General features: G+C 56.8%; 1 protein-coding gene across 1 annotated transcript; it reads left to right on the forward strand.

Moving 5' to 3' along the window:
- The first annotated feature begins 2,390 nt into the window (after positions 1-2,390).
- On the forward strand, positions 2,391-120,586 carry LOC140404757 (cohesin subunit SA-1-like). Its single transcript, XM_072493472.1, has 27 exons — positions 2,391-2,540; positions 2,905-2,978; positions 13,751-13,874; positions 17,742-17,840; positions 18,029-18,108; positions 19,003-19,110; positions 22,920-23,034; positions 25,116-25,233; positions 25,459-25,562; positions 26,301-26,393; positions 27,303-27,392; positions 28,213-28,416; positions 30,201-30,271; positions 50,899-50,986; positions 63,498-63,578; positions 75,495-75,587; positions 77,431-77,599; positions 80,958-81,082; positions 83,281-83,382; positions 86,295-86,443; positions 86,635-86,763; positions 93,267-93,460; positions 98,843-99,026; positions 100,501-100,608; positions 102,488-102,587; positions 103,960-104,034; positions 120,183-120,586. The coding sequence occupies exons 1-27, from the start codon at positions 2,391-2,393 to the stop codon at positions 120,189-120,191; spliced, it is 3,036 nt and encodes a 1,011-aa protein (XP_072349573.1). The 3' UTR covers positions 120,192-120,586.
- Positions 120,587-143,534: the final 22,948 nt, after the last annotated feature.

Here is a 143,534-nt window from a genome sequence, read left to right on the forward strand (position 1 = left end):
AAATGATATGGCTGGGTTCATAAAGTTGGAGAGGATTAAGTTCGCCTTGAGAGGGTCTGCGCAGGGGTTATACAGGCGGTGGCAACCGTTCCTAGACTATCTCGCGGAGCGTTAGAGGAAGGTCGGTCAGCAGCAGCAGCAACCTTGGGGGGTGGGGACGGGTGGGGACGGGGGGGGGGGGGGGGGGGGGGGGGGGGGGGGGGGGACGGGGGGGGGGGGGAGGGGGTGGGGGGGGGGGGGGGTGGGGGGGGGGGGGTGGGTGGGGGGGGGGGGGGTGGTGGGGGGGGGGGGGGGGGGGGGAGGGGGACGGGGGGGGGGGGAGGGGAGGGGACGGGGGGGGGGGGGGGAGGGGACGGGGGGGGGGGGGAGGGGACGGGGGGGGGGGGGGGAGGGGACGGGGGACGGGGGGGGGGGGGACGGGGGGGGGGGGGAGGGGGACGGGGGGGGGGGGGACGGACGGGGGGGGGACGGGGGGGGGGGGGGGGGGGGGGGGACGACGTCCTGGGAGGGGATAGGGGGGACTGCCTGGAGGGTGGATGAGCAAGAGATAACATGAAGGGTTGGGGAAACTGGCACGTACGGGTGAGGGCCAGTGTACAAAGCTGTGTAAATATATCATTTTGCCATGTAAATATCTTGCTCTGCGCGATTGCTCGTTTTTTTTGGTTACGAGCCGAGCCGGGGGGGGGTTATTGTTTGTAAGGGAGAAAAATTGTGTTAAAAAACTTTAATAAATATATTTTTAAAAAAAAAGAAAGCCTAACAACGTCTCTACTTCCCACGGAAGTTAAAGAAATTTGGCATGTCTGCATCGACTCTCTCAAACTTCTACTGATGTGCGATAGAGAGCATCTTATCCGGCTGCATTGCAGCCTGGCATGGCAACTGCTCGGTCCAAGATCGCAAGAAACTGCAGAGTGTGGTGAACTCAGCCAACGCATCACACAAACTTGCCACCCACACATTGATTGTGTATACACCTCACCTCCCGCTGCCTCAGGAAGGCAGGCAGCATTGTCAGAGACCCCTCCCACCCAGGCATTGCCTTCTTCCAGACCCTTACATCAGGTAGAAGGTACAGAAATCTGAAGACTCGCACATCCAGACATAGGAACAGCTCCTTCTCCACAGCTACAAGACTCCTCAATGATTCCCCCACGTTCCCCGTAAGAACACTATTCACGACTCCCTATGCTGCTCTTGCTCATGTATTTGCTTTGTTTGGACCCTTGTTCCGCACTGTAACCAATCACTGTTTGTCGATGTACCATTCAATGTTCTCTGTTGATTATTCTTGTGCCTACTATGTACGTACTGTGTACATTCCCTCTGCCGCAGAAAAATACTTTTCACTGTACTTCGGTACATGTGACAAATCAAATCAAATTTACGGTATATTTCCCCTCTATGTTCAACCTACCAAAATGCATTACCTCACATGCTGAACAGTTTTGGTCTCCTTATCGAGCGAAAGATATACCCGCATTGGAGGCAGTCCAGAGAAGGTTCACTCGGTTTATCCCGGGTAGGGAGGGATTTTCTTGTGAGGAGAGGTTGAGTAGGTTGAGCCTGTGCTCACTGGAGTTTAGAAGAATGAGAGGCGGCCTTATTGAGACGTATCGGACTCTCAGGGGGTTTGACAGGGTTGATGCTGAGAGGTTGATTCCCCTTGTGGGAGAGTCTAGGACCAGAGGGCAGAATCTCAGTGAGGGGGTCGCCCATTTCAGACAGGGATGAGGAGGAATTTCTTCTCAGAGGGGAGTGAATCTGTGGAATTCTTTACCACATAGAGTTGTAGAGACTGGGTCGTTAAGTATGATCAAATCCGAGGTGGACAGGTTTTTAATTAGTGAGGGGATCGAGGGTTATGGGGATAATGTGGGAAAGCGGAGTTGAAGATTATCATAGATCAGTCACGATTTCATTGAATGGCGGACAGGCGTGATGGGCTGAATGGCCCAGTTTTGCTCCTACGTCTGATGATCTATGTTGAGTGTTGCACGGTGATATTGGATTGGATTTGTTTATTGTCACGTGTACCGAGGTACAGTGAAAAGTATTTTTCTGCGAGCAGCTCAACAGATCATTAAATACATGGGAAGGAAAGGGAAGAAAAGAAAATACATAATAGGGCAACACAACATATGATGTCAATGGAAACACAGGTGCTGAGTCTCACTGTCCTGGACTCCCATTTGGGGATGTCTTGGGATGAGGAGGGAGGCTGGTGTCTGGGGTCCCTCCTGGGGAGGGAGTCCGGTGTCGAGTTCCTCCCGGGGAGGGAGGCCGGTGTCTGGGCTCCCTCTCGGGGAGGGAGGCCGGTGTTGAGTTTCCCCAATGGAGAAGATGTCCTGGTCTCCGTCTAATGCCCAGTTTTGATGTCCGCAGCGATGAAGCTGATGACCGCTCTGGTGGATGTGGCCTTGAATCTGAACGTCCATCAGGAAAACCTCCAGCGCCAGTACGACACCGAGAGGAACAAAGCTGCGGGGAAACGGGCCAATGACCGCCTGGAGATGCTGCTGCAGAAACGCAAGGAGGTGAGGAGCAAGGATGGGAAGGCCCTGTGTGTGCGCCGTGCGTGCGGGGGTGGATGTGTTTGAGTGTGGCCATGTGCCCACGAGAGAGGCGCTGGGAGCCGCAGTGTCGGTGTGCGTGCCCCTCTGCAGCGATATTGCCAGTAACCACTGGGGCCATGCTGGTAGACATCGTTCCATTCGGGGGACAAGCCAGGCAGCAGTGGCATTCACAGCGACAATCTCCCCAGCTGCCAGGGTGAGAGTGTTGGTCCACAGTATTGACAGGCTGCAGAGCTGCCCTGTGCTCTCAGACTAACCCAAACTCTGATGTGTCCATTGCGTGTTGTTTGAGCTCTTCATTTTTACCACTTCTGTCCCTCTGCAGCTGCAACAGAATCAGGAAGAGATTGAAAACATGATGAATGCAATCTTCAAGGGAGTGTTTGTCCACCGGTATCGGTGAGTTGAAGATGCTCTCATGCAGAAGCCGACATTTGCATGAGGCCCTGTGTGTGTGGGGGGGGGGGTTGTATGTGTGTGTGTGTGGGGGGGGGGGGTTGTATGTGTGTGTGTGGGGGGGGGGTTGTATGTGTGTGTGTGGGGGGGGAGGGTTGTATGTGTGTGTGTGGGGGGGGGGTTGTATGTGTGTGTGTGGGGGGGGGTTGTATGTGTGTGTGTGTGGAGGGGGTTGTGTGTGTGTGGAGGGGGTTGTGTGTGTGTGGAGGGGGTTGTGTGTGTGTGGAGGGGGTTGTGTGTGTGTGGAGGGGGTTGTGTGTGTGTGGAGGGGGTTGTGTGTGTGTGGAGGGCGTTGTGTGTGTGTGGAGGGGGTTGTGTGTGTGTGTGGAGGGGGTTGTGTGTGTGTGTGGAGGGGGTTGTGTGTGTGTGTGGAGGGGGTTGTGTGTGTGTGTGGAGGGGGTTGTGTGTGTGTGGAGGGGGTTGTGTGTGTGTGGAGGGGGTTGTGTGTGTGTGGAGGGGGTTGTGTGTGTGTGGAGGGGGTTGTGTGTGTGGAGGGGGTTGTGTGTGTGTGGAGGGGGTTGTGTGTGTGTGGAGGGGGTTGTGTGTGTGTGGAGGGGGTTGTGTGTGTGTGGAGGGGGTTGTGTGTGTGTGGAGGGGGTTGTGTGTGTGTGGAGGGGGTTGTGTGTGTGTGGAGGGGGTTGTGTGTGTGTGGAGGGGGTTGTGTGTGTGTGGAGGGGGTTGTGTGTGTGTGGAGGGGGTTGTGTGTGTGTGGAGGGGGTTGTGTGTGTGTGGAGGGGGTTGTGTGTGTGTGGAGGGGGTTGTGTGTGTGTGGAGGGGGTTGTGTGTGTGTGGAGGGGGTTGTGTGTGTGTGGAGGGGGTTGTGTGTGTGTGGAGGGGGTTGTGTGTGTGTGGAGGGGGTTGTGTGTGTGTGGAGGGGGTTGTGTGCGTGTGGAGGGGGTTGTGTGCGTGTGGAGGGGGTTGTGTGCGTGTGGAGGGGGTTATGTGTGTGTGGAGGGGGTTGTGTGCGTGTGGAGGGGGTTGTGTGCGTGTGGAGGGGGTTGTGTGCGTGTGGAGGGGGTTGTGTGCGTGTGGAGGGGGTTGTGTGCGTGTGGAGGGGGTTGTGTGCGTGTGGAGGGGGTTGTGTGCGTGTGGAGGGGGTTGTGTGCGTGTGGAGGGGGTTGTGTGCGTGTGGAGGGGGTTGTGTGCGTGTGGAGGGGGTTGTGTGCGTGTGGAGGGGGTTGTGTGCGTGTGGAGGGGGTTGTGTGCGTGTGGAGGGGGTTGTGTGCGTGTGGAGGGGGTTGTGTGCGTGTGGAGGGGGTTGTGTGTGTGGAGGGGGTTGTGTGTGTGTGGAGGGGGTTGTGTGTGTGTGGAGGGGGTTGTGTGTGTGTGGAGGGGGTTGTGTGTGTGTGGAGGGGGTTGTGTGTGTGTGGAGGGGGTTGTGTGTGTGTGGAGGGGGTTGTGTGTGTGTGGAGGGGGTTGTGTGTGTGTGGAGGGGGTTGTGTGTGTGTGTGGAGGGGGTTGTGTGTGTGTGTGGAGGGGGTTGTGTGTGTGTGTGGAGGGGGTTGTGTGTGTGTGTGGAGGGGGTTGTGTGTGTGTGTGGAGGGGGTTGTGTGTGTGTGTGGAGGGGGTTGTGTGTGTGTGTGGAGGGGGTTGTGTGTGTGTGTGGAGGGGGTTGTGTGTGTGTGTGGAGGGGGTTGTGTGTGTGTGTGGAGGGGGTTGTGTGTGTGTGTGGAGGGGGTTGTGTGTGTGTGTGGAGGGGGTTGTGTGTGTGTGTGGAGGGGGTTGTGTGTGTGTGTGGAGGGGGGTTGTGTGTGTGTGGAGGGGGTTGTGTGTGTGTGTGGGGGGGTTGTGTGTGTGTGTGGGGGGGTTGTGTGTGTGTGTGTGGAGGGGGTGGTGTGGTGGGGGGTGGTGTGTGGTGGGGGGGTGTGGGTGTGTGTGGTGGGGGGGTTGTGTGTGTGTGTGTGGGGGGGTTGTGTGTGTGTGTGTGGGGGGGTGTGTGTGTGTGTGGGGGGGGTGGTGTGTGGGGGTGTGTGGGGGGGGGTGTGTGTGTGGGGTGGGGGGGTGTGTGTGTGGGGGGGGGGTGTGTGGTGTGTGTGGAGGGGGTTGTGTGTGTGTGGAGGGGGTGTGTGTGTGTGGAGGGGGTTGTGTGTGTGTGTGGGGGGGTTGTGTGTGTGTGGGAGGGGAATGTGTGTGGGAGGGGTGTGTGGTGCGTGCGTGGTGCGTGCGGGGGGTGCGTGCGTGCGGGGGGTTCGTGCGTGCGTGGGCGGGGTTCGTGCGTGCGTGCGGGGGGTTCGTGCGTGGGTGCGGGGGGTCGTGCGTGGTGCGGGGGTTCGTGCGGCGGGGGTTGGCGGGGGGGTTTGTGCGTGCGTGCGGGGGGTTGTGCGTGCGTGCGGGGGGTTTGTGTGTGCGTGCGGGGGGTTTGTGCGTGCGGTGCGGGGGGTTTGTGCGTGCGTGCGGGGGGTTTGTGCGTGCGTGCGGGGGGTTTGTGCGTGCGTGCGGGGGGTTTGTGCGTGCGTGCGGGGGGGTGTGTGGTGCGGGTTGTGTGCGTGCGGGGGGTTTGTGTGTGCGTGCGGGGGGTTTGTGAGTGCGTGCGGGGGGTTTGTGTGTGAGCGTGCGGGGGTTTGTGTGAGGTGCGGGGGGTTTGAGTGTGCCGTGGGGGGGTTTGTTGTGCGCGTGCGGGGGTTTGTGTGCGCGTGCGGGGGGTTTGTGTGCGCGTGCGGGGGGTTTGTGTGCGCGTGCGGGGGGTTTGTGTGCGCGTGCGGGGGGTTTGTGTGTTTGTGTGTGTGCGGGGGGTTTGTGTGTTTGTGTGTGTGCGGGGGGTTTGTGTGTTTGTGTGTGTGCGGGGGGTTTGTGTGTTTGTGTGTGTGCGGGGGGTTTGTGTGTTTGTGTGTGTGCGGGGGGTTTGTGTGTTTGTGTGTGTGCGGGGGGTTTGTGTGTTTGTGTGTGTGCGGGGGGTTTGCGTGTTTGTGTGTGTGCGGGGGGTTTGTGTGTTTGCGTGTTTGTGTGTGTGCGGGGGGTTTGTGTGTTTGTGTGTTTGTGTGTGTGCGGGGGGTTTGTGTGTTTGTGTGTGTGCGTGTTTGTGTGTGTGCGGGGGGTTTGTGTGTTTGCGTGTTTGTGTGTGTGCGGGGGGTTTGTGTGTTTGTGTGTGTGCGTGTTTGTGTGTGTGCGGGGGGTTTGTGTGTTTGCGTGTTTGTGTGTGTGCGGGGGGTTTGTGTGTTTGTGTGTGTGCGTGTTTGTGTGTTTGCGGGGGGTTTGTGTGTTTGTGTGTGTGCGGGGGTTTGTGTGTTTGTGTGTTTGTGTGTGTGCGGGGGGTTTGTGTGTGTGCGGGGGGTTTGTGTGTTTGTGTGTGCGGGGGGTTTGTGTGTGCGGGGGGTTTGTGTGTGCGGGGGGTTTGTGTGTGCGGGGGGTTTGTGTGTGCGGGGGGTTTGTGTGTGCGGGGGGTTTGTGTGTTTGTGTGTGTGCGGGGGGTTTGTGTGTTTGTGTGTGTGCGGGGGGTTTGTGTGTTTGTGTGTGTGCGGAGGGTTTGTGTGTGCGGGGGGTTTGTGTGTGCGGGGGGTTTGTGTGTGCGGGGGGTTTGTGTGTGCGGGGGGTTTGTGTGTGCGGGGGGTTTGTGTGTGCGGGGGGTTTGTGTGTGCGGGGGGTTTGTGTGTGCGGGGGGTTTGTGTGTGCGGGGGGTTTGTGTGTGCGGGGGGTTTGTGTGTGCGGGGGGTTTGTGTGTGCGGGGGGTTTGTGTGTGCGGGGGGTTTGTGTGTGCGGGGGGTTTGTGTGTGCGGGGGGTTTGTGTGTGCGGGGGGTTTGTGTGTGCGGGGGGTTTGTGTGTGCGGGGGGTTTGTGTGTGCGGGGGGTTTGTGTGTGCGGGGGGTTTGTGTGTGCGGGGGGTTTGTGTGTGCGGGGGGTTTGTGTGTGCGGGGGGTTTGTGTGTGCGGGGGGTTTGTGTGTGCGGGGGGTTTGTGTGTGCGGGGGGTTTGTGTGTGCGGGGGGTTTGTGTGTGCGGGGGGTTTGTGTGTGCGGGGGGTTTGTGTGTGCGGGGGGTTTGTGTGTGCGGGGGGTTTGTGTGTGCGGGGGGTTTGTGTGTGCGGGGGGTTTGTGTGTGCGGGGGGTTTGTGTGTGCGGGGGGTTTGTGTGTGCGGGGGGTTTGTGTGTGCGGGGGGTTTGTGTGTGCGGGGGGTTTGTGTGTGCGGGGGGTTTGTGTGTGCGGGGGGTTTGTGTGTGCGGGGGGTTTGTGTGTGCGGGGGGTTTGTGTGTGCGGGGGGTTTGTGTGTGCGCGGGGGGTTTGTGTGTGCGCGGGGGGTTTGTGTGTGCGCGGGGGGTTTGTGTGTGCGCGGGGGGTTTGTGTGTGCGCGGGGGGTTTGTGTGTGCGCGGGGGGTTTGTGTGTGCGCGGGGGGTTTGTGTGTGCGCGGGGGGTTTGTGTGTGCGCGGGGGGTTTGTGTGTGCGCGGGGGGTTTGTGTGTGCGCGGGGGGTTTGTGTGTGCGCGGGGGGTTTGTGTGTGCGCGGGGGGTTTGTGTGTGCGCGGGGGGTTTGTGTGTGCGCGGGGGGTTTGTGTGTGCGCGGGGGGTTTGTGTGTGCGCGGGGGGTTTGTGTGTGCGCGGGGGGTTTGTGTGTGCGCGGGGGGTTTGTGTGTGCGCGGGGGGTTTGTGTGTGCGCGGGGGGTTTGTGTGTGCGCGGGGGGTTTGTGTGTTTGTGTGTGCGCGGGGGGTTTGTGTGTTTGTGTGTGCGCGGGGGGTTTGTGTGTTTGTGTGTGCGCGGGGGGTTTGTGTGTTTGTGTGTGCGCGGGGGGTTTGTGTGTTTGTGTGTGCGCGGGGGGTTTGTGTGTTTGTGTGTGCGCGGGGGGTTTGTGTGTTTGTGTGTGCGCGGGGGGTTTGTGTGTTTGTGTGTGCGCGGGGGGTTTGTGTGTTTGTGTGTGCGCGGGGGGTTTGTGTGTTTGTGTGTGCGCGGGGGGTTTGTGTGTTTGTGTGTGCGCGGGGGGTTTGTGTGTTTGTGTGTGCGCGGGGGGTTTGTGTGTTTGTGTGTGCGCGGGGGGTTTGTGTGTTTGTGTGTGCGCGGGGGGTTTGTGTGTTTGTGTGTGCGCGGGGGGTTTGTGTGTTTGTGTGTGCGCGGGGGGTTTGTGTGTTTGTGTGTGCGCGGGGGGTTTGTGTGTTTGTGTGTGCGCGGGGGGTTTGTGTGTTTGTGTGTGCGCGGGGGGTTTGTGTGTTTGTGTGTGCGCGGGGGGTTTGTGTGTTTGTGTGTGCGCGGGGGGTTTGTGTGTTTGTGTGTGCGCGGGGGGTTTGTGTGTTTGTGGGGTTTGTGTGTTTGTGTGTGTGCGGGGGGTTTGTGTGTTTGTGTGTGTGCGGGGGGTTTGTGTGTTTGTGTGTGTGCGGGGGGTTTGTGTGTTTGTGTGTGTGCGGGGGGTTTGTGTGTTTGTGTGTGTGCGGGGGGTTTGTGTGTTTGTGTGTGTGCGGGGGGTTTGTGTGTTTGTGTGTGTGCGGGGGGTTTGTGTGTTTGTGTGTGTGCGGGGGGTTTGTGTGTGCGGGGGGTTTGTGTGTGCGGGGGGTTTGTGTGTGCGGGGGGTTTGTGTGTTTGTGTGTTTGTGTGTGCGGGGGGTTTGTGTGTGCGGGGGGTTTGTGTGTGCGGGGGGTTTGTGTGTTTGTGTGTGCGGGGGGTTTGTGTGTGCGGGGGGTTTGTGTGTTTGTGTGTGCGGGGGGTTTGTGTGTTTGTGTGTGCGGGGGGTTTGTGTGTTTGTGTGTGCGGGGGGTTTGTGTGTTTGTGTGTGCGGGGGGTTTGTGTGTTTGTGTGTTTGTGTGTGCGGGGGGTTTGTGTGTGCGGGGGGTTTGTGTGTGCGGGGGGTTTGTGTGTTTGTGTGTGCGGGGGGTTTGTGTGTTTGTGTGCGGGGGGTTTGTGTGTTTGTGTGTGCTGGGGGTTTGTGTGTTTGTGTGTTTGTGTGTGCGGGGGGTTTGTGTGTTTGTGTGTGCGGGGGGTTTGTGTGTTTTGTGTGTGCGGGGGGTTTGTGTGTTTTGTGTGTGCGGGGGGTTTGTGTGTTTTGTGTGTGCGGGGGGTTTGTGTGTGCGGGGGGTTTGTGTGTGCGGGGGGTTTGTGTGTGCGGGGGGTTTGTGTGTGCGGGGGGTTTGTGTGTGCGGGGGGTTTGTGTGAGCGGGGGGTTTGTGTGCGCGGGGGGTTTGTGTGCGCGGGGGGGTTTGTGTGTGCGGGGGGTTTGTGTGTGCGGGGGGTTTGTGTGTGCGGGGGGTTTGTGTGTGCGGGGGGTTTGTGTGTGCGGGGGGTTTGTGTGTGCGGGGGGTTTGTGTGTGCGGGGGGTTTGTGTGTGCGGGGGGTTTGTGTGTGCGGGGGGTTTGTGTGTGCGGGGGGTTTGTGTGTGCGGGGGGTTTGTGTGTGCGGGGGGTTTGTGTGTGCGGGGGGTTTGTGTGTGCGGGGGGTTTGTGTGTGCGGGGGGTTTGTGTGTGCGGGGGGTTTGTGTGTGCGGGGGGTTTGTGTGTGCGGGGGGTTTGTGTGTGCGGGGGGTTTGTGTGTGCGGGGGGTTTGTGTGTGCGGGGGGTTTGTGTGTGCGGGGGGTTTGTGTGTGCGGGGGGTTTGTGTGTGCGGGGGGTTTGTGTGTGCGGGGGGTTTGTGTGTGCGGGGGGTTTGTGTGTGCGGGGGGGTTTGTGTGTGCGGGGGGTTTGTGTGTGCGGGGGGTTTGTGTGTGCGGGGGGTTTGTGTGTGCGGGGGGTTTGTGTGTGCGGGGGGTTTGTGTGTGCGGGGGGTTTGTGTGTGCGGGGGGTTTGTGTGTGCGCGGGGGGTTTGTGTGTGCGCGGGGGGTTTGTGTGTGCGCGGGGGGTTTGTGTGTGCGCGGGGGGTTTGTGTGTGCGCGGGGGGTTTGTGTGTGCGCGGGGGGTTTGTGTGTGCGCGGGGGGTTTGTGTGTGCGCGGGGGGTTTGTGTGTGCGCGGGGGGTTTGTGTGTGCGCGGGGGGTTTGTGTGTGCGCGGGGGGTTTGTGTGTGCGCGGGGGGTTTGTGTGTGCGCGGGGGGTTTGTGTGTGCGCGGGGGGTTTGTGTGTGCGCGGGGGGTTTGTGTGTGCGCGGGGGGTTTGTGTGTGCGCGGGGGGTTTGTGTGTGCGCGGGGGGTTTGTGTGTGCGCGGGGGGTTTGTGTGTGCGCGGGGGGTTTGTGTGTGCGCGGGGGGTTTGTGTGTGCGCGGGGGGGTTGTGTGTGCGCGGGGGGTTTGTGTGTGCGCGGGGGGTTTGTGTGTGCGCGGGGGGTTTGTGTGTTTGTGTGTGCGCGGGGGGTTTGTGTGTTTGTGTGTGCGCGGTGGGTTTGTGTGTTTGTGTGTGCGCGGTGGGTTTGTGTGTTTGTGTGTGCGCGGGGGGTTTGTGTGTTTGTGTGTGCGCGGGGGGTTTGTGTGTTTGTGTGTGCGCGGGGGGTTTGTGTGTTTGTGTGTGCGCGGGGGGTTTGTGTGTTTGTGTGTGCGCGGGGGGTTTGTGTGTTTGTGTGTGCGCGGGGGGTTTGTGTGTTTGTGTGTGCGCGGGGGGTTTGTGTGTTTGTGTGTGCGCGGGGGGTTTGTGTGTTTGTGTGTGCGCGGGGGGTTTGTGTGTTTGTGTGTGCGCGGGGGGTTTGTGTGTTTGTGTGTGCGCGGGGGGTTTGTGTGTTTGTGTGTGCGCGGGGGGTTTGTGTGTTTGTGTGTGCGCGGGGGGTTTGTGTGTTTGTGTGTGCGCGGGGGGTTTGTGTGTTTGTGTGTGCGCGGGGGGTTTGTGTGTTTGTGTGTGCGCGGGGGGTTTGTGTGTTTGTGTGTGCGCGGGGGGTTTGTGTGTTTGTGTGTGCGCGGGGGGTTTGTGTGTTTGTGTGTGCGCGGGGGGTTTGTGTGTTTGTGTGTGCGCGGGGGGTTTGTGTGTTTGTGTGTGCGCGGGGGGTTTGTGTGTTTGTGTGTGCGCGTGTTTGTGTGTGTGCGGGGGGTTTGTGTGTTTGTGTGTGCGCGTGTTTGTGTGTTTGCGGGGGGTTTGTGTGTTTGTGGGGTTTGTGTGTTTGTGGGGTTTGTGTGTTTGTGTGTGTGCGGGGGGTTTGTGTGTTTGTGTGTGTGCGGGGGGTTTGTGTGTTTGTGTGTGTGCGGGGGGTTTGTGTGTGCGGGGGGTTTGTGTGTGCGGGGGGTTTGTGTGTGCGGGGTGTTTGTGTGTGCGGGGGGTTTGTGTGTTTGTGTGTTTGTGTGTGCGGGGGGTTTGTGTGTGCGGGGGGTTTGTGTGTGCGGGGGGTTTGTGTGTTTGTGTGTGCGGGGGGTTTGTGTGTGCGGGGGGTTTGTGTGTTTGTGTGTGCGGGGGGTTTGTGTGTGCGGGGGGTTTGTGTGTTTGTGTGTGCGGGGGGTTTGTGTGTTTGTGTGTGCGGGGGGTTTGTGTGTTTGTGTGTGCGGGGGGTTTGTGTGTTTGTGTGTGCGGGGGGTTTGTGTGTTTGTGTGTTTGTGTGTGCGGGGGGTTTGTGTGTGCGGGGGGTTTGTGTGTGCGGGGGGTTTGTGTGTTTGTGTGTGCGGGGGGTTTGTGTGTTTGTGTGTGCGGGGGGTTTGTGTGTTTGTGTGTGCTGGGGGTTTGTGTGTTTGTGTGTTTGTGTGTGCGGGGGGTTTGTGTGTTTGTGTGTGCGGGGGGTTTGTGTGTTTTGTGTGTGCGGGGGGTTTGTGTGTGCGGGGGGTTTGTGTGTGCGGGGGGTTTGTGTGTGCGGGGGGTTTGTGTGTGCGGGGGGTTTGTGTGTGCGGGGGGTTTGTGTGTGCGGGGGGTTTGTGTGTGCGGGGGGTTTGTGTGTGCGGGGGGTTTGTGTGTGCGGGGGGTTTGTGTGTGCGGGGGGTTTGTGTGTGCGGGGGGTTTGTGTGTGCGGGGGGTTTGTGTGTGCGGGGGGTTTGTGTGTGCGGGGGGTTTGTGTGTGCGGGGGGTTTGTGTGTGCGGGGGGTTTGTGTGTGCGGGGGGTTTGTGTGTGCGGGGGGTTTGTGTGTGCGGGGGGTTTGTGTGTGCGGGGGGTTTGTGTGTGCGGGGGGTTTGTGTGTGCGGGGGGTTTGTGTGTGCGGGGGGTTTGTGTGTGCGGGGGGTTTGTGTGTGCGGGGGGTTTGTGTGTGCGGGGGGTTTGTGTGTGCGGGGGGTTTGTGTGTGCGGGGGGTTTGTGTGTGCGGGGGGTTTGTGTGTGCGGGGGGTTTGTGTGTGCGGGGGGTTTGTGTGTGCGGGGGGTTTGTGTGTTTGTGTGTTTGTGTGTGCGGGGGGTTTGTGTGTTTGTGTGTGCGGGGGGTTTGTGTGTTTGTGTGTGCGGGGGGTTTGTGTGTTTGTGTGTGCGGGGGGTTTGTGTGTTTGTGTGTGCGGGGGGTTTGTGTGTTTGTGTGTGCGGGGGGTTTGTGTGTTTGTGTGTGCGGGGGGTTTGTGTGTTTGTGTGTGCGGGGGGTTTGTGTGTTTGTGTGTGCGGGGGGTTTGTGTGTTTGTGTGTGCGGGGGGTTTGTGTGTTTGTGTGTTTGTGTGTTTGTGTGTTTGTGTGTGCGGGGGGTTTGTGTGTTTGTGTGTTTGTGTGTGCGGGGGGTTTGTGTGTTTGTGTGTTTGTGTGTGCGGGGGGTTTGTGTGTTTGTGTGTTTGTGTGTGCGGGGGGTTTGTGTGTTTGTGTGTTTGTGTGTGCGGGGGGTTTGTGTGTTTGTGTGTTTGTGTGTGCGGGGGTTTGTGTGTTTGTGTGTTTGTGTGTGCGGGGGGTTTGTGTGTTTGTGTGTTTGTGTGTGCGGGGGGTTTGTGTGTTTGTGTGTTTGTGTGTGCGGGGGGTTTGTGTGTTTGTGTGTGCGGGGGGTTTGTGTGTTTGTGTGTTTGTGTGTGCGGGGGGTTTGTGTGTTTGTGTGTTTGTGTGTGCGGGGGGTTTGTGTGTTTGTGTGTTTGTGTGTGCGGGGGGTTTGTGTGTTTGTGTGTTTGTGTGTGCGGGGGGTTTGTGTGTTTGTGTGTTTGTGTGTGCGGGGGGTTTGTGTGTTTGTGTGTGCGGGGGGTTTGTGTGTTTGTGTGTGCGGGGGGTTTGTGTGTTTGTGTGTGCGGGGGGTTTGTGTGTTTGTGTGTGCGGGGGGTTTGTGTGTTTGTGTGTTTGTGTGTGCGGGGGGTTTGTGTGTTTGTGTGTGCGGGGGGTTTGTGTGTGCGGGGGGTTTGTGTGTTTGTGTGTGTGCGGGGGGTTTGTGTGTTTGTGTGTGTGCGGGGGTTTGTGTGTTTGTGTGTTTGTGTGTGTGCGGGGGGTTTGTGTGTTTGTGTGTGTGCGGGGGGTTTGTGTGTTTGTGTGTGTGCGGGGGGTTTGTGTGTTTGTGTGTGTGCGGGGGGTTTGTGTGTTTGTGTGTGTGCGGGGGGTTTGTGTGTTTGTGTGTGTGCGTGTGTGCGGGGGGTTTGTGTGTTTGTGTGTGTGCGGGGGGTTTGTGTGTTTGTGTGTGTGCGGGGGGTTTGTGTGTTTGTGTGTGTGCGTGTGTGCGGGGGGTTTGTGTGTTTGTGTGTGTGCGGGGGGTTTGTGTGTTTGTGTGTGTGCGGGGGGTTTGTGTGTTTGTGTGTGTGCGGGGGGTTTGTGTGTTTGTGTGTGCGGGGGGTTTGTGTGTTTGTGTGTGCGGGGGGTTTGTGTGTTTGTGTGTGCGGGGGGTTTGTGTGTTTGTGTGTGCGGGGGGTTTGTGTGTTTGTGTGTTTGTGTGTGCGGGGGGTTTGTGTGTGCGGGGGGTTTGTGGGTGTGAGTGCGTGCCTGTCGGTGACCCTGTCGCGTTCGTGTGCACGCAGCTTCCGTGACCGGTTTATGCCAAGCCTTACTGTCCATCCCCGCAAGTCTGATCTTTCACTTCTTCGGCAGGGATTTGATAGCTGAGATCCGGGCTCTCTGTATGGAGGAGATCGGCGTGTGGATGAAGCGTTACAGCGACTCCTTTCTCAACGACAGCTATCTGAAGTATGTCGGCTGGATGTTGCATGACAAGGTACAGGCACTGCAGACGTGATCACACAGAGAGAGCAGGTCCGTGTGTGTTAGGGGGTGACTGCAGGTTAGATAGTGAGCGTTGACCTGTGGGATGTTCAGAAAGGGAAGATGGCAGACTCCTTAAATGGGTGAGGAGACTCAAACGTGACTTTTAACCAGACACAAAGAAAAGCTTTGGACAGTGACGCTTTGAAAAACGGGTGGATATGGGAGATTTGGATGTGAAACGTGCTGAACCACTCGCCCCATTGAGCCTGCTCCACCCTTCAATACGACCGTCCCTGATTGTCTGCAGGCACGAGGGGTCGAAGGGGCTCGTTTTGTGTTGTAAAACCCGATGACTATATTAACTCCGCCCACAGAATCTCCATGGTGCAGAAGGGGCTGGTTTCGCACAGGGCTAAATAGCTGGCTTTTAAAGCAGACCATGGCAGGCCAGCAGCGTGGGTTCAATTCCCGTACCAGCCTCCCCGAACAGGCGCCGGAATGTGGCGACTAGGGGCTTTTCACAGTAACTTCATTTGAAGCCTACTTGTGACAGTAAGCGATTTTAATTTCGTTTTCATTTTCAAGGAGGCCATTTGCCTCATCGAGTCTGCACCAACCGTCCGAAAGAGCACCCTACCTAGGCCCACTCCCCCAGCCCTATCGCCATAACTCCGCCTAACCTGTACGCCTCCGGACCCTTGAGGGGGCAATTTTAGCATGGCCAATCTTCCTAGCCTGCACACCTCTGGACTGTGGGAGGCACCCGGAGGAAACCCACACAGACAATGGGAGAACGTGCAAACTCCACACAGACAGTATCGTAAGGCTGGAATCGAACCCAGGTCCCTGGCGCAGTGGGGTAGCAGTGCTAACCACTGTCACCGTGCCTCCATTTTGCCTCTGTAGTCCCACACAGACCCGTTCGATAAATCACTGAAATATTATTACGTTCCTGGAACAGACTCCAATGATTTCTAGAATACCCAATATTTTTTACTTTGTAAGACTGAGGAAAGGATACTTTGCTCCTGGAGTGACTCCACGCACAAATATGGATGTGTTATATTAAAACAAATTTTATTATTAACACCATATTAAACTAACTTTAACATCATGAAAGAAATAGCTTACAATTACCAGTTCCCAATGCTTAACAATAAAAAAAACACTTTATCCTCTAACTGCCGTCTTCTCTTTCCCTCCCATCAAGCAAAACCCGTCTCTGGTCAAAACCCACTTTTAAATGCAGTTAGTAAACACAGAAATAAATACTTGCTAGTCTTCAGATAAAGAATTCCTCCAAAAGACTGCCTTGAGAGAGATTCTTCAGGAAACCGCCTGCAGATTCTTGCCTGTGTCAAACCATTGTTTAGCTTGGCAGTTCTTTCCAGAAGCTGAAGTTCTGTCCACAGCCAAATCTAAACTGACTGACTGACTCCAAACCCCAAATGCTTCAGGCTCTAGCTCCTCTCGTTAATTGCATTATCCTTATCCCACTCAAAGTCCCGTGACCTGATTACTTAAGTTTTAAACGCAATGTCTCTAATTATCCGCTCCCCAGAAATCAGGACATAAGCATGGCTTGAAAGAATGGTGATCTCACATTTGCAACACCTTAATTGCACCTTTGCAGCCAAAATGTCTGTCTGTCTTTTAAACCAGGATTTAAAAAAACCCTCATTGCACCAGCTTCATAGAACACAATATATAACCGGAAATTCCTACACCCATCACAGTATGCAGTGAGAGCGAGTGACCAGACCTTATCCAGTGAATGGTGGTCACGGACAGATGAGACAATGGCGCACTGGTACTGTCACTGGATCTAGTGATCCAGAGGCCCAGGATAATACTGCGGTGGACCCAGGTTTGAGCCCCACTAGGGCAGCTCATAGAAACATAGAAGATAGGAGCAGGAGGAGGCCATTCGGCCCTTCGAGACTTCTCCATCATTCGTCACGATAATGACTGATCATCCAACTCAATAGCCTAATCCTGCTTTCTCCCCATAATCTTTGATCCCATTCTCCCCAAGTACCATATCTAGCCGCCTCTTGAATATATTCAATGTTTCAGCATCAACAATTTCCTATTGTAATGAATTCCACAGGCTCACCACTCTTGGGTGAAGAAATGTCTCCTCATCTCTGTCCTAAATGGCCTATCCAGATTCCTCAGATTGTGACCCCTGGTTCTGGACACACCCACCATTGGGAACATCTTCCCTGCATCTACCCTGTCCAGCCCTGTTAGAATTTGATAAGTCTCTGAGATCCCCCTCATCCGTCTGAACTCCAGCGAGAACAATCCTAACCGAGTCAATCTCTGCTCGTATGTCAGTCCCGCCATCCCTGGAATCAGTCTGGTAAACCTTCGCTGCACTCCCTCGTGAGCAAGAACGTCCTTCCCCCGAAAAGGAGACCAAAACCGCACGATATTCTAGGTGTTGCCTCACCAAGGCCCTGTATAATTGCAGCAACACATCCCTGCTTCTGTACTCGAAACCTTTTGCAATGAAGGCCAACATACCATTAGCCTTCTTTACCGCCTGCTGCACCTGCATGTTTACCTTCAGCAACTGGTGCACAAGGACACCCAGGTCTGAAGCTGCACACTTCCCTCTCCCAATTTACAACCATTCAGGTAGTAAACAGTCATCTTGATTTTGCTTCCAAAGTGAATAACCTCACATTTATCTAAATTATACTGCATCTGCCATTGATTTACCCACTCACCCAACCTGTTCAGATCATGCTGTTGGATCTCTGCGTCCTCATCACAGCTCACCCTCCCACCCAACTTAGTATCATCTGCAAACTTTGAGATGTTACATTTTGTTACCTCATCCAAATCATTAATATATATTGTGAAAAGCTGGGGTCCCAGCACCGATCCCTGTGGTACCCCACTGGTTGCTGCCTGACAATTTGAAAAGGACCCATTAATCCCTACTCTTTGTTCCCTCTCTGCCAACCAGTTTTCTATCCACCTCAATACATTTCCCCTAATCCCATGTGCTTTCATCTTGCACAATAATCTCTTATGCGGGACTTTGTCAAACGGCTTCTGAAAGTCTAAATATACCACATCGACTGGCTCCCCCTTGTCGACTGTACTGGTTACATCTTCAAAGAATTCCAGTAGATTTGTCAAGCATGATTTCCCCTTCACAAATCCATGCTGACTCTGACTGATCCTGCCACTGCTTTCTAAATGTTCCGCTATAAAGTCTTTGATAAAGGATTTAAGAATTTCCCCCACTACTGATGTCAGGCTGACTGGTCTATAATTCCCTGTTTTCTCTCTACCTCCCTTTTTGAATATCGGAGTGATATTTGCTCCCCCCCCCCCCCCCCCCAATCTTCAGGGACTGCTCCAGAGTATATAGAATCCCGGAAGATGACCACCAATGCATCCACTATTTCCAGAGCCGCCTCCTTGAGCAATCTGGGATGCAGATTATCAGGCCCTGGGGATTTATCCGCCTTCAATCCCGTCAATTTCCCCAGCTCAATTTCTTACTAACGTTGATCTCCCTCAGTTCTTCCCTCTCACTAAATCTTGCATTCTCCCAACATTTCTGGTATCTGATTTGTGTCCTCTTTTGTGAAGGCAGAACCAAAGTATGTATTCAGTTGCTCAGCCATTTCTCTGTCCCCTATTACACATCCCCCCCGTGGAGTTTAAATTCAATTAATAAATCTGGAATACATTCACAGGAATGATGTAATTCATTTAAAAAAAAACAAAAAAAACATCTGCTGCCCTAATGCCCCCTTTAGGGAAGGAACTGAGTGAGAATTGAACTTTGCTCTTGACCGCCACACGCTCTGGCGTGAATCCCAATGAGCCGCCTCTTTCTCTCGCTCTTTTTCAGCAACGGGAGGTGAGGCTGAAATGTTTGAAGTCTCTCCAGCGCCTGTACGAAAGCAGAGATATCTCTCAGAAACTGGAGCTCTTCACCAACCGATTCAAGGTAAATGTCTCCTCCGGTGAGTCCAGGGAGCGGGGGCCGGGCGCTGGCTTGGGCTGACTCCGGGCCGGGCGCTGGTTTGGCCTGTGTCTGTGGACCAGGCGCTGGGTTTGGGCTGCGTCTGCGCATCTGGTGCCAAGCTGGTCTCCTCTGTGGTGGAATTGACCCTTGCGTTTTTGATGTCTGTTTAGGACAGAATGGTCTCCATGGTCCTGGATGTGGATTATGATGTTGCCGTGGAAGCAGTCCGTCTTTTGACTCTCATTTTTCAGTAAGTACTTTACGTTATTGATTTATGGGATGTGGACATTACTGACAAGACCAGCAGTTATTGCCCCTCCAAATTTCGCAAGAGGCAGTGGTGGAGATATTCCCACCGTGCTGTTCGGGAGGGAGTTCCAGGGTTTTTGACCCAGCGCCAGTGAAGAAACGGCTGATATATTTCCTAGTTGGGGTGGTGAGAGACTTGGAAAGGAACCTCCAGGTGGCGGGGTTCCCCATGCGTCTGCTGCCCTTGTCATTCGGGATGGCAGTGGTGGTGGATTTGGAAGTTGCTGTCAAAGGAGCAATGACAAGATAGGGCAGTGAAGCTGAGTTCTTCACGCTCACAATGGGCTTGTGCTGGAGGCTGTGCAGGGTCTGTGGACCCGCCGGCCTGGGGTCCGCCTGTGCACTAACTAGATCCGTTGCTAACGAGTCGTCTTGCTCTTTCTGATGCTCCCTTCTGTCAGATGGTCATGGATTCACCTCCCGCTCAAGAGACCTGAGCATATAATCTCGGCCGACACTCCTGGTGCAGTACTGAGAGAGTGCTGCTCTGCTGGAGGAGGCTGTCTCGCGGACGTGGTGTGGATTCTGGCTTCTCTGTGAGGTTGCGGAGCCCATGTGCCGCTATTTGAAGTTGCACTCTTGGATAATCTTTGACCCTTAACCAACACCGCAAAATGCAGATGATCTCGTTAAGATCACTGCTGACTGTGGAATCTTGCTGTGCATGGAGAGGCTGCCTCGTTTCCCAAGTCTCAACAACAGCTGCACTTCGAGAAGTGAATCGTGGCTTGCAAAGGGGTGAGGGGAGGGGGTAGATTTGGGACCACCTCCCGTCCTTGAAGGCGCCGTGTAAATACCAGCCTTTCTTTGTGTAACTTCCTCTGACCCCCTGTAGGAATGCTGATGATGTGCTGAGCAACGAAGAGTGCGAGTGTGTCTACCCCCTGGTTTATGCCTCTCACCGACCCACTGCAGCGGCTGCAGGGAATTTTGTGCACATGAAGTAAGTTGGAATCGGGCTTTTCATCAACTCGCCGGTTTTATTACGCAGTCCGTGCCTGAAGCGGCAGCTTATTGTGACGAATGTAAGACATTTTGTACAAATTATATTATATATATCTGTTGCAGTAATATTTTTAAAAATCCTGGGTTACCACGCATGTAGACTCTGTGTCTGCAATTAAGATGCTGTAAAAGTGAGATCATCATTCATTCCAACCATGTATGTCTTTACAAAGAGAGGCCTGATGGAATTTTGTTATGATTGCTGGTGATTCCCGGGAGAGCAGATCATTTGAGACATTGTATTTAGATTTCGGTAAGCAGGTCATGGGATCTGAGTGGGATAAAGATGATGTCATTAATGGGAGGAGCCAGGTCTGTCTGTGGCTTTGCTGTTTGATGTGGATTTGGCTGTCAGCTGGGAGTTTTTAAGTTGAGCAGCAGTTCTTAATGAATGCTGCCCGGTTGAGCAGGAGTCTGACAAAGGCAGGAGGATTTGAAGGCTGTTTCCTGAAAGGGTCTTGGTCTCTCTCTTCAACCAGTCTTTCCAAGAAATCTCTATACAAGTACAAAGCAAGTAACCCTGTGTTTGCTAACCTTATTTCTAAGTGGCATTTGTGGGCTTTGCTTGATTGGAGATAGAGAAGGTATAAGTTAGTTGTAAAAAGGGTTTCCATATTATGATGGTCCCGCACCAGACTCTGGTTAGGAGACAGGACAGAAACCCTAATATATTATTTAATTTGTAACACTTAAGGAAAGGATACATCGCTCCAGGAGTGATTCCACGCACCAATAGGGATATGGTATATTAAAACAAACTTTATTCCAACACGATATGAAACTCTCTTTAACGTCATACAAGAAAAAAGCTTAAATGCTATCTTTTTATCTCTAATGAAGCAAAACCCATCTCGGGTCAAAAATCACTTTTAAAACAGTTAGCAGACCCAGGAACACTTGCTGTTTGGAGATGGCTTGGATAAAGAGAGAGATCCTTCAGGAACCAATCTTCAGATTCTTGCCTGTGTCAAACTACTGTTCATTTTCCCAGCATTTGGCAAAACAAAGCTTATGTTCTGTTCGCACACAAATCTAAACTACACTCAACACCTGACTGCTTCAACACCTGGCTCCTCCTATTAACTACATCATCCCTATCCCGCTAACTGGGTTATGACAATCAAGCTAAACACAATATCTCTGATTATCTGCTCCCCAGGGAGCAGGCGGCATGATGGTGCAGTGGACCCGGGTTCAGTCCCGGTCACTGTGTGGAGTTTGCACATTCTACCCGTGTCTGCGTGGGCCTCACCCCCACGACCCAAAGATTTGCAGGGTAGGTGGATTGGTCACGTTAAAACTGCCCCTTAATTGGAAAGATAAATTAATTTAAAATTTTTAAAAATCCCCCCGGGGAACCCATCTGTAAGCAAATTTCCATTAGCCCTACTCTGGCAAACAATATCCATGGCTGGAATGATTCATGATCTTTCTTTTACGATGTTTTAATTGCACCTCTGTAGTCTAACTGGCTTCCATAACAGGATATTTACAAACGTGTCTGCAGCAGTCGGATACGCACCCTAACCCAGGCTTTTAACCATTACTGCACCAGCTACATCTTAACGACACCCTGGGAAAGTGCGCGGTCCATTCCAGCCCCACAGGCCCCCCCCGAGTCCCAACACAAGTGAATTAACCAATAATTCGTATAAAATGCCCAAAACCTATGTGGTCCTTGGCTGTCCTATAATTTGCAGTCACCAGGTTTGTTAGTTGAAACACAATTACGGTATATCGGAAACAAACGTGAAATATGCAGTAATTACAAAGGAATAACGGCAAGCTATCCTACTACTCTTCTCCCCAAGCACCCCCCCCCGCCCCCCCCCCCCAAGTCAGCTGTCTCACCTTCTACCCACACAAGACAAACAAACACAGAGGGGTGGTCAGGAGTGAAAATACTACGGATTGAGGGTGATCGAAGCCCAGTACCATGGCAGCACAGTGGTTAGCACTGTGGCTTCACGGCGCAGGGTCCCAGGTTCTATTCCCGGCTGGGTCACTGTCTGTGCGGAGTCTGCACTTTCTCCCCGTGTCTGCGTGGGTTTCCCCTGGGTGCTCCGGTTTCCTCCCACAGTACACAGATGTGCAGGTTATGTGGATTGGCCATTCTAAATTGCCCTTGGTGTCCAAAAAGATTAGGAGGGGTTATTGGGTTACGGTGATAGGGTGGAAGTGAGGGCTTAAATTGAGTCGGTGCAGACTCAATGGACCGAATGGCTTCCTTCTGCACTCTATGTTCTATGTACAGTTGGTGATGGTATTCTGGCAGCAACATTCATTCAGTACTCACAGACAGTAGGATTTCTTCTGGGGAGACACTTTAGCCTTTATTAAACTGGGCCTTCAGCTCAAAGGTGCACCTCGTAAGACTCTTGGTCTCGCATCAAACCCAGCTCCCAGCCCGAGTTTTTAATCTCAATCCTTTGCAGTGACACTAAAATGACCCCCACCCCCCGGGAAAAGAAAATAATTCTCACGCTAGATTCTTTTCAGAGAGATTTCATCATGACAGAGAGCTTCTTCCAGCTTCTGAACCCAAAGCGGAACTATCATCCGGCCTTGCTGGGGAGGGAGACATTCCGGAGAAATCAGAACAATCACCATGGGCTATCGGCAAAGCCCAACATCTCGAGCCAGCTCATTGGCCGCCTGTCAAACCGAGTCATCACTGATCTCTCTTAAAGGCAATTAAAGGCAATGTCCGCATTAAAGGCCACAGGCCTATTAATCGTCCATGGATAAATATTGTAATAGCAAAGAAAAACAAAAGAACGGGAAAAATAAGGAATAAACAGGGTTTAAACGAGTGGATCCTTGCTATATATAATATATAACAATAATCTTTATTAGTGACACAAGGAGGCTTACATTAACTGCAATGAAGTTACTGTGAAAACCCCCTTGTCGCCACACTCCGGCGTCTGTTCGGGTACACAGAGGGCGAATTTAGAATGTCCAATTCACCTAACAGCACATCTTTAGGGGCTTGTGGGAGGAAACCGGAGCACCCGGAGGAAACCCATGCAGACACGGGGAGAACGTGCAGACTCCGCACAGGCAGTGGCCCAAGCGGGGAATCGAACCCGGGTCCCTGAGGCTGTGAAGCAAGAGTGCTAGCCATCTTCCGAATTGCTTAACTGTTAATCGAAAAGCTATTTTCTGTGATATTAATGTGTTTAATCCTATGTTAATAATGTGGGGGCAGCATGGCGGCGCAGTGGTTAGCACTGCTGCCTCGCGGCGCCGAGGTCCCAGGTTTGATCCCGGCTCTGGGTCACTGTCCGTGTTTGCTCATTCTCCCCGTGTTTGCGTGGGTTTCGCCCCCACAACCCAAAGATGTGCAGGGTAGGTGGATTGGCCACGCTAAATTGCCCCTTAATTGGAAAAAATGAAATGGGTACTCTAAATTTTTTAAAATTAAATTAATGCTTTTTAAAATATAAATTTGGAGTGCTCAATTCGACACGGGGAGAATGAGCAAACTCCACACCGACATTGACCCGGGGCCGTGATTGAACCCGGGTCCTTGGTGCCGTGAGGCAGGGGTGCTAACCACTGCATCACCGTGCCGCTCAAATGTTTGTTTTTAATATAAAAGATCTGTTGGTCAGAGTCACCACTCCTGGGGGTGAAGTGTCCTCTCCTCACACTTTTACAAATCGTTGGGTGGGGCTTCGTCCGGTCCGGGATCTTGACTTGTATCAGTGCTGTGATCCGGTGCCGTTCTCTCTTCCCCTTTAGGCTGCGGAGACATTACGATGTAGAACACGAGGAGAGTATGGCTAAAGAGCGAGGAAAGCGCAGTGTGAATGGAGAATTCATCAAGTTGCTGCTCACCTTTTTCTTGGAGAGTGAGGTGTGTCACAATCATCGAGTCTTTACCGTACAGAATGAGGCCCTTCGGCCCATCGCGTACGCGCCGGCCGTCCAGCCCCTCTCTATTCTAATCCCATTTCCCAGCACTTGGTCCGTAGCCCTGTTTGCTGCGGAGTTTCAATCGCTCATCTAAATGCTTCTTAAATGCTGAGAGGTTTCCCGCCTCTCCCACCCATTCAGGCAGCGAGTTCCCGATTCCCAGCACCCTCTGGGGGAAAAGGTTTTTCCTCAAATCCCCTCGAAATCTCCGCCCTCTCACCCCGACAGGCCCCGGAATGTGGCAACTAGGGGCTTTTCACAGTAACTTAATTGAAGCCTACTTGTGACAATAAGCGATTATTATATTATATATTGAAATCAATGCTCCCTGGTTATTGACCCCTCTACGAAGGGGAAAAGTTCCTTCCTAACCACCCTATCTATGTCCCTCATAATTTTGTCTACCTCGATCAGGTCCCCTCAGCATTCCCTTCAAGGAAAACAACCCCGGCCTCTCTCCACAGCAGAAACGCTCCTGGTGAATCTCCTCTGCACCCTCTCCAGTGCGATCACAGTGTTGCTATTCACTGAGTAACCCCGCAGCCACACGATGAGCTGTGTGACGCGGAGGTAATGTCTGTGTGCAAGGTCCGATGGAGCCCCGGATGACCTGGTTTGATCTGTGCTGAGTGAATTAGTCAGAACTGGCAAACGGCGCCTATGCTGCAGTGGACCCTGTGATGATTATTGACAGTGCGAATGAGCGCCTGTGTTCAACGACAGACAAGGCAATTGGGGTTATCTAAGGAATGAATTAAAATGCAATATTGCGCCACGCTCCCACGGCATTAGGATCATTAAAAAAAATTAGCAATTATAGAATCCCTACAGTGCAGAAAGAGGCCATTCGGCCCAACAAGTCTGAACTGACCTTCTAAATGAGCACCCTATATAGGCCCAATCCCTCGGCCCATCCCCATAAGCCCACCTAACCTGCACATCTTTGGACTGTGGAAGGAAACTGGAGCGTGCTCTCTCGCTCTCTGGCGTGCACACTCTCGCTCTCTCTGGCGTGTGTGCTCTGTCTGGCGTGTGTGCTCTGTCTGGCGTGTGTGCTCTGTCTGGCGTGTGTGCTCTGTCTGGCGTGTGTGCTCTGTCTGGCGTGTGTGCTCTGTCTGGCGTGTGTGCTCTGTCTGGCGTGTGTGCTCTGTCTGGCGTGTGTGCTCTGTCTGGCGTGTGTGCTCTGTCTGGCGTGTGTGCTCTGTCTGGCGTGTGTGCTCTGTCTGGCGTGTGTGCTCTGTCTGGCGTGTGTGCTCTGTCTGGCGTGTGTGCTCTGTCTGGCGTGTGTGCTCTGTCTGGCGTGTGTGCTCTGTCTGGCGTGTGTGCTCTGTCTGGCGTGTGTGCTCTGTCTGGCGTGTGTGCTCTGTCTGGCGTGTGTGCTCTGTCTGGCGTGTGTGCTCTGTCTGGCGTGTGTGCTCTGTCTGGCGTGTGTGCTCTGTCTGGCGTGTGTGCTCTGTCTGGCGTGTGTGCTCTGTCTGGCGTGTGTGCTCTGTCTGGCGTGTGTGCTCTGTCTGGCGTGTGTGCTCTGTCTGGCGTGTGTGCTCTGTCTGGCGTGTGTGCTCTGTCTGGCGTGTGTGCTCTGTCTGGCGTGTGTGCTCTGTCTGGCGTGTGTGCTCTGTCTGGCGTGTGTGCTCTGTCTGGCGTGTGTGCTCTGTCTGGCGTGTGTGCTCTGTCTGGCGTGTGTGCTCTGTCTGGCGTGTGTGCTCTGTCTGGCGTGTGTGCTCTGTCTGGCGTGTGTGCTCTGTCTGGCGTGTGTGCTCTGTCTGGCGTGTGTGCTCTGTCTGGCGTGTGTGCTCTGTCTGGCGTGTGCGCTCTGTCTGGCGTGTGCGCTCTGTCTGGCGTGTGCGCTCTGTCTGGCGTGTGCGCTCTGTCTGGCATGCACTCTGGCGCAAGCTCGCTCTCTGGCGTGTGCGCTCTCGCTCTCTCTCTCTCTCTCTCTCTCTTTCTCCCTCTCTGACGCTCGCTCTCTATCTCTTGTGCGCTCTCTCCCTGCCCTGAATGCTGATCCATTCTTCTCCTCAGCTCCATGAGCACTGTGCCTACCTGGTGGACAGTCTGTGGGACCACGCCGGCCCAGTCCTGAAGGATTGGGAAGGGATGACGGAGTTGCTTCTGGAAGAGATTGGCGAAGATGAGGAGGGTGAGTTCCCGATGTGGGCGGTGCGTGCGTGTGGGGTGGTGCAGTAACGCGAGGCGGTGTGTGGGCAACGAGAATGTGATCCACGACAGAGCTCTCAGCCCACAAGCCGTGTGTGCGTGGAGGGAGTGGCGTGTGTGAATGCACTGGATTAGGCTGAGGTGTTATTGTATGCTGCGGTTGAGGGCTGCTTGCTTCCTTTGTGACCATACTTGCTGTGTATTGTAGGACTCACTGATCAAGAGGAGAGTGCTCTGATTGAATTGATGGTGTGTTCGATGCGGCAGGCAGTGGAGGGTCACCCACCCATTGGCAGGACTTCCGGCAAGAAGGTATTTCCGCACCGCGAGGTATCCGAGACATTCGCTTAACAGCCTGGCAGCGGCAAGAGGAGACTCGGGCTTGGGAGCGAGGAAGCTTTGGAGGGGTCGGGGGAATCAATGGAGGAGCATCTGAGAGTCTGGACCCTCAGTGAGTGGAGCAGACGGTGGGAAAGGAAATTAGGTTTAACAGCGATGTGGATCAGGTCACCTTGGTATGAGGGGTCAGGAACTTGGGGTTGAGGGGGGTTAGGATGTGGATCAGTGGACCCAGGGATAGGTGTCAGGGTGTGGATCAGGGGGATAGGTGCCAGGGTGTTGATCAGGTGACCCTGGGGGTTAGGGGTCAGGTTGCGGGTTAGGTGACCCGGGGGTTAAGGTCAGAGTGTGGATCAGGTGACCCAGGGATAGGTGTCGTCAACCCAGGGATACGAGTCACAGTGTGGGATCAGAGGGATAGGTGTCAGGGTCTTGAACAGGTGACCTTGGGGGTTAGGGGTCAGGGTGTGGGTTGTGGGTCAGGTGGCTGGGGGTTAGGGGTCAGGGTGTGGGTTAGGTGATCCTGGGGGTTAGGGGTCCGTGTAGGGGTTAGGTGACCCGGCGGTTAGGGGGTCAGGGTGTGGGTCAGGTGACCCTGGGGGTTAAGGAGTGGGTTCGCTGACCTTGCGGTTAGGGTGCGGGCCAGATGACCCTGGGGGTTAGGGGGTCAGGTGAGATTTTGAAACCTCTAATTCTCTTGTGTTAAAACAGCTGCTGACTGCGAAAGAGAGGAAGCAGCAAATGGACGACCGAGTCAGACTGTCGGAGCATCTAATCGTCGTCATCCCGCAGCTCCTTGCCAAGGTGAGGGGTGGGGGGGGCATCACCCACAGCTCGGGAGGAGGGGGGAAACTGCCCCACAGCTCGGGAGGAGGGGCACCACCTCACAGCTCGGGAGGAGGGGGGGAATCGCCCCACAGCTCGGGGGGCGGGGGTGGTGCATCACCCATGGCTCTGGAGGAGGGGGGGCATCACCCATAGCTCTGGAGGAGGGGGGGGCACCCACAGCTCGGGAGGAGGGGGGGGCTTCATCGCACCACTCCTGATTAGGGTGACGTTATTTGCCATGAGTTGTGTTTCTAGAACATTGGTGAGACATATCTGGAGTACTGCGTCCAGTGCTGGTCTCGTAAAGAAGGATTCAGACACGTTGGAAGCCGCTCAGAGACCATTCACTAGACTAATACCAGGGGCGGGCAGGTTATCTGACTCGATCAAAACCTTTCCGATCCTGAGGGGGTGTTGACAGGGCGGGCGTGGATAGGATGTTTCCTCTTGTGGGAGAGTCTAGAACGAGGAGGGGGATCACTGTTTAAAAATAAAGGGGGGTCACCCGTTTAAGACGGAGATGAGGAGAAATATTTTCTCTCAAGAGGGTGGAGAGTCTCTGCGGAAGCCTGAGTATTTTTAAGGCCGAGCTGGGTAGATTCATGATTAACGAGGGGGGGGGTGAAAGGTTATAGCGGGGTCGGTAAGAATGTGAAGTTGAGGTTGCAATCCGATCCGCCACGGTTGTATTGAATAGGGGAGCAGGATCAAGGAGCTCCTCCTGCTCTGATCCGTGTGTTTGTATCAAGGCGAGTGGAGGGTGGTTATTGGTGGGTGGGTGTTGTTTCACAGAGGAGGTGGGAAAGGACCATTCGTAGAGGACGCGTCTGTTTGCTCTGGCACCGAGGAGCCATCGACTGAAGCCCGTCCTTTATTCTGTTTCAGTATTCTGCCGATGCTGAGAAAGTGGCAAATCTCCTGCTGATTCCCAGTTTCTTCGACCTGGACATTTACTGCAGCAGGCGCCTGGAGAAGGTGAGACTGGGTTGGGAGGGGGGGGTGGTGCGGTAGCTCTCCCATCCAGCGACCTCTCTTTCTCATGCCCCCTGTCATGGGAGTGTCCCTTTAAGAAATGTTTTTGTCTTAACACATGGCTTCAGAGATGTCATCGTGTGGGTGGAGCTGGGCTGTGGCTCTGAGTTTTATTTTCGCTTTGAGTTTGACCTGGTTTTGTACAGCACGGGTTGGAAAGAAGTGTCTCTCTATCTTCAGTTTAAAAGCTGTTTCCAGATTATTTGATAACTTAAAGCGATAGTTGTTTTCTGGGAGGATTTCAAACCTGCTGTTTTGGAAAGGAAGCGGGTGTATCCATACCAAGTCCGAAACATAGTAAGCGTGCCGTGTGCTGGGCCACACCTTTGAAAAGGGGTTTCTGGTTTATTGGATCTTGTTATTAAATTGGAACAGTTAAAGGGGGGAATTTATTAAGGGTTATACATAGAGTACTGTAGCTGTGTGGGGTATTTATGTTTGTGGTTGATAAAAATGCTTACTGTGTGTGTTTATAAAAATGTTAACTAAATTCGTAGAATAAAGCTTGATTTTGCTTAAAAGTGCTTAAGGCCTCTGTTGAATAACACCTGAAGTGCCCTTGTGTTCATCGTAACCAAAATCAATAAACAGGTGTAGGTCAGGTGAACTCCATGATATGCTTTGGAGTTTTCTAAGCCTTGGCCCATAACACCCATCTATCCATCTAACATCAGCCCTCCTCTCCAAACAGCACGCTATCTTTCTCTGCCTGCGCCCGCGCCGGCCCGCCAGTGACTCACTCTCTCTCTCTCTCTCTCGCCAGTATCTGGACCTCCTGCTGAAGCAGATCCGGGACATTGTCGAGAAGCACACAGAGAAGGATGTGCTGGAGGCCTGTAGCCGGGCGTACTACACCCTGTGCAATGAGGACTACACCATCCGGAACCGCGTGGACATCGCTCGCAGCCAGATCGTCGACACGCTGGTCGAGATATTCACCCAGTCCGTGGAGGAGCTGCTACATGAGGTCAGTCCTCACTGCCGCCTGCAGGGAGCGCGAGAGGGAGCAAGGGACACCCTTCACCCGTGTTGCTCCCCCACCCCAACATCAGATCTGCTCATTGGAGCCCCCACCGCTCCTCCCCAAACAGGTCACACCATCGCCCAAAGTCTTAAAAAAAAAAACACTCCACTTTATATTTCTCGTCCTTGTTTTCAAATCCTTCCATGGCCTCGTCCCTCCCACTGTAACCTTCTGCTCCACAATCCCCCGAGATCCTTCGCACTCCTTCAATTTCGACCGCTCAATATGAATCGCTCCACCGTTGTGAGGCCGTGCTTCCAGTTGCCTCGGTCAAAGCTCTGGAACTCCCTCCCTAAACCTCTCAATGCCGCCCCCGCCCCCCCCCCCTTGCTTTAAGTCACTCCTCAAGCCAGACCTGTTTGTCCAAATCTTTAGCTCCCTGGTCTTGTTCGCTGTCGAATGCTCTGATGACATTCCTGTGGAGAACCTCGGCGTGGATTACCTTGGTAACGGTACAATCTCAATACAGGTTGCTGTGTTTGGGACTTTCAGGGTGTGAGCCCTGGATGTTTGCGGGGGGCAGGGGTGGGGTGGGGGCTTAGCAGTGGAGGAATTGAGTGATGGAAAGGGCTTGGGAAGGGTGCTGTGAGCGGTGAGGGGACCGCGCTGCGTTGGGTGTGACCTGTTTGGGTGAGGAGCGGTGGGGGCTCCAATGGGCAGGACTGATGTTGGGGTGGGGGAGCAACAAGGGTGAAGGGTGGATTAGGGAGCAGTGGGGACATGGCTCTGGTGGATGTACAGGTGTGGGGGGAGTAGTGGGGGTCAAGGGTGGGGAGCACTGTGGCCGACTGTACGGTGTACATTGGGGAGGGGCACTGGATGTAGGATGTGGGGGGGGGGACCACTGGGTGTAGGATGTGGGGGGGACGCTGGGTGTAGGATGTGAACAAAGAACAAAGCAAAGTACAGCACAGGAACAGGCCCTTCGGCCCACCAAGCCTGTGCCGACCATGCTGCCCGTTTAAACTACAATCTTCTACACTTCCGGGGTCCGTATCCCTCTATTCCCATCCTTTTCATGTATTTGTCAAGATGCCCCTTAAACGTCACTATCGTCCCTGCTTCCACCACCTCCTCCGGCAGCGAGTTCCAGGCACCCACTACCCTCTGTGTAAAAAAAACTTGCCTCGTACATCTCCTCGCACCTTAAACCTATGCCCCCTAGTAATTGACCCCTCTACCCTGGGAAAAAGCCTCTGACTATCCACTCTGTCCATGCCCCTCATAATTTTGTAGACCTCTATCAGGTCGCTCCTCAACCTCCTTCGTTCCAGTGAGAACAAACCGAGTTTATTCAACTTCTCCTCATAGCTAATGCCCTCCATACCAGGCAACATTCTGGTAAATCTCTTCTGCACCCTCTCTAAAGCCTCCACATCCTTCTGGTAGTGTGGCGACCAGAATTGAACACTACTCCAAGTGTGGCCTAACTAAGGTTCTATACAGCTGCAACATGACTTGCCAATTGGGTGGTGGAAGCAGTGGGTGGGGACACTGGGGATAGGATGTGGGGGGGAGCAGTAGGGATGAAGATCGGGGATCAGTGGGGACACTGATGGGTGTACACTTAAGGAGGTGGGAAACTGAGGAGACAATGTGCTGTGGAGAGGGCAGTGCTCTGGAGTGGCAGTGGGGTGGGGGTGGGGGAAGGGGGGGGGGGGGGGGCGTGCCTGCCGGGGGTCAATGTGCTCTGGGGGGATGTGACTAATGTTGCTCTCTGGTTACAGGTGGGAGAGACGGACGAGGATAATTTGTACACAGTGGCCACGTCCCTGAAAAGAATCACTTCCCTCTACAAGTAAGTGTGACACCAGGTATATCCCAGAGAGCCTGAACGCCGGGTATATCTCAGCGAGCCTGAACGCCGGGTATATCCCAGAGAGCCTGAACGCCGGGTATATCTCAGCGAGCCTGAACACCGGGTACATCCCAGCGAGTCTGAACGCCGGGTATATCCCAGCGAGCCTGAACGCCGGGTATATCCCAGCGAGCCTGAACGCCGGGTATATCCCAGGGAGCCTGAACGCCGGGTATATCCCAGCGAGCCTGAACGCCGGGTATATCCCAGCGAGCCTGAACGCCGGGTATATCCCAGCGAGCCTGAACGCCGGGTATATCCCAGCGAGCCTGAACGCCGGGTATATCCCAGCGAGCCTGAACACTGAGTATATCCCAGCGAGCCTGAACGCCGAGTATATCCCAGCGAGCCTGAACGCCGGGTATATCCCAGCGAGCCTGAACACCGGGTATATCCCAGAGAGCCTGAACGCCGGGTATATCCCAGCGAGCCTGAACGGCGGGTATATCCCAGCGAGCCTGAACGCCGGGTATATCCCAGCGAGCCTGAACGCCGGGTATATCCCAGCGAGCCTGAACGCCGGGTATATCCCAGCGAGCCTGAACGCCGGGTATATGCCAGCGAGCCTGAACGCCGGGTATATCCCAGCGAGCCTGAACGCCGGGTATATCCCAGCGAGCCTGAACGCCGGGTATATCCCAGCGAGCCTGAACGCCGGGTATATCCCAGCGAGCCTGAACGCCGGGTATATCTCAGCGAGCCTGAACGCCGGGTATATCCCAGCGAGCCTGAACGCCGGGTATATCCCAGCGAGCCTGAACGCCGGGTATATCCCAGCGAGCCTGAACGCCGGGTATATCCCAGCGAGCCTGAACGCCGGGTATATCCCAGCGAGCCTGAACGCCGGGTATATCTCAGCGAGCCTGAACGCCGGGTATATCCCAGCGAGCCTGAACGCCGGGTATATCTCAGCGAGCCTGAACGCCGGGTATATGCCAGCGAGCCTGAACACCGGGTATATCCCAGCGAGCCTGAACACCGGGTATATCCCAGATAGTCTGAACACCGGGTACATCCCAGCGAGCCTGAACGCCGGGTATATCGCAGCGAGCCTGAACACCGGGTATATCCCAGCGAGCCTGAACACCGGGTATATCCCAGCGAGCCTGAACACCGGGTATATCCCAGATAGTCTGAACACCGGGTATATCCCAGCGAGCCTGAACACCGGGTATATCCCAGCGAGCCTGAACGCCGGGTATATCCCAGCGAGCCTGAACGCCGGGTATATCCCAGCGAGCCTGAACACCGGGTATATCCCAGCGAGCCTGAACACCGGGTACATCACAGCGAGCCTGAACGCCGGGTATATCCCAGCGAGCCTGAACACCGGGTATATCCCAGCGAGCCTGAACGCCGGGTATATCCCAGCGAGCCTGAACACCGGGTACATCACAGCGAGCCTGAACGCCGGGTATATCCCAGCGAGCCTGAACGCCGGGTATATCCCAGCGAGCCTGAACGCCGGGTATATCCCAGCGAGCCTGAACGCCGGGTATATCCCAGCGAGCCTGAACGCCGGGTATATCCCAGCGAGCCTGAACACCGGGTATATCCCAGCGAGCCTGAACGCCGGGTATATCCCAGCGAGCCTGAACGCCGGGTATATCCCAGCGAGCCTGAACGCCGGGTATATCCCAGCGAGTCTGAACGACGGGTATATCCCAGCGAGTCTGAACGACGGGTATATCCCAGATAGTCTGAACGCCGGGTATATCGCAGCGAGTCTGAACACCGGGTATATCCCAGAGAGCCTGAACACCGGGTATATCCCAGCGAGTCTGAACGACGGGTATATCCCAGCGAGCCTGAACGCCGGGTATATCTCAGCGAGCCTGAACACCGGGTATATCCCAGCGAGCCTGAACGCTGGGTATATCCCAGCGAGCCTGAACACCGGGTATATCTCAGCGAGCCTGAACGCCGGGTATATCCCAGCGAGCCTGAACGCCGGGTATATCCCAGCGAGTCTGAACGCCGGGTATATCCCAGCGAGCCTGAACGGCGGGTATATCTCAGCGAGTCTGAACGCCGGGTATATCCCAGCGAGTCTGAACACCGGGTATATCCCAGCGAGCCTGAACGCCGGGTATATCCCAGCGAGTCTGAACACCGGGTATATCCCAGCGAGCCTGAACGCCGGGTATATCCCAGCGAGCCTGAACGCCGGGTATATCCCAGCGAGTCTGAACACCGGGTATATCCCAGCGAGCCTGAACGCCGGGTATATCCCAGCGAGTCTGAACGCCGGGTATATCCCAGCGAGTCTGAACGCCGGGTATATCCCAGCGAGCCTGAACGGCGGGTATATCCCAGCGAGTCTGAACGCCGGGTATATCCCAGCGAGCCTGAACGGCGGGTATATCCCAGCGAGTCTGAACGCCGGGTATATCCCAGCGAGTCTGAACGCCGGGTATATCCCAGCGAGTCTGAACGCCGGGTATATCCCAGCGAGCCTGAACGCCGGGTATCTCCCAGCGAGCCTGAACGCCGGGTATATCCCAGCGAGCCTGAACGCCGGGTATATCCCAGCGAGTCTGAACGCCGGGTATATCCCAGCGAGCCTGAACGCCGGGTATATCCCAGCGAGCCTGAACGCCGGGTATATCCCAGCGAGTCTGAACACCGGGTATATCCCAGCGAGTCTGAACACCGGGTATATCCCAGCGAGCCTGAACTCCGGGTATATCCCAGCGAGCCTGAACTCCGGGTATATCCCAGCGAGCCTGAACGCCGGGTATATCCCAGCGAGCCTGAACGCCGGGTATATCCCAGCGAGCCTGAACGCCGGGTATATCCCAGCGAGTCTGAACGCCGGGTATATCCCAGCGAGCCTGAACGCCGGGTATATCCCAGCGAGCCTGAACGCCGGGTATATCCCAGCGAGCCTGAACGCCGGGTATATCCCAGCGAGCCTGAACGCCGGGTATATCCCAGCGAGCCTGAACGCCGGGTATATCCCAGCGAGCCTGAACGCCGGGTATATCCCAGCGAGCCTGAACGCCGGGTATATCCCAGCGAGCCTGAACGCCGGGTATATCCCAGCGAGCCTGAACGCCGGGTATATCCCAGCGAGCCTGAACGCCGGGTATATCACAGCGAGTCTGAACGCCGGGTATATCACAGCGAGCCTGAACGCCGTGTATATCCCAGCGAGTCTGAACGCCGGGTATATCTCAGCGAGCCTGAACGCCGGGTATATCCCAGCGAGCCTGAACGCCGGGTATATCCCAGCGAGCCTGAACGCCGGGTATATCTCAGCGAGTCTGAACGCCGGGTATATCCCAGCGAGTCTGAACGCCGGGTATATCACAGCGAGCCTGAACGCCGGGTATATCCCAGCGAGTCTGAACGCCGGGTATATCCCAGCGAGCCTGAACGCCGGGTATATCCCAGCGAGTCTGAACGCCGGGTATATCCCAGTGAGCCTGAACGCCGGGTATATCACAGCGAGTCTGAACGCCGGGTATATCCCAGCGAGCCTGAACGCCGGGTATATCCCAGCGAGCCTGAACGCCGGGTATATCCCAGTGAGCCTGAACGCCGGGTATATCACAGCGAGTCTGAACGCCGGGTATATCCCAGCGAGCCTGAACGCCGGGTATATCCCAGCGAGCCTGAACGCCGGGTATATCCCAGTGAGCCTGAACGCCGGGTATATCACAGCGAGTCTGAACGCCGGGTATATCCCAGCGAGCCTGAACGCCGGGTATATCCCAGCGAGCCTGAACGCCGGGTATATCCCAGTGAGCCTGAACGCCGGGTATATCCCAGCGAGCCTGAACGCCGGGTATATCACAGCGAGTCTGAACGCCGGGTATATCCCAGCGAGTCTGAACGCCGGGTACATCCCAGCGAGCCTGAACGCCGGGTATATCTCAGCGAGCCTGAACGCCGGGTATATCCCAGCGAGCCTGAACGCCGGGTATATCCCAGCGAGCCTGAACACCGGGTATATCCCAGCGAGCCTGAACGCCGGGTATATCCCAGCGAGCCTGAACGCCGGGTACATCCCAGCGAGCCTGAACGCCGGGTATATCCCAGCGAGTCTGAACGCCGGGTATATCCCAGCGAGCCTGAACGCCGGGTATATCCCAGCGAGCCTGAACGCCGGGTACATCCCAGCGAGCCTGAACGCCGGGTATATCCCAGCGAGCCTGAACGCCGGGTATATCCCAGCGAGCCTGAACGCCGGGTATATCTCAGCGAGCCTGAACGCCGGGTATATCCCAGCGAGCCTGAACGCCGGGTATATCCCAGCGAGCCTGAACGCCGGGTATATCCCAGCGAGCCTGAACGCCGGGTATATCCCAGCGAGTCTGAACGCCGGGTATAACCCAGCGAGCCTGAACGCCGGGTATATCACAGCGAGTCTGAACGCCGGGTATATCCCAGCGAGTCTGAACGCCGGGTACATCCCAGCGAGCCTGAACGCCGGGTATATCCCAGTGAGTCTGAACGCCGGGTATATCCCAGCGAGTCTGAACGCCGGGTATATCCCAGCGAGTCTGAACGCCGGGTATATCCCAGCGAGCCTGAACGCCGGGTATATCACAGCGAGTCTGAACGCCGGATATATCTCAGCGAGCCTGAACGCCGGGTATATCACAGCGAGCCTGAACGCCGGGTATATCCCAGCGAGTCTGAACGCCGGGTATATCCCAGCGAGCCTGAACGCCGGGTATATCCCAGCGAGTCTGAACGCCGGGTATATCTCAGCGAGTCTGAACGCCGGGTATATCTCAGCGAGCCTGAACGCCGGGTATATCACAGCGAGCCTGAACGCCGGGTATATCCCAGCGAGTCTGAACGCCGGGTATATCCCAGCGAGTCTGAACGCCGGGTATATCCCAGCGAGCCTGAACACCGGGTATATCCCAGCGAGCCTGAACGCCGGGTATATCCCAGCGAGTCTGAACGCCGGGTGTATCCCAGCGAGTCTGAACGCCGGGTATATCCCAGCGAGCCTGAACGCCGGGTATATCCCAGCGAGTCTGAACGCCGGGTATATCCCAGCGAGCCTGAACGCCGGGTATATCCCAGCGAGTCTGAACGCCGGGTATATCTCAGCGAGTCTGAACGCCGGGTATATCACAGCGAGCCTGAACGCCGGGTATATCCCAGCGAGCCTGAACACCGGGTATATCCCAGTGAGCCTGAACGCCGGGTATATCTCAGCGAGTCTGAACACCGGGTATATCACAGCGAGCCTGAACGCCGGGTATATCCCAGCGAGCCTGAACGCCGGGTATATCCCAGCGAGTCTGAACGCCGGGTATATCCCAGCGAGCCTGAACGCCGGGTATATCCCAGCGAGCCTGAACGCCGGGTATATCCCAGCGAGCCTGAACGCCGGGTATATCCCAGCGAGCCTGAACGCCGGGTATATCCCAGCGAGCCTGAACGCCGGGTATATCTCAGCGAGTCTGAACACCGGGTATATCCCAGCGAGTCTGAACGCCGGGTATATCCCAGCGAGTCTGAACGCCGAGTATATCCCAGCGAGCCTGAACGCCGAGTATATCCCAGCGAGTCTGAACGCCGGGTATATCCCAGCGAGCCTGAACGCCGGGTATATCCCAGCGAGCCTGAACGCCGGGTATATCCCAGCGAGCCTGAACGCCGGGTATATCTCAGCGAGTCTGAACGCCGGGTATATCTCAGCGAGCCTGAACGCCGGGTATATCACAGCGAGCCTGAACGCCGGGTATATCACAGCGAGTCTGAACGCCGGGTATATCCCAGCGAGTCTGAACGCCGGGTACATCCCAGCGAGCCTGAACGCCGGGTATATCTCAGCGAGCCTGAACGCCGGGTATATCCCAGCGAGCCTGAACGCCGGGTATATCCCAGCGAGCCTGAACACCGGGTATATCCCAGCGAGCCTGAACGCCGGGTATATCCCAGCGAGTCTGAACGCCGGGTACATCCCAGCGAGCCTGAACGCCGGGTACATCCCAGCGAGTCTGAACGCCGGGTATATCCCAGCGAGCCTGAACGCCGGGTATATCCCAGCGAGCCTGAACGCCGGGTACATCCCAGCGAGCCTGAACGCCGGGTATATCCCACCGAGCCTGAACGCCGGGTATATCCCAGCGAGCCTGAACGCCGGGTATATCTCAGCGAGCCTGAACGCCGGGTATATCCCAGCGAGCCTGAACGCCGGGTATATCCCAGCGAGCCTGAACGCCGGGTATATCCCAGCGAGCCTGAACGCCGGGTATATCCCAGCGAGTCTGAACGCCGGGTATATCCCAGCGAGCCTGAACGCCGGGTATATCACAGCGAGTCTGAACGCCGGGTATATCCCAGCGAGTCTGAACGCCGGGTACATCCCAGCGAGCCTGAACGCCGGGTATATCCCAGTGAGTCTGAACGCCGGGTATATCCCAGTGAGTCTGAACGCCGGGTATATCCCAGCGAGTCTGAACGCCGGGTATATCCCAGCGAGTCTGAACGCCGGGTATATCCCAGCGAGCCTGAACGCCGGGTATATCACAGCGAGTCTGAACGCCGGGTATATCTCAGCGAGCCTGAACGCCGGGTATATCACAGCGAGCCTGAACGCCGGGTATATCCCAGCGAGTCTGAACGCCGGGTATATCCCAGCGAGCCTGAACGCCGGGTATATCCCAGCGAGCCTGAACGCCGGGTATATCACAGCGAGCCTGAACGCCGAGTATATCCCAGCGAGCCTGAACACCGAGTATATCACAGCGAGCCTGAACGCCGGGTATATCCCAGCGAGTCTGAACGCCGGGTATATCCCAGCGAGTCTGAACGACGGGTATATCCCAGCGAGTCTGAACACCGAGTATATCACAGCGAGCCTGAACACCGGGTATATCCCAGGGAGCCTGAACGCCGGGTATATCCCAGCGAGCCTGAACGCCGGGTATATCCCAGCGAGTCTGAACGCCGGGTATATCCCAGCGAGTCTGAACGACGGGTATATCCCAGCGAGCCTGAACGCCGGGTATATCTCAGCGAGCCTGAACGCCGGGTATATGACAGCGAGTCTGAACGCCGGGTATATCCCAGCGACTCTGAACGACGGGTATATCTCAGCGAGTCTGAACACCGGGTATATCCCAGCGAGTCTGAACACCGGGTATATCCCAGCGAGCCTGAACGCCGGGTATATCTAAGCGAGCCTGAACGGCGCGTATATCACAGCGAGCCTGAACGCCGGGTATATCGCAGCGAGCCTGAACGCCGGGTATATCCCAGCGAGCCTGAACGCCGGGTATATCCCAGCGAGCCTGAACGCCGGGTATATCCCAGCGAGCCTGAACGCCGGGTATATCTCAGCGAGCCTGAACGGCGGGTATATCACAGCGAGCCTGAACGCCGGGTATATCGCAGCGAGCCTGAACGCCGGGTATATCCCAGCGAGCCTGAACGCCGGGTATATCGCAGCGAGCCTGAACGCCGGGTATATCCCAGCGAGCCTGAACGCCGGGTATATCCCAGCGAGTCTGAACGCCGGGTATATCCCAGCGAGCCTGAACGCCGGGTATATCTCAGCGAGCCTGAACGGCGGGTATATCACAGCGAGCCTGAACGCCGGGTATATCGCAGCGAGCCTGAACGCCGGGTATATCCCAGCGAGCCTGAACGCCGGGTATATCCCAGCGAGCCTGAACGCCGGGTATATCCCAGCGAGTCTGAACGCCGGGTATATCCCAGCGAGCCTGAACGCCGGGTATATCTCAGCGAGCCTGAACGCCGGGTATATCCCAGCGAGCCTGAACGCCGGGTATATCCCAGCGAGCCTGAACGCCGGGTATATCACAGCGAGTCTGAACGCCGGGTATATCCCAGCGAGCCTGAACGCCGGGTATATCCCAGCGAGCCTGAACGCCGGGTATATCCCAGCGAGTCTGAACGCCGGGTATATCCCAGCGAGCCTGAACGCCGGGTATATCACAGCGAGTCTGAACGCCGGGTATATCCCAGCGAGTCTGAACGCCGGGTATATCCCAGCGAGCCTGAACGCCGGGTATATCTCAGCGAGCCTGAACGCCGGGTATATCCCAGCGAGCCTGAACGGCGGGTATATCACAGCGAGTCTGAACGCCGGGTATATCTCAGCGAGCCTGAACGCCGGGTATATCCCAGCGAGTCTGAACGCCGGGTATATCCCAGCGAGCCTGAACGCCGGGTATATCTCAGCGAGCCTGAACGCCGGGTATATCCCAGCGAGCCTGAACGCCGGGTATATCCCAGCGAGCCTGAACGCCGGGTATATCACAGCGAGCCTGAACGCCGGGTATATCCCAGCGAGCCTGAACGCCGGGTATATCCCAGCGAGTCTGAACGCCGGGTATATCCCAGCGAGCCTGAACGCCGGGTATATCCCAGCGAGCCTGAACGCCGGGTATATCCCAGCGAGCCTGAACGCCGGGTATATCCCAGCGAGCCTGAACGCCGGGTATATCCCAGCGAGCCTGAACGCCGGGTATATCCCAGCGAGCCTGAACGCCGGGTATATCCCAGCGAGCCTGAACGCCGGGTATATCCCAGCGAGCCTGAACCCCGGGTATATCCCAGCGAGCCTGATCGCCGGGTATATCCCAGCGAGCCTGAACGCCGGGTATATCCCAGCGAGCCTGAACGCCGGGTATATCCCAGCGAGCCTGAACGCCGGGTATATCCCAGCGAGCCTGAACGCCGGGTATATCCCAGCGAGCCTGAACGCCGGGTATATCCCAGCGAGCCTGAACGCCGGGTATATCCCAGCGAGCCTGAACTCCGGGTATATCCCAGCGAGCCTGAACGCCGGGTATATCCCAGCGAGCCTGAACGCCGGGTATATCCCAGCGAGTCTGAACGCCGGGTATATCCCAGCGAGCCTGAACGCCGGGTATATCCCAGAGAGCCTGAACGCCGGGTATATCCCAGCGAGCCTGAACGCCGGGTATATCCCAGCGAGCCTGAACGCCGGGTATATCCCAGCGAGCCTGAACGCCGGGTATATCCCAGCGAGCCTGAACGCCGGGTATATCCCAGCGAGCCTGAACACCGGGTATATCCCAGCGAGCCTGAACGCCGGGTATATCCCAGCGAGCCTGAACGCCGGGTATATCCCAGCGAGCCTGAACGCCGGGTATATCTCAGCGAGCCTGAACGCCGGGTATATCCCAGCGAGCCTGAACGCCGGGTATATCCCAGCGAGCCTGAACGCCGGGTATATCCCAGCGAGCCTGAACACCGGGTATATCCCAGCGAGCCTGAACGCCGGGTATATCCCAGCGAGCCTGAACGCCGGGTATATCCCAGCGAGTCTGAACGCCGGGTATATCCCAGCGAGCCTGAACGCCGGGTATATCCCAGCGAGCCTGTACACCGGGTATATCCCAGCGAGCCTGAACGCCGGGTATATCCCAGCGAGCCTGAACGCCGGGTATATCACAGCGAGCCTGAACGCCGGGTATATCACAGCGAGCCTGAACGCCGGGTATATCCCAGCGAGCCTGAACGCCGGGTATATCCCAGCGAGCCTGAACGCCGGGTATATCCCAGCGAGCCTGAACGCCGGGTATATCCCAGCGAGCCTGAACGCCGGGTATATCCCAGCGAGCCTGAACGCCGGGTATATCCCAGCGAGCCTGTACACCGGGTATATCCCAGCGAGCCTGAACGCCGGGTATATCCCAGCGAGCCTGAACGCCGGGTATATCCCAGCGAGCCTGAACGCCGGGTATATCCCAGCGAGCCTGAACGCCGGGTATATCCCAGCGAGCCTGAACGCCGGGTATATCCCAGCGAGCCTGAACGCCGGGTATATCCCAGCGAGCCTGAACGCCGGGTATATCCCAGCGAGCCTGAACGCCGGGTATATCCCAGCGAGCCTGAACGCCGGGTATATCCCAGCGAGTCTGAACGCCGGGTATATCCCAGCGAGCCTGAACGCCGGGTATATCCCAGCGAGCCTGTACACCGGGTATATCCCAGCGAGCCTGAACGCCGGGTATATCCCAGCGAGCCTGAACGCCGGGTATATCACAGCGAGCCTGAACGCGGGGTATATCCCAGCGAGCCTGTACTCCGGGTATATCCCAGCGAGCCTGTACACCGGGTATATCCCAGCGAGCCTGAACGCCGGGTATATCACAGCGAGCCTGAACGCCGGGTATATCCCAGCGAGTCTGAACGCCGGGTATATCCCAGCGAGCCTGATCGCCGGGTATATCCCAGCGAGTCTGAACGCCGGGTATATCCCAGCGAGCCTGAACGCCGGGTATATCCCAGCGAGCCTGAACGCCGGGTATATCTCAGCGAGCCTGAACGCCGGGTATATCCCAGCGAGCCTGAACGCCGGGTATATCACAGCGAGCCTGAACGCCGGGTATATCCCAGCGAGTCTGAACGCCGGGTATATCCCAGCGAGCCTGATCGCCGGGTATATCTCAGCGAGCCTGAACGCCGGGTATATCCCAGCGAGCCTGAACGCCGGGTATATCCCAGCGAGCCTGAACGCCGGGTATATCTCAGCGAGCCTGAACGCCGGGTATATCCCAGCGAGCCTGAACGCCGGGTATATCTCAGCGAGTCTGAACGCCGGGTATATCTCAGCGAGTCTGAACGCCGGGTATATCGCAGCGAGCCTGAACGCCGGGTATATCCCAGCGAGTCTGAACGCCGGGTATATCCCAGCGAGCCTGAACGCCGGGTATATCCCAGCGAGTCTGAACGCCGGGTATATCTCAGCGAGTCTGAACGCCGGGTATATCCCAGCGAGCCTGAACGCCGGGTATATCCCAGCGAGTCTGAACGCCGGGTATATCCCAGCGAGCCTGAACGCCGGGTATATCCCAGCGAGTCTGAACGCCGGGTATATCCCAGCGAGTCTGAACGCCGGGTATATCCCAGCGAGCCTGAACGCCGGGTATATCCCAGCGAGCCTGAACACCGGGTATATCCCAGCGAGTCTGAACACCGGGTATATCCCAGCGAGCCTGAACGCCGGGTATATCCCAGCGAGCCTGAACGCCGGGTATATCCCAGCGAGTCTGAACGCCTGGTATATCCCAGCGAGCCTGAACGCCGGGTATATCCCAGCGAGCCTGAACGCCGGGTATATCTCAGCGAGCCTGAACGCCGGGTATATCCCAGCAGTCTGAACGCCGGGTATATCTCAGCGAGCCTGAACGCCGGGTATATCCCAGCGAGCCTGAACGCCGGGTATATCCCAGCGAGCCTGAACGCCGGGTATATCCCAGCGAGCCTGAACGCCGGGTATATCCCAGAGAGCCTGAACGCCGGGTATATCCCAGCGAGCCTGAACGCCGGGTATATCCCAGCGAGTCTGAACGCCGGGTATATCCCAGCGAGCCTGAACGCCGGGTATATCCCAGCGAGCCTGATCGCCGGGTATATCCCAGCGAGTCTGAACGCCGGGTATATCCCAGCGAGCCTGAACGCCGGGTATATCCCAGCGAGCCTGAACGCCGGGTATATCCCAGCGAGCCTGAACGCCGGGTATATCCCAGCGAGCCTGAACGCCGGGTATATCCCAGCGAGCCTGAACGCCGGGTATATCCCAGCGAGCCTGAACGCCGGGTATATCCCAGCGAGCCTGAACGCCGGGTATATCCCAGCGAGTCTGAACGCCGGGTATATCCCAGCGAGCCTGAACGCCGGGTATATCCCAGCGAGCCTGAACGCCGGGTATATCCCAGCGAGCCTGAACGCCGGGTATATCCCAGCGAGCCTGAACGCCGGGTATATCCCAGCGAGCCTGAACGCCGGGTATATCCCAGCGAGCCTGAACGCCGGGTATATCCCAGCGAGCCTGAACACCGGGTATATCCCAGCGAGTCTGAACGCCGGGTATATCCCAGCGAGCCTGAACGCCGGGTATATCCCAGCGAGCCTGAACACCGGGTATATCCCAGCGAGCCTGAACGCCGGGTATATCTCAGCGAGTCTGAACGGCGGGTATATCCCAGCGAGTCTGAACGCCGGGTATATCCCAGCGAGCCTGAACGCCGGGTATATCCCAGCGAGCCTGAACGCCGGGTATATCCCAGCGAGCCTGAACGCCGGGTATATCCCAGCGAGCCTGAACGCCGGGTATATCCCAGCGAGCCTGAACGCCGGGTATAACCCAGCGAGCCTGAACGCCGGGTATATCTCAGCGAGTCTGAACGGCGGGTATATCCCAGCGAGTCTGAACGCCGGGTATATCCCAGCGAGCCTGAACGCCGGGTATATCCCAGCGAGCCTGAACGCCGGGTATATCCCAGCGAGCCTGAACGCCGGGTATATCCCAGCGAGCCTGAACGCCGGGTATATCCCAGCGAGCCTGAACGCCGGGTATATCCCAGCGAGCCTGAACGCCGGGTATAACCCAGCGAGCCTGAACGCCGGGTATATCTCAGCGAGTCTGAACGGCGGGTATATCCCAGCGAGTCTGAACGCCGGGTATATCCCAGCGAGCCTGAACGCCGGGTATATCCCAGCGAGCCTGAACGCCGGGTATATCCCAGCGAGCCTGAACGCCGGGTATATCCCAGCGAGCCTGAACGCCGGGTATATCCCAGCGAGCCTGAACGCCGGGTATATCCCAGCGAGCCTGAACGCCGGGTATATCCCAGCGAGCCTGAACGCCGGGTATATCCCAGCGAGTCTGAACGCCGGGTATATCCCAGCGAGCCTGAACGCCGGGTATATCCCAGCGAGCCTGAACGCCGGGTATATCCCAGCGAGCCTGAACGCCGGGTATATCCCAGCGAGTCTGAACGCCGGGTATATCCCAGCGAGCCTGAACGCCGGGTATATCCCAGCGAGCCTGAACGCCGGGTATATCCCAGCGAGCCTGAACGCCGGGTATATCCCAGCGAGCCTGAACGCCGGGTATATCCCAGCGAGCCTGAACGCCGGGTATATCCCAGCGAGCCTGAACGCCGGGTATATCCCAGCGAGCCTGAACGCCGGGTATATCCCAGCGAGCCTGAACGCCGGGTACATCCCAGCGAGTCTGAACGCCGGGTACATCCCAGCGAGCCTGAACGCCGGGTATATCTCAGCGAGCCTGAACGCCGGGTATATCCCAGCGAGCCTGAACGCCGGGTATCTCCCAGCGAGCCTGAACGCCGGGTATATCCCAGCGAGCCTGAACGCCGGGTATATCCCAGCGAGCCTGAACACCGGGTATATCCCAGCGAGTCTGAACGCCGGGTATATCCCAGCGAGCCTGAACGCCGGGTATATCCCAGCGAGCCTGAACGTCGGGTATATCCCAGCGAGTCTGAACGCCGAGTATATCCCAGCGAGCCTGAACGCCGGGTATATCTCAGCGAGCCTGAACGCCGGGTATATCCCAGCGAGCCTGAACGCCGGGTATATCCCAGCGAGCCTGAACGCCGGGTATATCCCAGCGAGTCTGAACGCCGAGTATATCCCAGCGAGTCTGAACGCCGAGTATATCACAGCGAGCCTGAACGCCGAGTATATCCCAGCGAGCCTGAACGCCGAGTATATCACAGCGAGCCTGAACGCCGGGTATATCCCAGCGAGTCTGAACGCCGGGTATATCCCAGCGAGTCTGAACGACGGGTATATCCCAGCGAGTCTGAACACCGAGTATATCACAGCGAGCCTGAACACCGGGTATATCCCAGGGAGCCTGAACGCCGGGTATATCCCAGCGAGCCTGAACGCCGGGTATATCCCAGCGAGTCTGAACGCCGGGTATATCCCAGCGAGTCTGAACGACGGGTATATCCCAGCGAGCCTGAACGCCGGGTATATCCCAGCGAGCCTGAACGCCGGGTATATCCCAGCGAGTCTGAACGACGGGTATATCCCAGCGAGCCTGAACGCCGGGTATATCTCAGCGAGCCTGAACGACGGGTATATCTCAGCGAGCCTGAACACCGGGTATATCCCAGCGAGCCTGATCGCCGGGTATATCCCAGCGAGCCTGATCGCCGGGTATATCCCAGCGAGCCTGAACGCCGGGTATATCCCAGCGAGCCTGAACGCCGGGTATATCCCAGCGAGCCTGAACGCCGGGTATATCACAGCGAGCCTGAACGCCGGGTATATCCCAGCGAGTCTGAACGCCGGGTATATCCCAGCGAGCCTGAACGCCGGGTATATCCCAGCGAGTCTGAACGCCGGGTATATCCCAGCGAGCCTGTACACCGGGTATATCCCAGCGAGCCTGAACGCCGGGTATATCCCAGCGAGCCTGAACGCCGGGTATATCCCAGCGAGCCTGAACGCCGGGTATATCCCAGCGAGCCTGAACGCCGGGTATATCCCAGCGAGCCTGAACGCCGGGTATATCCCAGCGAGCCTGAACGCCGGGTATATCCCAGCGAGCCTGAACACCGGGTATATCCCAGCGAGTCTGAACGCCGGGTATATCCCAGCGAGTCTGAACGCCGGGTATATCCCAGCGAGCCTGAACGCCGGGTATATCCCAGCGAGCCTGAACGCCGGGTATATCCCAGCGAGCCTGAACGCCGGGTATATCCCAGCGAGCCTGAACGCCGGGTATATCCCAGCGAGTCTGAACGCCGGGTATAGCACAGCGAGCCTGAACGGCGGGTATATCCCAGCGAGCCTGAACACCGGGTATATCCCAGCGAGCCTGAACGCCGGGTATATCTCAGCGAGCCTGAACGCCGGGTATATCCCAGCGAGCCTGAACGCCGGGTATATCCCAGCGAGTCTGAACGCCGGGTATATCCCAGCGAGCCTGAACGCCGGGTATATCCCAGCGAGTCTGAACGCCGGGTATATCCCAGCGAGCCTGAACGCCGGGTATATCCCAGCGAGCCTGAACGCCGGGTATATCCCAGCGAGCCTGAACGCCGGGTATATCCCAGCGAGTCTGAACGCCGGGTATATCCCAGCGAGCCTGAACGCCGGGTATATCCCAGCGAGTCTGAACTCCGGGTATATCCCAGCGAGCCTGAACGCCGGGTATATCCCAGCGAGCCTGAACGCCGGGTATATCCCAGCGAGTCTGAACGCCGGGTATATCACAGCGAGCCTGAACGCCGGGTATATCCCAGCGAGCCTGAACGCCGGGTATATCCCAGCGAGCCTGAACGCCGGGTATATCCCAGCGAGCCTGAACGCCGGGTATATCCCAGCGAGCCTGATCGCCGGGTATATCCCAGCGAGCCTGAACGCCGGGTATATCCCAGCGAGCCTGAACGCCGGGTATATCCCAGCGAGCCTGAACGCCGGGTATATCCCAGCGAGTCTGAACGCCGGGTATATCCCAGCGAGTCTGAACGCCGGGTATATCCCAGCGAGCCTGAACACCGGGTATATCCCAGCGAGTCTGAACGCCGGGTATATCCCAGCTAGCCTGTACACCGGGTATATCCCAGCGAGCCTGAACGCCGGGTATATCCCAGCGAGCCTGAACGCCGGGTATATCCCAGCGAGCCTGAACGCCGGGTATATCCCAGCGAGCCTGAACGCCGGGTATATCACAGCGAGCCTGAACGCCGGGTATATCCCAGCGAGCCTGAACGCCGGGTGTATCCCAGCGAGTCTGAACGCCGGGTATATCTCAGCGAGTCTGAACACCGGGTATATCCCAGCGAGCCTGTACACCGGGTATATCCCAGCGAGTCTGAACGCCGGGTATATCCCAGCGAGCCTGAACGCCGGGTATATCCCAGCGAGCCTGTACACCGGGTATATCCCAGCGAGCCTGAACGCCGGGTATATCCCAGCGAGCCTGAACGCCGGGTATATCCCAGCGAGCCTGAACGCCGGGTATATCCCAGCGAGCCTGAACGCCGGGTATATCCCAGCGAGCCTGAACGCCGGGTATATCCCAGCGAGCCTGAACGCCGGGTATATCACAGCGAGCCTGAACGCCGGGTATATCCCAGCGAGCCTGAACACCGGGTATATCCCAGCGAGCCTGAACGCCGGGTATATCCCAGCGAGCCTGAACGCCGGGTATATCCCAGCGAGCCTGAACTCCGGGTATATCCCAGCGAGTCTGAACGCCGGGTATATCTCAGCGAGCCTGAACGCCGGGTATATCCCAGCGAGCCTGAACGCCGGGTATATCCCAGCGAGCCTGAACTCCGGGTATATCCCAGCGAGCCTGAACGCCGGGTATATCCCAGCGAGCCTGAACGCCGGGTATATCCCAGCGAGCCTGAACACCGGGTATATCCCAGCGAGCCTGAACTCCGGGTATATCCCAGCGAGCCTGAACGCCGGGTATATCCCAGCGAGCCTGAACACCGGGTATATCCCAGCGAGCCTGAACACCGGGTATATCCCAGCGAGCCTGAACACCGGGTATATCCCAGCGAGCCTGAACGCCGGGTATATCCCAGCGAGCCTGAACGCCGGGTATATCCCAGCGAGCCTGAACGCCGGGTATATCCCAGCGAGCCTGAACGCCGGGTATATCCCAGCGAGCCTGAACGCCGGGTATATCCCAGCGAGTCTGAACGCCGGGTATATCCCAGCGAGCCTGAACACCGGGTATATCCCAGATAGTCTGAACGCCGGGTATATCCCAGCGAGCCTGAACGCCGGGTATATCCCAGCGAGCCTGAACACCGGGTATATCCCAGCGAGCCTGAACGCCGGGTATATCCCAGCGAGCCTGAACGCCGGGTATATCCCAGCGAGCCTGAACACCGGGTATATCCCAGATAGTCTGAACGCCGGGTATATCCCAGCGAGCCTGAACGCCGGGTATATCCCAGCGAGCCTGAACACCGGGTATATCCCAGCGAGCCTGAACGCCGGGTATATCCCAGCGAGTCTGAACGCCGGGTATATCCCAGCGAGCCTGAACACCGGGTATATCCCAGCGAGCCTGAACGCCGGGTATATCCCAGCGAGTCTGAACGCCGGGTATATCCCAGCGAGCCTGAACACCGGGTATATCCCAGCGAGCCTGAACGCCGGGTATATCCCAGCGAGTCTGAACGCCGGGTATATCCCAGCGAGCCTGAACGCCGGGTATATCCCAGCGAGCCTGAACGCCGGGTATATCCCAGCGAGTCTGAACACCGGGTATATCCCAGCGAGTCTGAACACCGGGTATATCCCAGCGAGCCTGAACGCCGGGTATATCCCAGCGAGTCTGAACGCCGGGTATATCCCAGCGAGCCTGAACACCGGGTATATCCCAGCGAGCCTGAACGCCGGGTATATCCCAGCGAGTCTGAACGCCGGGTATATCCCAGCGAGCCTGAACACCGGGTATATCCCAGCGAGCCTGAACGCCGGGTATATCCCAGCGAGCCTGAACGCCGGGTATATCCCAGCGAGCCTGAACGCCGTGTATATCCCAGCGAGCCTGAACGCCGGGTATATCCCAGCGAGCCTGAACGCCGGGTATATCCCAGCGAGTCTGAACACCGGGTATATCCCAGCGAGCCTGAACGCCGGGTATATCCCAGCGAGTCTGAACGCCGGGTATATCCCAGCGAGCCTGAACGCCGGGTATATCCCAGCGAGCCTGAACGCCGGGTATATCCCAGCGAGCCTGAACGCCGGGTATATCCCAGCGAGCCTGAACGCCGGGTATATCCCAGCGAGCCTGAACGCCGGGTATATCCCAGCGAGCCTGAACGCCGGGTATATCCCAGCGAGCCTGAACGCCGGGTATATCCCAGCGAGCCTGAACGCCGGGTATATCCCAGCGAGCCTGAACGCCGGGTATATCCCAGCGAGCCTGAACGCCGGGTATATCCCAGCGAGCCTGAACGCCGGGTATATCCCAGCGAGCCTGAACGCCGGGTATATCCCAGCGAGCCTGAACGCCGGGTATATCCCAGCGAGCCTGAACGCCGGGTATATCCCAGCGAGCCTGAACGCCGGGTATATCCCAGCGAGCCTGAACGCCGGGTATATCCCAGCGAGCCTGAACGCCGGGTATATCCCAGCGAGCCTGAACGCCGGGTATATCCCAGCGAGCCTGAACGCCGGGTATATCCCAGCGAGCCTGAACGCCGGGTATATCCCAGCGAGCCTGAACGCCGGGTATATCCCAGCGAGTCTGAACGCCGGGTATATCCCAGCGAGCCTGAACGCCGGGTATATCCCAGCGAGCCTGAACGCCGGGTATATCCCAGCGAGCCTGAACGCCGGGTATATCCCAGCGAGCCTGAACGCCGGGTATATCCCAGCGAGCCTGAACGCCGGGTATATCCCAGCGAGCCTGAACGCCGGGTATATCCCAGCGAGCCTGAACGCCGGGTATATCCCAGCGAGCCTGAACGCCGGGTATATCCCAGCGAGCCTGAACGCCGGGTATATCCCAGCGAGCCTGAACGCCGGGTATATCCCAGCGAGCCTGAACGCCGGGTATATCCCAGCGAGCCTGAACGCCGGGTATATCCCAGCGAGCCTGAACGCCGGGTATATCCCAGCGAGCCTGAACGCCGGGTATATCACAGCGAGCCTGAACGCCGGGTATATCCCAGCGAGTCTGAACGCAGGGTATATCCCAGCGAGCCTGAACGCCGGGTATATCCCAGCGAGTCTGAACGCCGGGTATATCCCAGCGAGCCTGAACGCCGGGTATATCCCAGCGAGCCTGAACGCCGGGTATATCCCAGCGAGCCTGAACGCCGGGTATATCCCAGCGAGCCTGAACGCCGGGTATATCCCAGCGAGCCTGAACGCCGGGTATATCCCAGCGAGCCTGAACGCCGGGTATATCCCAGCGAGCCTGAACGCCGGGTATATCCCAGCGAGCCTGAACGCCGGGTATATCCCAGCGAGCCTGAACGCCGGGTATATCCCAGCGAGTCTGAACGCCGGGTATATCCCAGCGAGCCTGAACGCCGGGTATATCCCAGCGAGCCTGAACGCCGGGTATATCCCAGCGAGTCTGAACGCCGGGTATATCCCAGCGAGTCTGAACGCCGGGTATATCCCAGCGAGCCTGAACGCCGGGTATATCCCAGCGAGTCTGAACGCCGGGTATATCCCAGCGAGCCTGAACGCCGGGTATATCCCAGCGAGTCTGAACGCCGGGTATATCCCAGCGAGCCTGAACGCCGGGTATATCTCAGCGAGTCTGAACACCGGGTATATCCCAGCGAGCCTGAACGCCGGGTATATCCCAGCGAGCCTGAACGCCGGGTATATCCCAGCGAGCCTGAACGCCGGGTATATCTCAGCGAGCCTGAACGCCGGGTATATCCCAGCGAGCCTGAACACCGGGTATATCCCAGCGAGCCTGAACGCCGGGTATATCCCAGCGAGCCTGAACGCCGGGTATATCCCAGCGAGCCTGAACGCCGGGTATATCCCAGCGAGTCTGAACACCGGGTATATCCCAGTGAGTCTGAACGCCGGGTATATCCCAGCGAGCCTGAACACCGGGTATATCCCAGTGAGTCTGAACGCCGGGTATATCCCAGCGAGCCTGAACACCGGGTATATCCCAGTGAGTCTGAACGCCGGGTATATCTCAGCGAGCCTGAACGCAGGGTATATCCCAGCGAGCCTGAACGCCGGGTATACCCCAGCGAGCCTGCGGGTATATCCCAGCGAGCCTGAACGCCGGGCATATCCCAGCGAGCCTGAACGCCGGGTATATCCCAGCGAGTCTGAACACCGGGTATATCCCAGCGAGCCTGAACTGCGAATGCTGGGTACAACAGGTCTGTGTGCAGGGAAATCCGCTGCCTCCTGACCTGCAGTTCACTGTTTTAGGGGCAATTAGGGATGGACAATAAATGCTGACCCAGCTGGCGACGCCCACAGCCCTTGATAAATTAATTTTTTTTAAAATCCTGGGGTGGCAGATTTGATCCTGTTTAGCTCAGCGGGCTGGGTTGTAATGCAGAACAAGGCCAGCAGCACGGTTCAATTCCCCTACTGGCCTCCCCGAACAGGCGCCGGAATGTGGCGACTAGGGGCTTTTCACAGTAACTTCATTGAAGCTTACTTGTGACAATGAGCGATTATTATTATTTGTTCCCCAGGTGAACTCTTGTCCACACGTCCCCGCCATCACTGAGATCGTCTGTATCCGCCTCATGCCTCTGCCTCGGATCCCCTTTTGCCCCTTTCCAAAGCTCCTTTAAAACCTACCTCAACGATCAAGCTTTTGGTTGTCCACCCTACCATGACAGAACAATACAGCACAGGAACAGGCCCTTCGGCCCTCCAAGCCCGCGCCGACCATGGTACCGGCCTAAACTAAAACCGCCAGCCCTTACGGAGTCTGTATCCTTCCATTCCCACCCTATTCATATATTTGTTTAAATGCCGCTATCGTACCGGCTCCCACCGCCTCCCCAGGCAGCCCGTTCCATATATTTACCACCCTCTGTGTAAAAAGACTTGCCGCGCACATCTGTTCTAAAACTTTCCCCCACCCACTTTGAACCTATGTCCCCTAGTACTTGACTCTCCTACCCGAGGAAAGGGCATCTGACTATCCGCTCTGTCCATCTTGTGCATTTTGGGGCCTGATTGGTTTTCTAATGCTCTGTGAGGAGCTTTAAGGTGTTGCATTGCGTTGAGGGTACCATGTAGATGAAAGTTGTTGTTGGCTGCCTGACTGTGTTCTCGACTGTTCCCCGTGTCCCTTCTTTTCGCAGTGCCCACGACCTTACCCGATGGGATTTGTTCGACAGTTGCTGCCGCGTCCTGGAGCGAGGGATTGACACAGGAGAGATCCCGGAACAGGTAAAGCAACGTGACCTGGTTTGACTCCCACGTGGAGGTTTTCGGCATTGCCGCCCCGGGGCGGAGAACCGGGGAGAGAGAGACGGCTGAGTCCGCGAGCTGCCCTGGAGATCCAAGTTGCTTGGTCGGCAATTCTGTGCTTCCCCGGGGCGATGGGCTGTTATCCATCATTGAGCACAAAGCCTCCGAGTGTGGGCCCAGACCTGCGTCAAGTCTTTTGAGGCCTTGCACCTTACACAAGTTCGGCTCGATAAGTTATCAGTAATGGCAAATACCCACAGACGGCCAGTGTGAGACTGGACAAGAGTCTCAGAGCGGCCGGAAGTGCTTTGCAGCCACTGAAGCTTTTGAAGGGTGGTTCCCTTTGGCGTGCAGGAAATGGGGCAGCCTATTTGTGCACAGCAGGATCCCATGAACGGGAATGAAATACTTATCCAAATGATCTGATTTTGATGTGGATTAAACAGCGCTAATTGGCTAACATGCCACACGGAGCACCTGAGCCCTTCAAAATAAAACCACGACACCTTTGACATCTGCAGGTTCCAGCAGACTTCACATTTCAATCAGTAAGTTGGCCCAGAACAGGACTCCCTCAGTACTGACCCTCTGACAGTGCCGATCTCCCTCAGTACTGACCCTCTGACAGTGCGGCACTCCCTCAGTACTGACTGTCTGACAGGGCAGCACTCCGTCAGTACTGACCCTCTGACAGTGCGGCACTCCGTCAGTACTGACCCTCTGACAGTGCGGCACTCCCTCAGTACTGACCCTCTGACAGTGCAGCACTCCCTCAGTGCTGACCCTCTGACAGTGCGGCACTCCCTCAGTACTGACTCTCTGACAGTGCAGCGTTCCCTCAGTACTAACCCTCTGACAGTGCGGCACTCCCTCAGTACTGACTCTCTGACAATGCAGCACTCCCTTAGTACTGACCCTCTGACAGTGCGGCACTCCCTCAGTACTGACTCTCTGACAGTGCAGCGTTCCCTCAGTACTAACCCTCTGACAGTGCAGCAGTCCCTCAGAACTGACCCTCTGACCGTGCAGCACTCCCTCAGCACGGACCCTCTGACAGTGCAGCACTCCCTCAGTCCTGAACCTCCGCCAGTGCGGCGCTCCCTCAGTACTGACCCTCTGACAGTGCAGCACTCCCTCAGTCCTGAACCTCCGCCAGTGCGGCGCTCCCTCAGTACTGACCCTCTGACAGTGCAGCTCTCCCTCAGTACTGACCCTTTGACAGTGCCATTCTTCCTCAGTACTGACCCTCTGACAGTGCAGCACTCCCTCAGTCCTGAATCTCCGCCACTACGGCACTCCCACAGTACTGACCCTCTGACAGCGCGGTGCTCCCTCATTGCTGACCCTCTGACAGTGCGGTGCTCCCTCAGTATTGACTGTCTGACAGTGCGGCACTCCCTCAGTACTGAACCTCCGCTAGTGCGGCACTCCCTCAGTACTGACCCCCTGACAGTGCAGCACTCCCTCAGTCCTGAACCTTCGCCAGTATTGCGCTCCCTCAGCACTGACCCTCTGACAGTGCGGCACTCACTCAGTACTGACCCCCTGACAGTGCAGCACTCCCTCAGTATTGACCCTCTGACAGTGCCATTCTCCCTCAGTACTGACCCTCTGACAGTGCAGCACTCCCTCAGTACTGACCCTCTGACAGTGCCGTTCTCCCTCAGTACTGACCCTCTGACAGTGCAGCACACCCTCCGTACTGACCCTCTGACAGTGCCGTTCTCCCTCAGTCCTGAGCCTCTGACAGTGCAGCGGTCCCTCAGTACTAACCCTCTGACAGTGCAGCACTCCCTCAGTACTGACTGTCTGACAGTGCAGCACTCCCTCACTCCTGAACCTCTGACAGTGCAGCACTCCCTCAGTACTGACCCTCTGACAGTGCAGCACTCCTTCAGTACTGACCCTCTGACCGTGCAGCACTCCCTCAGCACGGACCCTCTGACAGTGCAGCACTCGCTCAATACAGAACCAACGCTGGTGCGGCACTCCCTCAGTACTGACCCTCTGACAGTGCAGCACTCCCTCAGTACTAACCCTCTGACAGTGCAGCACTCCCTCAGTACTGACTGTCTGACAGTGCGGCACTCCCTCAGTACTGACCCCCTGACAATGCAGCACTCCCTCAGTACTGACCCTCTGACAGTGCCGCACTCCCTCAGTACTGACCCTCTGACAGTGCAGAACTCCCTCAGTACTGACTGTCTGACAGTGCAGCACTCCCTCAGTACTGACTGTCTGACAGTGCAGCACTCCGTCAGTACTGACCCTCTGACAGTGCAGAACTCCGTCAGTACTGACCCTCTGACAGTGCAGCACTCCCTCAGTCCTGAACCTCTGACAGTGCAGCACTCCGTCCGTACGGACCCTCTGACAGTGCAGCACTCCCTCAGTACTGACTCTCTGACAGTGCAGCGGTCCCTCAGTACTAACCCTCTGACAGTGCAGCACTCCCTCAGTACTGACTCTCTGACAGTGCAGCGGTCCCTCAGTACTGACCCTCTGACAGTGCAGCACTCCCTCAGTACTGACCCTCTGACAGTGCAGCACTCCCTCAGTACTGACTCTCTGACAGTGCGGCACTCCCTCAGTACTGACCCCCTGACAGTGCGGCACTCCCTCAGTACTGACCCCCTGACAGTGCAGCACTCCGTCAGTATTGACCCTGTGACAGTGCAGCACTCACTCAGTCCTGAACCTCTGACAGTGCACCACTCCCTCTGTACTAACCCTCTGAAAGTGCAGCACTCCCTCAGTACGGAACCTCCGCTAGTGCTGCACTCCCTCAGTACTGACACTCTGACAGTGCAACACTCTCTCAGTACTGACCCTCTGACCGAGCAGCACTCCCTCAGTCCTGAACCTCCGCCAGTGCGGCGCTCCCTCAGTACTGACCCTCTGACAGTGCAGCTCTCCCTCAGTACTGACCCTTTGACAGTGCCATTCTCCCTCAGTACTGACTCTGTGACAGTGCGACACTCTCTCAGTACTGACCCTCTGACAGTGCAGCACTCCCTCAGTACTGACCCTCTGACAGTGCGGCACTCTCGCAGTACTGACCCTCTGGCAGTGCAGCACTCCCTCAGTACTGACCCTCTGACAGTGCGGCACTCTCTCAGTACTAACCCTCTGACAGTGCAGCACTCCCTCAGTCCTGAACCTCCGCCACTATGGCACTCCCACAGTACTGACCCTCTGACAGCGCGGTGCTCCCTCATTGCTGACCCTCTGACAGTGCGGTGCTCCCTCAGTATTGACTGTCTGACAGTGCGGCACTCCCTCAGTACTGACCCCCTGACAGTGCAGCACTCCCTCAGTCCTGAACCTCTGACAGTGCAGGACTCCCTCAGTACTGACCCTCTGCCAGTACAGTACTCATTCAGTCCTGAACCTCTGACAGTGCAGCACTCCCTCTGTACTAACCCTCTGACAGTGCAGCACTCCCTCAGTCCTGAACCTCCGCCAGTACGGCACTCCCTGAGTATTGACCCTCTGATAGTGCAGCACTCCCACAGTACTGACCCTCTGACAGCGCGGTGCTCCCTCATTGCTGACGCTCTGACAGTGTGTTGCTCCCTCGGTACTGAACCTCCGGTAGTGCGGCACTCCCTCAGTACTGTCACTGTGACAGTGCAGCACTCCCTCAGTACTGACCCCCTGACAGTGCAGCACTCCCTCAGTCCTGACTTCTGTCAGTGCAGCACTCCCTCAGTCTTGAACGTCCGCCAGTGCGGCACTCCCTCAATACTGACCCTCTGACAGTGCAGCGCTCCCTCAGTACTGACCCTCTGACAGTGCAGCGCTCCCTCAGTACTGACTCTCTGGCAGTGCAGCACTCCCTCAGTCCTGACTTCTGTCAGTGCAGCACTCCCTCAGTCCTGAACGTCCGCCAGTGCGGCACTCCCTCAGTACTGACCCTCTGACAGTGCCGTTCTCCCTCAGTCCTGACCCTCTGACAGTGCAGCGGTCCCTCAGTACTAACCCTCTGACAGTGCAGCACTCCCTCAGTACTGACTGTCTGACAGTGCAGCACTCCCTCACTCCTGAACCTCTGACAGTGCAGCACTCCCTCAGTACTGACCCTCTGACAGTGCAGCACTCCCTCAGTACTGACCCTCTGACCGTGCAGCACTCCCTCAGCACGGACCCTCTGACAGTGCAGCACTCCCTCAATACGGAACCAACGCTGGTGCGGCACTCCCTCAGTACTGACCCCCTGACAGTGCAGCACTCCCTCAGTCCTGACTTCTGTCAGTACAGCACTCCCTCAGTCCTGAACGTCCGCCAGTGCGGCACTCCCTCAAAACTGACCCTCTGACAGTGCAGCGCTCCCTCAGTACTGACCCTCTGACAGTGCAGCGCTCCCTCAGTACTGACTCTCTGGCAGTGCAGCACTCCCTCAGTCCTGAACCTCCGCCAGTGCGGCACTCCCTCAGGACTGACCCTCTGACAGTGTAGCAGTCCCTCAGTACCGACCCTCTGACAGTACGGCCCTCCCTCAGTACTGCCCCTCTGACAGTACAGCACTCCGTCAGTACTGACCCTCTGGCAGTGCGGCACTCCTTCAGTACTGACCCTCTGACAGTGCAGCACTCCCTCAGTACTGACCCTCTGACAGTGCCGTTCTCCCTCAGTACTGACCCTCTGACAGTGCAGCACTCCCTCAGTACTGACCCTCTGACAGTGCCGTTCTCCCTCAGTCCTGACCCTCTGACAGTGCAGCGGTCCCTCAGTACTAACCCTCTGACAGTGCAGCACTCCCTCAGTACTGACTGTCTGACAGTGCAGCACTCCCTCACTCCTGAACCTCTGACAGTGCAGCACTCCCTCAGTACTGACCCTCTGACAGTGCAGCATTCCCTCAGTACTGACCCTCTGACCGTGCAGCACTCCCTCAGCACGGACCCTCTGACAGTGCAGCGGTCCCTCAGTACTAACCCTCTGACAGTGCGGCACTCCCTCAGTACTGACCCCCTGACAATGCAGCACTCCCTCAGTACTGACTCTCTGACAGTGCCGTTCTCCCTCAGTACTGACCCTCTGACAGTGCCGCACTCCCTCAGTACTGACCCTCTGACAGTGCAGAACTCCCTCAGTATTGACTGTCTGACAGTGCAGCACTCCCTCAGTACTGACTGTCTGACAGTGCAGCACTCCCTCAGTACTGACTGTCTGACAGTGCAGAGCTCCGTCAGTACTGACCCTCTGACAGTGCAGCACTCCCTCAGTCCTGAACCTCTGACAGTGCAGCACTCCGTCAGTACTGACTCTCTGACAGTGCAGCGGTCCCTCAGTACTAACCCTCTGACAGTGCAGCACTCCCTCAGTACTGACTCTCTGACAGTGCAGCGGTCCCTCAGTACTGACCCTCTGACAGTGCAGCACTCCCTCAGTACTGACCCTCTGACCGTGCAGCACTCCCTCAGCACGGACCCTCTGACAGTGCGGCACTCCCTCAGTACTGACCCCCTGACAGTGCGGCACTCCCTCAGTCCTGAACCTCTGACAGTGCAGCACTCTCTCTGTACTAACCCTCTGAAAGTGCAGCACTCCCTCAGTACAGAACCTCCGCTAGTGCTGCACTCCCTCAGTACTGACATCTGACAGTGCAGCACTCTCTCAGTACTGACCCACTGACCGTGCAGCACTCCCTCAGTCCTGAACCTCCGCCAGTGCGGCGCTCCCTCAGTACTGACCCTCTGACAGTGCAGCTCTCCCTCAGTACTGACCCTTTGACAGTGCCATTCTCCCTCAGTACTGACCCTCTGACCGTGCAGCACTCCCTCAGTACTGACCCTCTGACAGTGCGGCACTCTCTCAGTACTGACCCTCTGGCAGTGCAGCGCTCCCTCAGTACTGACCCTCTGACAGTGCGGCACTCTCTCAGTACTAACCCTCTGACAGTGCAGCACTCCCTCAGTCCTGAACCTCCGCCACTATGGCACTCCCACAGTACTGACCCTCTGACAGCGCGGTGCTCCCTCATTGCTGACCCTCTGACAGTGCGGTGCTCCCTCAGTATTGACTGTCTGGCAGTGCGGCACTCCCTCAGTACTGAACCTCCGCTAGTGCGGCACTCCCTCAGTACTGACACTCTGACAGTGCGGCACTCCCTCAGTACTGACCCCCTGACAGTGCAGCACTCCCTCAGTCCTGAACCTCTGACAGTGCAGGACTCCCTCAGTACTGACTCTCTGACAGTGCAGCGGTCCGTCAGTACTGACCCTCTGACAGTGCAGCACTCCCTCAGTACTGACCCTCTGCCATTACAGTACTCATTCAGTCCTGAACCTCTGACAGTGCAGCACTCCCTCTGTACTAACCCTCTGACAGTGCAGCACTCCCTCAGTCCTGAACCTCCGCCAGTACGGCACTCCCTGAGTACTGACCCTCTGATAGTGCAGCACTCCCACAGTACTGACCCTCTGACAGCGCGGTACTCCCTCATTGCTGACCCTCTGACAGTGTGGTGCTCCCTCGGTACTGAACCTCCGCTAGTGCAGCACTCCCTCAGTACTGACCCTCTGACAGTGCAGCACTCCCTCAGTCCTGACTTCTGTCAGTACAGCACTCCCTCAGTCCTGAACGTCCGCCAGTGCGGCACTCCCTCAAAACTGACCCTCTGACAGTGCAGCGCTCCCTCAGTACTAACCCTCTGACAGTGCAGCACTCCCTCAGTACTGACTCTCTGACAGTGCAGCGGTCCCTCAGTACTGACCCTCTGACAGTGCAGCACTCCCTCAGTACTGACCCTCTGACCGTGCAGCACTCCCTCAGCACGGACCCTCTGACAGTGCGGCACTCCCTCAGTACTGACCCCCTGACAGTGCGGCACTCCCTCAGTCCTGAACCTCTGACAGTGCAGCACTCTCTCTGTACTAACCCTCTGAAAGTGCAGCACTCCCTCAGTACAGAACCTCCGCTAGTGCTGCACTCCCTCAGTACTGACATCTGACAGTGCAGCACTCTCTCAGTACTGACCCACTGACCGTGCAGCACTCCCTCAGTCCTGAACCTCCGCCAGTGCGGCGCTCCCTCAGTACTGACCCTCTGACAGTGCAGCTCTCCCTCAGTACTGACCCTTTGACAGTGCCATTCTCCCTCAGTACTGACCCTCTGACCGTGCAGCACTCCCTCAGTACTGACCCTCTGACAGTGCGGCACTCTCTCAGTACTGACCCTCTGGCAGTGCAGCGCTCCCTCAGTACTGACCCTCTGACAGTGCGGCACTCTCTCAGTACTAACCCTCTGACAGTGCAGCACTCCCTCAGTCCTGAACCTCCGCCACTATGGCACTCCCACAGTACTGACCCTCTGACAGCGCGGTGCTCCCTCATTGCTGACCCTCTGACAGTGCGGTGCTCCCTCAGTATTGACTGTCTGGCAGTGCGGCACTCCCTCAGTACTGAACCTCCGCTAGTGCGGCACTCCCTCAGTACTGACACTCTGACAGTGCGGCACTCCCTCAGTACTGACCCTGTGACAGTGCAGCACTCCCTCAGTCCTGAACCTCTGACAGTGCAGGACTCCCTCAGTACTGACTCTCTGACAGTGCAGCGGTCCGTCAGTACTGACCCTCTGACAGTGCAGCACTCCCTCAGTACTGACCCTCTGCCAGTACAGTACTCATTCAGTCCTGAACCTCTGACAGTGCAGCACTCCCTCTGTACTAACCCTCTGTCAGTGCAGCACTCCCTCAGTCCTGAACCTCTGACAGCGCGGTACTCCCTCATTGCTGACCCTCTGACAGTGTGGTGCTCCCTCGGTACTGAACCTCCGCTAGTGCAGCACTCCCTCAGTACTGACCCCCTGACAGTGCAGCACTCCCTCAGTCCTGACTTCTGTCAGTACAGCACTCCCTCAGTCCTGAACGTCCGCCAGTGCGGCACTCCCTCAAAACTGACCCTCTGACAGTGCAGCGCTCCCTCAGTACTGACCCTCTGACAGTGCAGCGCTCCCTCAGTACTGACTCTCTGGCAGTGCAGCACTCCCTCAGTCCTGAACCTCCGCCAGTGCGGCACTCCCTCAGGACTGACCCTCTGACAGTGTAGCAGTCCCTCAGTACCGACCCTCTGACAGTACGGCCCTCCCTCAGTACTGCCCCTCTGACAGTACAGCACTCCGTCAGTACTGACCCTCTGGCAGTGCGGCACTCCTTCAGTACTGACCCTCTGACAGTGCAGCACTCCCTCAGTACTGACCCTCTGACAGTGCCGTTCTCCCTCAGTACTGACCCTCTGACAGTGCAGCACTCCCTCAGTACTGACCCTCTGACAGTGCCGTTCTCCCTCAGTCCTGACCCTCTGACAGTGCAGCGGTCCCTCAGTACTAACCCTCTGACAGTGCAGCACTCCCTCAGTACTGACTGTCTGACAGTGCAGCACTCCCTCACTCCTGAACCTCTGACAGTGCAGCACTCCCTCAGTACTGACCCTCTGACAGTGCAGCATTCCCTCAGTACTGACCCTCTGACCGTGCAGCACTCCCTCAGCACGGACCCTCTGACAGTGCAGCGGTCCCTCAGTACTAACCCTCTGACAGTGCGGCACTCCCTCAGTACTGACCCCCTGACAATGCAGCACTCCCTCAGTACTGACTCTCTGACAGTGCCGTTCTCCCTCAGTACTGACCCTCTGACAGTGCCGCACTCCCTCAGTACTGACCCTCTGACAGTGCAGAACTCCCTCAGTATTGACTGTCTGACAGTGCAGCACTCCCTCAGTACTGACTGTCTGACAGTGCAGCACTCCCTCAGTACTGACTGTCTGACAGTGCAGAGCTCCGTCAGTACTGACCCTCTGACAGTGCAGCACTCCCTCAGTCCTGAACCTCTGACAGTGCAGCACTCCGTCAGTACTGACTCTCTGACAGTGCAGCGGTCCCTCAGTACTAACCCTCTGACAGTGCAGCACTCCCTCAGTACTGACTCTCTGACAGTGCAGCGGTCCCTCAGTACTGACCCTCTGACAGTGCAGCACTCCCTCAGTACTGACCCTCTGACCGTGCAGCACTCCCTCAGCACGGACCCTCTGACAGTGCGGCACTCCCTCAGTACTGACCCCCTGACAGTGCGGCACTCCCTCAGTCCTGAACCTCTGACAGTGCAGCACTCTCTCTGTACTAACCCTCTGAAAGTGCAGCACTCCCTCAGTACAGAACCTCCGCTAGTGCTGCACTCCCTCAGTACTGACATCTGACAGTGCAGCACTCTCTCAGTACTGACCCACTGACCGTGCAGCACTCCCTCAGTCCTGAACCTCCGCCAGTGCGGCGCTCCCTCAGTACTGACCCTCTGACAGTGCAGCTCTCCCTCAGTACTGACCCTTTGACAGTGCCATTCTCCCTCAGTACTGACCCTCTGACCGTGCAGCACTCCCTCAGTACTGACCCTCTGACAGTGCGGCACTCTCTCAGTACTGACCCTCTGGCAGTGCAGCGCTCCCTCAGTACTGACCCTCTGACAGTGCGGCACTCTCTCAGTACTAACCCTCTGACAGTGCAGCACTCCCTCAGTCCTGAACCTCCGCCACTATGGCACTCCCACAGTACTGACCCTCTGACAGCGCGGTGCTCCCTCATTGCTGACCCTCTGACAGTGCGGTGCTCCCTCAGTATTGACTGTCTGGCAGTGCGGCACTCCCTCAGTACTGAACCTCCGCTAGTGCGGCACTCCCTCAGTACTGACACTCTGACAGTGCGGCACTCCCTCAGTACTGACCCCCTGACAGTGCAGCACTCCCTCAGTCCTGAACCTCTGACAGTGCAGGACTCCCTCAGTACTGACTCTCTGACAGTGCAGCGGTCCGTCAGTACTGACCCTCTGACAGTGCAGCACTCCCTCAGTACTGACCCTCTGCCAGTACAGTACTCATTCAGTCCTGAACCTCTGACAGTGCAGCACTCCCTCTGTACTAACCCTCTGACAGTGCAGCACTCCCTCAGTCCTGAACCTCCGCCAGTACGGCACTCCCTGAGTACTGACCCTCTGATAGTGCAGCACTCCCACAGTACTGACCCTCTGACAGCGCGGTACTCCCTCATTGCTGACCCTCTGACAGTGTGGTGCTCCCTCGGTACTGAACCTCCGCTAGTGCAGCACTCCCTCAGTACTGACCCTCTGACAGTGCAGCACTCCCTCAGTCCTGACTTCTGTCAGTACAGCACTCCCTCAGTCCTGAACGTCCGCCAGTGCGGCACTCCCTCAAAACTGACCCTCTGACAGTGCAGCGCTCCCTCAGTACTAACCCTCTGACAGTGCAGCACTCCCTCAGTACTGACTCTCTGACAGTGCAGCGGTCCCTCAGTACTGACCCTCTGACAGTGCAGCACTCCCTCAGTACTGACCCTCTGACCGTGCAGCACTCCCTCAGCACGGACCCTCTGACAGTGCGGCACTCCCTCAGTACTGACCCCCTGACAGTGCGGCACTCCCTCAGTCCTGAACCTCTGACAGTGCAGCACTCTCTCTGTACTAACCCTCTGAAAGTGCAGCACTCCCTCAGTACAGAACCTCCGCTAGTGCTGCACTCCCTCAGTACTGACATCTGACAGTGCAGCACTCTCTCAGTACTGACCCACTGACCGTGCAGCACTCCCTCAGTCCTGAACCTCCGCCAGTGCGGCGCTCCCTCAGTACTGACCCTCTGACAGTGCAGCTCTCCCTCAGTACTGACCCTTTGACAGTGCCATTCTCCCTCAGTACTGACCCTCTGACCGTGCAGCACTCCCTCAGTACTGACCCTCTGACAGTGCGGCACTCTCTCAGTACTGACCCTCTGGCAGTGCAGCGCTCCCTCAGTACTGACCCTCTGACAGTGCGGCACTCTCTCAGTACTAACCCTCTGACAGTGCAGCACTCCCTCAGTCCTGAACCTCCGCCACTATGGCACTCCCACAGTACTGACCCTCTGACAGCGCGGTGCTCCCTCATTGCTGACCCTCTGACAGTGCGGTGCTCCCTCAGTATTGACTGTCTGGCAGTGCGGCACTCCCTCAGTACTGAACCTCCGCTAGTGCGGCACTCCCTCAGTACTGACACTCTGACAGTGCGGCACTCCCTCAGTACTGACCCCCTGACAGTGCAGCACTCCCTCAGTCCTGAACCTCTGACAGTGCAGGACTCCCTCAGTACTGACTCTCTGACAGTGCAGCGGTCCGTCAGTACTGACCCTCTGACAGTGCAGCACTCCCTCAGTACTGACCCTCTGCCAGTACAGTACTCATTCAGTCCTGAACCTCTGACAGTGCAGCACTCCCTCTGTACTAACCCTCTGTCAGTGCAGCACTCCCTCAGTCCTGAACCTCTGACAGCGCGGTACTCCCTCATTGCTGACCCTCTGACAGTGTGGTGCTCCCTCGGTACTGAACCTCCGCTAGTGCAGCACTCCCTCAGTACTGACCCCCTGACAGTGCAGCACTCCCTCAGTCCTGACTTCTGTCAGTGCAGCACTCCCTCAGTCCTGAACGTCCGCCAGTGCGGCACTCCCTCAATACTGACCCTCTGACAGTGCAGCGCTCCCTCAGTACTGACCCTCTGACAGTGCAGCGCTCCCTCAGTACTGACCCTCTGACAGTGCAGCGCTCCCTCAGTACTGACTCTCTGGCAGTGCAGCACTCCCTCAGTCCTGAACCTCCGCCAGTGCGGCACTCCCTCAGGACTGACCCTCTGACAGTGTAGCAGTCCCTCAGTACTGACCCTCTGACAGTGCAGCACTCCCTCAGTACTGACCCTCTGACAGTACGGCCCTCCCTCAGTACTGCCCCTCTGACAGTACAGCACTCCGTCAGTACTGACCCTCTGGCAGTGCGGCACTCCTTCAGTACTGACCCTCTGGCAGTTCAGCACTCCCTCAGTACTGACTGCCTGACAGCTCGGCCATCACTCCATAGTCCAGTGGCTTCATGTGTTAATGCACAGGGCCCTGTTCTTTGCAGTCAGAAAGGAGATGTGCGCATATTGCGCCTGTTTCAGTTAATCAAAATAAGTGACAGCATTTTGCTGGTTCATTTGTCAGGGAAATGCTTTGTTCAATTAGAATCATGCTGCCTGGATTAAATGTGAAATATTGCTTGGCAGTTAACTGTCGGTCACCATCACCTTGTGCATTCTCCATGGAAATGTCTCTACCAATCAGAGGTCACTTGCCAACCAATCAGCGCCCCGTGTACGTTTTTTGCTTCCCCTGACATTGCTATTTTTGCGAATTGTCCTGCAGAGTGCAAGTAGAAAAGCTTCAACAAAACGTTACCTCTGTTTCAGCAATCCACAGCACCCTGGAGTAGAGCTCTCCCCACTCTGGGGAAGCATCCCTGTGTCATCCACCACATCGAACCCTCTGAGTCTTTCACGTTGCAGTGAAACCACCGATCATTCTTTGATACTCCAGAGATTGTTGTCCAGTTTACTGTCTCGGAAGCCCAGACTGCTGTGTCAGCTGCTTGTGAAGGTATCGTGGTTATGCTCATTCCTTCCCTCTTTTTCGTTCCCCAGATTATCATTCAAGCATTGCTCTGTGCTCACTTCCATATTCTCTGGAGACTGGCCGTCATCTCTGAATATCCAGCGACCAAGGTAATATTGGCCGATCCCGTCTGCTGGGCCTCTGCAGTTGGCTGCCGACAGCCCACACGAAATAAGACCGCGTGGCCTCAGTTAATCTGATTGTAGGACACACAACAAAAAAAGTTTCTGAATGGTTTTCTTGGTGCGCAGATTGTGATTTTGTGCTGTGCCTGCTCTCTGTGTAGGTGGGGCATTACTCTATCTAAACCCGTGCTATCCCTGTACTGGGAGTGTTGGATGGGGGCAGTGTAGAGTGAGCTTTACTCTGTATCTAACCCCGTGCTGTACCTGTCCCGGGAGTGTTTGATGGGGGCACTGTAGAGGGAGCTTTACTCTGTATCTAATCCCGTGCTGTACCTGTCCTGGGAGTGTTTGATGGGGACAGTGTAGAGGGAGTTTTACTCTGTATCTAACCCCGTGCTGTACCTGTCCTGGGAGTGTTTGATGGGGACAGTGTAGAGGGAGCTTTACCCTGTATCTAATCCCGTGCTGTACCTGTCCTGGGAGTGTTTGATGGGGACAGTGTAGAGGGAGCTTTACTCTGTAACTAACCCCGTGCTGTACCTGTCCTGGGAGTGTTTGATGGGGACAGTGTAGAGGGCGCGTTACTCTGTATCTAACCCCGTGCTGTACCTGTCCTGGGAGTGTTTGATGGGGACAGTGTCGAGGGAGCTTTACTCTGTATCTAACCCCGTGCTGTACCTGTCCTGGGAGTGTTTGATGGGGACAGTGTAGAGGGAGCTTTACTCTGTATCTAACCCCGTGCTGTACCTGTCCTGGGAGTGTTTGATGGGGACAGTGTAGAGGGAGCTTTACTCTGTAACTAACCCCGTGCTGTACCTGTCCTGGGAGTGTTTGATGGGGACAGTGTAGAGGGAGCTTTACTCTGTATCTAACCCCGTGCTGTACCTGTCCTGGGAGTGCTTCATTCTTTGTTGGGCATCTGAAATGGTGAAGTGCTCCATCCCATTAGTGACATTCTTCTCGTGTTGATAGAATGAGGAAAGCTGTTTCGCTGCGAGAATTTGAGACGGTAGGTTCCAAGTTAAAAATCAGACGGTCAGATGGTGAGCTTACCCATGTGGCATTTGGCATTGGGATAATCAGGCGAGGGTTAGACGCTGAAGGCGTGGGCCTGGGGAAAGTTCCATTGCCACAGTTTGCATGTCAACTGGGCTGGCGCAGGACTTGAAACCAATGAAAGGATCACAGATAGAAAGAAAGAGTAGCGGTAGGCTATTTGGACCTTAGAGGCTGCCCCGCCCTTCAGTATGATCTCCCTTCCTCCCCATATCCCTTGAAGCCATTAAAATTTGAAGAAGCTTATCTCTTTCCTATTACATGGTGACTTGGCCTCATGGCCTTCTGTGGTCGGGAATTGCTCGGATTCACCACCCTTTGAGTGAAGAAGTGTTTCCTCGTCTCAGTCCTCAATGGTCTACCCCAGTATCCTGAGAGTGTGCGCCCTGGTTCTAGATTCCCCAACCAGGGAAAACATACGCCCTGCGTCTAGTCTGTCCAGCCCTGTTTAGAATTTTTGACATTTCAATCAGATCTCCTCTCGTCCTTCTCAACTTGAGTGAAGACAGGCCCTGACGAACCAATCTCTCCTCATCGTACAGCCCCCAACCCCGGTATCAGCCTGAACCTCTGCTGTACTCCCTCCTGTGGCAAATCTATCCTTTCTTAGTTTTGTTTTTATAAATTTAGAGTACACAGTTCATTTTTCCAATTAAGGGGCAATTTTAGCGTGGCCAATCCACCTACCCGGCACATCTTTGGGTTGTGGGGGCGAAACCCACGCAAACACGGGGAGAATGTGCAAACTCCACACGGTCAGTTACCCAGAGCCGGGATCGAACCTGGGACCTCGGCGCCGTGAGGCAACAGGGCTAACCCACTGTGCCACTGCGCTGCACCTCCTTTCTTCTGATGTGGAGATGCCGGCGTTGGACTGGGGTGAGTGCAGTAAGGAGTCTTACAACATCAGGTTAAAGTCCAACAGGTTTGTTTCAAACACTAGCTGTCGGAGCGCTGCTCCTTCCTTGGGTCCGAAAGCGAGTGTTTGAAACAAACCTGTTGGACTTTAACCTGGTGTTGTAAGACTTCTTACAGTGCTCATCCTTTCTTAGTTATGGAGACCAAAACCGTACGCAATACTCCAGGTGTGGCCTCACCAAGGCCCTGTATAACTGCAGTAAGACATCTCTCCTCCTGAACTCAAATTCTTTTGCAATGACAGCCAACATACCATGTGCCTTCTTAATTCATAGAATTTACAGTGCAGAAGAGGGGCTGTTTAGCACAGGGCTAAATCGCTGGCTTTGAAAGCAAACCAAGGCAGGCCAGCAGCACGGTTCGATTCCCGTAACAGCCTCTCCGAACAGGCGCCGGAATGTGGCGACTAGGGGCTTTTCACAGTAACTTCATTTGAAGCCTACTTGTGACAATAAGCGATTTTCTTTCATTTCATTTCAGAAAGAGGCCATTTGGCCCATCGGGTCTACACCAGCCCTTGAAAGAGCACCCTACTTAAGCTCCCATCTCCACCCTATCCCTGTAACCCAGTAACCCCACCTAACCGTTGGATATTACAGGGCAATTTAACACGGCCAATCCCCCATACCCGCCCATCTTTGGACTGTGGGGGGAAACCGGAGCACCCGGAGGAAACCCACGCAGACACGGGGAGGACGAGCAGACTCCGCACAGACAGTGACCCAAGCTGGGAATCGAACCCGAGTCCCGGGAGCTGTGAAGCAACAGTGCTAACCACTGTGCTACATGCGCCCCCCCCCCCAAATTGCTTGCAGCACCTGCCTCTACTTTCATCGATTGGTGTACAAGGACACCCAGATCCCTTTGTACATCCACATTCCCCCACATATCACCATTTAACAATACTCTTCCTTTCTGCTTTTCACACCAAAGTGGATAGCTTACATTTTGTCTCATTGTACTTCATCTGCCGCGTGTTTGCCCGCTCACTCAACTTGTGCGGCACGGCGGTTCGCACTGTTGTCTCACAGCTCCAAGGTACCAGGTTCGATTCCCGGCTTGGGTCACTGTCTGTGCGGAGTCTGCACTTTCTCCCCCGTGCCTGCATGGGTTTCCTCCGGGTGCTCCGGTTTCCAGTCGGGCGCTCTTTCGGCAGGTCAGTGCAGACTGAAGGGGCTGATTGGCCTCCTGCATTGTCGGGATTCTATGGATGTCGACAGCTGCTCGCGTGAGTGGGCGAGAAGATGGCAGGTGGAATACAATGGTCTGGATTCTCCGCACCCCGACGCCAAAATCACGGCTGGCGCCTGGGCAGAGAATCCATTTCCCCGCGGGCGGGACTGGTGCCGGTTCCCCGATTCTGCGGACCCCGAAAGGCCGCACAGAACCCACCTGGGGTCATTGCTGGAGGCCCACTCATGGTCCTGCCGGTCGGGAAACTAGAGTGGCGGCTGCAGGCCGATCGGAGGGCGGTTGGGTGGGGGTCGTTATATGCGGCCGGGCAATGTTTGGGCGGGCGGTCAGGGTCGAGCGTGCGGCCAATCGGGTGGCCTATTTTCAATGTCCAGCTCCGTGGTCTTGAGTCCGCCATGGAGCACGGTGGCCGCTGGAGGGGACCCGTACCTGCAGCAAAAGCTGCGAGTTTTACGCTGGGTCTCTGCTCGCCCCCTACAGGGCTAGAAACATGTGGCCCTTTTACGCCAGTTTTTCTGACGTGAAAGTCCTCAGTTTTTACGACGGCGTGGGGACATAGTTCCCAAAACAGAGAATCCAGCCCAATGTGGGTGAAGTTATCCACTGGTCAGAAAAGCAGAATTTTTTTTGAAGGGTAATTGATTGCTAAGTGTTTGAATTCAGAGGAACCTGGGTGTCCATGGATCACACCTGCCGGTGCAGCAGACAAATAGGAAGGCAAAAAGGCTTGGTAACCTTCGTTAATTGATAAATTGCTTCGCCATTTCTTTCTGCCAATCACCGTATTCTCCTCCCCCATTGGTTTTCGCTATTGCGATCCCAGACCACACCCCCAACAGTTGCTGGGATACCGGACCAGAAACCCCACTATTTTTAATTTGTGAGACTGTGATGAAAGGATACTCCGGTCCCGGAGTGACTACACGCCCAAATAGGGATACGGTGTACTAAAACAAACTTTATGAATAATACAGTGTTCACTTTTTTTGTTTTTAAAATAATTTTGATTAAAGGTTTTCATAAAATATCAATAACAAAATGAAAAAAAAGAACCCAACAGGGTTAAGTACAAAACACAATCTGGAAAAGCAACCCCCCATACCCCCCCACCTGTACATAAATAATAAATTAATATTAACACCCCGACTTAACACAACAGGTATATACACCGCCTTTGACCCTTCAGTGTAAATAACAAAAACAAAAATAAAGTAAACCCCCCCCCCCCCCCCCCCCCCCCCCCACTGAGCTGCTGCTGCCATTGACCAATGTCTATCGTTCTGCCAGGAAGTCTTGAGAACGGTTGCCACCGCCTAAAGAACCCTTGTACCGACCCTCTCAAGGAGAATTTCACCCTCTCCAACTTAATGAACCCTGCCATATCGCTGATCCAGGATTCCACACTTGGGAGCCTCGCATCTTTCCACTGAAGAAGAATCCTTCGCCGGGCTACCAGGGACGCAAAGGCCAGAATTCCGGCCGCTTTCGCCTCCTGCACTCCCGGCTCCTCTGTCACCCCAAATATTGCCAGCCCCCAGCCCAGTTTGACGCTGGATCCTACCACCCTCGACACCGTCCTCGCTACGCCCTTCCAAAACTCCTCCAACGCTGGGCATGCCCAGAACATATGGGTGTGGTTTGCTGGGCTCCCTGAGCACCAAACACACCTGTCCTCACCCCCAAAAAACCGGCTCATCCTTGTCCCCATCATGTGTGCCCTGTGCAGCACCTTAAACTGTATGAGGCTGAGCCTCGCGCACGATGAGGAAGAGTTCACCCTCCCCAGGGCATCTGCCCACGTCCCTTCCTCAATTTCCTCCCCCAACTCCTCCTCCCACTTTCCTTTTACCTCCACCACCGAGTCCTCCTCCTCCTGCATCACCTGGTAGGTTTCCGAGATCTTCCCCACTCCCACCCATCCCCCCCGAGAGCACCCTGTCCTGTACTGTGTGTGGCAGTAGCCGCGGGAATTCCACCACCTGCCGTCTGGCAAACGCCCTTACCTGTAAGTACCTGAAGCTGTTCACCGGGGGGAGCCCGTACTTCTCCTCCAGCTCACCCAAGCTCGCGAACTTCCCGTCCACAAACAGGTCCCCCAACTTTCGTATTCCTGCCCTGTGCCACCCCGCAAACCCTCCACCTGTTCTTCCTGGGGCGAACCGGTGGTTCCCCCATAATGGGGTCCACACTGAGGCCCCAACTTCCCCCCCTGTGCTGCCTCCACTGCCCCCAAATTTTGAGGGCAGCCACCACCACCTGGCTGGTGCAATACCTCCTTGGAGGGAGCGGCAGCGGCGCCGTTGCCAGCGCCCCCAGACTCGTACCCACACAAGACGCCGGCTCCAGCCTCTTCCATGCAGCCCCCTCCCCTTCCATCACCCACTTGCGCATCATCGTCGCATTGGTGGCCCAGTAGTACCCACAGAGGTTGGGCAGCGCCAGTCCCCCCCTATCTCTACTCCGCTCCAGGAACACCCTTCTCACCCTCGGAGTCCCTCGTGCCCACACAAATCCCATTATACTCCTGTTAACCCACCTGAAAAAAGCCTTCGGGATAAACACGGGGAAGCACTAAAACAGGAACAATAACCTTGGGACCACCGTCATTTTGATTGACTACACACTACCCGCCAAGGACAGCGGCAACGCGTCCCACCTCTTGAACTCCTCCTCCATTTGCTCCACCAGCCTTGTAAAGTTAAGCCTATGCAGGGCCCCCCAGCCCCTGGCCACCTGGACCCCCAAATACCTGAAGCTCCTCTCCGTCCTTTTTAGTGGGAGCTCGCCAATCCCCTTCTCCTGGTCCCCTGAATGAACTACGAACAGCTCGCTCTTCCCCATGTTGAGTTTGTACCCCGAAAAGTCCCCGAATTCCCTAAGAATCCTCATTACCTCCGGCATTCCTCCCACTGGGTCCGCCACATACAGCAGCAGGCCGTCCGCATAAAGCGACACCCTATGCTCCTCCCCACCCCGCACCAACCCCCTCCAGTTCCTTGACTCCCTCAGTGCCATAGCCAGGGGTTCCATCGCCAGTGCGAAGAGCAGGGGGACAGGGGGGACCCCTGTCTCGTCCCTCGGTGCAACCGAAAGTACTCAGACCTCCTCCTGTTTGTGGCCACATTCTCCATCGGGACCTCACCCACCTGACAAACCCCTCCCCAAACCCGAACCTCTTCAGCACCTCCCACAGGTACCCCCACTCTACCCTATCATAGGCTTTCTCAGCGTCCATCGCCACCACTATCTCCGCCTCCCCCTCCCTCGCCGGCATCATGATAACGTTCAAAAGCCTCCGCACATTCACGTTCAACTGTCTCCCCTTCACCAACCCAGTCTGGTCTTCATGGATGATCTGCGGCACACAATCCTCAATTCTCGAGGCTAAGACCTTCGCCAGCACCTTGGCATCTACATTTAGCAAGGAAATCGGTCTGTAAGACCCACATTGCAGGGAATCTTTGTCCCGCTTCAGGATCAAGGAGATCAGTGCCCGGGACATCGTCGAGGGCAACGCCCCCCCCCCTCCCTTGCCTCATTAAAGGTCCTGACTAACAGCGGGCCCAACAGGTCCATATATTTTTTATAGAATTCGACCGGGAAACCGTCCAGCCCCAGTGCCTTCCCCGCCTGCATGCTTCTTATCCCTTTGATCAGCTCCTCCAGCCCAATCGGGGCCCCCAATCCCGCCACCAGTCCCTCTTCCACTGTTGGAAATCTCAATTGGTCCTTGAAGCGGCCCATCCCTCCCTCCGCCCGTGGGGGCTCGAATCGGTACAATTCCTCGTAAAAGTCCCTGAAGACCCCATTGATGCCAACCCCACTCCACACCACATTCCCTCCCCTGTCCTTAACTCCCCCGATCTCCCTAGCTGCGTCCCGATTCCGAAGCTGATGCGCCAGCATCCGGCTAGCCTTTTCCCCATACTCTTAAATCGCCCCCTGGGCCTTTCTCCACTGCACCTCCGCCTTCCTGGTGGTCACCAGGTCGAATTCGGCCTGGAGGCTATGCCTCTTCCTCAACAATCCTTCCTCGGGCTCCTCCGCATACCTCCTGTCTACCCTCACCACCTCCCCCACCAGCCTCTCCCTCTCCCCCCGCTCCCTCCGCTTCTTGTGGGCCCCAATGAAAATCAGCTCTCCCCTCACCACCGCCTTCAGTGCCTCCCATACCATCCCCACTCGGACCTCCCCGTTGTCGTTGGACTCCAAGTACCTCTCTATACTTCCTCGGACCCGCTCGCTCATCTCCTCGTCCGCCAACAGCCCCACCTCCAAGCGCCACAGCGGGCGCTGGTCCCTCTCCTCCCCCATCCAATTAATCCAAAGTCCACCCAATGCGGGGCGTGGTCCGAAATGGCAATTGCCGAATATTCAGTATCCTCTACTCTCGCTATCAGCGCCCTACTCAAAACGAAAAAGTCAATTCGGGAATAAGCCGACATGGACATGTGAGAAGAATGAAAATTCCCTAGCCCCCGGCCATGCAAATCTCCAAGGGTCCACCCCTCCCATCTGGTCCATAAACCCCCTCAGCACTCTTGCCGCCGCCGGCTTCCTACCCGTCCTAGACCTGGAGCGATCCAGTGCCGGATCCAGCACCGTGTTAAAGTCTCCCCCCATTATCAGGCCCCCCACTTCCAAGTCTGGGATCCGACCCAAAATACGCCGCATAAAACCCGCATCGTCCCAGTTCGGGGCATACACATTGACCAGTACCACCCTCTCTCCCTGCAACTTACCACTTACCATTATGTACCTACCGCCATTATCTGCCACAATGCTCGAAGCCTCGAATGACACCTTCTTTCCCACCAAGATCGCCACCCCTCGATTTTTGCCATCTAGCCCCGAGTGAAACACCTGACCTACCCACCCTTTCCTCAATCTTACCTGGTCTGTCACCTTCAGGTGTGTCTCCTGAAGCTTAACCACATCCGCCTTGAGCCCCTTCAGGTCCGCGAACACACGCGCCCACTTGACCGGCCCGTTCAGTCCCCTTACATTCCAGGTTATCACCCGGATTAGGGGGCTACCCGCCCCGCTCCCCTGCCGACTAGCCATGACCCCCTCCTCGGCCAGCCAAGCGCCCGCACCCCACACCCGGCCCATTCCCCACAGCGGCATACCCCCGTCTCGACCCCCCCACTCGCTCCAGCTCCTCCTTGACCATAGCAGCAGCAACTCGATACACCCCCCCCCCCCCCCCCCCCCCCCAGCTAGGACCCATCCCCCCGGCTAGGACCCAGCCTAGCTGATTTACTTCCCCCCCCCTTGCACTTCCGCAAGTCTGCTGACCCCGGCCGCTCCCGCCTCTCCTTCGACTCCTCCCGTTGTGTGGCACACCCTCCTCTCCCGTTCCCCATCCATAGGCTCTCCCTCCTCCCTCTTCCGTTCTAAGCGTGGGAAACAACCCTCCCTTCCCCGCCCCGGCCCCACCCTCTCCAGTCTTCAGCGCAGGAAAAAGCCCGCGCTTTCCACCTACCCGGCCCCGCCACCTCTGACGCAGCTCCTTTTGCAGGCCCAGTCCCCTCACCCCTGACTCGGGCCTCCCCCTCCTCCGCGGGGCCCCATCTCACAGCCGGCCACCACCCCTGTTCCGTTTACCTACCCCCCTCCAAGAGCTCCCCCGACCAACGCAACCAAAACAGTGCCCAACCCGCCCCAGCCACCCTCACCAACCCGAAAGAGAAAAACACAGAGAAAAAGAAACCCGGAGCAATACAACGCCCCCCCCCCCTCGAGAAAAAAAAAATTAAACATAACATATCAACCGCAGTCCCCAATCGTCCATCCCGACCCTCAATCTGTGTCCAACTTCTAGGCCTGAACAAAGGTCCACGCCTCCTCCGGAGACTCAAAATAATGGTGCCGGTCTTTGTATGTAATCCACAGTCGCGCCGGCTGCAACATGCCAAACTTCACCCCCTTCCTGTGCAGCGCCGCCTTCGCTCGATTGTACCCGGCCCTCCTCTTCGCCACCTCCGCACTCCAGTCCTGGTATATTCGAACCTTCGCGTTCTCCCACCTGCTGCTCCTCTCCTTCTTGGCCCACCTGCGCGCACACTCCCGATCGGCGAACCGATGGAACCGCACCAGCACCGCCCGCGGAGGCTCGATAGCCTTGGGCCTCTTCGCCAGCACTCTATGGGCCCCTTCCAGCTCCAGGGGCCCCTGGAAGGACCCCGCTCCCATCAGCGAGTTCAACATGGTGACCACATAGGCCCCCACGTCCAGCCCCTCCGGGAGGCCCAGAATCCGCAGATTCTTCCGCCTCGACCGATTCTCCATCTCCTCGAACCGCTCCTGCCATTTCTTGTGGAGCGCCTCCACCTTTACCGCCAGGCCTAAGATCTCGTCCTCATTGTCAGAGATCTTTTGTCGAGCCTCGCGGATCGCCACCCCCTGGGCCGCCTGTGTCTCCAGCAGTTTATCAATAGAAGCCTTCATCGGCTCTAACAAGTCCGTTTTAATCTCTCTGAAGCAGCGCTGGATACCCTCCTGCTGCTCCTCCGCCCACTGCATCCACGCTGCCTGGTCTCCGCCCGCTGCCATTTTGTCCTTCTTCCCTCGCACCTTCTTCGGGTCCACCAACACCTTTTTTGTCGCCCCGCTCCTGGTTGAAGCCATATACTGACGGGGCCCTGTTGTAGACTCCTTCCCACACCGGAAAACGTCGAAAGAGTGCCGTTGGGGGCCCTGAAAAGAGCCCAAAAGTCCATTCCAAGTGGGAGCTGCCGAACAAACAAAAGAACGAAGAAAAGTACAGCACGGGAACAGGCCCTTCGGCCCTCCAAGCCCGTGCCGACCATGCTGCCCGACTAAACTACAATCTTCTGCACTTCCTGGGTCCGTATCCCTCTATTCCCATCCTATTCATGTATTTGTCAAGATGCCCCTTAAATGTCACTATCGTCCCTGCTTCCACCACCTCCTCCGGCAGCGAGTTCCAGGCACCCACTACCCTCTGCGTAAAAAACTTGCCTCGTACATCTACTCTAAACCTTGCCCCTCTCACCTTAAACCTATGCCCCCTAGTAATTAACCCCTCTACCCTGGGGAAAAGCCTCTGACTATCCACTCTGTCTATGCCCCTCATAATTTTGTATACCTCTATCAGGTCTCCCCTCAACCTCCTTCGTTCCAGTGAGAAGAAACCGAGTTTATTCAACCACTCCTCATAGCTAATGCCCTCCATACCAGGCAACATTCTGGTAAATCTCTTCTGCACCCTCTCTAAAGCCTCCACATCCTTCTGGTAGTGTGGCGACCAGAATTGAACACTATACTCCAAGTGTGGCCTAACTAAGGTTCTATACAGTGCAACATGACTTGCCAATTTTTATACTCAATGCCTCGGCCAATGAAGGCAAGCATGCCGTATGCCTTCTTGACTACCTTCTCCACCTGTGTTGCCCCTTTCAGTGACCTGTGGACCTGTACTCCTAGATCTCTTTGACTTTCAATACTCTTGAGGGTTCTACCCTCAACGTGCGGCTTAGCTCCACATAGCCGCAACCGGAGGTCCCCCTAATACAGTATTAATAACTAACATAAAGAAGTAGCTTGCAATTACCAGTTAAACAATGCTTAACAGTAAAATGGAACACTTTAATTCCATCTGCTATCTTCTTCCTTTCCAATCAGGCAAAACCCATCTCTGGTCAAAACTCACTTTTAAATACAGTTAGCCAGCCCAGCAATACTTGCTGCACAGAGATGTCTTTGAGAGAGAGATATATCCTTCAGGAAACAGCCTGCAGATTCTTGCCTGTGAAAGCTACTGTTTAACATCCTAGCATTTGAAAAAAAGCTGCTGGTCTGATCACATCTCCGATCTAAACTGAACTGAAACTCAACACCTGACTGCTTCAGCCCAAGCTCCTCCATTAACTACATTATCTTATTAAGGCTAAACAAAATGTCTCTAATTACCTACTCCCCAGGGAACCTTCTATATATAAACAAAATTCCATTAACCCAACTTGAGGTAAATAATATACATGGTTGGAATGGCTGATGATCTCATGTTTACGATGCTTTAATTGCCCCTCTGGAGCCCAAGTTCCTGTTTTTTTAAACCAGGACTTTAAAAAAAAAAGAGGTTACTGCAACTGATGCATACGCACACTAACCCAGGATTTTAACCCTTACTGCATCAAATACATAGAATGCATATCTTAAAAAAAAAATTAGAGTACGCAATTAATTTTTTCCAATCAAGGGCAATTTAGCACAGCCAATCCACATGGCCTGCACATCTTTGGGTTGTGGGGGCGAAACCCACGCAAACATGGGGAGAATGTGAAAACTCCACACGGACAGTGACCCAGAGTCGGGATCGAAACTGGGACCTCGGCACCGTGAGGCCGCAGTGCTAACCCACTGCCCCACCGCGCTGCCCCACTACAATGCATATCTGAAATTCCTCCACTCATCACCTAGCAGGGGCGCCACATTTTGGTTCACCACCATCTGTTTACGATCCAGGAACTCCTCAAAAGACTCTGCCAACTGAGCACGCCTGTCGGACTGCTTCCCCAATGCGGCCAGGTTACATCGCTGGCCAGACCCTCACCTGTGAGATTGTTTGTTTCCCCTGCTGCACGGGGCACTGACTGTCTGCGTTGGGGGGGTCTGTCTTGCAAGCTGGTTCAGGAGAGGAGGAACGGAACTGGGGGTAGAGATTGGCTCGTTGTCGTCACTTCACGTGCATTTTACTGCCGCCCGCAGGAACAGCTCATCAGACTGAGGAAGCAACGGAAAACTGTCTTCGCGGTGTGTCAGCACAGCCTGTCGAACGCAAGCACCAGAGTGAGGGAACAGGTGAGTGAGCTCGGGCGGAGATGGTTGGATGACCGATTCTTACTCCCCCCTCAGCCCCGCCGTCCACCTCTGCTGACTGGCACCCCAGTGACCACCCAGGACAAAGCAGCCCCGCTTGATTGGCACCCCTTCCACAAACATTCAAACCCCTCCACCACCGACGAACAGTGGCAGCCGTGTGTACCATCCACACGATGCTGCAGCAACTCACCAAGGTTCCTCAGGCAGCACCTTCCAATACCCACAACCTCTGCCATCTAGAAAGGGGCAACACAGGTGGAGAAGGTAGTCAAGAAGGCATACGGCATGCTTGCCTTCATTGGCCGAGGCATTGAGTATAAAAATTGGCAAGTCATGTTGCACTGTATAGAACCTTATTTAAGCCACACTTGGAGTATAGTGTTCAATTCTGGTCGCCACACTACCAGAAGGATGTGGAGGCTTTAGAGAGGGTGCAGAAGAGATTTACCAGGAGGTTGCCTGGTACGGAGGGCATTAGCTGTGAGGAGAGGTTGAATAAACTCGGTTTGTTCTCACTGGAGCGACGGAGGTTGAGGGGCGACCTGATAGAGGTCTACAAAATTATGAGGGGCATAGACAGAGTGGATAGTCAGAGGCTTTCCCCCGGGGTAGAGGGGTCAATTACTAGGGGGCATAGGTTTAAGGGGCAAGGTTTAGAGGAGATGTACGAGGCAAGCTTTTTTTACACCGAGGGTAGTGGGTGCCTGGAACTCGCTGCCGGAGGAGGTGGTGGAAGCAGCGACGATAGTGGCGTTTAAGGGGCATCTTGACAAATACATGAATAGGATGGGAATAGAGGGATACGGACCCAGGAAGTGTAGAAGATTGTAGTTTAGTCGGGCAGCATGGTCGGCGCAGGCTTGGAGGGCCGAAGGGCCTGTTCCTGTGCTGTACTTTTCGTAGTTCTTAGAAGGACAAGAGCAGCAGATACCTATGAACCCCACCACCTGAAGGTTCCCCTCCGAGTCACTCACCATCCCGACTGGGAAATATATCGGTCGTTCTTTCACTGTTGCTGGGGCAACATCCTGGAGCTCCCTCCCTAACAGCACTGTGGGTGTACTTACAGCTCAAGGACTGCAGCGGTTCAAGAAGGTGGCTCACCCACCACCTTCCAATGGGTAACTAGAGATGGGCAATAAATGCTGGCCTAACCGGCGACACCCACATCCTGTAAATGAACAATGTTTTTTAAAAGTGCCCTTCAGCTGCCCTGTCGACCGACACCCCCGCCCCCATCGAAGAAGTCAGCGCAGACGGGAACGCACGCATCTGGTGGGCCTGTTCCTCAAGACACAGCAGCGGAGAGGAAGGAAACAGGTGCCATGAGGAGACTCCCAACACAGTCCAAGAATGATTGCTTGCCAAGTATGGGGCAACGAGCGTCAGTCTGAGGATCTGATGAAGTGGTGTTGAGTCGCGCTGTGTGTAGAATGGCTTTGCGTGCTGAGAGACTGCCCACTGGGATTAGTAGCCCCGTCTCATTCTCATTTAAAAAAATAAATTTAGAGTGCCCAATTCATTTTTTTTCCAATTAAGGGGCAATTTAGCGTGGCCAATCCACCTCCCCTGCACCTCTTTGGGTTGTGGGGGCGAAACCCAAGCAAACACGGGGAGAATGTGCAAACTCCGCTTGGACAGTGACCCAGAGCCGGAATCGAACCTGGGACCTCGGTGCCGTGAGGCAGCAATGCGAACCACTGTGCCACCGTGCTGCCCTCTCTGTCTCATTCTCCAGATGAGGCGCGATGGCTTGGCGCTGTGTGCGGAGTGCAGACTGTGTGGTAACCTGTTGATCGCTCTTGTGTCATATCTGCTGCAGTCCTTCGTCCTGCTGTGCGACCTGCTGGTGATTTTCAGCGCTCAGATGACAAAGGATGGCCGTGAAGAGTTGCAGCCCCTGGTCTTCACCGCTGACCTTCCGCTGGTGTCTGAGCTGTTGAGCTTTGTCATGGACCATGTATTCGTCGAACCAGAGGAAGACGGAGATGGTAAGGAGAGACTTCCTTCCAGCTGTCTTTCACCCGGCGACATTTTACCTACCTTGTTGAAACCTATCCTAATCTTGTATACCTCGATTAAATCTCCCCTCAACCTCCTTTGCTCCCAGCTTTTCCAAACTAACCTTGTCGTTCATCCCTGGAACCCAGACGAGGACACTCGCATCCTTCCTGGAACTAGACACCGTACTCTAGTTGGGGTCCAACCAGAGCTTTATAAATGATTTGCAGGAAAATGTAACCGATCCGATTAGTAAGTTTGCAGGCGACACAAAGGTTGGTGGAGTTGCGGACAGTGATGAGGATTGTCAGAGGATTCAGCAGGATATAGATCGATTGGAGACTTGGGCGGAGAGGTGGCAAACCTAGTTTAATCTGGACATATGTGAGGTAATACATTTTGGAAGGTCTAATACAGGTGGGAAATATACAGTAAATGACAGAGTATTGATAGGCAGAGAAATCTGGGTGTACAGGTTTACAGGTCACTGAAAGTGGCAACGCTGGTGGAGAAGGTGGTCAAGAAAGTATACGGTGTGTTTGCCTTCATTGGTTGGGGCAATGAGTGGAAAACATTGGCAAGGCATGCTGCAGCTGTACAGAATCTTAGTTAGGCCACATTTGGAATATTGTGTACAATTCTGGTCGCCACACTACTGGAAGAATGTGTGGAGGCTTTGAAGAGAGTGCAGAGGAGGTTTACCAGGATGTTGTCTGGTCTGGAGGGTGTTGGATGAGGAGAGGTTGGATAAACTTGGTTTCTTCGCACTGGAACGACAGAAATTGAGGGGCGACCTGATAGAAGTTTACAAAATTATGAGGGGCATGGACTGAGTGGATAGTCAGAAGCTTTTTCCCAGGGTGGAAGAGTCAATTACTAGAGGACATAAGTTTAAGGTGCGAGGGGCAAAGTTTTGAGGAGATGTGCGAGGGAAGGTTCTTTTTACACAGAGGGTAGTGGGTGCCTGGAACTCGCTGCTGGAGGAGATGGTGGAAGCAGGGACGATAGTGACGTTTAAGAGGCATCTTGACAGATGCATGAATAGGATGGGAATAGGGGGATACGGACTCCGGAAGTGCAGAAGGTTTCAGTTTAAACATGCGTCATGACCGGCCCAGGTTTGGAGGGCCAAAGGGCCTATTCCTGTGATGTACTGTTCTTTGATATGTCAGCCATATATGCGCATGGACCCCCAGATCCCTCTGTGTGAAGAATGTAGGAATTTCAGAGATATTGTATGATATGTATTTGCCTCAGTAAGGGTTAAAAACCTGGGTTCATGTGTGTACAACCGCTGCAGTCACGTTTAAAAAAAATCCTGGTCTGCAAGACAACAAGGCTTTTTGGGAGCCAGAGGTGCAATTAAAGCATCGTAAAGAATTGGGCTGGTGGATTGACGTTTGGATCAAGAGGGTTCCCTGTGGAGTAGATAGTGGAGACATTGTGTTTCAGCTTGGTAAGATGGCGTAACTAGTGGGAGGAGCTGGAGTACCAGGCATTTTTGCAGGGAAGCAGAGATTGTTCAGTTGATTCCTGGAAGTCAAACCATGAAGACAGTTTCCGAAGACTTCAGCGAGACATCCTGCATCGTTCTGACAGGATTCAGTTAAAACAGTCTTGAAGAACATCTCTCAGTTATGCCTGGGTCTGCTAACTGTATTTAAAAGTGGATTGAGGTCTGAGATGGTTCCGTTGTTTGAATGGAAGTTAAGGTAGCAGTTAAGGGTTATTGTGTCACTGTCTTGATTAGCATTGTGTAAGGGGGTCATTGTAAGCTATTTTCTTGTGAGATGTTAAATATATTTTAATTCTGTGTTAGTAATAAAGTTTTATTTAATATATCACATCCCTATTTCTTCAATGCAATCACTCCTGGAGCGAAATATCCTTCCTCACCGTCTTACAAAATTAAACTAAAATGTTGGGGTTTCTGTCCAGCATCTTTGCCACTGTTGGGGTCTGGTCCGGGATCGTGATATCCGTCTCCGAGCTCTTTCCAGAGCTCTGCCGTTAACTCTATATTGCCACTCGTCATCACCCCACCCCGTGTGCTGTTACAGCCGATTGGTATCATCCTCACTGCTCGACATGTCTCCCGAGTCTGCCGTCATCGGCAAATTATCTCATTTTACTCCCTGTTCCAATATCCAAGTCATTCAACTGTATCAACTGAAAAGGGGTGAGTCCCAGCACCGACCCGTGGGGAACGTCACTGTCTACCGCTCTCCAGTCTGAAAAAAACCAACCATTTACCACAACTCGCTGCTTTCTTCCATTTTATTAACCGGCCTTTTGTGTGGTACTTTTGTCAAAGACCTTCTTAAAACCCACATAGACAACATCCACCACCTTCCCTTCATCAACCTTCATCCAAAATTGAATTAGATTAAGTTGAGCGTGATCGGTCTTTTACAAATCCCTGTTGTCTCTCCTTCAGTAACCTCTCCGAGTTCCTGTTGCCCCCCCCCCCCCACTCCGATCCTTTATAAGTTATTTATTCTCTCGTGGGGCATGGGTGTGTTGCCCCCAACCCTAATTGCCCTCGTATACGAGGCTATTTAAAAAAATTATTTCATGGGAGGTGGGCGTCATTGGGCAAGGCCAGCCTTTGTCCCCTGATTGCCCCTTGCGCCGAGTGGCTTGCTCGGCCACCCCAGGCCCACTCCCCCTTCCCTCAGCCTGTACCTAACCTGTAAATCTTAGAACTGTGGGAGGAGCACCCGGAGGAAACCCACGCAGTCACGGCGGGAGAACGTGTCCCGACTCCGCACAGTCACCAGAATTGAACCCGGGTCCCTGGGGCTGTGAGGCAGCAGTGCTAACTACTGTGCGAAACCTGCCGCCCCAAGACGACCGCAGTGCTGTGGATCTGGAGTCGCGTGTAGACCGGACCGGGTAAGGACGGCCGATTTCCTTCACTAGTGAACCAGATGTATTTTTACAACAATCGGGAGATGGCTTCGTGATCATTGCCGGGACTGGCTTTCAATTCCGGGTATTTTTTTTTTGCTAAATTGGGTTTGAATGGCATCAGCAGCCTTGGTGGGATTTGAACCCTTCAGGATTACTGGTCCAGTAGCATAACCACTGGGCCACCATCTCGCACTTCACCGTACGCACCACGGACGTTATTCTGCCTGGCCTGTCATTACGAGGATCATCCCGCCCACCCTTTCTTGAATACAGACTCCCTCCAATCTCGAGGAGGGAGGGAGATTATGGCCAGCCCCTCGCCTGAACTGTTCTGGCTCCTGCGCCCCCTCACCCCAAATCCAGGTCTTCCGTGACGCTGCGGGAAGCCCTCCCCATCCGGGTTTATCTCTTAATGCCTGCTCTCTTTGAACTTAGATGAGTCGCTGAAGATTGAAATGTTGCACAAGAGGAGGAATTTCCTGGCTGGATTCTGTAAACTCATAATCTACAACATGGTGGATCTGAGGTCTGCCACCGACATCTTCAAGAACTATATGAAGGTAAGGGGGGGGGGGGGGGCAGTGCTGAGTGGCACTGATTGTTCACTAAGTACGGAGAGCTTTGTTACCGCAGCTGGTTGTCCAAACTGGCCCCTGCGCCACGATGGCCCCTCGGGCCGATTGGTCAGGCACCTCGCCCCGGCCAAGTGGCAGCAGAACCCCGGGCAGTCCGGGTTGACGGTCTGGAGGGAGGGAAGGCAGTGTAGCAGTGTCCAGGGGCCGGTTTAGCTCGGTTGGCTGGACGGCTGATTCCTGATTCAGAGTGACGCCAGCAGCGTGGGTTCAATTCCCGTACCGGCTGAGAAGGCCCCGCCAGTCCGCTCTCTCCCAAGGGGGAAGCAGCCTCTGGTCACCTGGGACTATGGCCAATTTGACTTTCAGAGTGTCCAGGTAGAGACGGGGTGGTGATGGGAGCGGAAAGGTACAGGAGGCCTTGGCATGAAGGGAACAGGGTTCGGTGGGTGGGGGCGGAGGGGATTGAATGCTATGGAGGAGGCAGGTAGAGGAGGGTCTGGGGAATGTGGGCTGAGTATGGAGGTCCGGGGTCAAGGCAGGGGTGAGGGAGCATACATACCAATGACTTCTCCAGACTACCGCCCCCCACCCACCCCCAACATCACCCCAGAGCGATAACCCCTCACCCCAGGCCCTGCCCACCTCCCCGCCGGTGCGCCTTCCAAACGTGCCCACTCACTCGATCTGGGTGCTGTATCCCTCACACAGCCCCACTGTATGTGTACCCCAGAGCTGCGATGGTTCAGGAGAAGTGAGGGTGGGTATATAAGGGGTGCAAGCAGTCCGGGGAACAGTATTCTGGGACGGGGTGGGTATAGGGTAAGTATGAGCGGGTCAGAGAGTGCTGGTCGCCTGGGGAAATGGGTAAGAATGAGGGGGAGGACAGGGTGCTGGTCGCCTGGGGAATGGGTAAGAATGAGGGGGAGGACAGGGTGCTCGTCGCCTGGGGAATGGCGAAGAATTAAGGGGACGGACAGGGTGCTCGTCGCCTGGGGAATGGGTAAGAATGAGGGGGAGGACAGGGTGCTGGTCGCCTGGGGAATGGGTAAGAATGAGGGGGAGGACAGGGTGCTCGTCGCCTGGGGAATGGGTAAGAATGAGGGGGAGGACAGGGGGCTTGTCGCCTGGGGAATGGGTAAGAATGAGGGGGAGGACAGGGTGCTGGTCGCCTGGGGAATGGGTAAGAATGAGGGGGAGGACAGGGTGCTGGTCGCCTGGGGAATGGGTAAGAATGAGGGGGAGGACAGGGTGCTGGTCGCCTGGGGAATGGGTAAGAATGGGGGAGACAGGGTGCTGGTCGCCTGGGGAATGGGTAAGAATGAGGGGGAGGACAGGGTGCTCGTCGCCTGGGGAATGGGTAAGAATGAGGGGGAGGACAGGGTGCTGGTCGCCTGGGGAATGGGTAAGAATGAGTGGGGAGACAGGGTGCTGGTCGCCTGGAGGAATGGGTAAGAATGAGGGGGAGGACAGGGTGCTCGTCGCCTGGGGAATGGGTAAGAATGAGGGGGAGGACAGGGTGCTCGTCGCCTGGGGAATGGCGAAGAATTAAGGGGACGGACAGGGTGCTCGTCGCCTGGGGAATGGGTAAGAATTAAGGGGGAGGACAGGGTGCTTGTCGCCTGGGGAATGGGTAAGAATGAGGGGGAGGACAGGGTGCTGGTCGCCTGGGGAATGGGTAAGAATGAGGGGGAGGACAGGGTGCTGGTCACCTGAGGAATGGGTAAGAATGAGGGGGAGGACAGGGTGCTGGTCGCCTGGGGAATGGGTAAGAATGAGGGGGAGGACAGGGTGCTGGTCGCCTGGGGAATGGGTAAGAATGAGTGGGAGGACAGGGTGCTTGTCGCCTGGGGAATGGGTAAGAATTAAGGGGGAGGACAGGGTGCTTGTCGCCTGGGGAATGGGTAAGAATGAGGGGGAGGACAGGGTGCTGGTCGCCTGGGGAATGGGTAAGAATGAGGGGGAGGACAGGGTGCTGGTCGCCTCGGGAATGGGTAAGAATGAGTGGGGAGACAGGGTGCTGGTCGCCTGGAGGAATGGGTAAGAATGAGGGGGAGGACAGGGTGCTCGTCGCCTGGGGAATGGGTCAGCTATGAGAATGGAGTATGTGTTTTCTGGGGGATATTGCGACGGGATACAGGTGAGCTGTGGGGTTGGTTTTGAGCTCTGTACCCTCCTCGTTTCAGTATTACGGTGACTATGGTGATATTATCAAGGAGATGTTGGCGAAAGCGCGGCTGATTGACAAAATCGAATGTGCCAAGATTCTCCTCCTCAGTTTACAGCAGGTGAGTGTGTCAGCACAATCACGGTGTTACACCACGGCAGCAGCCCATTCGGCCCATTAAACCCTGCACCAACTAGCCAACCTAACCCATTCTCACACCCAGAGTTCATCCACCTGAACCCATTATGAGATCCAGAATAATCCCAGTGGGGGGAAGGCGGGATCATAATGAATGGCGGAGCAGGCTCGAAGGGCCGAATGGCCTCCTGCTTCTGTTTCTATGTATTCTCACACCCAGAATTAATCCAGATTAACTCCATTCCCACACCCGGAGTTAATCGAGATTAACTCCATTCTCACATCCAATGTGTTAATCCAGATTAATCCCATTCTCACACCAAATTAATCCAGATTAAACCCGTTCTCACACCGAGTTAATCCAGATTAAACCCGTTCTCACACCGGGTTATAGAGTCATAGAGGTTTACAGTATAGAAACAGGTCCTTCGACCCTCCACAACCACCCTTTGGCTTCAGTCGCCAAGCCAATTTTGTATCCAATTGGCTACGTCACCCTGGATTCTGTGAGATTTAACTTTTTGCAACAACCTACCATGCAGTACCTTGTCAAAGGCCTTGCTAAAGTCCATGTAGACCACGACGACCGCACTGCCCTCATCTACCTTATTGGTTACCCTTTCAAAAAGAAAAATCAAATTTGTGAGGCATGACTTTCCCCTGACAAACTAGACTTTCCCCTGACAAACAAGACTTTCCCTAGTTAGCCCTTGCCTGTCTAAATGCCTGCAGATCCTGTCCCTCAGAATACCTTCTAATAATTTACTCACTACAGAAGTATTGCTGACCGGTCTGTAGTTCCCAGGCTTGTCCCTACAGCCCTTCTTAAACAAGGGCACAACATTTGCCACCCTCCAATCTTCAGGCACCTCTCCTTTAATTGTCGAAGATTTAAATATCTCAGCTAGGGGGCTGGCAATTTCCTCCCTCACCTCCCATAACGTCCTGGGATACATTTCATCAGGCCCCGGGGATTTATCTATATTGATGCGCTTTAATACCTCCAGCACCTCCTTCTCTGTAATATGTGTACTCCTCAAGACATCACTTTTTATTTCCCTACCATTCGTACCTTTCTCAACAGTAAGAACTGCCGAGAAATATTCATTTAGGACCTCTCCCATACCTTGTGGATCTGCACACAGATGATCTTGTTTATCCTTAAGAGGCCCTATCCTCTCCCGAGTCACTCTTTTACACTTTATGTATCTGTAAAACCTCTTTGGATTTTCCTTTGCCTTATCTGCCAAGACAATCTCGTGACCCTTATTTCCCCTCCTGATTTCTCTCTTAACTCTACTCCGGCAAGCCCTGTACTCTTCAAGGGATCCACTTGATCCCAGCTGCCTATGCATTTCAAATGCCTCCTTCGTTTTGACCATGGCCTCAATATCCCGAGTCATCCAGGGTTCTCTCCTTCTACCAGCCTTACCCTTCACTCGAAGAGGAACGTGCTCACCCTGTACCCTAGTTAACACCTTTTTGAAAGCCTCCCACTTACCAGCTGTCCCCTTGCCTGCAAATAGGCTCCCCCCCAATCAACTTTTGAAAGTTCCTGCCTAATACCCTCAATTGGCCTTGCCCCAATTTAGAATTTTAACTTTTGGGCCAGAACGATCATTCTCCATAGCTATCTTAAAACTAATGGAATTATGGTCACTGGTCCCAAAGTGATTCCTCACGAACACTTCTGTCACCTGCCCTTCCTTATTCCCCAAGAGGAGGTCAAGTTTTGCCCCCTCTCCAGTCGGGCATCCACAAATTGAATGAGGAATTCTTCCTGAATACACTCAACAAATTTCCCTCCATCCAAACCCCTAGTGCTATGGCTGTCCCAGTTAATGTTGGGAAAGTTACAAGTCCCCTACTATCAGCACCATATTTTCCCAGCAGCTGTTTGTAATCTCTTACATATTTGCTCCTCAATATCTCGCTGACTATTTGGGGGCCTATAGTATAATCCTATCAAAGTGATCTCACCTTTCTTATTTTTGAGTTCTATCCATATAGACTCAGTGGGTGTACCCTCGGATATATCCTCTATCTGTACTGCCGTGATACTGTCCCAAATCAAAAACGCAACTCTCCCTCCTCTCTTACCTCCTTTTATATATTTTCTTTAGCATCTGTACCCTGGAACATTGAGCTGCCAGTCCTGCCCCTACTTTAGCCATGTTTCAGTAATAGCTATAATATCCCAGTCCCATGTACCTATCCATGCCCTGAGTTCATCTGCCTTGCCCGTTAGACCTCCTGCATTGAAATAAATACAGTTCAATCTGTTTCTCTGCCTTCCACTTTTCTCCTTGCTGACTGTTGTTTCTATCCTCTCTTTATTACCCTCCCACTTCCTGCATTGGGTCCCATCCACCTGCCACATTAGTTTAAACCTACCCCAACAGTGCTAGCAGACAACCCCCCTCCCCCATGGACATTGGTTCCAGTCCTGCCCAGGTGCAGACCGTCCGATTTGTAATGGTCCCACCTCTCCCAGAACCGGTTCCAATGTCCCAAAAATGTAAATCCCTCCCTCCTGCACCATTTCTCAAGCCACACATTCATGCTGTCTATCCTGCCATTCCTACTCTGACTAGCACGTGGCACTGGTAGCTATCCTGAGATTACTACTTCTGAGGTCCTACTTTTTAGTCTAGCTCCTAACTCCCGACATTCAGTATGTAGGACCTCATCCCGTTTTCACCTATATCGTTGGTTCCATATATGCACCACGACAGCTGGCTGTTCACCCTCCCCCTTTAGAATGTCTTGCATTCTCACATTGAGTTAATCCCGATTACCCCCATTCTCACACCTGATTAATCCAGATTAACCCCATTCTCACACCGAGTTTTGCTCTGTGTGCTTTTTGCCTGACTGTGTCTTCTCCATCTCCAGTTGTTCAATGAGCTGCTCCAGGATCATGGCTCATCTGTTGACCGCTCCTCTCTCAGTTTCTGCACCATTAAGGATCTGGGCAAGCGGTTTGCCCTGACGTTCGGGCTGGACCTGATCAAGAGCAGACAGCCCGTCGTCTCGCTGCATTTGTGAGTACCAGCAAGCACAGGCTAACGGATAATGCTCATTCTAGCTAAACGTTATATAAATGTGTCGGGAAACCTTCTGAGCATTTACCTAACATCTGGAGTTTGATTTAATTTATCGCCCGTGCATTTGGGGCCTGATTTAGTTGCCTGTGTTCAATCACTTGCTGGTGTTTCTGTTCTGTTGGTTGTAGGGACGGGATAAAGTTTGCCTTCCAGCAGTATCAACCCAGCGCTGTGGCATCACCGCCACTCAACCTGCCATTCCTCGATGTCCTCAGCGAATTCTCCACCAAACTGCTGCGACAGGACAAGAAGGCTGTGTGAGTGAGCGCAGGATAGGCGAGAGGAATCGGGACCTGTGTGCGCACGGTGCGATGGTCTGTGTGCGCACGGTGCGATGGTCTGTGCGCACGGTGCGATGGTCTGTGTGCGCACGGTGCGATGGTCTGTGCGCACGGTGCGATGGTCTGTGCGCGCACGGTGCGATGGTCTGCGCGCACGGTGCGATGGTCTGTGTGCGCACGGTGCGATGGTCTGTGTGCGCACGGTGCGATGGTCTGTGTGCGCACGGTGCGATGGTCTGTGTGCGCACGGTGCGATGGTCTGTGTGCGCACGGTGCGATGGTCTGTGCGCACGGTGCGACGGTCTGTGTGCGCACGGTGCGATGGTCTGTGTGCGCACGGTGCGATGGTCTGTGCGCACGGTGCGATGGTCTGTGTGCGCACGGTGCGATGGTCTGTGTGCGCACGGTGCGACGGTCTGTGTGCGCACGGTGCGACGGTCTGTGTGCGCACGGTGCGATGGTCTGTGTGCGCACGGTGCGACGGTCTGTGTGCGAACGGTGCGATGGTCTGTGCGCGCACGGTGCGATGGTCTGTGTGCGCACGGTGCGACGGTCTGTGTGCGCACGGTGCGATGGTCTGTGTGCGCACGGTGCGACGGTCTGTGTGCGCACGGTGCGATGGTCTGTGCGCACGGTGCGATGGTCTGTGTGCGCACGGGTGCGATGGTCTGTGCGCACGGTGCGATGGTCTGTGCGCACGGTGCGATGGTCTGTGTGCGCACGGTGCGATGGTCTGTGTGCGCACGGTGCGATGGTCTGTGCGCGCACGGTGCGATGGTCTGTGCGCGCACGGTGCGATGGTCTGTGTGCGCACGGTGCGACGGTCTGTGTGCGCACGGTGCGATGGTCTGTGTGCGCACGGTGCGATGGTCTGTGCGCGCACGGTGCGATGGTCTGTGTGCGCACGGTGCGATGGTCTGTGTGCGCACGGTGCGATGGTCTGTGTGCGCACGGTGCGATGGTCTGTGCGCACGGTGCGACGGTCTGTGTGCGCACGGTGCGATGGTCTGTGTGCGCACGGTGCGATGGTCTGTGTGCGCACGGTGCGATGGTCTGTGCGCGCACGGTGCGACGGTCTGTGTGCGCACGGTGCGACGGTCTGTGTGCGCACGGTGCGACGGTCTGTGTGCGCACGGTGCGACGGTCTGTGTGCGCACGGTGCGACGGTCTGTGTGCGCACGGTGCGACGGTCTGTGCGCGCACGGTGCGACGGTCTGTGCGCGCACGGTGCGACGGTCTGTGCGCGCACGGTGCGATGGTCTGTGCGCGCACGGTGCGACGGTCTGTGTGCGCACGGTGCGATGGTCTGTGTGCGCACGGTGCGATGGTCTGTGCGCGCACGGTGCGATGGTCTGTGCGCGCACGGTGCGATGGTCTGTGTGCGCACGGTGCGACGGTCTGTGTGCGCACGGTGCGATGGTCTGTGTGCGCACGGTGCGATGGTCTGTGCGCGCACGGTGCGACGGTCTGTGTGTGCACGGTGCGATGGTCTGTGTGCGCACGGTGCGATGGTCTGTGTGCGCACGGTGCGAAGGTCTGTGTGCGCACGGTGCGACGGTCTGTGCGCGCACGGTGCGACGGTCTGTGCGCGCACGGTGCGACGGTCTGTGTGCGCACGGTGCGACGGTCTGTGTGCGCACGGTGCGACGGTCCTGTGGGCGCACGGTGCGACGGTCTGTGCGCGCACGGTGCGACGGTCTGTGTGCGCACGGTGCGACGGTCTGTGTGCGCACGGTGCGACGGTCTGTGTGCGCACGGTGCGACGGTCTGTGTGCGCACGGTGCGATGGTCTGTGCGCGCACGGTGCGATGGTCTGTGTGCGCACGGTGCGACGGTCTGTGTGCGCACGGTGCGACGGTCTGTGTGCGCACGGTGCGACGGTCTGTGTGCGCACGGTGCGATGGTCTGTGTGCGCACGGTGCGACGGTCTGTGTGCGAACGGTGCGATGGTCTGTGCGCGCACGGTGCGATGGTCTGTGTGCGCACGGTGCGACGGTCTGTGTGCGCACGGTGCGATGGTCTGTGTGCGCACGGTGCGACGGTCTGTGTGCGCACGGTGCGATGGTCTGTGCGCACGGTGCGATGGTCTGTGTGCGCACGGTGCGATGGTCTGTGCGCACGGTGCGATGGTCTGTGCGCACGGTGCGATGGTCTGTGTGCGCACGGTGCGATGGTCTGTGTGCGCACGGTGCGATGGTCTGTGCGCGCACGGTGCGATGGTCCTGTGCGCGCACGGTGCGATGGTCTGTGTGCGCACGGTGCGACGGTCTGTGTGCGCACGGTGCGATGGTCTGTGTGCGCACGGTGCGACGGTCTGTGTGCGCACGGTGCGATGGTCTGTGTGCGCACGGTGCGACGGTCTGTGTGCGAACGGTGCGATGGTCTGTGCGCGCACGGTGCGATGGTCTGTGTGCGCACGGTGCGACGGTCTGTGTGCGCACGGTGCGATGGTCTGTGTGCGCACGGTGCGACGGTCTGTGTGCGCACGGTGCGATGGTCTGTGCGCACGGTGCGATGGTCTGTGTGCGCACGGTGCGATGGTCTGTGCGCACGGTGCGATGGTCTGTGCGCACGGTGCGATGGTCTGTGTGCGCACGGTGCGATGGTCTGTGTGCGCACGGTGCGATGGTCTGTGCGCGCACGGTGCGATGGTCTGTGCGCGCACGGTGCGATGGTCTGTGTGCGCACGGTGCGACGGTCTGTGTGCGCACGGTGCGATGGTCTGTGTGCGCACGGTGCGATGGTCTGTGCGCGCACGGTGCGATGGTCTGTGTGCGCACGGTGCGATGGTCTGTGTGCGCACGGTGCGATGGTCTGTGTGCGCACGGTGCGATGGTCTGTGCGCACGGTGCGACGGTCTGTGTGCGCACGGTGCGATGGTCTGTGTGCGCACGGTGCGATGGTCTGTGTGCGCACGGTGCGATGGTCTGTGCGCGCACGGTGCGACGGTCTGTGCGCGCACGGTGCGACGGTCTGTGTGCGCACGGTGCGACGGTCTGTGTGCGCACGGTGCGACGGTCTGTGTGCGCACGGTGCGACGGTCTGTGTGCGCACGGTGCGACGGTCTGTGCGCGCACGGTGCGACGGTCTGTGCGCGCACGGTGCGATGGTCTGTGCGCGCACGGTGCGATGGTCTGTGTGCGCACGGTGCGACGGTCTGTGTGCGCACGGTGCGATGGTCTGTGTGCGCACAGTGCGATGGTCTGTGCGCGCACGGTGCGATGGTCTGTGCGCGCACGGTGCGATGGTCTGTGCGCGCACGGTGCGATGGTCTGTGCGCGCACGGTGCGACGGTCTGTGTGCGCACGGTGCGATGGTCTGTGTGCGCACGGTGCGACGGTCTGTGCGCGCACGGTGCGACGGTCTGTGTGTGCACGGTGCGACGGTCTGTGTGCGCACGGTGCGACGGTCTGTGTGCGCACGGTGCGATGGTCTGTGTGCGCACGGTGCGATGGTCTGTGTGCGCACGGTGCGATGGTCTGTGTTGTGCGCACGGTGCGACGGTCTGTGTGCGCACGGTGCGATGGTCTGTGTGCGCACGGTGCGATGGTCTGTGTGCGCACGGTGCGATGGTCTGTGTGCGCACGGTGCGATGGTCTGTGTGCGCACGGTGCGATGGTCTGTGTGCGCACGGTGCGACGGTCTGTGTGCGCACGGTGCGATGGTCTGTGTGCGCACGGTGCGATGGTCTGTGCGCACGGTGCGATGGTCTGTGTGCGCACGGTGCGATGGTCTGTGTGCGCACGGTGCGACGGTCTGTGTGCGCACGGTGCGACGGTCTGTGTGCGCACGGTGCGACGGTCTGTGTGCGCACGGTGCGACGGTCTGTGTGCGAACGGTGCGACGGTCTGTGCGCGCACGGTGCGATGGTCTGTGTGCGCACGGTGCGACGGTCTGTGTGCGCACGGTGCGATGGTCTGTGTGCGCACGGTGCGACGGTCTGTGTGCGCACGGTGCGATGGTCTGTGCGCACGGTGCGATGGTCTGTGCGCACGGTGCGATGGTCTGTGCGCACGGTGCGATGGTCTGTGCGCACGGTGCGATGGTCTGTGTGCGCACGGTGCGATGGTCTGTGCGCGCACGGTGCGATGGTCTGTGTGCGCACGGTGCGATGGTCTGTGCGCACGGTGCGACGGTCTGTGTGCGCACGGTGCGATGGTCTGTGTGCGCACGGTGCGATGGTCTGTGTGCGCACGGTGCGATGGTCTGTGCGCGCACGGTGCGACGGTCTGTGTGCGCACGGGTGCGACGGTCTGTGTGCGCACGGTGCGATGGTCTGTGTGCGCACGGTGCGACGGTCTGTGTGCGCACGGTGCGACGGTCTGTGCGCGCACGGTGCGACGGTCTGTGCGCGCACGGTGCGACGGTCTGTGTGCGCACGGTGCGACGGTCTGTGTGCGCACGGTGCGACGGTCTGTGTGCGCACGGTGCGACGGTCTGTGTGCGCACGGTGCGACGGTCTGTGTGCGCACGGTGCGACGGTCTGTGTGCGCACGGTGCGACGGTCTTTGTGCGCACGGTGCGACGGTCTGTGTGCGCACGGTGCGACGGTCTGTGTGCGCACGGTGCGACGGTCTGTGTGCGCACGGTGCGACGGTCTGTGTGCGCACGGTGCGACGGTCTGTGTGCGCACGGTGCGACGGTCTGTGGGCGCACGGTGCGATGGTCTGTGGGCGCACGGTGCGATGGTCTGTGTGTGCACGGTGCGACGGTCTGTGTGCGCACGGTGCGATGGTCTGTGGGCGCACGGTGCGACGGTCTGTGTGCGCACGGTGCGACGGTCTGTGTGCGCACGGTGCGACGGTCTGTGTGCGCACGGTGCGATGGTCTGTGCGCGCACGGTGCGACGGTCTGTGTGCGCACGGTGCGACGGTCTGTGTGCGCACGGTGCGATGGTCTGTGTGCGCACGGTGCGAAGGTCTGTGTGCGCACGGTGCGACGGTCTGTGCGCGCACGGTGCGACGGTCTGTGCGCGCACGGTGCGACGGTCTGTGCGCGCACGGTGCGACGGTCTGTGCGCGCACGGTGCGACGGTCTGTGCGCGCACGGTGCGACGGTCTGTGTGCGCACGGTGCGACGGTCTGTGTGCGCACGGTGCGACGGTCTGTGAGCGCACGGTGCGACGGTCTGTGTGCGCACGGTGCGACGGTCTGTGTGCGCACGGTGCGACGGTCTGTGTGCGCACGGTGCGACGGTCTGTGTGCGCACGGTGCGATGGTCTGTGTGCGCACGGTGCGACGGTCTGTGTGCGCACGGTGCGACGGTCTGTGAGCGCACGGTGCGACGGTCTGTGTGCGCACGGTGCGACGGTCTGTGTGCGCACGGTGCGATGGTCTGTGTGCGCACGGTGGGATGGGGGGGTGGGGGATTCGGATGGGGGCGGTGAGGGATTCGGATGGGGGGGTGGGAGATTCGGATGGGGGCGGTGAGGGATTCGGATGGGGGCGGTGGGAGATTCGGATGGGGGCGGTGGGGGATTCGGATGGGGGCGGTGGGGGATTCGGATGGGGTGGGGGATTCGGGGTCTGTGCTGGGGGGGGGATTCAGGGTCTGTGCTGGGGTTGGATTCGGGGTCTATGCTGGGGGGATGGGGGGTCTAGCTGGGGGGGATTTGGTGTCTGCGTTGGGGGGGATTTGGGGTCTGCACTGGGGGGGATTTGGGGTCTGCACTGGGGGTGGATTCGGGGTCTATGCTGGGGGGATGGGGGGTCTAGCTGGGGGGGATTTGGGGTCTGCGCTGGGGGGGATTTGGGGTCTGCACTGGGGGGGATTTGGGGTCTGCACTGGGGGTGGATTAGGGGTCTATGCTAGGGGGATGGGGGGTCTAGCTGGGGGATTTGGGGTCTGCGCTGGGGGGGATTTGGGGTCTGTGCTGGGGGGGATTTGGTGTCTGCGCTGGGGGGATTTGGTGTCTGCGCTGGGGGGATTTGGTGTCTGCGCTGGGGTGGATTTGGGGTCTGCGCTGGGGGGATTTGGTGTCTGCGCTGGGGGGATTTGGTGTCTGCGCTGGGGGGGATTTGGGGTCTGCGCTGGGGGGGATTTGGTGTCTGCGCTGGGGGGATTTGGTGTCTGCGCTGGGGGGGATTTGGTGTCTGCGCTGGGGGGGATTTGGTGTCTGCGCTGGGGGGATGGGGGGTCTAGCTGGGGGGATTTGGTGTCTGCGCTGGGGGATTTGGTGTCTGCGCTGGGGGGATTTGGGGTCTGCGCTGGGGGGGATTTGGGGTCTGCGCTGGGGGGGGGGATTCGGGGTCTGTGCTGGGGGGATGGGGGGTCTAGCTGGGGGGATTTGGTGTCTGCGCTGGGGGGATTTGGGGTCTGTGCTGGGGGGGATTTGGGGCCTGTGCTGGGGGGGATTTGGGGTCTGTGCTGGGGGGGATTTGGGGTCTGTGCTGGGGGTGGGTGGGTGTTGAGACGTTATCCGGGTGTGCGTGTGTGTGGAGGACTGGCCAATCTCCGGTAACCGTTTTGTCTGATCGCAGCCTCACCTACCTGGACAAGACGTTCCCAGCCCCCCTCACTGCAATCATTGAAGCTTGGCTGCCGCTTGGTTCATACCGCCGCTCACTGCTGACCCGTGGGGAAGACGACACCATGTCCATGATCAGCGGCAGAGCAACCAGTGTGCGGAGCAAGAGAGCGCCAGTGACCTCTGCCAAGAGGAGGAAACTGGAAGGTAATGGCGGGCACAGCGCCGGGCGGGGCGAGAGGTGTGTCGCAACGCTTTTCTTTCCCCCCCCCCCCCCACCTCCGAATCTCACCCCCCCCTTGCTAATCTGACCCCGTCCCTGCTCATCTGACCCCGTCCCTGCTCATCTGACCCCGTCCCTGCTCATCTGACCCCGTCCCTGCTCATCTGACCCCGTCCCTGCTCATCTGACCCCGTCACTGCTCATCTGACCCCGTCCCTGCTCATCTGACCCCGTCACTGCTCATCTGACCCCGTCACTGCTCATCTGACCCCGTCCCTGCTCATCTGACCCCGTCTCTGCTCATCTGACCCCGTCCCTGCTCATCTGACCCCGTCCCTGCTCATCTGACCCCGTCCCTGCTCATCTGACCCCGTCCCTGCTCATCTGACCCCGTCCCTGCTCATCTGACCCCGTCCCTGCTCATCTGTGACCGTCCCTGCTCATCTGACCCCGTCCCTGCTCATCTGACCCCGTCCCTGCTCATCTGACCCCGTCCCTGCTCATCTGACCCCGACCCTGCGAATCTGACCCCGCCCCTGCGAATCTGACCCCGCCCCTGCGGATCTGACCCCGCCCCTGCGGATCTGACCCCCCCCCCCCTGCGGATCTGACCCCCCCCTGCGGACCTGACCCCGCCCCTGCGGACCTGACCCCGCCCCTGCGGACCTGACCCCGCCCCTGCGGACCTGACCCCGCCCCTGCGGACCTGACCCCGCCCCTGCGGACCTGACCCCGCCCCTGCGGACCTGACCCCGCCCCTGCGGACCTGACCCCGCCCCTGCGGACCTGACCCCGCCCCTGCGGACCTGACCCCGCCCCTGCGGACCTGACCCCGCCCCTGCGGACCTGACCCCGCCCCTGCGGACCTGACCCCGCCCCTGCGGACCTGACCCCGCCCCTGCTAACCTGACCCCGCCCCTGCTAACCTGACCCCGCCCCTGCTAACCTGACCCCGCCCCTGCTAACCTGACCCTGCTAATGTGACCCCGCCCCTACAAATCTGACCCCGCTAATCTGTCCCCGCCCCTGCTAATCTGACCCCGCCCCTGCTAATCTGACCCCGTCCCTGCTAATCTGACCCCGCCCCTGCTAATCTGACCCCGCCCCTGCTAATCTGACCCCGCCCCTGCTAATCTGACCCCGCCCCTGCTAATCTGACCCCGCCCCTGCTAATCTGACCCCGCCCCTGCTAATCTGACCCCGCCCCTGCTAATCTGACCCCGCTAATATGTCCCCGCCCCATCTAATCTGACCCCGCCCCTGCTGATCTGAACCCGCCCCTGCTGATCTGAACCCGCCCCTGCTAATCTGACCCCGCTAATCTGACCCCACTAATCTGACCCCACCCCTGCTAATCTGACCCCGCCCCTGCTATTGTGACCCCGCCCCTGCTAATCTGACCTGGCTAATCTGACCCCGCCCCTGCTGATCTGACCCCGCCCCTGCTAATCTGACCCCACTAATCTGACCCCACCCCTGCTAATCGACCCCGCCCCTGTTAATCTGACCCTGCTAATCTGACCCCGTCCCTGCTATTCTGACCCTGCCCCTGCTAATCTGACCTTGCCCCTGCTAATCTGACCCTGCCCCAGCTAATCTGACCCTGCCCCAGCTAATCTGACCCTGCCCCTGCTACTCTGACCCTGCCCCTGCTACTCTGACCCCGCCCCTGCTACTCTGACCCCGCCACTGCTAATCTGACCCCACCCCTGCTAATCTGACCCCACTAATCTGACCCCACCCCTGCTAATCGACCCCGCCCCTGTTAATCTGACCCTGCTAATCTGACCCCGTCCCTGCTATTCTGACCCTGCCCCTGCTAATCTGACCTTGCCCCTGCTAATCTGACCCCGCCCCTGCTAATCTGACCCCGCCCCTGCTAATCTGACCCCGCCCCTGCTAATCTGACCCTGCCCCAGCTAATCTGACCCTGCCCCAGCTAATCTGACCCTGCCCCTGCTACTCTGACCCTGCCCCTGCTACTCTGACCCCGCCCCTGCTACTCTGACCCCGCCACTGCTAATCTGACCCCACCCCTGCTAATCTGACCCCGCCCCTGCTAATCTGACCCCGCCCCTGCTAATCTGACCCCGCCCCTGCTAATCTGACCCCGCCCCTGCTAATCTGACCCCGCCCCTGCTAATCTGACCCCGCCCCTGCTAATCTGACCCCGCCCCTGCTAATCTGACCCCGCCCCTGCTAATCTGACCCCGCCCCTGCTAATCTGACCCCGCCCCTGCTAATCTGACCCCGCCCCTGCTAATCTGACCCCGCCCCTGCTAATCTGACCCCGCCCCTGCTAATCTGACCCCGCCCCTGCTAATCTGACCCCGCCCCTGCTACTCTGACCCCGCCCCTGCTACTCTGACCCGGCCCTTGCTACTCTGACCCCGCCCCTGCTAATCTGACCCGGCCCTTGCTACTATGACCCGGTCCTTGCTACTCTGACCCCGCCCCTGCTAATCTGACCCGGCCCCTGCTACTCTGACCCGGCCCCTGCTACTCTGACCCGGCCCCTGCTACTCTGACCCGGCCCCTGCTACTCTGACCCGGCCCCTGCTACTCTGACCCGGCCCTTGCTACTCTGACCCGGCCCTTGCTACTCTGACCCCGCCCCTGCTAATCTGACCCGGCCCTTGCTACTCTGACCCCGCCCCTGCTAATCTGACCCGGCCCTTGCTACTCTGACCCCGCCCCTGCTAATCTGACCCGGCCCTTGCTACTCTGACCCCGCCCCTGCTACTCTGACCCGGCCCCTGCTACTCTGACCCGGCCCTTGCTACTCTGACCCCGCCCCTGCTAATCTGACCCGGCCCTTGCTACTCTGACCCAGCCCCTGCTACTCTGACCCGGCCCCTGCTACTCTGACCCGGCCCCTGCTACTCTGACCCGGCCCTTGCTACTCTGACCCGGCCCCTGCGACTCTGACCCGGCCCCTGCGACTCTGACCCGGCCCCTGCGACTCTGACCCGGCCCCTGCGACTCTGACCCGGCCCCTGCGACTCTGACCCGGCCCCTGCGACTCTGACCCGGCCCCTGCGACTCTGACCCGGCCCCTGCGACTCTGACCCGGCCCCTGCGACTCTGACCCGGCCCCTGCGACTCTGACCCGGCCCCTGCGACTCTGACCCGGCCCCTGCGACTCTGACCCGGCCCTGCGACTCTGACCCGGCCCCTGCGACTCTGACCCGGCCCCTGCGACTCTGACCCGGCCCCTGCGACTCTGACCCGGCCCCTGCTACTCTGACCCGGCCCCTGCTACTCTGACCCGGCTCCTGCGACTCTGACCCGGCCCCTGCGACTCTGACCCGGCCCCTGCGACTCTGACCCGGCCCCTGCGACTCTGACCCGGCCCCTGCGACTCTGACCCGGCCCCTGCGACTCTGACCCGGCCCCTGCGACTCTGACCCGGCCCCTGCGACTCTGACCCGGCCCCTGCGACTCTGACCCGGCCCCTGCGACTCTGACCCGGCCCCTGCGACTCTGACCCGGCCCCTGCGACTCTGACCCGGCCCCTGCGACTCTGACCCGGCCCCTGCGACTCTGACCCGGCCCCTGCGACTCTGACCCGGCCCCTGCGACTCTGACCCGGCCCCTGCGACTCTGACCCGGCCCCTGCGACTCTGACCCGGCCCCTGCGACTCTGACCCGGCCCCTGCGACTCTGACCCGGCCCCTGCGACTCTGACCCGGCCCCTGCGACTCTGACCCGGCCCCTGCGACTCTGACCCGGCCCCTGCGACTCTGACCCGGCCCCTGCGACTCTGACCCGGCCCCTGCGACTCTGACCCGGCCCCTGCGACTCCGACCCGGCCCCTGCGACTCCGACCCGGCCCCTGCGACTCCGACCCGGCCCCTGCGACTCCGACCCGGCCCCTGCGACTCCGACCCGGCCCCTGCGACTCCGACCCGGCCCCTGCGACTCCGACCCGGCCCCTGCGACTCCGACCCGGCCCCTGCGACTCCGACCCGGCCCCTGCGACTCCGACCCGGCCCCTGCGACTCCGACCCGGCCCCTGCGACTCCGACCCGGCCCCTGCGACTCCGACCCGGCCCCTGCGACTCCGACCCGGCCCCTGCGACTCCGACCCGGCCCCTGCGACTCCGACCCGGCCCCTGCGACTCCGACCCGGCCCCTGCGACTCCGACCCGGCCCCTGCGACTCCGACCCGGCCCCTGCGACTCCGACCCGGCCCCTGCGACTCCGACCCGGCCCCTGCGACTCCGACCCGGCCCCTGCGACTCCGACCCGGCCCCTGCGACTCCGACCCGGCCCCTGCGACTCCGACCCGGCCCCTGCGACTCCGACCCGGCCCCTGCGACTCCGACCCGGCCCCTGCGACTCCGACCCGGCCCCTGCGACTCCGACCCGGCCCCTGCGACTCCGACCCGGCCCCTGCGACTCCGACCCGGCCCCTGCGACTCCGACCCGGCCCCTGCGACTCCGACCCGGCCCCTGCGACTCTGACCCGGCCCCTGCGACTCTGACCCGGCCCCTGCGACTCTGACCCGGCCCCTGCGACTCTGACCCGGCCCCTGCGACTCTGACCCGGCCCCTGCGACTCTGACCCGGCCCCTGCGACTCTGACCCGGCCCCTGCGACTCTGACCCGGCCCCTGCGACTCTGACCCGGCCCCTGCGACTCTGACCCGGCCCCTGCGACTCTGACCCGGCCCCTGCGACTCTGACCCGGCCCCTGCGACTCTGACCCGGCCCCTGCGACTCTGACCCGGCCCCTGCGACTCTGACCCGGCCCCTGCGACTCTGACCCGGCCCCTGCGACTCTGACCCGGCCCCTGCGACTCTGACCCGGCCCCTGCGACTCTGACCCGGCCCCTGCGACTCTGACCCGGCCCCTGCGACTCTGACCCGGCCCCTGCGACTCTGACCCGGCCCCTGCGACTCTGACCCGGCCCCTGCGACTCTGACCCGGCCCCTGCGACTCTGACCCGGCCCCTGCGACTCTGACCCGGCCCCTGCGACTCTGACCCGGCCCCTGCGACTCTGACCCCGCCCCTGCGACTCTGACCCCGCCCCTGCGACTCTGACCCGGCCCCTGCGACTCTGACCCCGCCCCTGCGACTCTGACCCCGCCCCTGCGACTCTGACCCCGCCCCTGCGACTCTGACCCCGCCCCTGCGACTCTGACCCCGCCCCTGCGACTCTGACCCCGCCCCTCCGAATATCATGCCCCCTCGCTCTCTTCCCAAATCATATTTATACTTTGTAGTTTCTGGTCCTCAGATTGAAAGCTGGGCTGCTCTCTTTGGGGGAGGGGGAAGTTCGGGGGGTGCTCTTGTCAGGGCCTTGCCTCTTTCAGGCTCTCTGCCGGGGCTCTGGGTGTCACTGACCCTGGTTTGCGTCCAGTTTCAGCCCTGAGCTCGGAAGGATCGTGGCCGCAGAGTGCGGGCAGCTTGCAGATCCACGGCAAACTACGGACTCCGATGCTGACCTCGACCATCCTGAGACCTCCCCAGTGGGACACGGGCAGCCTGCAGAGCTCTGACGACCAGGATTCGGAGAAGGGTTCAGACTCGGAGTTTACAAACAGGTAGGCCCGGGGAGCGAATGCGTCGAAAACCGGCAGTGCGATTCCACCTTTGGTTACGATGCTGGTCTCATTGTCGAGGGTCCCAGACCCCACTGATTCCAGCTTTGTTGGGATGATAGCCCATGTTATCCGTGTGCAATAGACCGAGGTCTGCGCAGTGAGGCAGCCACTGTACGGAATAATTCAACACATCGCTCCCTCATCGTACGTTTCCTGCCTTACAACATCCCTCCAGCACCGCGTGATTCCTGCAGCTGCTGGTTCTGTCCCCATTCTGTCCTGAACAACCAATCGCAAAACACCGCATTATCAGAACATAATCCAGGGCTGGTGCTGAGGGAGTGATGCACTGCCGGAGGGTCAGTACTGAGGGAGTGCCGCACTGTCAGAGGGTCAGTACTGAGGGAGTGCCGCACTGTCAGAGGGTCAGTACTGAGGGTGTGCCGCACTGTCAGAGGGTCAGTACTGAGGGAGAGCTGCACTGTGAGGGTCATGAAAGCTTAAACTAAGGCATTGCCGTAAGCAATTTCAAAGCAGAGCTGTGACGTTCTGCTATTGTCCTGTCGAATAGCATCCTGAGAATGGATTAAGTGGTCGTTTTGTAGGTTGTTTGTGTGATTCCGCTATTTTTTATACTTTTAAAGTACCGAATCATTTTCTACAATTAGGGCAATTTGGCATGGCCAATCCACCTACCCTGCACACCTTTGGGTTGTGGGGTCGAAACCCATGCCGACATGGGGAGAAAGTTCAAACTCCACACGGACAGTAACCCAGAGCCGGGATCAAACCTGGGACTTTGATTGCACTGTTCTCAAACGGGCGGCAGTTTTCACTGTTGGCAATAATGTATTTTTCTTCATGACTTCCTGCGCGTGTGCAAAAAGGTGTTGTCGAAATGAGTCACTTCTACCCTTGAACCAACGTTTTCTTCTATTTTCCCATCCCGTTCACCCCCGTCCTTTATCGCAAGGCACTTTGCAACTTCCTCGGATGATCGTTATTTTCTAAAAGCTCTGATCATTTCCTTTTGTCAACGAAGAATATATGCTTTGTGCCTTTTACCGAAAGCCGGGACTGGGTGGCACGGTAGCACAGTGGTTAGCACTGTTGCTTCACAGCGCCAGGGTCCCAGGTTCGATTCCCGGCTTGAGTCACTGTCTGTGCGGAGTCTGCACGTCCTCCCCGTGTCTGCGGGGGTTTCCTCCGGGCGCTCCGGTTTCCTCCCACAAGTCCCGAAAGGCGTGCTGTTAGGTGAATTGGACATTCTGAATTCTCCCTCTGCGTACCCGAACAGGCGCCGGAATGTGGCGACTAGGGGCTTTTCACAACTTCATTGCAGTGATAATGTAAGCCTACTTGTGACACGAATAAAGATTATTATCGTTAAGCAGTTAAGCAGAGTACGTGGCCTTTGAGCTTCCGGTGTGGAGAATCTAACCTCCTCTTCCTTTTTCTCCCCCCACTTCTTCAGTCAATCCTGGCTAGAGTCGCAACGTCAGAATAAGCAACAGAGTCAGAGGATTCAGAAGAACCGACTGCAGAAGAATCAACTGCGAAAGAGAGTCAAGAAACAACAGCTGTGAGTGAGGAGGATTCTGTCATTGGCTCAAACCGCTCAGTGCTTTGGTGTTTCAGTCTGGTCAGGGACTGGGACAGGCGGACCGGGTGGCACGGTCTGGACTGGGACAGGCGGACCGGGTGGCACGGTCTGGACTGGGACAGGCGGACCGGGTGGCACGGTCCGGACTGGGACAGGCGGGCCGGGTGTCGAGGCTGGGACTGGGACAGGCGGGCCGGGTGGCACGGCCGGGACTGGGACAGGCGGACCGGGTGGCACGGCCGGGACTGGGACAGGCGGGCCGGGTGGCACGGTCTGGACTGGGACAGGCGGGCCGGGTGTCGAGGCTGGGACTGGGACAGGCGGACCGGGTGGCACGGTCTGGACTGGGACAGGCGGACCGGGTGTCACGGCCGGGACTGGGACAGGCGGACCGGGTGGCACGGTCTGGACTGGGACAGGCGGACCGGGTGTCAGGCCGGGACTGGGACAGGCGGGCCGGGTGGCACGGTCAGGGACTGGGACAGGCGGGCCGGGTGTCACGGCCGGGACTGGGACAGGCGGACCGGGTGGCACGGTCTGGACTGGGACAGGCGGGCCGGGTGGCACGGTCAGGGACTGGGACAGGCGGACCGGGTGGCACGGTCTGGACTGGGACAGGCGGACCGGGTGTCACGGCCGGGACTGGGACAGGCGGACCGGGTGGCACGGTCTGGACTGGGACAGGCGGGCCGGGTGTCACGGCCGGGACTGGGACAGGCGGGCCGGGTGTCACGGCCGGGACTGGGACAGGCGGGCCGGGTGTCACGGCCGGGACTGGGACAGGCGGACCGGGTGGCACGGCCGGGACTGGGACAGGCGGGCCGGGTGGCACGGCCGGGACTGGGACAGGCAGGCCGGGTGGCACGGTCTGGACTGGGACAGGCGGACCGGGTGTCACGGCCGGGACTGGGACAGGCGGACCGGGTGGCACGGTCTGGACTGGGACAGGCGGACCGGGTGTCACGGCCGGGACTGGGACAGGCGGACCGGGTGGCACGGTCTGGACTGGGACAGGCGGGCCGGGTGTCACGGCCGGGACTGGGACAGGCGGGCCGGGTGTCACGGCCAGGACTGGGACAGGCGGGCCGGGCGTCACGGCCGGGACTGGGACAGGCGGACCGGGTGGCACGGTCTGGACTGGGACAGGCGGGCCGGGTGTCGAGGCTGGGACTGGGACAGGCGGGCCGGGTGGCACGGTCTGGACTGGGACAGGCGGACCGGGTGGCACGGTCTGGACTGGGACAGGCGGGCCGGGTGTCGAGGCCGGGACTGGGACAGGCGGGCCGGGTGTCACGGCCGGGACTGGGACAGGCGGGCCGGGTGTCACGGCCGGGACTGGGACAGGCGGGCCGGGTGTCACGGCCGGGACTGGGACAGGCGGACCGGGTGGCACGGTCTGGACTGGGACAGGCGGGCCGGGTGTCACGGCCGGGACTGGGACAGGCGGGCCGGGTGGCACGGTCTGGACTGGGACAGGCGGGCCGGGTGTCACGGCCGGGACTGGGACAGGCGGGCCGGGTGGCACGGTCAGGGACTGGGACAGGCGGGCCGGGTGTCACGGCCGGGACTGGGACAGGCGGGCCGGGTGTCACGGCCGGGACTGGGACAGGCGGACCGGGTGGCACGGTCTGGACTGGGACAGGCGGGCCGGGTGTCACGGCCGGGACTGGGACAGGCGGGCCGGGTGTCGAGGCCGGGACTGGGACAGGCGGGCCGGGTGTCGGGACTGGGACAGGCGGGCCGGGTGTCGAGGCTGGGACTGGGACAGGCGGACCGGGTGTCCCGGTCCAGACAGGCGAATGGAATGGACTTTCTGTGAGGGTCTGTTTAATGCGCGATTCTGTTGTTTGTCCCACAGCCTCAGTCTGATGGAGGAAGATGGAGAGGAGTCTGAGGGAGGAGAAATGATATCAGACGCCACGAGTGAACGGTCGGATACAAACAGCGAAATCAGTCTGGTCAGTAACTGAAGACTGGTAGAGGAAGCAGGACATGGTGTGGAATAAAACAGGGCAGCACGCCCTCCGTACTGACCCTCTGACAGTGCAGCACTCCCTCAGTACTGACCCTCTGACAGTGCGGCATTCCCTCAGTACTGACCCTCTGACAGTGCGGCATTCCCTCAGTACTGACCCTCTGACAGTGCAGCACTCCCTCAGTACTGACCCTCTGACAGTGCAGCACTCCCTCAGTACTGACTCTCTGACAGTGCAGCACTCCCTCAGTACTGACCCTCTGACAGTGCAGCACTCCCTCAGCACTGACCCTCTGACAGTGCAGCACTCCCTCAGTACTGACCCTCTGACAGTGCGGCATTCCCTCATTACTGACCATCTGACAGTGCGGCACTCCCTCAGCACTGACCCTCTGACAGTGCAGCACTCCCTCAGTACTGACCCGCTGACAATGCGGCACTCCCTCAGTACTGACCTGCTGACAGTGCAGCACTCCCTCAGTACTGACTCTCTGACAGTGCAGGACTCCCTCAGTACTGACCCTCTGACAGTGCGGCACTCCCTCAGTACTGACCCTCTGATAGTGCGGCACTCCCTCAGTACTGACCCTCTGACAGTGCGGCACTCCCTCAGTACTGACCTGCTGACAGTGCAGCACTCCCTCAGTACTGACCCTCTGACAGTGCGGCACTCCCTCAGTACTGACCTGCTGACAGTGCAGCACTCCCTCAGTACTGACCCTCTGACAGTGCAGCACTCCCTCAGTACTGACCCTCTGACAGTGCAGCACTCCCTCAGTACTGACCCTCTGACAGTGCGGCACTCCCTCAGTACTGACCTGCTGACAGTGCAGCACTCCCTCAGTACCGACCCTCTGACAGTGCGGCACTCCCTCAGTACTGACCCTCTGACAGTGCGGCACTCCCTCAGTACTGACCCTCTGACAGTGCGGCACTCCCTCAGTACTGACCTGCTGACAGTGCAGCACTCCCTCAGTACTGACCCTCTGACAGTGCAGCACTCCCTCAGTACCGACCCTCTGACAGTGCGGCACTCCCTCAGTACTGACCCTCTGACAGTGCAGCACTCCCTCAGTACTGACCCTCTGACAGTGCAGCACTCCCTCAGTACCGACCCTCTGACAGTGCGGCACTCCCTCAGTACTGATCCTCCAGCCTAGACAACCATCGTCCGTGATGTGCTGAGCTGTCCGGGTTGCGAGCCCCTGACCCATGGGCGGTGTACAAGGTGGTTGGGTCCACCCCGCCTGTTCCCCTCGTGCCAATGGGCCGTGATTGGTTTTCAGGAGCGTGTAGATTTCTCAATTCCTGGGTGGCAGGATGTCTCTCTGACTGTGTGTCTCTCACTCTTTTAGCCCGCACCCCTCAGTCGACGAGGCAGAGCTGGAATGTTACAGGACCTATTCGACTCCAGTATCCTCGACATTGATGTAAGTAACTGTGTCTATTCGCAGTCAACCCCTCGGGCATGTCAACGCAGGAACAGGAGGAAGCCATTCCCCCTCCCGTCATCCTCCATAACCTGTCACACCGGACTGGAGGAGGCCATTCAACCCATTCCCGTGGGGGGAGGGAACAATGCCAAACCTCCCCTTTTTGTGGGTATGTGCTTCCTGACCCTACCCCCGAACAACCTGCCCTATCCCGGGATGTGAGGCCCGGTACTGAGCGGAGTTACTCTGAGGTGGGGTCTGACCGGAGCTCGGTATGGCTGGAACGTCATTCTCTCTCTCTCTCCCCCTCCCCCCATATATTCCATTCCACTGTCTGATGATTTTTATGCCTGTCGGTGATTTGCGCCTCTCTCTCTCTCTCTCTCTCTCTCGCTTTCGCTCTTGCTCTCTTTTTCTCTCTGCTCGTCTGGGGCTTCATAAATACTCGGATCTCTCTTCCCTGAATGCAAAATTGATGGTGTCACGAGCTCAGAGACCACAGTGTCGGTGTAAACACTTTATTGAAGGTAGTGTATCATGGCTGCCTGTATACGGTGGTGCAGTGGGTTCACACGGTCCCGGGTTCGATCCCGGCTCTGGGTCACTGTCCGTGCGGAGTTTGCACATGAAATGAAATGAAAATCGCTTATTGTCACAAGTAGGCTTCAAATGAAGTTACTGTTAAAAGTCCCTAGTCGCCACATTCCGGCGCCTGTTCGGGGGAGGCTGGTACGGGAATTGAACCAAACATTCTCCCCGCGTTTGCGTGGGTCCCGCCCCCACATCCCAAAGATGTGCAGGGTAGGTAGGATTGGCCACGCTAAATTGCCCCTTAATTGGAAAAAAAAAATTGGTATTTTAAATTTAAATTTTAAAAAAAGTTATGGCTGCCTGTCGCCCCCATCCCCAGCCAGGCATTGTGAGATCGCCTTTCAAAGCCCAGGCAGGCGACTTTGCACCACCCTCGTAAACTAGTACAGCCATTTGAGGAGGCCATTCAGGCTGCTGGAGTCTTTGCTATCTCTATTGAGGAGCAACCCAGTGAGTCTCCCTCCATAATCCCTGCTCTCCCACATGCACGTATCCTGTTCGCTTTTGAACGCTGCCCCAGCGCCCTCTCGGGCGGGGCATTCAGGTTATCGTTTGGCTCTTTTGCCTCTTGCTTTAAAGCTGGCTCCTGGCCTCAGTAAATCGGCAGATAAGGCTGGATGCTACAAAAGTAATAAAAGGGACAAAGCAAAAGGTTCTCTATCCGAATGCACCTGGCAATCAAAACCAAACTGATGGAAATGATAGCACAAATAGAAATGAATAATAGCGATTTGAAATGAAATGACAATCGCTTATTGTCACAAGTAGGCATCAAATGAAGTTACTGTGAAAAGCCCCTAGTCGCCACATTCCGGCGCCTGTTCGGGGGAGGCTGGTACGGGAATTGAACCGTGCTGCTGGCCTGCCTTGGTCTGCTTTAAAAGCCAGCTCTTTAGCCCTGTGCTAAACCAGCCCACTGATTTGATGTTCAGTGCAAAGACGTGGCTACAGGATGATGCAGATTGGGACCTGAATGCTGAGGGCATGTGCCGTTCAGGAAGGACGGGAATTTGAGAACATGCGTGTTGAATCCCAAATTTCTTTATCCGTCAGTCTGGCCTCAATAAAAGTCGAGATGGATTTGCAAGTATAACGTTAGTTATTTTATTCAGCTTGCAAGCTAAACTTAGTCCACAGTGATACAGATAACATGTTGCTCTCTGCAGCTCCGGGACTAAGTGAATGTCCCAGACAAAGAGATCAGTACTGATACACTCAAATGGCATCAAGTTTCACATACTCGACACCCATAGGTCATCCTATGTCCCTCCTGACCTGTTTGATCTATTCTGATTGGCTCACTTCCAATCCCTTTCTCCGGCCCCTATCAATTCAGCATCACTCTCATAGACACACCTCTTCCTGCTTTTTTCCATGCGGTCTAAAATCCTTTGTCTCTACTTGCCAGAATCAAAGTGGCTTATTTCTACATTACATTAACTAATATCTCTAAAGTAACTATTTTATATCACATTCGTCATTCCCTCCTTTTATCATTCCATGATAACCGGACTATCCAATCCATAGCTACGGTTCCCCATCTAAAAAGATCCGTCGCTGCATTTCCAATTCCTGTCTTAGCCCCCCCTCATCTGCTTCACCCTCATGGATTTTAACAGTTAAATTTTTGGGGGCTTTGATCTGATCCAGTGCACCCAGCATTCTACCCATCACACATTTAAGGATGGCCAGGCCCACAAAGATGCAGCCGATAGCTACCACTAGATACATGGCCATATTTATCAACCAGTCCTTCCAACCTCCAAATCCCCAAGAGCCAGGATCCTGCATCCCGTCCAAGTGATCCCGTATGCAATCCATAAATTTAGTGATGTTAGCGGTCAAGTCCTGAACTCCCATGATACACTTGCCCTGCACTATGGCGCATACCCCACCCTCACGGGCCAGAAGATAGTCAAGAGCATACCGGTTCTGCATTGCAAACAACCGTAGCTGAGACAACTCCTTGGTTATTGCCCCGAGGGCTCCCAAGGTTTACTACCCGGGTTTTCCTCAGTTTGGCCTTTAACTAACTTAAGTGTATCTCCCGGTAACCTACGTTCTAGCTGTACTTCCCTTCTCATACGCCCCATCCTCTCTCTAGTCCCTTTCACTTTCTCATAGCCTCTTCCTACGCTCTTCTGACAGCCTGATTTTACCTTTATTGTACCACTCTTAACACATCCAAAATCGAATTTACATGTATTCCAAAAACAAGGCAATGTCCATATAATGTTCCCTTCCCATCACCGGGACCGGTGCAACTGCTTCATGACTCCTGCATTCTCCTTAACTTTGATGACCTTCCATGAGTCGATACCATGTCCTCGTATATGGGGGCAGCGAAGAACATCACCTTTGCAGAGGTGATGTAACCTTGTAGATTGGTTGGGGCTACACAGATACATAATATTCCCCTTTTCCATGTCCATCGCCAATAACACGCCAAGCGAAGTGAGGCCAAATATCATACAGACGATGCGTAGCCACTCCCATCATGCTCCACACCTTCTTTTCCCGTGACTGTGGCTGTAACTTTGACTGGCCATTCGGTCTCAAGTAGTGGCCGGTATTTGTCCTCCAACTCCCTGTTTTGTCCAGTTCTGTCATAGGCCAGGGTAACGTGATGCAGTGATAGTGACTGTTCAACGTCTAACGTCCACCACTGGGGGGTGATAGAAATGTAGCACTGTTGTCTCATCCTCCATGATGTAACCGTTATCCCCTCATCTCCGCATTCTAGCTGTAGCTGGAAGATACACAGTAAATCTCGGGCCAACAAGTTACAGTCCAATCCAGTAGTCACTACAAACTGATGCTCTGCAGACTTATTCTCGTAAGTGACTGTCACAGGTTCAGAAATAGGATACTCACACACCTGTCCTGTCTTTTAAAGGGGCATTCCTGTTGCCAGTGACCTGCACGGCCGCAATTAAAACATGCATTGCTCCCTCTATTTCTGCCCCGTCCTCTTCTTCCAGTAGACCAATGGCCCCTCAGAGGGGGCTGCGGTTGTAAAGCTGTTGATGCGTTCGGTGGGCCATAAAAAGGGGATGAGGGTCCCTTTGGGTGGGTTTGGTATCCTCCTCTTCGCTGATCCACCCACCCAAAGTCACAATATTGGGGCTCCTGCTGATAAACTACCATTTCTGCCGCTTGTTGGGATCGCCAATCATCCTTTTTCATTACATACTCAGTCTTAACCTTTGTAACTGAGCCTCCTTCTTGGCCTACACCCTCCTTCCAATAAAATCTGACTGCCCTTGCCATCTGGGAAGGGTCGTTCTCTGTCCAATTCATGTTATTACATTTCACAGCAGTAACCACAGAAGGTGGTAGGCAATGCATTAACATAGCACAATATTGAGGGGAATTCTGACTATTTTGATACAGCAAATCGCCTGACTGCCCACGGTAGATTTCATTAAAACGCTCCAGAAATTCCTCTGGCTCTTCAGTCTTCTTAGGTTTTAGGTCTAAGATAACAGAAAGATTTATGGGCCTTTGAAATGTGCTATTCAACACATTCAAGATCGGTGTCCTTCTATCGTCGTCTAACGCATAGGCCTGCTGAAGTGCGGCATGACTTGCATAATTCAGGTGGTTAAGATAATTGCGGTACTCTGCTGGGGTTAAAATCTGCTGGACTAGGGCCCGGAGGTCCCTTGAATCAGCTTGATAAATTGAGATGGTAGTCCTCAAGGAATCCATGAAGGCAGCAGGAGATTTCTTTCTATCTGGGATTGTAGACATAATAGCCATCATCTCACTGGGTGTCCATGGGAAGTAAACGTCTATCGTGGGGTTCGCTCCTGCAGTCACTGCGTCGGGGTTTCGCATCTTCCTAATCAGTAACTGTCTCCGAATGTCACCAGGGGGCACTCTAGCTATTTCCCCTGGTTGTTCCAAGACTTCAATGTCTCTCCCTGTCACTAGGGGGAGTTCTTTCTCTTCAAAAGAAGTTGTTTCAGCTTCCTTTGTTCCCGAATCTTGTGGTTTCTCCTTAGTTTGGAGAGACTTAGGTGATATGCTTAATTGTTTCTGGTGAGGGTCAAGCCCCTCTCTCGCTGTCCGAGATCTTGTCCTAGAGCTAACTGGGCTTGTGGGACAGAGTTCCTTTTGCTCTTCTGGTCGTGAAGTTGGTAAATCAGGACCCACACTATCACCCAAAAGGGCTTGAGTTTCTGGCATATTTGGAATCTGGGGAGCAATGACTGGGTATATATTATTGTACTCTGGTGGTTCTGGAATGAGCGCAGACCATGCTATGGGTGCAGACAGAACTTTTACTGACTTTTCCAAATTATTGAATTTTTCTTTTTCTGTCAATTCAAGGCCAGCCATTGAACTACGTAGCTCATCTCTTGTTTGACCCGTGTCTTTCCTGTCTCTACTTGCGCTTTTTTTTAAAAAACTTAAAAATGTTTGAAAATTCAAATTGAATTACTGCAACTTGCAAGCTTAGCTCTGATCTCAACTCAGAACCAAATTTACAATTTGCTTAACACAAACTTGTATAACATTTACAACTTAATTATTTCTTTATCTTAACAATTTTTCTTTTAACAAGTTTTTTTTTCCTTTTACATTCACATAAGTGTTGGCAAAATCAACTATCATCTCCAGATTTACACTTTTTTAAAAAAAAATGCTGTCCGTGACCTCCTTTAAGTTTCTATTAATCTCCTGATAAAATTAGATAAACCTTATTTCAAGTAAGTAAAACTTAAGATTCTGGCAATTTCAATCAATTGCTTTCGAAAATAATAACTTTTATCAAAGAGGTGGAGAAACCCACTGGTTTCCTTTAATTAATTCAAAACGTAACTTTGCTGGTGTTCACTGACTCAAAGGAAAGGTATCCGATTACACTACAGGCTGCTGCTGTTATCTCAAAGCCTGAGTGAGAAGCACTGTCTGTCTTTTGATTTTGCCTGCTGCTGTTAACCCTTTGAGAGACTTCTGCTTCAACCAATATGCAGCATTCCCCACAATCTCAACTAGTCCTTGGAACTGTGTTTTTCGCCAATACAGTCCAAGGAGACAATTTTAGCTTAATCAACTATATATTTAAAACACTCACACATAGAGTTGAACCATCTTCAGATTTAAAAACAGTTATACTGGACTGAACCTTCACTACTGAAGTCCCATCAGCCTCTGAACCCATATAATAGACTGAACCTTCACTACTGAAGTCCCATCAGCCTCTGAACCCTTATACTTGGAATTGAATCATCATTTGCGATGTCACATCAACCCAAAACCCTAACCCAAGCCGAATCAACAATATGAAATCCCATCAATTAAATTGCTAATCCCCAGACTGACCTGTGATTTCGTCGAGGCGGTCTTTCTGTGCCAACCGCGAGTGACCAGACTAATCAGACGATAAGAAGAGGGGAACTATCAATGCGCGGTCATTTTCCAGTTCTACATTGAGGGCCCCTTGTTCCCCATCGTCCTGTTCATAATCAGTCTAATTCTGATTTCGCAGTTGGACCAGGATCGCCCTGAGAAATCCCGGTTTTCGGCACCAAATGTTGAATCCCAAATTTCTTTATCCGTCAGTCTGGCCTCAATAAAAGTCGAGATGGATTTGCAAGTATAACGTTAGTTATTTTATTCAGCTTGCAAGCTAAACTTAGTCCACAGTGATACAGATAACATGTTGCTCTCTGCAGCTCCGGGACTAAGTGAATGTCCCAGACAAAGATCAGTACTGATACACTCAAATGGCATCAAGTTTCACATACTCGACACCCATATGTCATCCTATGTCCCTCCTGACCTGTTTGATCTATTCTGATTGGCTCACTTCCAATCCCTTTCTCCGGCCCCTATCAATTCAGCATCACTCTCATAGACACACCTCTTCCTGCTTTTTTCCATGCGGTCTAAAATCCTTTGTCTCTACTTGCCAGAATCAAAGTGGCTTATTTCTACATTACATTAACTAATATCTCTAAAGTAACTATTTTATATCACATTCGTCATTTGGAGGGATGGCTCTGTCAACTGGTGGTAGTAGCGCAATAGAGCGGGGAGACCCAAGTTCAGAAAGCCAGGCCGCAGAAGCGGTTTGGGTTGAGATGAGAAATTGAAGATTAAATGAAAAGTCGCCAGAGGGCCAGAGGCTGCTCTACACAGGGGTGGGGGAGCGGAGTGATTTAACCCGAGGGTCACCACACCACAGGTGAGGGACAAGGTTGTAACTCTACGGTAGGGCAGAGTATAAAGGAGATACTAGCTGCTTGCCACAAAGGTACTGCAATAATCATGGGAGATTTTCACCTACATATAGACTGGAAAACTCTAGCATAAATGTTTCCAGGATTGTTTCTTCGAACAGCACATCCTGGAGACAGCAGTATTGTGCAATGAGATAGGATTAATTGATTACCTCATAGTGAAGGCACCCCTAGGTAACAGTGATCATAATATGATTGAATTTTACATTTGGTTTGAGGGAGGGAAGAGTGGGTCCAAGTATTTTAAACCTAAATAAGGGCAAATAGGAGGGCATGCAAATAGAGCCAGCCGAAGTGTGCTGGCAATTATGTTTTGTGGGATGGATCAATCGAGGTTCGGCAGCAGACATTTGAAGTGATATTTCAGAATGGACACATTTCAAAGAGAAAGACAAATTCCAAGGGAAAGGCCTGTCAGTCCGAAGATGCGCAGGTGAGGTGGGGTTACGGGGTAAGGGCGAGGTATGGTGCTCTTTCGGAGGGTCGGTGCATACTCGATGGGCTGAATGGCCTCCTGCACTGTAGGGATGCGCTCATTTATAGTTGACTAAAAAGTCAAATACAGTATTAAACTTCAAAGTACATATTTGCACAAAGATAAGTGGCAGGTCAGAAGATTGGAAAGAATATGAAGAGCGTCAAAGAGTGACAAAATGGGAGTAGAGTACGAGAGAAAGCTAGCCAGTAATACAAAAATGGACAGTAAGAGTTTCTGTAGAGATTTAAATAAGTAAAGAGTTTTGGTATAGGAGAAAGTGCATCTGGAGAATGAATAATGGAAAGTCGGGCTGTGGCGGATGAAGAGAGGACACGAGTAACATCCCAGAAAGAGCTGTAAATCAGGAAATGCTAGGAGGGAGGAACTCAGGAAAATTGCAATCACCAGGGAAGTGGTACTGAGCAAATATTTGGGCCTGCGGGCTGGGAGATCTTCACCCAAAGGTTTTGAAAGAAGTGGTTCATGAGATAGCTGAGGTGTTGCTTTTAATTTTCCAAAATTCCCTGCATTCAGGGAAGGTACCATTAGATTGGGAAGTAGCGAATGTAACTCCTTTACCCCAAGAGGGAGACCGAAATCAGGAAACTACAGGCCCGTTAGCTTGACATCTGTCATAGGGACAACGTTAGAAGCCATTGTTAAAGACGTTCTAGCAGGGCACTGAGAAAAACTCACGACAATCGGGCAGAGTCCAACAGGGTTTTGTGAAAGGGAGATCGTATTTAACTAATTCTTTTTGGTAGTTTTTTGAAGGAGTCACATGTTTTGTGGATAAAGGTGAACCGGTGGATGTACTGTACTTAGATTTCCAGAAAGTATTTGGTGCGGTGTTGCGTAAAAATGTAACGCTCGAGGTGTTGTTGGGGGGGGGGGGGAAACATTGGCATGGATTGAAGATTGACTTGCGGACAGGAGACAGAGTTGGCAGAAATGGGTGATTTTCTGGTTGGCAAGATGTGACGAGTGGTGTGCCACAGGAATCGGTGCTGGGGCCTCAACTCGTCACAATTTATACAAACGATTCGGATGAAGGGACGGTCGCAAAATCTGCCGGCGACAAAGTTGGATAGGGAAGTGAATTGTGAGGAGGACGTAAGGAGTTTGGTTACAGAGGGACGTGGGTTAAATGGTCTATAATGTGGGCAAATGTGAAATGATCGATTCTGGCAGGAAGAATTCAAAAGAAGCTCATTATCGAAATTGGTGACTGCAGATTCTGAGGTACAGAGGGATCTGGCTAGTATGCAAGTGTGGCGAGTAATTAGGAAAGCTAATTTATTGCAAGGGGAATTGAATATAAAAGTAGCACGGTTCTGGTTCAGTTGTACAGGGCATTAGTGAGAACACATCTGGAATACTGTGTACAATATTGGTGTCCTTATTTAAAGAACAATGTAAATGTATCGGGAAGCAGTTCGGAGAGGATTTACCCGACTAATCCCAGGAACGGGCAGCTTGTCTGATGAGGAAAGGTTGGGGAGGTTGGGTTTGTATCCGCTGGAGTTTCGGAGAGTGAGAGGAGACTCGATCAAAACCTTTAAGATCCTGAGGGGGTGTTGACAGGGTGGATGTGGAGCGGATGTTTCCTCATGTAGGAGAATCTAGAACCGGCGGGGTCACTGTTTAAAAATAAGGGGGTGGCCCCTTTAAGACGGAGATGAGGAGAAATATTTTCTCTCAGAGGGGGCGGAGTCTCTGGAACTCTCTTCCTCAAATGGCGGCAGAAGCAGAACCTTGGAATATCTTTAAGGCCGAGCTGGATAGATTCTCGATTAACGAGGGGGTGAAAGGTTATCGGAGGGTCGGCAGGAATGTGGGGTTGAGGTCACGATCTACATTAATGATCTGGAAGAAGTTACTGAAGGCACGGTTGCCAAGTTTGCAGACGACACAAAGATCTGTAGAGGGGCAGGGATATTGAGGAAGCAAGGGGGCTGCAGAAGGATTTGGACAGGCTAGGAGAGTGGGCAATGAAGTGGCAGATGGAATACAATGTGGGAAAGTGTGAGGTTATGCACTTTGGAAGGAGGAATTTAGGCATAGACTATTTTCTAAATGGGGAGATGCTTAGGAAATCAGAAGCACAAAGGGACTTGGGAATCCTTGTTCACGATTCTCTAAAGGTCACCGTGCAGGTTCAGTCAGCAGTTAGGAAGGCAAATGCAATGTTAGCATTCATCTTTAAAAAATATATATTTTATTAAAGTTTTCAAACACAATGTTTCCACCTTACAAATCAACATAAGAGATAACACAATAACTAATAAGTAACATTATTTAAATAAAATAGTGAACGAGCAAAATAACAAAAAATAGTACTCCCTCCCCCCCCCTCTGGGCTGCTGCTGCTGACGATCTATTTTCCCTTAACGTTCCGTGAGATAGTCAAGGAACGGTTGCCACCGCCTGGAGAACCCCTGAACCGATCCTCTCAACGCAAACTTCATCCGTTCCAGTTTTATGAACCCTGCCATGTCGTTTATCCAGGCCTCCACGCCGGGGGGTTTCGCTTCCTTCCACATGAGTAAGATCCTTCGCCGGGCTACCAGGGACGCAAAGGCCAGAATATCGGCCTCTTTCGCCTCCTGCACTCCCGGCTCTTCCGCTACCCCAAATATAGCTAACCCCCAGCCTGGCTTGACCCGGACCTTCACCACCTTTGAAATCACTCTTGCCACTCCCCTCCAGTACTCATCCAGTGCCGGACACGACCAGAACATGTGTGTGTGGTTCGCCGGGCTTCCCAAGCACCTCCCGCACCTGTCCTCCACTCCGAAGAACCTGCTCAGCCTTGCTCCCGTCATGTATGCTCTGTGTAGAACCTTGAATTGTATCAGGCTAAGCCTGGCACACGAGGAAGAGGAATTTACCCTACTTAGGGCATCCGCCCACAGACCCTCCTCAATCTCCTCCCCCAGCTCTTCTTCCCATTTTCCCTTCAGCTCCTCTACCAGCGCCTCCCCCTCATCTCTCATCTCCTGATTTATTTCTGACACTTTGCCCTCCCCGACCCATACCCCGGAAATCACCCTATCCTGGATCCCCTGTGTCGGGAGCAGTGGAAATTCCCTCACCTGGTGCCTCGTAAACGCCCTCACTTGCATATGTCTAAAGATATTCCCCGGGGGCAACTCATACTTTTCCTCCAGTGCTCCCAGGCTCGCAAACTCCCCGTCAATAAACAAGTCTCTCAATCTCCTAATTCCTGCCCGATTCCAGCTCTGGAACCCTCCGTCCATCCTTCCTGGGACAAACCTATGGTTATTCCTGATCGGGGACCACACCGAGGCACTCGTCAGCCCCCCTATGTCGCCTCCATTGCCCCCAGATCCTTAAGGTTGCCACCACCACTGGGTTCATGGTATACCTTTTCGGGGAGAGCGGTAGCGGCACCGTCACCAGCGCCTTTAGGCTCGTTCCTTTCCAGGACGCCAGCTCCAGCCTCTTCCACGCCGCCCCCTCTCCCTCACTCATCCACTTGCAAACCATCGCCACGTTGGCGGCCCAGTAATAATCATCCAAATTCGGCAACGCCAGTCCCCCTCTGTCCCTGCTGCGCTGCAGGAACCCCCTCCTTACCCTCGGGGTCTTCCCTGCCCACACGAAACTCACAACACTCCTATCTATTTTCTTAAAAAAGGCCTTAGTAACCAAAATGGGGAGACATTGAAACACAAAAAGAAACCTTGGGAGGACCATCATCTTGACCGCCTGCACTCTGCCCGCCAGTGAGAGCGGCAGCATATCCCACCTCTTGAAATCCTCCTCCATTTGCTCCACCAGCCGCGTCAGATTGAGTTTGTGTAGAGCTCCCCAGCTCTTGGCTACCTGAATCCCCAAATATCGGAAGCTCCTTTCCACTTTCCTTAACGGCAGGCCGTCTATCCCTCTTCCCTGATCCCCGGGGTGTACTACGAAAAGCTCACTCTTCCCCATATTAAGCCTATATCCCGAAAACTCTCCAAACTCCCTCAATATCTGCATAACCTCTGTCATCCCCTCCACAGGATCCGCCACATACAGCAGTAGGTCATCTGCGTAGAGTGACAGTTGGTGTTCCTCTCCCCCTCTAACCACCCCCCTCCATTTCCTAGAGCCTCTCAACGCTATGGCCAGTGGTTCAATTGCCAGCGCGAACAGTAATGGGGACAGGGGGCACCCCTGCCTTGTTCCCCTATGTAACCGAAAATACTCCGATCTCTGCCGATTTGTGACTACACTTGCCACTGGGGCCCCATAGAGGAGTTTGACCCTACTGACAAACCCCTCCCCGAACCCAAACCTCCTCAACACCTCCCATAAATACTCCCACTCTACCCTATCGAATGCCTTCTCTGCATCCATCGCTGCCACTATCTCTGCCTCCCCCTCCGCTGGGGGCATCATTATCACCCCCAACAGCCATCGCACATTGACATTCAATTGTCTCCCCATTACAAACCCTGTCTGGTCTTCATGCACCACCCCCGGGACACAATCCTCGATCCTCGTCGCCAGCACTTTTGCCAGCAGCTTGGCGTCTACATTCAGGAGCGAGATAGGCCTATATGACCCGCATTGCAGCGGATCTTTATCTCGCTTCAGGATTAATGATATCGTCGCCTCCGACATTGTCGGGGGTAGAGTCCCCCCTTCTCTGGCCTCGTTAAAGGTTCTTGCCAGCAGCGGGGCCAACAAGTCCACATATTTCCTGTAAAATTCCACCGGGAACCCGTCTGGTCCCGGGGCCTTCCCTGCCTGCATGTTCCCCAGCCCTTTAGTCACCTCATTCACCCCGATGGTGCCCCCAGACCTGCCACCTCCTGCTCCTCCACCCTTGGGAACCTTGGTTGGTCCAAAAACTGTTGCATCCCCTCTTTTCCCTCTGGGGGTTGGGACCGATATAGCCTCTCATAAAAGGTCTTAAACACCTCATTTACCTTCCCTGCACTCTGCTCCGTAGTTCCCGTTTCATCCCTAACTCCCCCTATTTCCCTCGCCGCTATCCTCTTACGAAGCTGGTGGGCCAGCAGCCGACTCACCTTTTCCCCATATTCGTATCTCATCCCCTGTGCCTTCCTCCACTGGCTAGGGGCTGGTTTAGCACACTGGGCTAAATCGCTGGCTTTTAAAGCAGACCAAGGCAGGCCAGCAGCACGGTTCGATTCCCGTACCAGCCTCCCCGAACAGGTGCCGGAATGTGGTGACTAGGGGCTTTTCACAGTAACTTCATTGAAGCCTACTCGTGACAATAAGCGATTTTCATTTTCATTTCATTTCATTTTTCACTGTGCCTCTGCCTTCCCTGAGTTCAGCAGGTCAAACTCCGTCTGAAATCTTCGCCTCTCTCTATATAGTCCTTCGACTGGGGCCTCCGCATATCTTTTATCCACCCTCAAAATCTCCCCCACTAATCTCTCCCTTTCTTTGCCCTCTTTTTTCTCCTTGTAAGCCCTAATGGAGATCAACTCTCCCCTAACCACCGCCTTCAGCGCTTCCCATACTACCCCCATCTGGATCTCACCATCATCATTGGCCTCCAGGTACCTTTCAGTCATCCCCGCACCCGCCCACAGACTCCCTCATCTGCCAATAGTTCCACATCCAGTCGCCAGAGTGGGCGCTGTTCCCTCTCCTCTCCTAGTTCCAGATCCACCCAGTGCGGGGCATGGTCTGAAACGGCTAAGGCCGAATTCTCCGTTCCTGCCACCCTTGAAATCAGTGCCCTGCTCAAAACAAAGCAATCTATCCGGGAGTATACCTTATGAACATGGGAGAAAAAGGAAAACTCTTTGGCCAATGGCCTGGCAAATCTCCACGGATCCACTCCCCCCATTTGGTCCATAAACCCCCTGAGCACCTTGGCCGCTGCCGGCCTTCTTCCGGTCCTGGATCTAGACCTATCTAACCCTGGATCCAGCACAGTATTGAAATCCTCCCCCATTACCAGGCTTCCTACCTCCAGGTCCGGGATACGTCCCAGCATCCGTTTCAGAAATCCCGCGTCGTCCCAGTTCGGGGCATATACATTTACCAGCACGACCTCCTTTCGCTGCAGTCTGCCACTCACCATCACATATCTGCCACCATTGTCCGCCACTATATTCCTAGCCTCGAACGACACCCGTTTCCCCACCAATATCGCCACCCCTCTATTTTTTGCGTCCAACCCTGAGTGGAACACCTGTCCCACCCATCCTTTCCTTAACCTAACCTGATCCGCCACCTTCAGATACGTCTCCTGAAGCATGACCACGTCTGCCTTCAGTCCTTTTAAGTGCGCGAACACTCGGGCCCTCTTAATCGGCCCATTTAGGCCTCTCACATTCCACGTGATCAGCCGGATTGGGGGGGCCGCCCGCCCCCCCCCGCCGACTAGCCATCCCCTATTCTAGGCCAGTCCTACGTCCAGGTCCCGCGCACCCACCCGTCCCCCAGGCGGCGCACTCCCGTCCCGACCACCTCTTCCGTTGCCAGCTCCCTCTCGCTCCCAGCCGCAGCAACCCAGTTGATCCCCCCCGCCCGCTAGATCCCCATCTAGCATGGTTACTCCCCCCATGATTCTTCCGAAAGTCAGCTGACTCCAACTGACCCCGGCTTCCCCCGCTCTCTCCTTGACCCCCCCGTGTGTGGAACTCTCATCATCCTTGCGCCTACCTTCCCGCCATCATCTCCCTAGCGCGGGAAAAAACCCGCGCTTTCCTGGATCGGCCCCGTCTCCTGTGGCACAGCTCCCCCATTCCCCATCCCCCACCTCAGTCCCTTTCTCCACCGGCGCCCACATTTCTCAGTGTCTCCCCCGTCAAGAAGAGAAAAAAACCCGTCTATCGTCCCGATACTGTGAACCTCCCATTCCCCAATTTACATTTCTGTACATCAACATCATCATCTCCCCCACAGCATCAGTCCCTCAGTTCTGGTCCAATTTCTCTTCTCTCCATGCCTCGTCCGACGTTTCAAAATAATAGTGTCTATCTTGGTACTTAACCCACAATCGCGCCGGCTGCAGCATCCCAAACTTTACTTCTTGTGAAGCGCCGCCTTGGCTCGATTAAAACTCGCTCTCCTTCTCGCCACCTCCGCGCTCCAGTCCTGATACACTCGTATCACCGCATTCTCCCACCTGCTACTCCGTACTTTCTTGGCCCAGCTCAAAACAGCCTCTCTGTCGGTGAAGCGGTGAAATCTCACCACTATCGCCCTTGGTGGTTCTCCCGCCTTTGGTCTTCTCACAAGGACCCGGTGAGCCCCTTCCACCTCCAGGGGGCCCGATGGGGCCTCAGCTCCCATTAGCGAATGGAGCATCGTGCTCACATAAGCCCCGACGTCAGCTCCCTCCACTCCCTCGGGGAGACCCAGAATCCGGAGGTTCTTTCTCCTCGAGCTGTTCTCCAGGACTTCGAGTCTTTCGATACACCTCTTGTGTAGCGCCTCGTGCGTCTCCATTTTTACCGCAAGGCCCAGAATCTCATCCTCGTTCTCAGCTGCCTTCTCCTTCACCCCACGGAGCTCTATCGCCTGGGACTTTTGCGTTTCTTTTAGTCCTTCGATTGCCAATAACATCGGCGCCAGCACCTCCTTCTTTAATTCCTCCACACACCGTCGGAGGAATTCCTGCTGGTCCGGCCCCCATGTCGTCTGGGCTCCATCCGTCGCCATCTTGCTTCTTCCTTCTCTTCTCTGCCGCTGCTCCAAAGGATCCTTCGCCATCTGGCCACTACCACTGATCCTTTCCATACACACCAGGGGGGACTCTTTACTTTGTCGCCCCACACTGGGTTTGGTCCGAAAAAATTTCCGTTGGGGCTCCCAAAAAGAGCCCAAAAGTCCGTTAGAACGGGAGCTGCCGAAACGTGCAGCTTAGCAGTGCATCACCGCAACCGGAAGTCCAATGTTAGCATTCATGTTGAGAGGGCTGGAATACAAGAGCAGGGATGTACTTCTGAGGCTGTATAAGGCTCTGGTCAGACCCCATTTGGAGTATTGTGAGCAGTTTTGGGCCCTGTATCTAAGGAAGGATGTGCTGGCCTTGGAAAGGGTCCAGAGGAGGTTCACAAAAATGATCCCTAGAATGAAGAGCTTGTCGTATGAGGAACGGTTGAGGACTCTGGGTCTGTACTCGTTGGAGTTTAGAAGGAATAGAGGGGATCTTATTGAAACTTACAGGATACTGCGAGGCCTGGATAGAGTGGACGTGGAGAGGATGTTTCCACTTACAAGAAAAACTAGAACCAGAGGGGACAATCTCAGACTGAAGGGACGATCCTTTAAAACTGAGATGAGGAGGAATTTCTTCAGCCAGAGGGGGGTGAATCTGTGGAACTCTTTGCCGCAGAAGGCTGTGGAGGCCAAATCACTGAGTGTCTTTAAGACAGAGATAGATAGGTTCTTGATCAATAAGGGGATCAGGGGGAATGGGGATGAGAAAAGTATCAGCCATGATTGAATGGCGGAGCAGACTCAATGGGCCGAGTGGCCTAATTCTGCTCTTATGTCTTATGGTCTTATCAGATCAGCTACGATTGTATTGGAGCCGGGCTCGAGGGGCCGCCTCCTGCCCCTAATTCGTGTGCAAGTGCAGGGTGTCTCCGAGTCTAATGCAAGTAACTATAACCCGTCAACCATGGTACCAAACCGGGAAATCTCCTCTGGACCCTTGCACCCAGTCCCACACCTCACCTCTCAATGTCCCTGTGCAACTATCCGATGACGACCGCTGGGTCGTTCGGGGGGGCGGGGGGGGGATGTAAGTCGGCCGAGGTCTCTGATCTCTCGCTGTCCGTTTACGTATATCGCTGGTTGACTCCTGCTTTTTGTGTCCTCAGGATTTCTGAAGCGGCTATGAACAGAACAAGATTATGGACTCTCTCTCTCTTCGGACCCGAGTCATTGGGTGGAATGAATTTGAGTTTTGGGATGGTGTGTCTGTGCCAAGGCGGGGCGTGGGGGGGGGGGGGGGGGGGTACCTCGTCCCTATTATCACAGCCAAAGCCGCTGTTTTTAAGTTGTATTTGTTGTTCCGTTCTTTACGAAGCGATTTCGGGGCATTTTGTTAGTCTCGAGGTCAGATGGTGTCTTCGTCTCGAGCAAGGATCCAGACCAGGCCACTCCGTTGTACAGTTGAGCTGGGTTTTTTTTTGTTGTTGTTGTATATTTCTGATGTAAAGAGATGTTTTTCCTGCTTAGTTTATCGTCTGTTAATAAAAAGTTATATCAAGTTAAATCTTCACCAATATCTAGGGTGTTTTTTCATTTTGTTGACCGCGACGGGTTGGTGCACTGTTTGAACATAAGAAACAGCAGCAGCGAGGACGTTTCGACACCCCGCGGATCTTCAGTCATAGAGCCCATCCTGTCCTGGCCATCCAGCGCCTATCCTTACTAATCCCATTGCCCAGCACTTGGTCCGTCGCCTTTTTTGCTGCGGAGTTTCACTCGCTCATCTCAATGCTTCTTCAATGTTGTGAGGGTTCCCGCCTCTCCCACCCTTTCAGGCAGCGAGTTCCAGACTCCCAGCACCCTCGGGATGAGTTTTCAAGATATTAACAGGCAAAGACGGGGTAAATAAAGATAAACTGTCTGCACTGGTTGGAGATTCTCGAACTAGAGGACATGGTCTTAGAAATGAGGGCCAGAATTGGTATCGGGAAGAATCTCTTCCACAAACGGCAATTGATGCTAGATCAGTTGTTAATTTTAAATCTGAGATGGATAAATCTTTGTTCAGCAAAGGTATTAAGGGATCTGGGCCAAAGGCAGGTATATGCAGTTTTCTTTCCAATTAAGGGGCAATTTAGCGTGGCCAATTCACCTACCCTGCACATCTCTGGGTTGTGGGAGTGAGACCCACGCAGGCACGGGGAGAATGTGCAAACTCCGCACGGACAGTGACCCGGAGCCGGGATTGAACCCGTGCCCTCGGCACCGTGAGGCAGCAGTACTAACCACTGGCCTCTTCCTGTTCCTATGTTATGATGCAGTGCTCCACCGAGGTAAATCCCCTCTGCACCCTCTCCAGTGCAATCATATCCTTCCTATAACGTGGCGACGAGAATTGCACACAGCACTCCAGCTGTGGCCTAAGCAGCGTTTTGTACAGCTCCATCACAACCTCCCTACTCTTATAGTCTATGCCTCGGCTAATAAAGGAAACTGGATGAGATCTCAGCCACCTCCTGCAGCTTGGCATGGTATCTTCCCTCGACATGGCAGTCATAAAGCGGAGGTGTTGAGGAGGTTGACGATGATGACCCTGCTTCACCGTTACCCCTCGAGTAACCCTGCGCTCTCTGTCTTGACATCCAGTAACTTCATTGCAGTGTTAATGTAAGTCTACTTGTGACAATAAAGATGATTGATTATTATCTAATCCTCTTCATGAATAGCTGCGTGTAGAGAGTGTTTAAACGAATGGGGATATTTACTGACTGATCGAACCTGCCCCAGACTGGATCCTGATCAGCGACCGACTGCCCCAGACTGCATCCTGATCAGGGATCGACCCTGTCCCAGACTGGATCCTGATCAGCGACCGACCCTGCCCCAGACTGGATCCTGATCAGCGACCGACTGCCCCAGAATGCATCCTGATCAGCGACCGACCCTGCCCCAGACTGGATCCTGATCAGCGACCAACTGCCCCAGACTGGATCCTGATCAGGGATCGACCCTGTCCCAGGCTGGATCCTGATCAGGGATCGACCCTGCCCCAGACTGGATCCTGATCAGACCGACTGCCCCAGACTGGATCCTGATCAGGGATCGACCCTGCCCCAGACTGGATCCTGATCAGGGATCGACACTGCCCCAGACTGGATCCTGATCAGGGATCGACCCTGCCCCAGACTGGATCCTGATCAGCGACCGACCCTGCCCCAGACTGGATCCTGATCAGGGATCGACACTGCCCCAGACTGGGTCCTGATCAGCGACCGACTGCCCCAGACTGGATCCTGATCAGGGACTGCCCCTGCCCCAGACTGCATCCTGATCAGGGATCGACCCTGCTCCAGACTGAATCCCGATCAGGGATCAACCCTGTCCCAGACTGGATCCCGATCAGGGATCGACCCTGTCCCAGACTGGATCCTGATCAGGGACTGACCCTGTCCCAGACTGGATCCTGATCAGGGATCGACCCTGCCCCAGACTGGATTCTGATCAGGGACCGACTGCCCCAGACTGGATCCTGATCAGGGATCGACCCTGTCCCAGACTGGATCCTGATCTGGGATCGACCCTGCCCCAGACTGGATCCTGATCAGACCGACTGCCCCAGACTGGATCCTGATCAGGGATCGACCCTGCCCCAGACTGGATCCTGATCAGGGATCGACACTGCCCCAGACTGGATCCTGATCAGGGATCGACCCTGCCCCAGACTGGGTCCTGATCAGCGACCGACTGCCCCAGACTGGATCCTGATCAGGGACTGCCCCTGCCCCAGACTGCATCCTGATCAGGGCTCGACCCTGCCCCAGACTGGATCCTGATCAGCGACCGACCCTGCCCCAGACTGGATCCTGATCAGCGACCGACTCTGCCCCAGACTGGATTCTGATCAGGGATCGACCCTGCCCCAGACTGGATCCTGATCAGGGATCGACCCTGTCCCAGACTGGATCCTGATCAGCGACCGACTCCCAGACTGGATCCTGATCAGGGATCGACCCTGACCCAGACTGGATCCTGTTCAGCGACCGACTCTGTCCCAGACTGGATCCCGATCATGGATCGACCCTGTCCCAGACTGGATCCTGATCAGGGATCGACCCTTCCCCAGACTGGATCCTGATCAGGGATCGACTGCCCCAGACTGCATCCTGATCAGGGATCTACCTGCCCCAGACTGGATCCCGATCAGGGACCGACCCTGTCCCAGACTGGATCCTGATCAGGGATCGACCCTGCCCCAGACTGGATCCTGATCAGGGATCTACCCTGCCCCAGACTGGGTCCTGATCGGGAATCGACTCTGCCCCAGACTGGATCCTGATCAGGGATCGACCCTGCCCCAGACTGGATCCTGATCAGGGATCGACCCTGCTCCAGACTGAATCCCGATCAGGGATCGACCCTGTCCCAGACTGGATCCCGATCAGGGATCGACCCTGTCCCAGACTGGATCCTGATCAGGGACTGACCCTGTCCCAGACTGGATCCTGATCAGGGATCGACCCTGTCCCAGACTGGATTCTGATCAGGGACCGACTGCCCCAGACTGGATCCTGATCAGGGATCGACCCTGCCCCAGACTGGATCCTGATCAGGGACCGACTGCCCCAGACTGGATCCTGATCAGCGACCGACCCTGCCCCAGACTGGATCCTGATCAGGGATCGACCCTGCCCCAGACTGGATCCTGATCAGGGATCACCCGTGCCCCAGACTGGATCCTGATCAGGGATCACCCGTGTCCCAGACTGGATTCTGATCAGGGATCGACCCTGCCCCAGACTGGATCCTGATCAGGGATCACCCGTGTCCCAGACTGGATTCTGATCAGGGATCGACCCTGCCCCAGACTGGATCCTGATCAGGGATCGACCCTGCCCCAGACTGGATCCCGATCAGGGACCGACCCTGTCCCAGACTGGATCCTGATCAGGGATCTACACGGTCACAGACTGGATCCCTATAAGGAATAAACCCTGTCCCAGACTGGATTCCTATAAGGAATCAACCCTGACCCAGACTGAATCCCTATAAGGAATCAACCCTGACCCAGACTGGGTCCTGATCATGGATCGACCCTGCCCCAGACTGGGTCCCGATCTGGGATCGACCCTGCCCCAGACTGGGTCCTGATCTGGGATCGACTCTGCCCCAGACTGGATCCTGATCAGCGACCGACCCTGCCCCAGACTGGATTCTGATCCGGGATCGACGCCCCAGACTGGATCCCGATCATGGATCGACTCTGCCCCAGACTGGATCGTGACCAGGGACTGACCCTGTCCCAGACTGGATCCTGATCAGGGATCGACCCTGCCCCAGACTGGATCCCTATAAGGAATCGGCCCTGACCCTGACTGGATCCCGATCAGGGATCTACCCTGTCATCGACTGGATCCCTATAAGGAATAAACCCTGTCCCAGACTGGATCCCTATAAGGAATCAACCCTGACCCAGACTGGATCCCGATCAGGGATCAACACTATCCCAGACTGGATCCCTATAAGGAATCAACCCTGACCCAGACTGGATCCCGATCAGGGATCAACCCTGTCCCAGACTGGATTCTGATCAGTGGTTGACCCTGTCCCAGACTGGATCCTGATCAGGGAACGACCCTGCCCCAGACTGGATCCTGATCAGATATCGACCCTGTCCCAGACTGGATCCTGATCAGGGATCGACCCTGCCCCAGACTGGATCCCTATCAGGGACTGACCCTGTCCAAGACTGGATTCTGATCTGGGATCAACCTGACCCCAGACTGGATCCCGATCAGGAATGACCCTGCCCCAGACTGGATCCTGATCAGGGACTGACCCTGCCCCAGACAGGATTCTGATCAGGGATCGACCCTGCCCAGACTGGATCCTGATCAGGAATCGACCCTGCCCCAGACTGGACCCCGATCTGGGATCGACCCTGCCCAGACAGGATTCTGATCAGGGATCGACCCTGCCCCAGAATGGACTCTGAACAGGGATCGACTCTGAACAGGGATCGACCCTGTCCCAGACTGGATCTGATCAGGGATCGACCATGCCCCAGACTGGATCCTGATCAGGGATCGAGCCTGTCCCAGACTGGATCCTGGTCAGGGATCGACCCTGTCCCAGACTGGATTCTGATCAGGGATCGACCCTGCCCCAGACTGGATCACAATCCGGGATCGAGCCTGACCCAGACTGGATCCTGATCAGGGATCGACCCTGTACCAGACTGGATCCTGATCAAGGATCGACCCTGCCCCAGACTGGATTCCGATCAGGGATCGACCCTGCCCCAGACAGGATTCTGATCAGGGATCGAGCCTGTCCCAGACTGGATTCTGATCAGGGATCAACCCTACCCCAGACTGGATCCTGATCACGGATCGACCCTGCCCCAGACTGGATCCCGATCAGGGATCGACTCTGTCCCAGACTGGATCCTGATCAGCGACCGACTGTCCCAGACTGGATCCTGATCAGGGATCGACCCTGCCCCAGACTGGATCCTGATCAGGGATCGACCCTGCCCCAGACTGGATCCTGATCAGGGATCGACCCTGCCCCAGACTGGATCCTGATCAGGGATCACCCGTGCCCCAGACTGGATCCTGATCAGGGATCACCCGTGTCCCAGACTGGATTCTGATCAGGGATCGACCCTGCCCCAGACTGGATCCTGATCAGGGATCACCCGTGTCCCAGACTGGATTCTGATCAGGGATCGACCCTGCCCCAGACTGGATCCTGATCAGGGATCGACCCTGCCCCAGACTGGATCCCGATCAGGGACCGACCCTGTCCCAGACTGGATCCTGATCAGGGATCTACACGGTCACAGACTGGATCCCTATAAGGAATAAACCCTGTCCCAGACTGGATTCCTATAAGGAATCAACCCTGACCCAGACTGAATCCCTATAAGGAATCAACCCTGACCCAGACTGGGTCCTGATCATGGATCGACCCTGCCCCAGACTGGGTCCCGATCTGGGATCGACCCTGCCCCAGACTGGGTCCTGATCTGGGATCGACTCTGCCCCAGACTGGATCCTGATCAGCGACCGACCCTGCCCCAGACTGGATTCTGATCCGGGATCGACGCCCCAGACTGGATCCCGATCATGGATCGACTCTGCCCCAGACTGGATCGTGACCAGGGACTGACCCTGTCCCAGACTGGATCCTGATCAGGGATCGACCCTGCCCCAGACTGGATCCCTATAAGGAATCGGCCCTGACCCTGACTGGATCCCGATCAGGGATCTACCCTGTCATCGACTGGATCCCTATAAGGAATAAACCCTGTCCCAGACTGGATCCCTATAAGGAATCAACCCTGACCCAGACTGGATCCCGATCAGGGATCAACACTATCCCAGACTGGATCCCTATAAGGAATCAACCCTGACCCAGACTGGATCCCGATCAGGGATCAACCCTGTCCCAGACTGGATTCTGATCAGTGGTTGACCCTGTCCCAGACTGGATCCTGATCAGGGAACGACCCTGCCCCAGACTGGATCCTGATCAGATATCGACCCTGTCCCAGACTGGATCCTGATCAGGGATCGACCCTGCCCCAGACTGGATCCCTATCAGGGACTGACCCTGTCCAAGACTGGATTCTGATCTGGGATCAACCTGACCCCAGACTGGATCCCGATCAGGAATGACCCTGCCCCAGACTGGATCCTGATCAGGGACTGACCCTGCCCCAGACAGGATTCTGATCAGGGATCGACCCTGCCCAGACTGGATCCTGATCAGGAATCGACCCTGCCCCAGACTGGACCCCGATCTGGGATCGACCCTGCCCAGACAGGATTCTGATCAGGGATCGACCCTGCCCCAGAATGGACTCTGAACAGGGATCGACTCTGAACAGGGATCGACCCTGTCCCAGACTGGATCTGATCAGGGATCGACCATGCCCCAGACTGGATCCTGATCAGGGATCGAGCCTGTCCCAGACTGGATCCTGGTCAGGGATCGACCCTGTCCCAGACTGGATTCTGATCAGGGATCGACCCTGCCCCAGACTGGATCACAATCCGGGATCGAGCCTGACCCAGACTGCATCCTGATCAGGGATCGACCCTGTACCAGACTGGATCCTGATCAAGGATCGACCCTGCCCCAGACTGGATTCCGATCAGGGATCGACCCTGCCCCAGACAGGATTCTGATCAGGGATCGAGCCTGTCCCAGACTGGATTCTGATCAGGGATCAACCCTACCCCAGACTGGATCCTGATCAGGGATCGACCCTGCCCCAGACTGGATCCCGATCAGGGATCGACTCTGTCCCAGACTGGATCCTGATCAGCGACCGACTGTCCCAGACTGGATCCTGATCAGGGATCGACCCTGCCCCAGACTGGATCCTGATCAGGGATCGACCCTGCCCCAGACTGGATCCTGATCAGGGATCGACCCTGCCCCAGACTGGATCCTGATCAGCGACCGGCCCTGCCCCAGACTGGATCCTGATCAGCGACCGACTGCCCCAGACTGGATCCTGATTAGCGACCGACTCTGCCCCAGACTGGATCCTGATCAGCGACCGACTGCCCCAGACTGGATCCTGATCAGGGATCGACCCTGCCCCAGACTGGATCCTGATCAGCGACCGACTGCCCCAGACTGGATTCTGATCAGGGATCTACCCTGCCCCAGACTGGATCCTGATCAGCGACCGACTCTGCCCCAGACTGGATCCTGATCAGGGATTGACTCTGCCCCAGACTGGATCCCGATCAGGGATCGACCCTGCCCCAGACTGGATCCTGATCAGGGATCGACCCTGCCCCAGACTGGATCCTGATCAGGGATCGACACTGCCCCAGACTGGATCCTGATCAGCGACCGACTCTGCCCCAGACTGGATCCTGATCAGGGATCGACCCTTCCCCAGACTGGATCCTGATCAGGGATCGACTGCCCCAGACTGCATCCTGATCAGGGATCTACCTGCCCCAGACTGGATCCCGATCAGGGACCGACCCTGTCCCAGACTGGATCCTGATCAGGGATCGACCCTGCCCCAGACTGGATCCTGATCAGGGATCTACCCTGCCCCAGACTGGGTCCTGATCGGGAATCGACTCTGCCCCAGACTGGATCCTGATCAGGGATCGACCCTGCCCCAGACTGGATCCTGATCAGGGATCGACCCTGCTCCAGACTGAATCCCGATCAGGGATCGACCCTGTCCCAGACTGGATCCCGATCAGGGATCGACCCTGTCCCAGACTGGATCCTGATCAGGGACTGACCCTGTCCCAGACTGGATCCTGATCAGGGATCGACCCTGTCCCAGACTGGATTCTGATCAGGGACCGACTGCCCCAGACTGGATCCTGATCAGGGATCGACCCTGCCCCAGACTGGATCCTGATCAGGGACCGACTGCCCCAGACTGGATCCTGATCAGCGACCGACCCTGCCCCAGACTGGATCCTGATCAGGGATCGACCCTGCCCCAGACTGGATCCTGATCAGGGATCACCCGTGCCCCAGACTGGATCCTGATCAGGGATCACCCGTGTCCCAGACTGGATTCTGATCAGGGATCGACCCTGCCCCAGACTGGATCCTGATCAGGGATCACCCGTGTCCCAGACTGGATTCTGATCAGGGATCGACCCTGCCCCAGACTGGATCCTGATCAGGGATCGACCCTGCCCCAGACTGGATCCCGATCAGGGACCGACCCTGTCCCAGACTGGATCCTGATCAGGGATCTACACGGTCACAGACTGGATCCCTATAAGGAATAAACCCTGTCCCAGACTGGATTCCTATAAGGAATCAACCCTGACCCAGACTGAATCCCTATAAGGAATCAACCCTGACCCAGACTGGGTCCTGATCATGGATCGACCCTGCCCCAGACTGGGTCCCGATCTGGGATCGACCCTGCCCCAGACTGGGTCCTGATCTGGGATCGACTCTGCCCCAGACTGGATCCTGATCAGCGACCGACCCTGCCCCAGACTGGATTCTGATCCGGGATCGACGCCCCAGACTGGATCCCGATCATGGATCGACTCTGCCCCAGACTGGATCGTGACCAGGGACTGACCCTGTCCCAGACTGGATCCTGATCAGGGATCGACCCTGCCCCAGACTGGATCCCTATAAGGAATCGGCCCTGACCCTGACTGGATCCCGATCAGGGATCTACCCTGTCATCGACTGGATCCCTATAAGGAATAAACCCTGTCCCAGACTGGATCCCTATAAGGAATCAACCCTGACCCAGACTGGATCCCGATCAGGGATCAACACTATCCCAGACTGGATCCCTATAAGGAATCAACCCTGACCCAGACTGGATCCCGATCAGGGATCAACCCTGTCCCAGACTGGATTCTGATCAGTGGTTGACCCTGTCCCAGACTGGATCCTGATCAGGGAACGACCCTGCCCCAGACTGGATCCTGATCAGATATCGACCCTGTCCCAGACTGGATCCTGATCAGGGATCGACCCTGCCCCAGACTGGATCCCTATCAGGGACTGACCCTGTCCAAGACTGGATTCTGATCTGGGATCAACCTGACCCCAGACTGGATCCCGATCAGGAATGACCCTGCCCCAGACTGGATCCTGATCAGGGACTGACCCTGCCCCAGACAGGATTCTGATCAGGGATCGACCCTGCCCAGACTGGATCCTGATCAGGAATCGACCCTGCCCCAGACTGGACCCCGATCTGGGATCGACCCTGCCCAGACAGGATTCTGATCAGGGATCGACCCTGCCCCAGAATGGACTCTGAACAGGGATCGACTCTGAACAGGGATCGACCCTGTCCCAGACTGGATCTGATCAGGGATCGACCATGCCCCAGACTGGATCCTGATCAGGGATCGAGCCTGTCCCAGACTGGATCCTGGTCAGGGATCGACCCTGTCCCAGACTGGATTCTGATCAGGGATCGACCCTGCCCCAGACTGGATCACAATCCGGGATCGAGCCTGACCCAGACTGGATCCTGATCAGGGATCGACCCTGTACCAGACTGGATCCTGATCAAGGATCGACCCTGCCCCAGACTGGATTCCGATCAGGGATCGACCCTGCCCCAGACAGGATTCTGATCAGGGATCGAGCCTGTCCCAGACTGGATTCTGATCAGGGATCAACCCTACCCCAGACTGGATCCTGATCACGGATCGACCCTGCCCCAGACTGGATCCCGATCAGGGATCGACTCTGTCCCAGACTGGATCCTGATCAGCGACCGACTGTCCCAGACTGGATCCTGATCAGGGATCGACCCTGCCCCAGACTGGATCCTGATCAGGGATCGACCCTGCCCCAGACTGGATCCTGATCAGGGATCGACCCTGCCCCAGACTGGATCCTGATCAGGGATCACCCGTGCCCCAGACTGGATCCTGATCAGGGATCACCCGTGTCCCAGACTGGATTCTGATCAGGGATCGACCCTGCCCCAGACTGGATCCTGATCAGGGATCACCCGTGTCCCAGACTGGATTCTGATCAGGGATCGACCCTGCCCCAGACTGGATCCTGATCAGGGATCGACCCTGCCCCAGACTGGATCCCGATCAGGGACCGACCCTGTCCCAGACTGGATCCTGATCAGGGATCTACACGGTCACAGACTGGATCCCTATAAGGAATAAACCCTGTCCCAGACTGGATTCCTATAAGGAATCAACCCTGACCCAGACTGAATCCCTATAAGGAATCAACCCTGACCCAGACTGGGTCCTGATCATGGATCGACCCTGCCCCAGACTGGGTCCCGATCTGGGATCGACCCTGCCCCAGACTGGGTCCTGATCTGGGATCGACTCTGCCCCAGACTGGATCCTGATCAGCGACCGACCCTGCCCCAGACTGGATTCTGATCCGGGATCGACGCCCCAGACTGGATCCCGATCATGGATCGACTCTGCCCCAGACTGGATCGTGACCAGGGACTGACCCTGTCCCAGACTGGATCCTGATCAGGGATCGACCCTGCCCCAGACTGGATCCCTATAAGGAATCGGCCCTGACCCTGACTGGATCCCGATCAGGGATCTACCCTGTCATCGACTGGATCCCTATAAGGAATAAACCCTGTCCCAGACTGGATCCCTATAAGGAATCAACCCTGACCCAGACTGGATCCCGATCAGGGATCAACACTATCCCAGACTGGATCCCTATAAGGAATCAACCCTGACCCAGACTGGATCCCGATCAGGGATCAACCCTGTCCCAGACTGGATTCTGATCAGTGGTTGACCCTGTCCCAGACTGGATCCTGATCAGGGAACGACCCTGCCCCAGACTGGATCCTGATCAGATATCGACCCTGTCCCAGACTGGATCCTGATCAGGGATCGACCCTGCCCCAGACTGGATCCCTATCAGGGACTGACCCTGTCCAAGACTGGATTCTGATCTGGGATCAACCTGACCCCAGACTGGATCCCGATCAGGAATGACCCTGCCCCAGACTGGATCCTGATCAGGGACTGACCCTGCCCCAGACAGGATTCTGATCAGGGATCGACCCTGCCCAGACTGGATCCTGATCAGGAATCGACCCTGCCCCAGACTGGACCCCGATCTGGGATCGACCCTGCCCAGACAGGATTCTGATCAGGGATCGACCCTGCCCCAGAATGGACTCTGAACAGGGATCGACTCTGAACAGGGATCGACCCTGTCCCAGACTGGATCTGATCAGGGATCGACCATGCCCCAGACTGGATCCTGATCAGGGATCGAGCCTGTCCCAGACTGGATCCTGGTCAGGGATAGACCCTGTCCCAGACTGGATTCTGATCAGGGATCGACCCTGCCCCAGACTGGATCACAATCCGGGATCGAGCCTGACCCAGACTGCATCCTGATCAGGGATCGACCCTGTACCAGACTGGATCCTGATCAAGGATCGACCCTGCCCCAGACTGGATTCCGATCAGGGATCGACCCTGCCCCAGACAGGATTCTGATCAGGGATCGAGCCTGTCCCAGACTGGATTCTGATCAGGGATCAACCCTACCCCAGACTGGATCCTGATCAGGGATCGACCCTGCCCCAGACTGGATCCCGATCAGGGATCGACTCTGTCCCAGACTGGATCCTGATCAGCGACCGACTGTCCCAGACTGGATCCTGATCAGGGATCGACCCTGCCCCAGACTGGATCCTGATCAGGGATCGACCCTGCCCCAGACTGGATCCTGATCAGGGATCGACCCTGCCCCAGACTGGATCCTGATCAGCGACCGGCCCTGCCCCAGACTGGATCCTGATCAGCGACCGACTGCCCCAGACTGGATCCTGATTAGCGACCGACTCTGCCCCAGACTGGATCCTGATCAGCGACCGACTGCCCCAGACTGGATCCTGATCAGGGATCGACCCTGCCCCAGACTGGATCCTGATCAGCGACCGACTGCCCCAGACTGGATTCTGATCAGGGATCTACCCTGCCCCAGACTGGATCCTGATCAGCGACCGACTCTGCCCCAGACTGGATCCTGATCAGGGATTGACTCTGCCCCAGACTGGATCCCGATCAGGGATCGACCCTGCCCCAGACTGGATCCTGATCAGGGATCGACCCTGCCCCAGACTGGATCCTGATCAGGGATCGACACTGCCCCAGACTGGATCCTGATCAGCGACCGACTCTGCCCCAGACTGGATCCTGATCAGGGATCGACTCTGCCCCAGACTGGATCCTGATCAGGGATCGACCCTGCCCCAGACTGGATCCTGATCATGGATCGACCCTACCCCAGACTGGATTCTGATCAGGGATCGACACTGCCCCAGACTGGATCCTGATCAGGATCAACCCTGCCACAGACTGGATCCTGATCAGGGATTAACTCTGCCCCAGACTGGATCCTGATCAGGGATCGACCCTGCCCCAGACTGGATCCTGATCAGGGATTGACTCTGCCCCAGACTGGATCCTGATCAGGGATTGCCTCTGTCCCAGACTGGATCCCGATCAGGGATCGACCCTGCCCCAGACTGGATCCTGATCAGGGATCGACCCTGCCCCAGACTGGATTCTGATCAGGGACTGACCCTGTCCCAGACTGGATCCTGATCAGCGACCGACTCTGCCCCAGACTGGATCCTGATCAGCGACCGACCCTGCCCCAGACTGGATCTTGATCAGGGATTGACTGCCCCAGACTGGATCCCGGTCAGGGATCGACCCTGTCCCAGACTGGATTCTGATCAGGGATCGACCCTGCCCCAGACTGGATCCTGATCAGCGACCGACCCTGCCCCAGACTGCATCCTGATCAGCGACCGACTGCCCCAGACTGGATCCTGATCAGGGATCGACCCTGCCCCAGACTGGATTCTGATCAGGGATCGACCCTGCCCCAGACTGGATCCTGGTCAGGGATCGACACTGCCCCAGACTGGATCCCGATCAGGGATCGACCCTGCCCCAGACTGGATCCTGATCAGGGATCGACCCTGCCCCAGACTGGATCCTGATCAGGGATCGACACTGCCCCAGACTGGATCCTGATCAGGGATCGACCCTGCCCCAGACTGGATCCTGATCAGCGACCGACCCTGCCCCAGACTGGATCCTGATCAGGGATCGACACTGCCCCAGACTGGATCCTGATCAGCGACCGACTCTGTCCCAGACTGGATCCTGATCAGCGACCGACTGCCCCAGACTGGATCCTGATCAGCGACCGACCCTGTCCCAGACTGGATCCTGATCAGCGACCGACTCTGTCCCAGACTGGATCCTGAACAGGGATCGACCCTGCCCCAGACTGGATCCTGATCAGGGATCGTCCGTGCCCCAGACTGGATTCTGATCAGGGATCGACCCTGCCCCAGACTGGATCCTGATCAGGGATCGCCCGTGCCCCAGACTGGATCCTGATCAGGGATCGACCCTGCCCCAGACTGGATTCTGATCAGGGATCGACCCTGCCCCAGACTGGATCCTGATCAGGGATCGCCCGTGCCCCAGACTGGATTCTGATCCGGGATCGACCCTGCCCCAGACCGGATCCTGATCAGGGATCGACCCTGTCCCAGACTGGATCCTGATCAGGGATCGACCCTGCCCCAGACTGGACTCTGAACAGGGATCGCCCGTGCCCCAGACTGGATCCTGATCAGGGATCGACCCTGCCCCAGACTGGATCCTGATCAGAGATCGACCCTGCCCCAGACTGGATCCTGATCAGCGACCGACTGCCCCAGACTGGATCCTGATCAGAGATCGACCCTGCCCCAGACTGGATTCTGATCAGGGATCGACCCTGTCCCAGACTGGATCCTGATCAGGGATCCACCCTGTCCCAGACTGGATTCTGATCAGGGATCGACCCTGCCCCAGACTGGATCCTGATCAGCGACCGACCCTGCCCCAGACTGGATCCTGATCAGGGATCGACCCTGCCCCAGACTGGATCCTGATCAGGGATCGACCCTGCCCCAGACTGGATCCTGGTCAGACCGACTGCCCCAGACTGGATCCTGATCAGGATCGACCCTGTCCCAGACTGGATCCTGATCAGGGATCGACCCTGCCCCAGACTGGATCCTGATCAGGGACTGACCCTGCCCCAGACTGGATCCTGATCAGGGACTGACCCTGCCCCAGACTGGATTCTGATCAGCGACCGACCCTGCCCCAGACTGGATCCTGATCAGGGATCGACCCTGCCCCAGACTGGATCCTGGTCAGACCGACTGCCCCAGACTGGATCCTGATCAGGATCGACCCTGTCCCAGACTGGATCCTGATCAGGGATCGACCCTGCCCCAGACTGGATCCTGATCAGGGACTGACCCTGCCCCAGACTGGATTCTGATCAGGGATCGACCCTGCCCCAGACTGGATCCTGATCAGGGATCGACCCTGCCCCAGACTGGATCCTGATCAGGGATCGACCCTGCCCCAGACTGGATCCTGGTCAGACCGACTGCCCCAGACTGGATCCTGATCAGGATCGACCCTGTCCCAGACTGGATCCTGATCAGGGATCGACCCTGCCCCAGACTGGATCCTGATCAGGGACCGACCCTGCCCCAGACTGGATCCTGATCAGGGATCGACCCTGCCCCAGACTGGATCCTGGTCAGACCGACTGCCCCAGACTGGATCCTGATCAGGATCGACCCTGTCCCAGACTGGATCCTGATCAGGGATCGACCCTGCCCCAGACTGGATCCTGATCAGGGACTGACCCTGCCCCAGACTGGATTCTGATCAGGGATCGACCCTGCCCCAGACTGGATCCTGAACAGGGATCGACCCTGCCCCAGACTGGATCCTGATCAGGGATCGACCCTGCCCCAGGCTGGATCCTGATCAGGGATCGACCCTGTCCCAGACTGGATCCTGATCAGGGACTGACCCTGCCCCAGGCTGGATCATGATCAGGGATCGACCCTGCCCCAGACTGGATCCTGATCAGGGATCGACCCTGCCCCAGACTGGATCCTGATCAGGGATCGACCCTGCCCCAGACTGGATCCTGATCAGGGATCGACCCTGCCCCAGACTGGATCCTGATCAGGGATCGACCCTGCCCCAGACTGGGTCCTGATCAGGGATCGACCCTGCCCCAGACTGGATCCTGATCAGGGATCGACCCTGCCCCAGACTGGATCCTGATCAGGGATCGACCCTGCCCCAGGCTGGATCCTGATCAGGGATCGACCCTGCCCCAGACTGGATCCTGATCAGGGATCGACCCTGCCCCAGACTGGATCCTGATCAGGGATCGACCCTGCCCCAGGCTGGATCCTGATCAGGGATCGACCCTGCCCCAGACTGGATCCTGATCAGGGATCGACCCTGCCCCAGATTAGACTCTGATCAGGGATCGACCCTGCCCCAGACTGGATCCTGATCAGGGATCGACCCTGCCCCAGATTAGACTCTGATCAGGGATCGACCCTGTCCCAGACTGGATCCTGATCAGCGACCGACCCTGCCCCAGACTGGATCCTGATCAGGGATCGACCCTGCCCCAGACTGGATCCTGATCAGGGATCACCCGTGCCCCAGACTGGATCCTGATCAGGGATCACCCGTGTCCCAGACTGGATTCTGATCAGGGATCGACCCTGCCCCAGACTGGATCCTGATCAGGGATCACCCGTGTCCCAGACTGGATTCTGATCAGGGATCGACCCTGCCCCAGACTGGATCCTGATCAGGGATCGACCCTGCCCCAGACTGGATCCCGATCAGGGACCGACCCTGTCCCAGACTGGATCCTGATCAGGGATCTACACGGTCACAGACTGGATCCCTATAAGGAATAAACCCTGTCCCAGACTGGATTCCTATAAGGAATCAACCCTGACCCAGACTGAATCCCTATAAGGAATCAACCCTGACCCAGACTGGGTCCTGATCATGGATCGACCCTGCCCCAGACTGGGTCCCGATCTGGGATCGACCCTGCCCCAGACTGGGTCCTGATCTGGGATCGACTCTGCCCCAGACTGGATCCTGATCAGCGACCGACCCTGCCCCAGACTGGATTCTGATCCGGGATCGACGCCCCAGACTGGATCCCGATCATGGATCGACTCTGCCCCAGACTGGATCGTGACCAGGGACTGACCCTGTCCCAGACTGGATCCTGATCAGGGATCGACCCTGCCCCAGACTGGATCCCTATAAGGAATCGGCCCTGACCCTGACTGGATCCCGATCAGGGATCTACCCTGTCATCGACTGGATCCCTATAAGGAATAAACCCTGTCCCAGACTGGATCCCTATAAGGAATCAACCCTGACCCAGACTGGATCCCGATCAGGGATCAACACTATCCCAGACTGGATCCCTATAAGGAATCAACCCTGACCCAGACTGGATCCCGATCAGGGATCAACCCTGTCCCAGACTGGATTCTGATCAGTGGTTGACCCTGTCCCAGACTGGATCCTGATCAGGGAACGACCCTGCCCCAGACTGGATCCTGATCAGATATCGACCCTGTCCCAGACTGGATCCTGATCAGGGATCGACCCTGCCCCAGACTGGATCCCTATCAGGGACTGACCCTGTCCAAGACTGGATTCTGATCTGGGATCAACCTGACCCCAGACTGGATCCCGATCAGGAATGACCCTGCCCCAGACTGGATCCTGATCAGGGACTGACCCTGCCCCAGACAGGATTCTGATCAGGGATCGACCCTGCCCAGACTGGATCCTGATCAGGAATCGACCCTGCCCCAGACTGGACCCCGATCTGGGATCGACCCTGCCCAGACAGGATTCTGATCCGCGACCGACCCTGTCCCAGACTGGATCCCGATCAGGGATCGAGCCTGTCCCAGACTGGATCCTGATCAGGGATCGAGCCTGTCCCAGACTGGATCCTGATCAGCGACCGACTCTGCCCCAGACTGGATCCTGATCAGGGATCGACCCTGTCCCAGACTGGATCCTGATCAGCGACCGACTCTGTCCCAGACTGGATCCTGATCAGCGACCGACTGCCCCAGACTGGATCCTGATCAGCGACCGACCCTGTCCCAGACTGGATCCTGATCAGCGACCGACTCTGTCCCAGACTGGATCCTGAACAGGGATCGACCCTGCCCCAGACTGGATCCTGATCAGGGATCGTCCGTGCCCCAGACTGGATTCTGATCAGGGATCGACCCTGCCCCAGACTGGATCCTGATCAGGGATCGCCCGTGCCCCAGACTGGATCCTGATCAGGGATCGACCCTGCCCCAGACTGGATTCTGATCAGGGATCGACCCTGCCCCAGACTGGATCCTGATCAGGGATCGCCCGTGCCCCAGACTGGATTCTGATCCGGGATCGACCCTGCCCCAGACCGGATCCTGATCAGGGATCGACCCTGTCCCAGACTGGATCTTGATCAGGGATCGACCCTGCCCCAGACTGGACTCTGAACAGGGATCGCCCGTGCCCCAGACTGGATCCTGATCAGGGATCGACCCTGCCCCAGACTGGATCCTGATCAGAGATCGACCCTGCCCCAGACTGGATCCTGATCAGCGACCGACTGCCCCAGACTGGATCCTGATCAGGGATCGACCCTGCCCCAGACTGGATTCTGATCAGGGATCGACCCTGTCCCAGACTGGATCCTGATCAGGGATCCACCCTGTCCCAGACTGGATTCTGATCAGGGATCGACCCTGCCCCAGACTGGATCCTGATCAGCGACCGACCCTGCCCCAGACTGGATCCTGATCAGGGATCGACCCTGCCCCAGACTGGATCCTGATCAGGGATCGACCCTGCCCCAGACTGGATCCTGGTCAGACCGACTGCCCCAGACTGGATCCTGATCAGGATCGACCCTGTCCCAGACTGGATCCTGATCAGGGATCGACCCTGCCCCAGACTGGATCCTGATCAGGGACTGACCCTGCCCCAGACTGGATCCTGATCAGGGACTGACCCTGCCCCAGACTGGATTCTGATCAGCGACCGACCCTGCCCCAGACTGGATCCTGATCAGGGATCGACCCTGCCCCAGACTGGATCCTGGTCAGACCGACTGCCCCAGACTGGATCCTGATCAGGATCGACCCTGTCCCAGACTGGATCCTGATCAGGGATCGACCCTGCCCCAGACTGGATCCTGATCAGGGACTGACCCTGCCCCAGACTGGATTCTGATCAGGGATCGACCCTGCCCCAGACTGGATCCTGATCAGGGATCGACCCTGCCCCAGACTGGATCCTGATCAGGGATCGACCCTGCCCCAGACTGGATCCTGGTCAGACCGACTGCCCCAGACTGGATCCTGATCAGGATCGACCCTGTCCCAGACTGGATCCTGATCAGGGATCGACCCTGCCCCAGACTGGATCCTGATCAGGGACCGACCCTGCCCCAGACTGGATCCTGATCAGGGATCGACCCTGCCCCAGACTGGATCCTGGTCAGACCGACTGCCCCAGACTGGATCCTGATCAGGATCGACCCTGTCCCAGACTGGATCCTGATCAGGGATCGACCCTGCCCCAGACTGGATCCTGATCAGGGACTGACCCTGCCCCAGACTGGATTCTGATCAGGGATCGACCCTGCCCCAGACTGGATCCTGAACAGGGATCGACCCTGCCCCAGACTGGATCCTGATCAGGGATCGACCCTGCCCCAGGCTGGATCCTGATCAGGGATCGACCCTGTCCCAGACTGGATCCTGATCAGGGACTGACCCTGCCCCAGGCTGGATCATGATCAGGGATCGACCCTGCCCCAGACTGGATCCTGATCAGGGATCGACCCTGCCCCAGACTGGATCCTGATCAGGGATCGACCCTGCCCCAGACTGGATCCTGATCAGGGATCGACCCTGCCCCAGACTGGATCCTGATCAGGGATCGACCCTGCCCCAGACTGGGTCCTGATCAGGGATCGACCCTGCCCCAGACTGGATCCTGATCAGGGATCGACCCTGCCCCAGACTGGATCCTGATCAGGGATCGACCCTGCCCCAGGCTGGATCCTGATCAGGGATCGACCCTGCCCCAGACTGGATCCTGATCAGGGATCGACCCTGCCCCAGACTGGATCCTGATCAGGGATCGACCCTGCCCCAGGCTGGATCCTGATCAGGGATCGACCCTGCCCCAGACTGGATCCTGATCAGGGATCGACCCTGCCCCAGATTAGACTCTGATCAGGGATCGACCCTGCCCCAGACTGGATCCTGATCAGGGATCGACCCTGCCCCAGATTAGACTCTGATCAGGGATCGACCCTGTCCCAGACTAGATCCTGATCAGGGATCGACCCTGCACCAGGCTGGATCCTGATCAGGGATCGACCCTGCCCCAGACTGGATCCTGATCAGGGATCGACCCTGCCCCAGACTGGATCCTGATCAGGGGTCGACCCTGCCCCAGACTGGATCCTGATCAGGGATCGACCCTGCCCCAGACTGGATCCTGATCAGGGATCGACCCTGCCCCAGACTGGATCCTGATCAGGGATCGACCCTGCCCCAGGCTGGATCCTGATCAGGGATCGACCCTGCCCCAGACTGGATCCTGATCAGGGATCGACCCTGCCCCAGATTAGACTCTGATCAGGGATCGACCCTGCCCCAGACTGGATCCTGATCAGGGATCGACCCTGCCCCAGATTAGACTCTGATCAGGGATCGACCCTGTCCCAGACTAGATCCTGATCAGGGATCGACCCTGCCCCAGGCTGGATCCTGATCAGGGATCGACCCTGCCCCAGACTGGATCCTGATCAGGGATCGACCCTGCCCCAGATTAGACTCTGATCAGGGATCGACCCTGCCCCAGACTGGATCCTGATCAGGGATCGACCCTGCCCCAGATTAGACTCTGATCAGGGATCGACCCTGTCCCAGACTAGATCCTGATCAGGGATCGACCCTGCCCCAGACTGGATCCTGATCAGGGATCGACACTGCCCCAGACTGGATCCTGATCAGGGATCGACCCTGTCCCAGACTAGATTCTGATCAGGGATCGACCCTGCCCCAGACTGCATCCTGATCAGGGATCGACCCTGTCCCAGACTAGATTCTGATCAGGGATCGACCCTGTCCCAGACTAGATCCTGATCAGGGATCGACCCTGCCCCAGACTGGATCCTGATCAGACCGACTGCCCCAGACTGGATCCTGATCAGGGATCGACCCTGTCCCAGACTAGATTCTGATCAGGGATCGACCCTGCCCCAGACTGGATCCTGATCAGGGATCGACCCTGCCCCAGACTGGGTCCTGATCAGCGATCGACCCTGCCCCAGACTGGATCCTGATCAGGGACTGCCCCTGCCCCAGACTGCATCCTGATCAGGGCTCGACCCTGCCCCAGACTGGATCCTGATCAGCGACCGACCCTGCCCCAGACTGGATCCTGATCAGCGACCGACTCTGCCCCAGACTGGATTCTGATCAGGGATCGACCCTGCCCCAGACTGGATCCTGATCAGGGATCGACCCTGTCCCAGACTGGATCCTGATCAGCGACCGACTCCCAGACTGGATCCTGATCAGGGATCGACCCTGACCCAGACTGGATCCTGTTCAGCGACCGACTCTGTCCCAGACTGGACCCCGATCATGGATCGACCCTGTCCCAGACTGGATCCTGATCAGGGATCGACCCTTCCCCAGACTGGATCCTGATCAGGGATCGACTGCCCCAGACTGCATCCTGATCAGGGATCTACCTGCCCCAGACTGGATCCCGATCAGGGACCGACCCTGTCCCAGACTGGATCCTGATCAGGGATCGACCCTGCCCCAGACTGGATCCTGATCAGGGATCTACCCTGCCCCAGACTGGGTCCTGATCGGGAATCGACTCTGCCCCAGACTGGATCCTGATCAGGGATCGACCCTGCCCCAGACTGGATCCTGATCAGGGATCGACCCTGCTCCAGACTGAATCCCGATCAGGGATCGACCCTGTCCCAGACTGGATCCCGATCAGGGATCGACCCTGTCCCAGACTGGATCCTGATCAGGGACTGACCCTGTCCCAGACTGGATCCTGATCAGGGATCGACCCTGCCCCAGACTGGATTCTGATCAGGGACCGACTGCCCCAGACTGGATCCTGATCAGGGATCGACCCTGCCCCAGACTGGATCCTGATCAGGGACCGACTGCCCCAGACTGGATCCTGATCAGCGACCGACCCTGCCCCAGACTGGATCCTGATCAGGGATCGACCCTGCCCCAGACTGGATCCTGATCAGGGATCACCCGTGCCCCAGACTGGATCCTGATCAGGGATCACCCGTGTCCCAGACTGGATTCTGATCAGGGATCGACCCTGCCCCAGACTGGATCCTGATCAGGGATCACCCGTGTCCCAGACTGGATTCTGATCAGGGATCGACCCTGCCCCAGACTGGATCCTGATCAGGGATCGACCCTGCCCCAGACTGGATCCCGATCAGGGACCGACCCTGTCCCAGACTGGATCCTGATCAGGGATCTACACGGTCACAGACTGTAGCATGGTTACTCCCCCCATGATTCTTCCGAAAGTCAGCTGACTCCAACTGACCCCGGCTTCCCCCGCTCTCTCCTTGACCCCCCCGTGTGTGGAACTCTCATCATCCTTGCGCCTACCTTCCCGCCATCATCTCCCTAGCGCGGGAAAAAACCCGCGCTTTCCTGGATCGGCCCCGTCTCCTGTGGCACAGCTCCCCCATTCCCCATCCCCCACCTCAGTCCCTTTCTCCACCGGCGCCCACATTTCTCAGTGTCTCCCCCGTCAAGAAGAGAAAAAAACCCGTCTATCGTCCCGATACTGTGAACCTCCCATTCCCCAATTTACATTTCTGTACATCAACATCATCATCTCCCCCACAGCATCAGTCCCTCAGTTCTGGTCCAATTTCTCTTCTCTCCATGCCTCGTCCGACGTTTCAAAATAATAGTGTCTATCTTGGTACTTAACCCACAATCGCGCCGGCTGCAGCATCCCAAACTTTACTTCTTGTGAAGCGCCGCCTTGGCTCGATTAAAACTCGCTCTCCTTCTCGCCACCTCCGCGCTCCAGTCCTGATACACTCGTATCACCGCATTCTCCCACCTGCTACTCCGTACTTTCTTGGCCCAGCTCAAAACAGCCTCTCTGTCGGTGAAGCGGTGAAATCTCACCACTATCGCCCTTGGTGGTTCTCCCGCCTTTGGTCTTCTCACAAGGACCCGGTGAGCCCCTTCCACCTCCAGGGGGCCCGATGGGGCCTCAGCTCCCATTAGCGAATGGAGCATCGTGCTCACATAAGCCCCGACGTCAGCTCCCTCCACTCCCTCGGGGAGACCCAGAATCCGGAGGTTCTTTCTCCTCGAGCTGTTCTCCAGGACTTCGAGTCTTTCGATACACCTCTTGTGTAGCGCCTCGTGCGTCTCCATTTTTACCGCAAGGCCCAGAATCTCATCCTCGTTCTCAGCTGCCTTCTCCTTCACCCCACGGAGCTCTATCGCCTGGGACTTTTGCGTTTCTTTTAGTCCTTCGATTGCCAATAACATCGGCGCCAGCACCTCCTTCTTTAATTCCTCCACACACCGTCGGAGGAATTCCTGCTGGTCCGGCCCCCATGTCGTCTGGGCTCCATCCGTCGCCATCTTGCTTCTTCCTTCTCTTCTCTGCCGCTGCTCCAAAGGATCCTTCGCCATCTGGCCACTACCACTGATCCTTTCCATACACACCAGGGGGGACTCTTTACTTTGTCGCCCCACACTGGGTTTGGTCCGAAAAAATTTCCGTTGGGGCTCCCAAAAAGAGCCCAAAAGTCCGTTAGAACGGGAGCTGCCGAAACGTGCAGCTTAGCAGTGCATCACCGCAACCGGAAGTCCAATGTTAGCATTCATGTTGAGAGGGCTGGAATACAAGAGCAGGGATGTACTTCTGAGGCTGTATAAGGCTCTGGTCAGACCCCATTTGGAGTATTGTGAGCAGTTTTGGGCCCTGTATCTAAGGAAGGATGTGCTGGCCTTGGAAAGGGTCCAGAGGAGGTTCACAAAA

This window comes from Scyliorhinus torazame, chromosome 31 (assembly GCF_047496885.1).
Source record: "Scyliorhinus torazame isolate Kashiwa2021f chromosome 31, sScyTor2.1, whole genome shotgun sequence".
NCBI lineage: Eukaryota > Metazoa > Chordata > Chondrichthyes > Carcharhiniformes > Scyliorhinidae > Scyliorhinus > Scyliorhinus torazame.

Excerpts from the sequence above, each read along its gene's own strand:
- LOC140404757 (XM_072493472.1), top strand. The coding sequence starts at position 2,391 with ATGAAGCTGATGACCGCTCTGGTGGATGTGGCCTTGAATCTGAACGTC. Across the intron at positions 19,111-22,919 it reads GGGAATTTTGTGCACATGAA|GCTGCGGAGACATTACGATG; the intron begins GTAAGTTGGAAT and ends CTTCCCCTTTAG. Across the intron at positions 26,394-27,302 it reads TCCCGCAGCTCCTTGCCAAG|TATTCTGCCGATGCTGAGAA; the intron begins GTGAGGGGTGGG and ends ATTCTGTTTCAG.